This window comes from Pelmatolapia mariae, linkage group LG22, assembly GCF_036321145.2.
Source record: "Pelmatolapia mariae isolate MD_Pm_ZW linkage group LG22, Pm_UMD_F_2, whole genome shotgun sequence".
Taxonomy (NCBI): Eukaryota; Metazoa; Chordata; class Actinopteri; order Cichliformes; family Cichlidae; genus Pelmatolapia; species Pelmatolapia mariae.
The window spans coordinates 14,441,643-14,580,095 of record NC_086245.2 but is presented as its reverse complement, the minus strand read 5'-3'; the positions used below and the strand labels follow the sequence as shown (position 1 = coordinate 14,580,095).

General features: G+C 40.1%; 8 protein-coding genes across 11 annotated transcripts; 3 read left to right on the top strand and 5 right to left on the bottom strand.

The window, feature by feature from the left end:
- Positions 1-27,428: 27,428 nt before the first annotated feature.
- On the top strand, positions 27,429-34,829 carry LOC135933789 (small ribosomal subunit protein eS19). 2 transcript variants are annotated; one of them, XM_065471966.1, is made up of 6 exons: positions 27,429-27,728; positions 27,943-28,013; positions 30,596-30,696; positions 32,046-32,229; positions 32,324-32,378; positions 33,148-33,993. In XM_065471966.1, the coding sequence occupies exons 2-6, from the start codon at positions 27,943-27,945 to the stop codon at positions 33,253-33,255; spliced, it is 519 nt and encodes a 172-aa protein (XP_065328038.1). In that variant the 5' UTR covers positions 27,429-27,728; the 3' UTR covers positions 33,256-33,993. The 2 variants fall into 2 exon arrangements, with proteins under 2 accessions (XP_065328038.1, XP_065328039.1); XM_065471967.1 differs by lacking the exon at positions 33,148-33,993 and adding an exon at positions 34,005-34,829 and having other exon boundaries at positions 27,435-27,728.
- On the bottom strand, positions 34,563-37,721 carry LOC135932577 (trypsin-like). The gene is made up of 3 exons (XM_065470056.1): positions 37,469-37,721; positions 36,648-36,802; positions 34,563-34,712 (listed from the first exon to the last, which is right to left on the bottom strand). Exons 1-3 carry the CDS (start codon positions 37,719-37,721, stop codon positions 34,563-34,565), a joined length of 558 nt encoding a protein of 185 aa, XP_065326128.1.
- A 4,909-nt stretch (positions 37,722-42,630) lies between these two features.
- LOC135932946 (histone-lysine N-methyltransferase 2B-like) lies at positions 42,631-76,279 on the bottom strand. Of its 2 annotated transcripts, none has more exons than XM_065470727.1 (36): positions 75,846-76,279; positions 70,202-71,744; positions 69,767-69,933; positions 68,358-68,450; positions 68,086-68,242; positions 63,334-63,604; positions 62,555-62,616; positions 62,193-62,438; positions 61,104-61,207; positions 58,374-59,213; positions 57,271-57,384; positions 56,945-57,091; positions 56,487-56,579; positions 56,265-56,382; positions 56,068-56,181; positions 55,388-55,578; positions 55,136-55,237; positions 54,927-55,037; positions 54,339-54,406; positions 54,007-54,164; positions 53,826-53,893; positions 53,369-53,503; positions 52,189-52,347; positions 51,951-52,068; positions 51,744-51,822; positions 50,599-50,759; positions 50,294-50,455; positions 47,894-50,195; positions 47,469-47,597; positions 46,374-46,492; positions 46,068-46,196; positions 45,491-45,743; positions 45,270-45,380; positions 45,097-45,180; positions 44,870-44,999; positions 42,631-44,355 (listed from the first exon to the last, which is right to left on the bottom strand). In XM_065470727.1, the coding sequence occupies exons 1-36, from the start codon at positions 76,146-76,148 to the stop codon at positions 44,080-44,082; spliced, it is 9,417 nt and encodes a 3,138-aa protein (XP_065326799.1). In that variant the 5' UTR covers positions 76,149-76,279; the 3' UTR covers positions 42,631-44,079. The 2 variants fall into 2 exon arrangements, with proteins under 2 accessions (XP_065326799.1, XP_065326800.1); XM_065470728.1 differs by having other exon boundaries at positions 58,374-58,478; positions 75,846-76,274.
- A 2,827-nt stretch (positions 76,280-79,106) lies between these two features.
- LOC135933788 (gastrula zinc finger protein XlCGF52.1-like) lies at positions 79,107-83,277 on the bottom strand. Its single transcript, XM_065471965.1, has 5 exons — positions 83,221-83,277; positions 82,727-82,846; positions 82,485-82,600; positions 80,726-80,869; positions 79,107-80,640 (listed from the first exon to the last, which is right to left on the bottom strand). Exons 2-5 carry the CDS (start codon positions 82,815-82,817, stop codon positions 79,981-79,983), a joined length of 1,011 nt encoding a protein of 336 aa, XP_065328037.1. The 5' UTR covers positions 82,818-82,846; positions 83,221-83,277; the 3' UTR covers positions 79,107-79,980.
- Positions 83,278-83,896: 619 nt separating this feature from the next.
- On the bottom strand, positions 83,897-89,534 carry ndufv1 (NADH:ubiquinone oxidoreductase core subunit V1). The gene is made up of 11 exons (XM_065471964.1): positions 89,474-89,534; positions 88,155-88,264; positions 87,979-88,061; positions 87,712-87,882; positions 87,149-87,332; positions 85,783-85,972; positions 85,415-85,627; positions 85,029-85,195; positions 84,860-84,941; positions 84,614-84,759; positions 83,897-84,143 (listed from the first exon to the last, which is right to left on the bottom strand). The coding sequence occupies exons 2-11, from the start codon at positions 88,257-88,259 to the stop codon at positions 84,066-84,068; spliced, it is 1,419 nt and encodes a 472-aa protein (XP_065328036.1). The 5' UTR covers positions 88,260-88,264; positions 89,474-89,534; the 3' UTR covers positions 83,897-84,065.
- A 1,464-nt stretch (positions 89,535-90,998) lies between these two features.
- hcn3 (hyperpolarization activated cyclic nucleotide-gated potassium channel 3) lies at positions 90,999-103,672 on the bottom strand. The gene is made up of 7 exons (XM_065470726.1): positions 102,710-103,672; positions 97,939-98,368; positions 97,685-97,846; positions 96,180-96,398; positions 95,575-95,721; positions 94,034-94,274; positions 90,999-92,484 (listed from the first exon to the last, which is right to left on the bottom strand). Exons 1-7 carry the CDS (start codon positions 103,159-103,161, stop codon positions 92,282-92,284), a joined length of 1,854 nt encoding a protein of 617 aa, XP_065326798.1. The 5' UTR covers positions 103,162-103,672; the 3' UTR covers positions 90,999-92,281.
- A 13,547-nt stretch (positions 103,673-117,219) lies between these two features.
- LOC135932573 (extracellular matrix protein 1-like) lies at positions 117,220-119,334 on the top strand. The gene is made up of 3 exons (XM_065470053.1): positions 117,220-117,292; positions 117,377-117,642; positions 118,908-119,334. The coding sequence occupies exons 1-3, from the start codon at positions 117,220-117,222 to the stop codon at positions 119,109-119,111; spliced, it is 543 nt and encodes a 180-aa protein (XP_065326125.1). The 3' UTR covers positions 119,112-119,334.
- Positions 119,335-121,296: 1,962 nt separating this feature from the next.
- On the top strand, positions 121,297-136,899 carry LOC135932943 (phosphatidylinositol 4-phosphate 5-kinase type-1 alpha-like). 2 transcript variants are annotated; one of them, XM_065470723.1, is made up of 17 exons: positions 121,297-121,405; positions 121,782-121,936; positions 125,686-125,727; positions 125,941-125,975; positions 126,202-126,285; positions 128,256-128,386; positions 128,537-128,654; positions 129,436-129,588; positions 130,448-130,747; positions 130,884-131,080; positions 131,179-131,262; positions 131,903-131,951; positions 132,037-132,121; positions 132,208-132,378; positions 132,542-132,728; positions 134,494-134,578; positions 134,671-136,899. In XM_065470723.1, exons 2-17 carry the CDS (start codon positions 121,888-121,890, stop codon positions 134,674-134,676), a joined length of 1,776 nt encoding a protein of 591 aa, XP_065326795.1. In that variant the 5' UTR covers positions 121,297-121,405; positions 121,782-121,887; the 3' UTR covers positions 134,677-136,899. The 2 variants fall into 2 exon arrangements, with proteins under 2 accessions (XP_065326795.1, XP_065326796.1); XM_065470724.1 differs by lacking the exon at positions 125,686-125,727.
- Positions 136,900-138,453: the final 1,554 nt, after the last annotated feature.

The window sequence follows — 138,453 nt, the reverse complement described above, 5'->3', positions numbered from 1 at the left end:
TGCTACATGGACAATGATCAGCTACTTTGGTCGAAAATGAGGGGGAAGGGGGAAAAAAAGAAAGAAAAAAAAAAGTAATTGTTCTACGAGCAGGAACCACATAGACAAAGAAAAAGGCATTTGGTGGGGAAGAAAAGCAAATTGGAGGCAGATTATGTTGTGCTGGGAAGTTGGATAAGGGGGTGGAGTATGAAGTAAGGGCAGATCGGTGAGGTCACCATCAATCAGAAGAATGTGAGGAGAAAAAGAGATATGCAAATGTGTTTGTGTGTGAGGAGGGGAGCTGTCAGTTCAAAAGAGGGAGAGAGGCTGAGAGAAAATGACAGACGTGGCCCGAGGAAAGGAAAGGCGCGTTTGAGAAAGACAACCCCTGGGAGGCTGCACGGTGAACCCACTGCCCCGTCTCAGCCCTCCTCCTCCTCCCCGCCTGTGTGCTTTGCCATGGTTACCAGACAGGGCTCCCAATGCAGCCAGTTAATGCGTTTTTCAGCAGCAGGAGCGAGCTGCGTACTAATGTGTCTCAGTCTGTCTCCTGCACAATCAATGTCAACTGTCCTGGGATGCACAAACACATGGAGGGCTGCGAGCCAGGGAACACAGAGCCACCCTGGCTGAGCGTCAGAGGCTGAAAGAAGGCTGCATCGCTTTCATTTTTAGTCACCTGGAAAGTTTTACTTGCATTATCTGCAGAAGCCTTGAGTCACATGTCGATCTTTCTTACACAGGTATGAAATGTTGAAAAAGTATCCCACAAGATAAAGGAACACAGCTTATTAGTTTGAAATGCTTTCAAGTGCTCTTATATTTATTGGATTCACAAGGCATTTAAATACAATAACACATCACATCCATAAAAATACTGGATGTACCAACATCTAACTTAAAATTTGCCAGTTTTCTGTTAACCTAAAGAGCTAATTTAGTCTTAAAGTGTAGAAAAGAAACATGAATAATTCCTTATCGTTTTCAGGAATGTGTTAAAAGGGAACTCGCACAAATTTTCAGCTGCCATGAGGAGCTTAAAACTCTCCCTAAAGGTTCCAGTGTTGTAGTTTTCCATCTCTGGAGTTAAAGAAGTCCTGTGCGAATCATATCGGGGTCACGACCATTGGCTGTCTTTATTAAAAGATGGCTGATACTCAGAGCACAAAGCCGGCCAAAAGGTTCTGCCCCCTGGAGAGAACCATGCTCTCTTCTCAGCTTTTCCAGGATGAGTGGGAAGGTTAGGAAACTCTCTGGAGATCATTCTGCACACTCTGTTTGGAGCTTTTACTTTTGCTGGTCTTTATTAAAGAACATTGTTTTTGGCATCCAGAAGCAAATGCATGCAGCTTTGTTCCCAAGGACCTCACCTGTGACCTTTCATATCATCACAGGTTAAGGGTCTCAGGGACAACGAAGCACACTGAGAGCTGCTCGCAGTCAGGTGTCCGTCAATTCTACGTAATGGACTGCAGTGACGTGTGCCATCTTTTTGTGGTTAATTCATAAGCATGTCATGTTTACGCCACTATTATGCAATTATGTTAGATACATGCCATCTTACATTATGGGGAAAGAAAAAATACTTTAAAATGACAATTGATGCGTCACATGAGACGTTACCATTGTTGGTTACCGATTCCGATGCAGTCCGATCGTCTCGTCCGACAGAACTGGATCAAATCCTGTGAAGAGAGACGGATTTGATTAGGACACGATTCCGCATATAAACATCCGTTATCGGAATGTTACGCATCTACATTTTGTTTTCAGGGCCCCGTCTGGCTGCTTTTCCTCCTGATGTAGCCAGCGCCTGCTATTCAGTGCAGGTCTGTGCAGCAAGTCGTTGAAATAAAAACGCCCCCTGCTGGCAGACAGCATTAGTAGACAAGTACGCAAAGAAAAACCCGCAAATTTATCGTACAAGTCAGGCCTTATACGGACGAGTTAAACTCTAGAGCGGTCGTGCATTTCACACACGCAACGAATCTTTGTGCACATATATGTAACATCCACGGACAGCTGTGCCTGCAACCGCAGACACTGTCGTCTTACATTTCCTACAGGCCTTGTGATCTCACAGGATTATGCAATCACTCCCCCATGACAAAGATGTTCAGCCTTGAGGGAGTAGCACTGATTTACTCTTAGCCAGACAAAAAGTCACACAAGCCTGACACGGCAGATACCACACAAAGAATCGGGCAGAGTTCAAACAACTGATGCACAGCTGAGAAGCTCCATTTGCATCACACGCATGTTGTGTCCAGATAACTAAGCTGTCACCTGCCAACAATCCAGAGCATGTCCTTAATATACCAAAAACCAGCCTGTGGACAGGTGCACGCATGCAGACAAACATGCGACAGTGAGGTGCTCACAATATAAAGCCTTTTTGCAGTCTGTGTGAGAGTTTACACTGCCTCTCCCCATTTCCTCTTTGTCTCTGTGCTTGGAGATATTTTCCTCTGCCCCAGTTTTATGAGCTTCTCTGCTGCTCTCAAACGTCGCATGACAGACAAAGAGTGGAGGATGTGAACCAGAGGCTGGAGGGGAAATGAAGTGAAATATTCGAGGAAAAAAATAAAAAGACCCTATAACAGAATGAACATGAAGGTGGACATAATGAAGGAATATGGCGGGTGGATGTGGTCAGTCAAATCGCTCGATTTGTTAGACGGCCCGCTTGAGTCATTTCGAACTCACCATTTGTTTGCCTGGTGGTCCCTACATGAACACACTCATTCCCTGTGAACACGCATACAACAAGTGCATGTACACAGAACAGGTATAAGCGCACACACTCTTACGATGAGTTATTGATCCATTCTTGCCTCTTAGAGGAAAAAAAAAGGCAATTAATCCAGCGGTAAAGAACAGCGCTTGATAAAACCTATCCTGCCTCATCTTCAGTCTTCCTTTTCCTCTGAGTGCAGTACACAGCGGCGACGGCGAACAGAAAAGCTATTCCCCTCTCGCTACCCCTCCATCTCTCGCTCTGCTCTTTTTTTGTCTCTCCTCTTCCTCTATCCCTCTCTCAGGCGCTGTCCCTGGCTCTGCTCTGTACCCGTTTCCCTCTGCCAAGTCACATCATTAATTCTCCAGGCGATTAGAGTCCGAACAGACTATGAGGCAGGTACACCACAGTAAAAAACAGACGATTGCATTGATTCCATTATCTGGTGCTCTACCAATAACCCCACTTCCCTCTTCCCACCACCACCACCCAGTAACCACCAACAGCGCTATGACCCCCCACCCCCTCCCCTTCATAAATCTGTGTCACCTACATATAAACATTCACTCTCTCACACACACAGGCAGACACTTATGCAAGCATGCAGTATCTCCAGCTATCGCTCTCTTCTCCTGCTTGAACACCCTCTATCACTCTGTCCCCGCCTCCCCCTGCTTCATCTCAGCCCTACCCCTCATTTTCATCCTTCCCTCCTCATCTCTGCACCCTTGCTTCCTCGCTTTCCAACCCCCCCTTTCATTTTTTCCAGGCCTGACGTCCCGTCTCGCCTGAAAAGGGAAAAAACCCCCAAAAAAAACAAACAACAACCCCCCTCCCCCCCAAAACCCCCCAACTCTACGTTCACATGATGCAGTGTGTCTCTACGTGGGTGTCTAACTTCGTGTGCATTTGAACTTGGGCTGCTGTGCTCAGTGCATCTGGAAGAGAGTCAATGTGTTCAGAGGGAGGGGCGTGTGTTTGAGGTGTGCGCGCACTTTTGTCCTCGTGCACGCATGCATCCATGTCAGAGTGTGTGCAGGATAGAGGGGAATGAAGGTGTGGGGGTGGAAGAGGCAGCGTAGGGAGCTCAGACCAAGGCTGTGGATTTTACACAGCGCGAGGATCAAAGCCACAGCAAGCCCAAAGGTGATTAACCTCCCAGCCGCTCTGACCACAACACTGCTGCTTCTCTTCTTCAGTCTTTCATCAACACAACCTGCCTGAACCATCTACGCATCAATTCAGCAGCTTTTATTCCACAACTCCTGAATATATATAATAATAATTATTATTACTAAAAAAGTGTCAGTAAACTCCTTTGACAGAAGAATCTCCAAAATTAGAAAACGAGTGAGAATTTGAAGTGGCAGACTAATAAAGTAACCAGAAAACAGATGTGTTAACGGGGAAAACAGTCACGGTGTGAAATGTGCTAAAAATTAAAGACAAATGGAGGCTTGAGCCACCCTTTTTGTAAAACAGCAGGTGGCAAACAGCTGAATTTGGAGTCAGAAGATGCTGGGGAGTAGTTTCTTTGTGTGCTCGTAGAAAAGAGCAGCGATCGGCAGAGATTGCTGATATGTGCTCTTCCCCCCCCCCCTTCCTCGTTTGAGCACTGCAACGCAATGCGGATACTGGGTGTCTGAGCCACTAGCCAGACACACTGGGGGACAGAGCAGGGTGGGGGAAGGGGGTGGGGGTGTGAGGGAGCAGTAGGAAGGAGGCGGAGGCAGTAAGCAAGTTCACATACAGCCTTGTGCTCGAGGACACGCTGATAGGAACGTCTGGGCACACTGTCATTATCTGCCATGACTACAGAGAGCAGCGGGCACAGTTCATTTTGGAGACTTGTGTCAGCCGAATACACACAGCCACAGCTCTGCCATATTCACAAACTGTTCATATACTCAAACTGTTACAATAGGGGACTTAAGGCAAACTTGAATTACATCGTCACTACGAGACCATAAAATGTCCCTGACTCTCAACGAAATATTAAATTTCCACTTTTCCTGCATTTTAGGCTCCTCACATTCCGGCCCAAAGACATCAGGAAATATTCTGTGTTCCTGTGCATGGCGTGCTAACAAAAGCCCAGAAACAAACCACTATTGATAGTTGGCTCTATACCCTGTTGGACTGCACCAAATAAACCAAAGAGCACTGCAGAGCAAGGTGGATATATTGATGTCTGGATTAGGTGGGCCTCGACAGCAAAACCCGATTAGTATTTCAGATGTATTAGATTTAAAGCGGTTTTGTAGCTTCTTTTTTTCCCCTCCACCCCCCTCCATGTTTCATTATAATTATTGGTGTGAAATTGAATTTGCTGAAGGAGAAATTATTTTAGATCTGATAACGGACGCCATCTGTACAGCATGGAGCATTGGTGCATCTTTTTGTCCTTGACTGAAAAGCCAATAGAAGTTTCGTCCAAAAGACCTTGAAAGAGATTTTAAAAATGTTGAAAGTGTTGAATATAAATATATAACTACAGCCCTGAAAACTCATTACCACTTTAAAAAAGGAAGTCACTTTCCTTTATAACTTATTTTTTGTGCTCTTCTTCATACTTACCACATCAAGAGGCACGATGTGGATGCATTCAGGTGAAGTCTGGGTGACTCCGCAGGGAAAGCTAGAAGGTTGTACAGTTATCTCCAGGCTTTTTATTATGCGAAACCATACAACCAACTACCTCACACTGCAGAGCACAGGAGTGGGTCAGCACTGAAGTCTTCTTCCACACAGTCTTCTCATCTTTTGCTTCATTTATGATCTCAAAGCCATCAAAGCTTCAAATGAATAGTCATTTTGTTTTACTGTACAATATTTTTAGTGACTTCTCTATTGCGAGGAATCAAATAAGCTTCTTGAAGTTTTTTTCCCCTCCCAGTCTCATTACAAGATCAAAGTTTAACACCAAAGTAGTTGAATTGAAATAACGCATTCTGCATTTTTGTGGACTTGTCTCCCTCTTGTGGGTAGACGCAGTATGTCGACAACCACCTCCCCCCACCAGAGGTGGAGGCAGACTTTCACCATCTATGAATACAAAGACAAGCACTTAACCTGCAGTTGCTCACTGTAGGCGTCTGCCTGACCTACTTCTGCAAGTGGAGCTGCTAGAATCTTCCACATCCTCAAAGATTCAATTCAGCACTACAGAGCACTATTCCACCATTTTTCAGAGGTTAAAGTCTAATAATCCTGTGCTGCTGTTTTTATTGTTGCTGAAGTCGTACTTGTATTCCAGCACTGCAATCAGCTTTGAAGGTTATCACATATGACCTCCAAAGCTGATCGAAGTAACATTTCTTTGTTCACTTCTATGGTGGGATGTCGAGACATAAATCCATAAGCATTCTTAAGCCTTTAGTATATACATGCACACAATAAGATTGCCCCCCCGGATTATATTTAAGCATTTTGCCTGTAAATTTGCATAGTTGGGGCATCACTGACAAAAGCCCAAAGGGGAAAGTTGGAAAAGCTGAAATGGAAGTTTCCTGCAGAAAATGATGTTATTCAAGCGGTTTTGTTAACTGGGTTAAAAACAGGAAATACAGAGACAGGTTGAGCTCGACTAAAAGGGTATCGACTTGATTGTCAAAAGGAAATTGCCAGCCGTTTCAGTTAAATATAATCTTTTGCCTGGTCCCATAAGAGATTGCCATAGCAGATCATCTGCCTTCATCTGAGCCGCTCTTCCTTTTACTTATGTTAAAGATTGTACTTCAGTTTACTTTAAAAGGCATCTTTCAAAACTGCAGTCAATAAAAGACTGATCTCCATCTGTAGTAATTTATATTTGGCAGCATGGGTGTGTTGTGGGACTTCTTTGCCCTTTCAGTGTGCAAACATGGAAAGCAGGTGGCAGGGAAGGCAGCAAGACCCCAGCATAGAACAGGAAGAGGAATCGATGCCTACAGATAAAGTTGGAGACAGAATGGTGAAAAAGAGGAGCTAAAGTGGAGGTGGGCTGCAAAGCAACTTGCAGATGTGCAGTCTCAAAACAATAGAGGGGCATCAGTTGAGCCATCAGCTGAAATGGCCTGGCACTGAGATGAGCAGTGATTGCTGCCGAGCCTGAGATAAGGAGCACCCACACATGAAACTCAGTGACGACCGGATACCACAAATTTGAGGACATTCAGCAACATCAAGCAGCCACGGGCCAAATATTGACTGGAGACGTTAAGTGGGTGGGTCCTGAGTTGAAGTAGCAGTATCCTTTGGAATAGATACCAGTGAGAACAGTCACCTCAATTGGTGGCAAGGACATCAGGGATTTACGTAGGCCACTGGAGCGAATTCCTTCCTGCATGGAAGCCCATTTAGTAACTGCCCTAAGCCAACACTGGAGTTGATTCCTGCACGTCTCAATTTGCACAGAGAAGAAAACTGCCTTTGTTAAACTCTGCATCCAAGGCTCCCTCCTAAAAAAAAGGGACTTTCCTGTAGGTTTCCTTACGTTTTACAATGCTCTAAAAATTTTTTAAAAATGCAGCAACATAGAGCTGTGCAAATAGAATTACGTAGAAATATAATTCCAGCTGTGTTTTAACTGCATCATTTTAGCTCATTTTTAAAATTGACATTAAACCGTGTTTCTACTAGCAGACTTAAGCCATGTCTTAGATTGCCTTGTCCATCCTTAAATGAATAGGTTGTTTGGGTGCAGGGTTGCATCTAAAGTCTTTTGTAATTTCCCGAAAAAGAGATGGCAGTCTTGTTGCCAGGCAGTCAGAAATGTGTTAGTGGGCAGCGTTTTCACCCTTTATTCATTGTTTGCTTGTGTACAACCAAGCACAACACGAGAGCCACGTGAATTCAAGGAGAGACTGACTGCAAATGTGCTTCATTATCCACATTCGAGTCTTACTCCTCTGAGATCTGGCAATTTGCTCCAGTGTTGCGTGTGGCCATTTGGAGGAGCCATCGCTTAGATTTAACACCGACTGCTATAGAATCTTCAAATTTACAACATCTTGGTACTTTCCATTAAGAAACAAAAATCCCACTTGTCGCCAGCCTGTGAATTACTGCAATCATTTCTCATCCCTTTAAAGCAATCAGACTAAATGCTTTATGCACATCCCTGCTCTCTATTGTTATCACATAAAGATAAATTATTCTCTGAAAAGTTTCTAAAAAGGCAAAACTGACCTTGCGGCGGTGAATTATTGTCAAGTGTTACCTAACAGAATTGCAGCAGTAGTGAACACATCACTGGCCTTAGGTCTTTATACTAACAAGGGCAAACCGAAACACAAATGTGAAGCACCCTGTGGAGTTGAGCAATACTGCAGAGAGGCTTGTAATGCTGAAAGATGACTGTTGAGAACAGAGGACAATGCCTCCCAAGAGCAATAGAGGGGGCAAATTTGAGTGCATACATGAATGGAAGAATGAGAGACTGAGTCTGTAAATACAGATAAAAGCCGCATTTGATGTACAGTCTGTCCAGTTGCCGTTTGCTGGTTTATGCATGAATTTCTTCCTCATCTGAATCTCAGGAAGGTGTCAGACACCTCTGTACACTGTAAGAGGATATGCCGATTTATGCTATTTAATAGGGTATTATTCAGTGTAATGCAGAAATTGGTGCATTGTAGAGGAGTTTTCAGTGTAGCAAACAGGATCTAATGGGTGAATAATTGGATGACAATTTTGAGTAACAGCACTATCCAGTCAATCTGCCTCATTATACTCCATAAATAATGGGGCGCACCCACACATTCGACATCTAGCTGAGGTGATCTCCTGCAAAAGCAGCAAATTGGCTGCTGTTAGCAGTCAATGGCTGTGTTTTGACACTGCTCCTGTGTGCCTCAAGGACTCATTGATTACTTGATAGCTGCTGCACAGCTGAGTTGCTAGGCCTTCCATTCAGCTTGGCCACTGCACAAAAAAACATTAAATGCACAAGTCTTAGTCTCTCACAGAGCTGGATGCAAACACATAAGTGGAAATCACAGATTCCTTAAAGGGTAACTCACTGCTGCCTGCCACAACCATTAAGGGTGTATTAGTATACATTGCCCAGCACAGGTCTATTAGGATGATACATGGCTGTGAAGGGCCCTATTCAATTACATTAGCAGGACTAAAAGTAGTTTGTAAACTGTCTTATGACTGTACTAAAGATTCAAAAAGACTTAAAAGAAAAATGAGCCTGTGTTCAGGAAACTTCAAACTTCAGAGAGACTTGTTTTGGGCCAGCTTCCAAATATAAACTCATTCACCTCACCCCTCTGCCCTGCCCTCTGCCATACTGAAAGGCCCCCACGCTGCACATCCTTCATTTTCTTCCTTTGGCCATCCTCCCACCTCTAAGTGCCTCTTATTTGTCCCTCATCACTGAACATTTCACAGAACAAACTCTTTACAACTTTTTTCCAGACAATCTCTGTTCATAACAACTCCACCGCCCCCCCTTCTCTCTCCGCCCTCCATCCCCTTGATTCCTCTCCTCCCCTTTTTAAACCTCTCACCTCATTCGCAGTCGGATCACGCATGCATGCGGCATGGTTGTGCCAATGCCAGCTCTTTGCCAATCTGCTTGGGTGTGTTTGTGTGCCAGTGAGATTCTGGTGGGAAGCCCCTGCACTGGAGGCCAGGGGTGGCTTATAAGCCCGAACCCCAGCTGGTGTTGGGTTAGGTGAAGCTTTGCGAGAACAGTCGCCCCTTTGAGAGCGCGAGAGAAAGTGAAATTATATTGAGCAGAAGTATAAAGTTAGATGCAAGTTGCCACAAAAAGGTCATCAAATTGAAGAAAATGCACCAAAGAGTCCAGCTGTTATAACAAAGATATCTGTGCAGAGAGCATTAATTCAAATCTGTCATTAATGAAGCTAATCAGTTACTCTGGATTGCTATTGCGCCAATTTAAAAGAAAAAAACAAAACAAAACAAAAAACAAACAAAAAAAGCACATTAGATCCGCATCCAAGCTTTCAACACAACAATGTAGCCCCAAAACAGTACTAAACGATTTTTCAAATTTAAAGATTTGTTTATGTGACACTGTACCTGAAAAGGCTATAAATGCTGCAATATTCTTGTACATATTCAAAAAATATTGTTGGTTAAGGGATGAGACAAATCTAAAAAGCTCACATGGTGTTAAATGCATGCACAGGATCATGTAAGTCAGTCAAGACTAAAATGCCCTACAAAAAGCTGTTGAATTTTCCACAATGACCAAATCCAGAGTGCAGTTCACTGCACTGGGTTTGAGCGTCTGGTTTTTTTTGTTTGTTTGTTTTGCTTCTCTAGCATTTGCTGCCAAGTTGGTCGTTTTCTCCTTTTTTTGCTGCTAGGAGTAACAAACTCCCTGAACCCAGTTCCTTGGATGGTTTAAGTTGTTTGCATTAAGGCAGCCAACCTCCACTCTTCAAAATAAAGCAAATCTTAGCTTGCAATCTGATACTTTAGTACTCATTTCCTACTTTAATGTTTCTACACCTGCTAAAGTAACCCGAGATTAGTATTATGAGTAGTTTTATACAAGTACAAATGTCCAGTAGGATTTAAAAAAAAAAAAGTATAACAAAACTGAGCAATAGAGAAATAGACGAGTTATCCAGTCAACTAAAAATCAAGCCCACCACTTTTCATACAAATGATCAAAACATTTACACTGCCTTCGAAGACAGAACAAAGACTTCAGGTGGCTCTCAGCCACTCCTTGGCTTTGAGAAGTGATGCACAGAGTACGGCACCACCCAAACAATGTAGGGGCAGAGTCTAGTGAAATCTGCCCAGTGACAGCAAATAAACTGGCAAGTGCTAGCTCAACAGGAATGCAGGCCTCAGACGGTGGTTCTCAACTTCAGGGTGAGGGAGCAATACCGGCCCATTAGATTTTTTGATTTATTTTTTTAAACAAAAACAAAAAAACAAAAACAAAACAAATGCACGTCATCAGAGCAAAAAACAAACAAACAAACAAAAAAAAATCCAAAAATGTTTGTTAGAAATCTCAGAGGAATTAAACTATGCGAATCCATGTTATTCTCTAATCCACATTTTAATAAGATCTCTGGAATGGGTGTGTATTTTAAAAAAAAAATAAATAAATGAAAATGACATGCATCTGTGCAGCCCTCCTTAAAAATCAGATTGGACTGTGTGTGAAGAGGACTCTGACCCCAGATCCCCGCTGATGCTGAAGCACATCTTCAGTAGGAATACAGCTGGCTGAAGCACCAGATTTAGTATCTGCGAGTCACAAACCATAAATTATTAGCTCCCAAGATAAAATGAGACTCTGTAGTGCAATTTCTCCAACCCCACTGCCACCACCACCCCTCGCTCTCATCGTACCTTATTTACAAAGGCAGAAAATGTAACCATGGGAACACACTACCAGGCAACCTCAGTGGCTTGGCATGATGCCCAATGGTTGCTAGGGCACTGTTGTCAATGGCTATTGGGTTGTGTGGGCCAGTGTGTGAGTAGGAGAGATTGAACACTCTCACACAAATACACAAGTTTGTAGATTACACACAATATCTAGGCATTAAATAAATGTAGACCAACATGGTAGTGTTCCAGTTCCATAATGGGGGCTTTTATATGCATCCAGTGTGTAATTATTTTAAATAATATGGGCCATTTAAATTTTTTTATTTTTTTTTTATTAATGGTTTGACTGTGGCTGACAAATGATGCAAGGCTGCTTTTGTTGGCTAACAGACAAAAGGAAAGATTAAGCCTGCAGGCAGTTACATGAGGCCCCGTATTCGATTATGTTGAGTAACATATGCAGCAATGATCCATGCGTTTTAGTCTTCTTCCAAAAGGTCCTAATGTGTTAATAGTGTTTTTAATGACAGAAATTCAAATTTGGGATCATTTTCATCAAAAGCCAAGCTAAAAGGCATTTAGCCATCATTACCCCTGATCTATTGAGCCATTTACCTTTGAGTCACACCTCTGGATATCAATAAGGAAAGACATTGAAGTATTTAACGTCACAACCAGGAACTACATGGAGCTTTATTTTTCCATGGCGCTACATGGAGCTGCTGGATGGTTGACCTAGGCATTCCTGAAAGCTGCAGAGCGTTGTGTAGATTATTAGCATACCACAGGATAGAATAGGGAGAATCAGTAAACAAATTTAAACATCCAGTTTGGGTATGTAAATAAAGGTTTGTTGTTTTTTGGTTTTTTTGTCCAGTCGCAGACCAACAGTGATGTTTAAAGCAGAAGTCATTCTGGACTCATCCCAAAGTATTTGTTCATGACCAAGTAAACCATAATGGCCCTGCCTTTGGTAGCACAAAAATGTATAGCAATGCAAGCATTTATGACACAGGAAGCCTCAAACACTGTGTTGCAGAGTATGAAACGGATGAAGTGGAAGATAATGGTGAGAACGAACACTGTGCCATCAACAAAGCATGAATGAGAGGGTGGTACAAAAATTCATGTACAGCGGAGACAGTTGAAGACAATGGCAATGAATAATACATTAATAACGCTGGAAAATAGAATCCAACGTCATAAATTAAACAGCATTCACCCAAACAAATGCAATAATTATGACACTGCAATACAATGAAAGAGACAAATGCATGGCTTTTTTGTTGGTGTGCACCAAGATTCCCACATGTGGATGTATATATGGGCTTGTGTGTTCCTGTCTGTATGCACTTAAGGCTTAAGCAGAGTACTGCCTGTGGTGCATCTTATCTAATATAACTGAGTGCAGACACAGCCTCCCCTCCCCTTGCTTCTCACTCCCCTCCTCTGGCCCTTTGAACTCAAGCCGCTGCTGGAGATGCAGTCTGACTGAGCACAGCATGTCCTGAAAGGAGGTCAGAGGGCATGACAAACAGTCTGGTGTCATGGCAACTTGATGCCGCCAACCAAAAATTTGGTGTGGCTGGTTGGTCTGCAGAAACAGTCCACCTATCAGTGGACAAACTCTCGGAAACTGGTTATTTAAAAAAAAAAAAAAAAAAACTCATTAAGAAATCAGTTGGGAACATGCCAAAACATGCCAATGGCACCATTCCTTTATGATTGACAAGGACAGTGTAGTTATGTTAATCCTGCCTGATGTAAACATAGGAACCACTTCAACTGTATGTATCACAATCCAAGCTTCTTTAGGGAAGCCTTTTTGAAACTGGAAATGGCTTGTATTCATTCCAGGTTTTTACAAAGAATTAAGTTTTAAGCAGAAACCAATAGCCACCCAAAGATTGCACAAGAGATGGACTAGCGCCTTGTTGGTTTTGGTCTTTCCACAGTAAGGGTTGGGGTTATGCTTGAACTAGTTTGTTTGCTCTTGATTTGCAGAGTAGTTTGAGGACACATCATACAAAGAGTGAAAAGCTGTCCGTCAACACGGAGAGGGAGGGGTACAATATTGTTCAAACATGAGAATAAGGGCATACAATCTCAAATATCTTGCAAAGACATTGTTTGCAAGAAAAGCGGCAGAAACAGTATATTACAAACCAATGCTCAAATACAGCAAGTGTTAATGTTAAAATTTTAGTTATGCAAATTCCTTTCTACGCAACTGCTGATACTGGAAAAGGTAGGCTGAGATTTTTGGAAGTGTTTGATCATCAATTCCTTAATCCCATTGTGTGTTTTAGCTCCTTTTCCCCCTAACAGATGATAGGCCATTATTACATTTCAGTATTTGCTATGAAACCATTTTGGGAAAGCCCATCAGCATTCAGCTCTAACCTTGACTGACTTAATTGTAGAATTTTACTCTGAACTCACTGAATAGTTTTCAAGAAATATGCAATTACTGCCACAAATGTCACCTTGGCTCATTTACCTCGCTACACAATTACCACCAAAATGAATGCCTCTCATTTGTTGTACTAATGATTCTGAGTGTAATTCAGCAAACCTGAGAAATGAACTGCAGCTGTAATTGTGTCGCCTGCCACCAGCAGCCCTAGACTCACTATGTTTTCATCTTACTCTGAAAGTGTTGGATCAATATAGAATCCAGGTTCCTTTGTAAGCCATTAGCTTGCCTGATGCTTGAGCTGAGACCTCTCCAAACCATCGTGTTCTCAGCCTAAAAGCTCTCATATCAGGAGAGTGTGATTGCAGGTGTGTGCACAACCTTTGAAGCAGTTTATGTCTTATAGGTTTGCAAATAGTCGTGTTTATCCTTTTGTTCTTTGCATCTGCATCCGAGAGGTTTGCGCACGTGTATGCGCACATGCATGTGCTGCGTCTGTAAGCTTCTGCGTGCACGGTATGTCCTTGTGTTAGCTCAATGCGGCAGAGGGTGGAGTGGCAGATCAATAGGAAACAAATGAAGATCAATATTAAGCCAGGGAGTGAAGGAGAGAGAAGGAGAGATTGAAAGCAAGTGAGTGGGGTGATGCGCCACAGCAGAGGAGGGGGAGGATGTGTGATGGTGGGTTGAAGGGTGATGTGTTACCAGCAGCACAGCTACTAACTGTCCACTTGGGAAAGACCACTCGTTTCTACAGCCTTCTACAACCCTCAGCGCTTTTACCTCACCAATTGTTAAGCAAGGTAGAAGGAAAATTAGAAAGAAAAAAAAATACAGCATTTCTGCATCAGTGGTGATTTCAAGCAGAAAGTGAAATTTAAAAAGGGGGAAAAAAGGCATTTATATTCTCTTTGTTGTAATTTTTTTTTTTTAAAGGAAAGCCCTGTCAAGGTTACAAAACCCTTGACACACCACAATCTCCAAATGTACATACATCTCTCTCTATATATGAAAAGATATCTATACATCCATCTGTCTCTCTCCCTCTCTGCAAGTAGTAGTAAGTAGGACTATGATTTCTGCTTTACTTATATTTTATACAACAGTTTTCCCTGTGTTAGTTTCTTTTTGGCAAGATCCGATTTGTTGATAACCAGGGCGAGAAGGTCATGGCTGCAAATAAACAAGGCTGAACCCTCCAGCTGTAGCTGAAATGAACTTTGACTTTTTCCCCTCACTTAAATTCTGTGTCTAAATAATGAATTTGTCTCACCAGGCGCAATAAGAAATCTCGATAAAGGAAGGATTTAATTCTGACCTTTCAACTTAAACTCCCAGCTGGAGCTTGACATTTGCTCAGCGACATCAGCAAGGACCCAACATGTTCAGATTGGAAAAGAGCTAAACTTCTGCCCAGTTTCTCATTTTAGTAATTTTTAGTATGAAGAATCCTAAAGCTTTGCTTGGTGTCAATTCCTACTCTGATCAGTAGTTTTTACCCAAAATTATTAGAATTTAATGTTAATGAGAATAGAGAAAGGCAAATTAAATCAGAGTGGCAATTTTCCAAGAATAATTCTGTAAACAGTAAGTCCAAGATATCGTTTCAGCTTTGAATGTAAAGTTTTAGCTTGCATCACTTAAATACTTAATATGGACAGATGCTCCTAATCTAATGTGTTCATTCTCAAGGACAGGGTACTCTTAAGTTGTATACTGGCCAACTTCATTTGTCCAGACAATGGAGAAAACCACCAGATTTAATTAGAATTTCAAGGTCTTTTTATGCCATTGTGTGTGCAAATACCTTCTGGCATTTAAACCAGTAATGCTCTAAAAATTAGCTAAAAATGTATTTACTTGTGACACGTACTGCATCATCAGTGATTTTAACCTGTGCTGAAAACATGTTTGACATCCTCTCACTTTGAAGTATCACCTTGAAACCGCAAACAGGATTGCTCAGTTTTGTGCATCAGCTCATCTCTTGGCTGTGAGATCAAAGCATCAAGAGCCATTTGGGAGTCGGAGCTCAATGTGACTTTCAAGTGATAGTGGCGAAAAAACAAACACATGGGTGCTGAGTGCCTGCGAATGAGCACTCTGCACTTTCAGCTCAAGGTTCCTCGGTTCTAGAGATGGATTTCAATGATAAATGCATCAATTAGCTTTGAGTGTAGTATTTATGATGCCTTGGAGACGATACTGTATGATGTATAGATATTGTTTAATCATACAGCTACCTATAGCAATGCCTTTTACGAAATTCACTGTTTGGCTTTGTAAGGCAAGCCTGATGGACAATTATGAGCGCCAGCATTAACATTACATATTCGACTCATTTAGGAAAGCCCAGATACCCTTTGACTGCCACTGGCTTATTAGCAAATGGAGTAATAAATAACTTTCATTGAAATGGGGCAAAACAAGTTAAAAAATAATGTATTTATTGCATCAGCTGGCAGCCAGATTGATATAATTATTAATACTGACTACAATAATGACAGTACTGTTGTGTTTTGACCTTGTATTTTTGTCAATTTAACCTGTGCTGAGGACAGAATTTGGTGAAACAAAACCTAAACATCTGGCTGCAGAATATAAAGTGTGATTTATGGTGATAATTAATTTTTGCAGAGCTTGACATGAACACATTTTACACAACTGAGTAAAATCGTGGCGATGGGCTATTAAGTACACAGGTCAAGTTGACCGTCCAGCTGCCGAACTGTTTGATGCAGGGCGAGTTTTCCCACTGATTCACTTAAGCAAGCCACCTGTGTTGATTGCTTAAATGAGGAAAAGTGGTTGTTTTATCTGTTCCAATCTACTGGAAACAAAAAACAACACAAAAAAGTATGTGCAATATAGATCATCGTAAGCTCTAAATTTCTTCTACACTTCTGCAAGCAGAGAGCAGCAAACCTCAATTTCTAGCAGTGACACCTGCAGCATACAAGGAAGTATAAAGAAGGGCACAGCTTTCATTCTACTGCATTTAGGCATTTGTTACTATTTTCAAAGGTTAAATATACAAATTACAGATTTGCTATATTCTTATACATTAATGTAGGTGTGTAAATAAAACTGCTTCTTGTGGCTCATAAATATAAGAAGGAGACAGGAAAGTAATGTACTGACCCAGTAGAAGAGGGAGGTTAGTCATGTTAAACAATGGTGTGTAGGTGTGACTGTAATGACACCAAATTCTCTCTCCTACATTTGCATCAGTGCAAATTTTTCTGCATCATTCAGGTTGTAGATCAAACATCTTATTGTCTCTCGGTGCATCTGAGCTACAGAAATGCTACTACTGCCTCACATGAATCATCACAAATTGCATATTTTGTAGTGCTCAATGGACCCAGTGGAGCACAGGAGGGAGTCAATCTATCAGACTTGCATGGGAAATAATGTCTGAGGCAGCCAGCTCAGCAGTCCCTCAGCTACATCACTGTCGCTCATTTATCCCCTTGTTGAACTCGCACTAGCATTTTCACCTTTAGCAATTTCACACCGTGAGGGGAGCTGACAGACAGTGACCATGGATATAAACAAGATAAAGTGAGACACAAAAAAAAAAAAAAAAAAGAAAAAAGGGTGAGACAGTACAATTATTTTTGAATTGATTTGCTTTTTTATTGCTTTACTTTTAGACCTTAAAAGTGATGATACATGCTACAAAAGTCCCACAGACAGGAATTAAAATTTTAAACTTAATGTTGTAGTTATGTAGTATGCACCATAACCATTACACCAGACTCCGCTGTTGATTGAGGTTTTACCCAATGATAAGCCCTTTTTATCAGAAGAAATTTTCCAATTCTCCCAATTTTTTCCCCTCCTAAAACAAAGAAACACCACACCAGTGCATGAAGGGGATGATAGCAACCTCTAATATTTTTACCCTGTGAGCTCTAAATGAAACATCTGTGAATGTAAAGTGTAATGGTGTCTTCACTGTTCTTAGAATTGTCATATTTAAAAAAGTGGCGAATCCTCAGAGACCAAATGTTTGACCTTTTCCCATCGGACTACTTAACCATTATACATTTGTTGTTCAGCTCATTTCCTTTTACATCCAGAGACTCGTCTGCAATAAACACATGTGACAGAGTGAATCCAGCAAAGAGAGGTTGACAGTGAAACCCGAGGCTGTGATGTAGTACATCAACTCAAACCAGACAGTCTGCTGAAGAAAGAAAGAAAGAAAGCAAAAAAAAAGCAGCATGGCGAGCCAGACTTCACCACGTCTCTCAGCTTTTCTCTGTCCTCTTTAATCCGACACCCCCCCACCCAACCCGTCTGTCTCCCTGTCTCTCCGTCCCCCTGAGGTGTGTTCTGTTTGTTCCCTCGCTGCCTCTCTCCGTGTCCCTTTCTCTAATGTGCTTTGGCGTGCGTTACCCACGGGTGCTTGCACGCTGCTGCAGCAATCCTAAAGCCGGGTCAGGGGGGCAGCTAAAGCGGCGCATTGCTGTCTGTGACATCAGTCACTGCTATTACTCACGTCTCACCTCTCCTCACTGTCTGAAACCACCAAAGCTTTAGTCCAAAGAGTGCACACAAACAGATTTACACCTATGCTGTCAGATTAGTAAATACAATTTTACTGTGCGTCACACAATCTGGTGTCAAATTCCAACATGCTGGATTTATTTAATTTAGTACAGTGGTTTTAATGCAGGCTCCTGAAATGAAAGTGCAAAAATTAACATGAAAATAAAGTTACTAAAATAAGGATTTATTTTTTGCAGCTAATTTTTTATTTCACAAACTGGTTTACTTCCCATTCTATCTATAAGTGGTTGAAATACTAAAATGGAACATTGTTAAAGCCCAAGATGCTTGAAATTGCTTATATATTGTATTTGTTGTATTCAAGTCATACAAAATAAAATAGGAGAAAACTAAATGTCTAAACTAAAATGAACTGCAGATATTTTTAGTGACCCACCAACATATTGACTGGCACAAAATGGATGCTAAACACAGACAGCAAATCTTGTTTGCCAAATATTGAAACACTTTGACAGGGAGCTAAAAAGTTATACATTAATGAGAATTTCTTTGTGCAATAAATGAAATTCTTGTATTGATTGCCAACTATTTTAGGCAGATATCCTTATTTTACTTAAAAATGATCAATTACTGATCAGTCATTATCAACTATGAGCTGTTGCTAACAGTTTATATAGGTAAACTATTTTCCTATCAAATCAAAAACCTGCTAAAAAAAAACAAAAACAAAAACAAAAAAAACCAACAACATCAATTCTTTCTCAAATTTAAATCACCCCCAACCTCATTATCATTCCTAGTCTAGAAAATCTCCAGATGTGCCTTGCACTCTGCATGATGTCTAAAAACTGCACGTCTGAAGTGCGTGCTTCCATCCAGCCAGCGTGTGAGGATCAGACTGTCAAATCACCACATCTGCCATCAGTGGAAACACTTCAGTACCCGGGGGTTTGTCTGTCACCCCTGCTGTTAGCCAATGAAGAGGTGAGCCTGCAAACTCCTTCACTCAGGAATACTGATAGCTGGTATGAAAGCCTTCAGCCTGTGTGTAAGAACACCATATAAATCATACATGACCAGCACCAGGCACCACATGCATGTTACTGCACTGCATTAATAAGCAAGCCAGTTGAGCCTGTGCTTTTTTGCTTCATATGCCCTGTTGAAAGCACCTGCAGCACTGAACTCAATGTGCCACAGGAAAGAAAAAAAAACAAGAAAGAAAGGACAAAGTGAGAAAAACAAAAGGAGGGTGAGTGGTTTGAGAATGGATAAACCAGACGGTGACAGAATAATGACGGCTGGAGTGTAAATACCTACAGGCATGAATAACTGAAGAAATACGAGCAGGAAGAGTGCATGGGGACAAATAAAAGGCAGAACAAAGAGCGAGAAAATCAGTAGGCAAAGTAGGACAACAAAATAGATGGTGTGACTGAAAGACAAGCAGACAGATTAACTAAAAGACAGCAGAGTAAGAAGGTAGAACAAAAGATGAAAGGATGAAATGAAAGAAAAGAGACGGGCAGACTTGGAAGAGATAAAGAGGGGAGGGAGAGTTAGCAGTGCGCATGCTAAAATAGGTGGCAGACTCTTGCCAGTGCAGTGACCTAGTCGCGAAGGACTGAGGAATTCTCAGCGCTGACCCGGACACATTCCTCCAGGCCTCAGACGTTAACCCATGTCACACCTCCACACTGTACGGACTGTAAAAGGGTACCAGAGCACCACTGAATCTACACATCCTACAGAAAGCACGCAGTTCATAAAGCAGCGTTAACATTTGTCATTTTTAGAGCGTGTTATTTACAACTCACTGTGGAAGCAGAGTGCTACAAATCTGAGCAAACACCTTCCACGAGAATTTTAATATCAGGTAAAGTGCACAGCAGCGATACCAGCTCTGAATCAACAGCCTGTGCTGCCTGCAGAGGACTGCGCGCATGTGTGTGCGCACTGAGGGCCCTGCAAAAACATTGTGAAAATATCAGGGCAAGAAGGGCTCTATTGTGTCACAGAGGCAGAATGTAGCTCTTATCCTCGTGCTGGTCTGGGGGCATGGGGTGACATCAGCACAAAGACACAAATGTAATGTGAGGCATCTCCAAAGCTAGCTTCAAGGCTAGACCACAGGCCTGTCTTTATACCCATGCTCTCTCACTTTTCAACAGCATCTGATATTCAGGACATGACCAACTGATGACCCTTCCACTTGTTGCTTACTAAGATAAAGCCCAGCTGACAAGAGTTGCACTAAACTGGTTTAAAAAAAAAAAAAAAAAAAAGGAAAAAAGAAAAGAAAAAAGAAAGAAAGAAAGAAAAAAAAGATGTGCAGTTAAAGACTGCATATTTGCCGCTTTCACGCAGGCCCATGGTTAGCAGATATCTGTGTCACAACAGGATGACTCAGGGAAGAGTAATTCAATTATTGTGATGGTGCATCGGCTTTTCGATCGGACCACAGACTAAAATGGCTGACCAAGTGTTCCTGACTACTGAGTGCCATTAAGCAAAACTCTGATCAGTAAAGCACAAACTACAGAATCTTTTGCTTCTTTCATATCCCTTTATAGCAGGAAATTTCCTTACCTTTTAAAATCCCGTCCTGATGATCTGGCTGTTTCAGGTTCAGTCTGAAAGAGACAAATCAGAGTAAATCACTTGAAACAACTTTCAATCAGTATGTAGTGAAATTTGGAAAATGTGAGTGAATAAAAAGATTGTGGGTTATTCACCTTAAAAGCTAATCTGAATCTACAGCTTAGAATTTCACGCCATTTTATTATAGGTTATTTATTATAAGAGCTAAAATATCAAAGTAAAATGACCCCCCCAACTGTGCTGTTATTTCAAGGTCTTTAGTCCTCTGCTACAGAGCACACTTTGTCTCTTGCAGAGATTTCATTGTATAGTTTACATTTCACACTAAGCCCGATTCTTTTGCACTAACACTACAGTTTCCAGGTTAAAAGGAAAACCGTCAGCACCAAAATTCAAACCTGCTACAACAGCAGCTTGCATGGGAATTCCTGAGGTCTGTTCTGATCCAGTAATGTATGCTGCGGTTGAATGCCATCAATTATGAATGAGAAACACATGAGATTCACGGAGAGCTGGTACAGGATCGTGGGGAAAGCAGAGGGACCGCAATAATCTGGATATTTTCAATATTACAAACGAAGGTCTGATAGTAGATTATTTAAAGTTAAATTCAGAGATTAGTAAATAATTTAACATTAACTGGCTTCTATATCATAAATTTTCAGATTAAAAGAGAAGCACAAAGACAACCTGCTACAAATTGGGTCATCGTCCTCAGTTTGATGCACTATGTATGGATGCTGTAGCATCCTTTGTGCAGCTGGGGTTACTTCTCCTTTAAGTCCCAGGTAGTCAGGAGTGTGTTGACCCTGCCAGCGAGTTCATACCATAAGCAGACCCATATAGCTTTTCCTCCAGAGCCCCTGATCACGAGCCTGCTGAGCTGCCGCCTCAGTTACGTAAGATTACATAACACCAGGTCTGTCTGAGTAATATTTCATAACCTGGGGGTCCCACTACACAGGGCAATAGACACCAAATCCGCTCAGAAGTGGAATCAAAACATGCTTGGCAGATTTTAGCCAAAGTTGAAGGAAAAAAAATGAATTTAAAATAAATAAGAGCAGGTTGAGGGCTCTGGGGAGCTTTAGCCAGCCTATCCTGTTCTGTGTTTTTGCTAACCAGAGCAGATATGCGGTTCCAGCAAAATTCTGACATCAAAGGCTTTTCCCTTTCATTTTCTTAAGAGCTCCAGTACAGTGGAGGTCATGGAAAGGTTGACCCCGCGATGATGCTAAACAAAAGGCGCCCTCCCTATTTGGCTGATCGCAGGATGCAGTGATGCTGTCATCTCATTGCACACAAATTGAGCACACATTTAGTCACAGACTATTATTACCAAACTAGGATAGAGAGTGTTATCCAACGCTCTCGGCTACACAATTAAACCAGTCTACAAGATGACAGTTTTGAATTAACTTTACAAAACTACGCAGTCTTAATGGATAGGATAGGATAGGATTTTAAACTTAAGGGGGGGGGGGAAGAAAAAGCATAAACTTGCCCGATCAAGCATTTCTGGGATTATCGTTTGCACATTCACATCTATAGAGAACGACGACGCAGGAACACACATATACGCACCCCTTGGAGCAATACCTTGGATTTAGATAGCAACTGTGGTACAGAATGTGACATAACAGAAGGATATGTAAATAAAAGAAAAAACAGCAGACACATGTATAACTAAGGAAAAGAAAGGAGATGCCAGAAGATATCCAAGGCTGATACCGCAGGCAAAAAAAGTAGTCAGGGCTGGATGGACTGCAAATGGACGATAGGGGACTTGTTATATATCCTGAGTCTCTCAATTGTCTGACTGTACTTACCTCACTGCTCTTACATAAAGTTAAGCACTTCAAAAGTCATGGTTCAGATACAAAAGTTTAAAAACCTGTTTGCCATTTAACTGACATCTTTATACTAAAAATCACATCTTGGACTGGGTTTTGTCTTTACAAGCAGACCAGAGAGATTGGGGATACCCGGATGAAGGAGGGGGGAAAGAAAAAAAAAAAAAGAAAGAAAAAAAAAAAAGGGAGCCGTATGGGAGGAGAGAAACATCTAATGAAAAACAAAACAGCAATACTTTAATTCTCCTCATTTCTCATCCAACTACCTCCGCTTTCATTTCTATACATTTTTATAACTAGCAGCATGGCACAATCCCTGAATACGAAACGTGATCATCGAGCAACTCCACGCATGCGTAAGCGCTGCCGGCTCCCTTAACTCTAAATCACACTCAAACATATTACAACACACATGCACAGACACACATGAACAGAGTCTCACACATGCCTCCTTTCGAGTGCTGGCCTCCCATTCAGGGGCCCCCCTAAAACTGGATGCACTCAGTGATCCCTTTCCAAAGCCCTCATCTAAATGTGAGCAGAGGTAATCCTTGAAGGAGAGGCAAGGAGAACAGCGATAACCCACGATAAGGGGCAGAAGGGGGGGGGAAAGAAAGACGGTGAAAGAAGGTGAGAGGTGGAGCGAGAGATGGGATAGAGGAGCAGGATTTTTTTTTGGGGGGGGGGGGGGGGGGGATTAGCAACCTAGGGAACACATTTTTCAAAAGAAAAAGGAAACGAGTTGGGAAAAAAAATGAAGTGAGGTGAGGGGGAAGAGGAAGAAAGGAAAGACAGAATATGAGAAAAACATGTACACAGTATACTCACAGATGAATGATCAGAACTGATGAAAAATCATGTCTGAAAACAAAATCAAAGGCGGCCACATAGTGCGAGTCTGAGTTTGGAGAGAAGTCCAGTTTCTTCTCATTCTGGAGTTTTTTCCCCCCTTTTTCCCGCGATTTTTGTCAATTCCTATGCAGCTGTCCCTCCTTCCCAAGTCTATCCCCTTACTGGTCCTCTCTTCCCCCTCCCGTTTTTCTTGCCAGTACCGGTACTCTCATACGTCTCTTTTGCTCTCTTTCTTGCCTTCTCTCTCTCTCTAAGGCCATGCTCTCCATTTTCCCCTCATTCTTTTGCCTCAGTCTCCTTCATGTGTCCATTCAGACATAATCTTCAACCCCTCAGCTTCAACTTCAAAATGCAGATAAGATTTTCTACAGAGAACGCGACTATGGAGTTGAAAGGAGAAAAAAAAATATACTGCAGAAGGGAAGAAGAAAAAAAAACTGTTTACAGGAAAGGACATGGCATGCAGTCTAATGCAGGGACAATCCACGGCCTGCGTTTTTCAGGGCTGCCACGCATAGTGAGGCGGTGGCGCCGCTGCTGTATATGAGGGTATAAAAAGCAGAATGGCAAGCAAAAGAAAAAGAAGGCAAAAACTGAGCTTACTGCGGTCGGTCTCCAGTGAAAGTGAACAGCATGAGGGAAATGAGTGGGAAGGAGTCCGGGGCGTGTGCATGTGTGTGTGAAGAGGTGGGAGGGGAGAAAAAGCCAACCAGAGAGAGGAGAGAAAGCGAGAGACTGGAGGTTAATGGAGGGAGAGATAGGAGGAGGAGTGTGGCAGTGGGGAAAGAGGAGGGGGCAAGAATTGGAATACATTTTTGTCTTATGCTTGCTATATTCAAATTTTGTGGTTCTCATTTTTTCATGGGGCTAATACCTTCTCTTTTCTCTGAAGAGAAAAGGAAGAAAGAAAGCTACTGTGTCTTTTGTCTCCAGCTCCTGCCGTTCCCTTTCCTGGTTTCCTTTCTGCTTCGACTCTCCTCTATTCAGCCCATTTTCTGCACGTGCACTTGAACTCCAAATCCTGTCTGCCTTCCCCCCCCCTCCGCCCCCCCCCCCCCCCCCCTCCACTCGCTCTCTAACTGCGCATCTGTGCGCGTCTGCCTCTCTCCCTCCCTCTGTCCTCAGCACAGGCTTGAAATAGTGCTCGCAGGCAGGAGAGCAGCGAGGGGAGGGAAAAGGAGAGGGGGACAAAAAGGGGAGAGAGAGATGTTGAGGGGGGGAGGGGAAGGCGCTTAGACAGGCTGACACAGAGAGCAGAGCTGCTGCGTATGTGTGTATGAACATGTCTGCACATTTGTAAACACATTTAGCTAGCTTTGATTTAGATACAGTGCTTCCACATGCTGGTGCAAGATGTTAGCTCAAATGCCACATAAGATGCGACTTTACGGACAAGGAAAGCCACAATGTTCTGCATTTTCAGCACTTTGCCACATAAAACTTAAACGAGCATCATCCAAATATGCATTGGTTCGGAACAGCTGAAAGAGGATTCAGTACGTGTTTTCCGCAGTATTGATACACCGATACCAGCTGTGCTTCCTCACTCTCCTCTTCGACACTTCACACATACACTGCAGTGGCCGCTTAGCCCCGCCTCCTCTCTCTAAAAGTATACAAATTCTTATAGTTTGGTTACCCAACTTTTATCCCTTTCAATGTCAGGCTAGTTATTTAATTTGTCTCAGTGGAGATTAATGCAGAAAGAAGTGGACCTTAAAATAAACTGTTACAGAGCCGTTTTTTTGTAAAGCCTGTAAAAACTGCACGTAGTCTGCAATAGATCATCCAGCCACCCGCTTCCACTTGCACAGCCATAGAGGTGGTTAGCGTCTTTCCCTGCTGTCCTAAAGTGACAGTGGGCTAGTTTCAGTCATTGTGCAAGTGTACTGTTTATAAGGTTGGGGAAACCTGCAGTCAGCTGAGACTAAAGAAGTCACTTGGATGAGCGACGAAACGTTTCTCCCTCACTGAAAACGCTACGTCCAGAAGAACAGAAACAACCTTTTGGTGTCCTAAAGTGAGTGACAACCTGAAAAGGACAGAGTACACTGTATCACTGGGTTCGTTTATTTGAGACATTGTACTATTAATTAATTATTCTGAATTCATTTTTAATGCATTATAGTTTCATGTATTTTAGGTAGTGAATTTGCAAGTGTTTAGTTTGTTGTCTTTGTTTGTTGTCTTTCTCTACAATATGAATGTATGTCAGGGACAAGATTTAGGTTTAGAAACTGTACAACAAGAACCTAAAACTTCAGTTGCACCAAACCTTTACGAACCCTGTTAGGTTGACAAAACCTAAAAATGAGGACATTTACGTTGTTATTGTATTTTAGTTTAGATCCTGTCATATAGTTTGCCTTAATTGAAATACAAATAAAATCAATTTACCTGTGATCTATGGTAGGCTAACACATTGCACAGCAACAGAAACCCAGCCACATCCAAGTGAGAGCTGCATGTCAGCCTGTGGAGTACGAAGATACTTTGATATCCACAACGGCACAGTACTGTGCAAAAATACGCAAGGAAATTGTTCGAGCTACAGGTGAAAACCACTTGAGGCAAATATCATTGAATACAACAAGGCTATGAAAGTAAGCAAGTGGGAGATACCGGGATGACGTGCAACCCAAAAGTAAACAAATGACTCCACTTAGTATGGAGCTAGGAGCACTCACTAGTTAAACAGGATCAGCAAAAGGTGGATGGAAATTACACTTATGTTATACTTGCACTTAAGACTCCCATTGAACAAACTACCTAGGTTTCTTTTGCTCTGACATTTGACTTATTCTGCATCACTACTACTGCACTGGAATGCTGCTGGCACTTTAAATTATAAAGTTCATTGGAAAAGGATTGAAAGTGCCCTTCATTGCATAAAAACTAAAATAATGCTGCCTGTAAGCAGCAATTACATAAAATGTTCTCCCCCCATGTCGTCAAATATTACACATTTCTCTGAAATATTGCAAATTATGAGGCTATAGAAGTAATGTTTCACTTAATTTATACAGTGATAATAACCTTGATATTTCATTAACACAACTATAAAACATCTTTAAAAATGCATTTACACTGTTCTGTAACACCATTGTAGAAAAGTGCATGGTCTGGTCATTTTGTTGGGATTGCATAATGCATTTTTAGAGCAACTGCACATCTGCTTAAAAATCTTTTTTCTACTTGAGACAATGTGGCCTAGTAAGATTTCACTTTGCCTTTTAAATGTGACAATTTTAGATGGCAAAATGTTAAACGCCACGCTAAAACCCCAAGTTTTATGCCCTCAGAGAAAGGTATTTTACCTATAGTTGAAAATTAGTATTTTAACACTATGACAAAGCAAGCAATACTTTACAGACAACACACGCCCCATAAAAGCTGCATGCAGTGTTACTATCTAACGATCTAATTGTTCTTTTGCATTGATGAGATGCCTTCAACCTGTACATGCTTTTGAACTGACAATAAAACCCCCTAAGAGCCTGGACTTAAAGTTAAGAGAAAGCATCAAATCCTCACATTTAACAAGCCAATTGTTTTTATTGACTAATCAATTAAGTAGCTTTCAGCTCAAAACCAATTTTAGTCATTTTTATTTTAAACTTGAGTACAAGCATGTAATCGTCATTTCCCTTGAAGTGTATTTAATGGACTTTTTTAACATTACAATATAGAATTAAGCCTAATGTAATATCCATCAAATAAAATAGTTTGTTATGTATCTGATAAAGACTTATTTGGGTTCTAATCTTTGTTATATTTCTGAACAAGGCCAAAGTGTTTAGTTTGGGGGATGGTGACAGATGCCGACTGCTTGGGTAGGTCCAAATCTAATGCGTTGAGTCATGATCAACCGTTGAAATGCACTCTTGTGTTTCCTTCAAACCCGGAGCAAAGGCTCTGCAGCCGCAGAATGAGCTCCATTTAGCGTTTGACAGCCAAATAAAAGCAATGTTGACTGTATTTGCATAAACTAGAGTTCACTGCAGGTGAAAAATTAAGACGATACCAGCCCTCAGGTGCTTTCCTCCCCCCCTCCCTGACTGCAGAGCACTTTCTGAAAAGGATCCTGATAAACACGAAGTGGGCCAGAGTGTAAAGAAAGGTGCCACAACAGTCCCCCCTGCTGGGATTCAGCAGGAGTACTTCATAAACTGCATCCTCGTATTCAAAAACTCGCTTTTTAATATTGTTTCGCCACCTTTTTTGACCCGTAGGATTACAATACAAGTGGAGAATATTGCCGTCAGTGTTACTTAGGTTTAAAGGGTGAATTAAGCTGGGATATTAAGCGGCAGGCGAGGTTAGTTTGGGATAAGGTATCATCCTTTCCAAACGAGGGCAGTCTCCCTCCATCCCTCTTCAGCATCCTTTTTTGCTGCAGTCACTAAGCTGGGAGTCCATAACCGCCTGCCTGTCGTCTCTGTGGGGCCTATACAAAGTAAGATATTTGGTAATGTATGATAATGACAGCTGTACGTTTGAGTAACAGAAAGAGGCGAAGCGTCTGCCCCGCTTTCAGTTACTTTAGCTAGGCTAGCTTAGAGTTTTAGCTAACGTTAGCAGAGACGGTACATCAGCGGTGATTTTCTGCTCGTAAAGCCGCAAACAGTGTATCATTTTCAGCTCACCCCTGTCTCCAACTGTCCTTCTAGATGCCCAGCGTCACGGTGAAAGATGTCAACCAGCAAGAGTTTGTCAAAGCACTGTCAGCTTTCCTCAAAAAGTAAGTAATGCACCACAACCTGCCTCTGCGCTTATCTGATGACGGGCTGATGTCCACCTGTCAATCAAGCGGGATGATGGGGGATTTGTGAAGGCCGGGCAGAGGCTCAGACAGCTGCAATACACGGTGAATCACAGGCAAAGGACAGTTTATTAATGCAGACACCGAACTGAGGGCCACCTAAGATTATACTTTATATTATACTACTTATACTTTTTTTTTTTTTAAATTAAAGGACGGGCGATAGAGGGAAGAGAGGAGGAAAACAGAATAAACACTTGAAAACTAAACTTCAGAGATTAAAATTGTAAATTTGGAGAAGAAATGCTTCGAAGGAAAAAACAAACAAAAAAACAGAACAAAAAAAACAAAAAACAAAAACCCAAAACTATGCGTCCTAGAAAAGAAAAAATCAATTTGAGAGATGAAGTTAATCTGAGAGTGTAAATTTGTGAGTGTTTAGCTAATTTTACGTCAAAGTAGTGGCAAATTAGAATAAACTGGCAGATTTATGAGGGATAAAAAAGGGAAATGCAGAAGAAGAATTGACACTTTTTTCTGGGGAAACAAACTGGCACATATTGGGTGGGATTGTGAAAAGAAATTATTTAAACTGTAGATTTGAGAGGAAAAGCTGCTAAATTTACTATATTGAACTATATTCCAGTTTTTTTAATTGAATCTATGTAAGACCTTATTTATTTATAAATAAAATTTATAATCTTTTTTTTTTTAAATCCACAAGTCCTAAAATGCAATAATTTTACAAGTTTTGTTTTTCAGCGATTACATTAATCTTGAAGACTGAGGGTTTTTTTTAACTTCCTAGAGAGACCTATGCAAAGTAATAAGAGATTAGCATACCGAGGAGACGAAGAATGGAAGAAACTTAGGAAGAAAAAAAGACCACAAATACAGGAGTGTATTTACACAGAGGGCTAATTGCAAACAAGACACAGGTGGGAGCAGAGCTCAGGCACAGACAACTAAATAGAGGTGAAAACAATAAAGGAAAAAACCAAGAAAAACTGGAAGTAAAGCCAAAATAATATACATGAGAGATCTAATTTGGTTACAATCAGAACCTGAAGTTTTGATTGTGTAGTTTTCACAGCTAGGTTTCAGTAAAACACACACACAGATGATTTCTTAAAATGTATATGCATGCATAGACAATTATATTTGTATAACTTTAATAGTACTAAAGAAACAACCAGTCTTGTGGCCAGTTACGTCTTCTGTGTTTAGATTAAAATTTTTGTAAAATGTAAGTCACTCAGGAAAATCCAGTTCATAGTTAAAAAGTGATTTAAAATAACTATTTTAAAGGGTCTCAGTCTCTGTAGCAGAGTAAAAGAATGAAACACACATGGGCTCCAGAATGTAGTAAACCACAGTAGCAGCCATGATGGCATGATGCTGTATTTCAGTGCGGCTTCTGACACATTACAGATGTTCTCTCTCTTGTGGTATGTGGCCATTCTCAGTTGAGTATTACTGATTTTCTATGTATATCACTGCTGTCTTGTTCACACGTATAAACAGTTTCACATATGTTTCCCTTTCACTCACCACCGTGTGTGTGTCAGTGTTTATTGTGTGGTTTTTACTGGCCGATAAATCACATTTACAACCAGTGAACCTTCAGAGTACAGCCCGACTGACGGCTGATATTAACTGTTTGCCGATATATCGGCTACAGTTGCAATAGCCGATAAATTAAAGTGAAAATGTAAAGAAGAGAGGGGCGAGATTCCCCTTAAACACTGGGTGTTGATGTTGTATAGTATGCCTACAAAAGGGCGCTCTCTAACTTCCATGTTGGCAACACAAATGTGATAACCAGCTGATTCGAACTGAGTGGCAGTGAGTAATCTGTGACTTGCTGTGACAAGAAAACTAGATTAAACTGCATTTTCATATTAGCTTAGTAATTTGAATATATATAACAAATATAATAATTTTCTTTATGTTTTGTGTGTCTGAAAGAAAAAATATTGGCTGATGTATCAGGTTCTTAGTTTTTTTAACTATGCTAAATATTGGTATCAGTATCAGTCTTAAAAATCCTATATAGGTCAGGCTGTACTCCAGAGGGAGCTCAGACTCATGCAACAACAATAATACACCCCCTGAATGCTGAAAAAAGAGAAAGCAAAATTCCAGCTTGTTTCATTTTCTTTATTGTGCTTTATTTTACAATAGACACCTCACTGGTCTTTCTGCACATCTGTTGTACCTCTACTGCCATACTTTTGCCTGCATGGGATTAATAGAGGCTGTATTTTCATATTTCTCATGATGGAAATTTCTAACTTAGAACTACTTTAAATATGTACACTATACACTGTTAGTGCACTTAAGTGGAAACATCCTACAAAGAGCAATAAAATATGAAGTTCTTACTTTGAATCTCATCCAAATCATAATCAAAGCTTTTTATGGAGACCAAAAAAATCTGCCTTACTCTACACGATGAAGACTTTACCTTTATTATCATATATATGAGTTGAAAAAGCAAACAATTTAATATGTATCACACTGTTTTTATTCATCACATCACCTACTAATTGATTTTTCAGGTCTGGCAAACTGAAGGTCCCAGAGTGGGTTGATACCGTGAAGCTTGCCAGGCACAAGGAGCTTGCCCCCTGTGATGACAACTGGTTTTACACCAGAGCAGGTTGGTTTTCGTTTCCGCGTGCAGCTGGAGTGACAAATAATCATAAAAAGTAAATGAAAGTCATGAACATTTCAGGCTCAGTCCTCTCTAGTGTGTGGATGTGCAGTTTCTCTCTGTCTCAAGCTGTTTTAATTATTGTTCAGACAAAATAAACAATTACACACCAAACAGTTACTCAAACAGAGTTGATTACAGTCAACAACATGAAAAGCAGTCATTAGCTGAATTGACTCAGTGAACTGAAATGTTTTATCAGAAGATATATTTTATTTGATAAAGTTTGGGTTATGGAAATCTCATCTTAAGATGGAAAAAAAATTCAGTCTTGGAGTTATTTGTACCTTTTTTAGGCATCCTTGTGATTTATGATCATACACAAACAGCTGAGTAACACAGGCAGGCCTTTCACTGTGACTACCATGAACCTAGGTGCAGTACAGTCAAATCTGTTCTTTATTTCTGAGCCCCTGATTTAGGGAACATTGTAAAATTAGGAGTTTTTATTTCCAAGAGGAAGCTGAAAAATATAACCGTGCTTTTATGTCTAGGCTGTACAGCTGTAACGCACCGATTACAGAAATCTTGTAAAACCAGCTTCAGCTACCCCTGAACGCATCAACGTCTTAATTATGTCATTTTATTAATACTCCTATTCTTCATGATTTCTTTTGAGTTTTGATTTATGCTTTTTGGTCTTCTGTTTATAATGTTTTATGTTCCCTGGTCCATTGGAATCTCTTTGTCATTTTTGCCCTTAGTTATTTGCTTTGATGGTGATAAGTTTGTTACTTCCTTTTGTGATCCTTCTCTGTTTGCCCAGTCTTGTCTCTGTGGTCATTTTCTGTGTAGTTCATTTCCTGTTTTATGTTTGTGGTCTTTTGTCCCTGATGGTTTCTATTAAGTGCAACATCTTTTGTCCCATTATCCCTGATTTGTGTTGTGTTTTCCTTCTCAGCTGTGTATTGGATTGCCTGGAGTTATGCTTTGCTTTGGATTACTTTCAGACTTTATTATTCTTATATTTAAGGGCTCAACTTTATGCTTTACTCCTGTGTCCCATGTCTGGGTCTGCAATCCTGACACTTTCTCCTGTTTGTTAACTTAGTTTTCCATTATTGAGATAGTATCATGCTGCACATTGTGCTTCTGCCTGGAATAAAAATTTGTTATATGAATAAAGCATATTCGCTAAATTCAATAGAAACGCATGCACTGCACACTGTTCCTTTACCTGTGGATGTCCTGTACTGACTTATATTAGCTCTAAAATATGTTGACTTCTTGTATTTTGAATGATAAAAAAAGTTCATACTGAAACGTACTGCACTGTATATGATACGTGTCACCAGCATCCACGGCCCGCCACTTGTACCTGCGAGGAGGGGTCGGCGTGGGCTCCATGATCAAAATCTATGGTGGGCGCCAGAGGAATGGCGTATGCCCCGCCCACTTCAGCGTAGGCTCCAGGAACGTGGCGAGGAAGGTCCTGCAAGCTCTGGAGGGCCTCAAGATGGTGGAGAAGGATCCCAATGGGTGAGAAGGGTGAATGCTGAGACGATGTGATTCTGAGGTGGTGACTTCACAACAACTGTTATTTTTAAATGTTTTAAAACATTTGTGCTTACAGCGGTCGTAGACTGACCTCTCAGGGTCAGAGAGACCTGGATAGGATCGCTGGGCAGGTGAGTTGTTAGACTTGCAGTACATGCATATGTGGATTTATCTGTGCATAAAAATGTTATTGTTTCATTCTCTGTAATGTGCATATTATTCCTGCAGTTAGTTAAAGACTGTAATTGAGAGGGGTTAATCAGAATTTGTATTATTTTATGGTGTAGAGGATAAAAATAATACTTTTTTTGTAGCAGAACTATAGTGACAGTGAGCAGGGGATCATATCTAATTGTCATAATGTTGTTAAATAACTCTTTACAGTGGACCCATTATGGTCTTTGAGGTCCATGTATGTAAAAGTAATTCCTTTGAGCCAAACACTCAGGCTTAGAGTTTCAGACAGTCTTTTTCTAGTCTTGGATCTGTACGATATCACAGAGTAGGGAATTCCCTAATGTGGTCATCTCAGACACGCAGCAGCCCCACCCACCTACCGCTCAAGCCTTTTGTTTATGAAGAAATCAATTGTATAAAAGCTGGTTTAAAGGCTGGGTCTAAGACTCAGTTTAAGACAAATAAAAATGATTTTTGTTTTTTATTCAGTATGAGATGCTACTCTTAAAAGGTAAGAATAAATGGAAGCTCATTACATTTATTTTGTGCTGTCATAGTAAAAAGAAAGCACAGCATCTGTTAATTCTAAGGTCCTTGTTTCAGAGGTCTAGTTTGTTCAGATGTAGCTTTGCAAACCTGAGCTGTGCTGGTATGTGTTTAGTGTTTTTCTAATTGTAGTGTTCAGTGGTTTACACATTCAGCTAACAAGCGAAATATCCCCAGTTCAAGACCAGCAGAAGACACAAATCCCTAGGAGGGTGGCGTCAGGAAGGACAAAAATCTGTGCCAAATCAAATATGTGGCTTCATCCTCTGTGGTGATCCCTTGTGAATATGGGAGCAGCCGAAAGAAGGTCTCTGCTGTCGGGAACTTTAACACTTAACGTGCTAACTGAGAGTTTATCCAAGCTTTGTACGGATGACCTTGGGGTGAATTTGTTTGGTTTTCACAGCTGCCATGAATGTTTTCCACTTGTGAATAATCTTTCTCACTGCAAAATGGACTTGAGATCGTTTTGAAATGATCTCATAGCCCCTCACAGATTGACAGGCAGCAAGAATTGCTTCTCCAAGGTGATGTCTTTCTTTCTTGGCATTGTGTTAATGCACCCGAACGCTCCAGAGCATCAGTCTGGGAAGGGTTATGAGATTATTTCCATACAATCCTCCTTCATCTGCTTTTATAGAGGTGTTCGTATTTGCATAATTTTAAGACCTGCTAAGGGCCAGATGATTTATTTTTCATGATCTCATACATAAAACTCTAGAACTGAAAGAGTGTGCGCTTCCTTTTTTATCATGACTTTAGACACATTTGATACTTGCTTCAAAGACATCAGAAATTAAATGTCATTATTGCTCAACCCTTTACAGCACCAGATGTGCAGCATACAGTTGAAGTGGCTCCCTCTAGTGTTGTATCTCAGTTATGGCAACAATGTGAAACAATCATATGTGAGATATTTCTTGGGATCTCTAAATAAATACTGCATGCCCTGTGTGCAGAGTATAGCTTCTCAGTTTGTTATATCAGCACGACTGTCCTCTCTCCTCTCTCTTTATTGTCTTTTGTGTGCTCAGGTTGCCTCAGCAAACAAGAAACAGCGGAGTTTACAGAGCGCCATCTGAGGACGTTATATAAGAATCCAGAGAAAAGGAATGCAGTTATGCCTTACCGCTTATTTACTCAAGTTCACCCTCTTCCCATATCAATCCAGTGCCGACAGTAACCGAGCACAAAGAGGCACTTCATAGCGATGCATGTGTCTAAAATACAGCGAGTGCAAATATCATACATGAATGTTTTGCAGCAGTCAGAGGTTGGCGGTGGCCTTGTAACATTAAGGCGCAGAGTGGACACAAAAGCACTCCGAATGCAGTGTTACAAAGCAAAAGCATGTTCGTATTTTTGCCTACAAATGTGAAGCAATGGTAAGAAAAAGAAATGTGAGAGCCGATGTAGAAAGGAAAGAAATGCAAAGAATTCTCATGCACATTTTTATTCATTTTCTAACTTTGTGTTTGCAGAATGGTATTACTGAGCACATATAAGTTATACAGGATGCTCTGAATAAAATGAGTATGAGCACTGACTGAATGTCAGTTTTTATATGGGCCTGTGAGTGACTCTTGCTCAGTTTAGTTGCTGCTTATGACACTGCTGATCCAGTTGATGTAGCGGCACATGCGGACATAAAGAGCGGTGTTTCTATTCGTGATGCAGTCAGAAGCCAAGGACATGACTCTCTGCAGCTCGCCGTTACACACCAGAGGTCCGCCAGCATCTGCCTGCAGACAAAGACAGGAAATACACGGTAGACTCTCTCATCACGAAATACTAACTCACTGATAGTTCCAGCTTTCTGTGGTTGCAGTGTGCTTTGTGCCACCTGTAACCACTTGGCAGTCCACAGGTGTGAGCAAGTTACTGTAAGTGCTTTAAAACTTCAAAGTAAAGTAAAAATGATCATTATGGTGGAAAGAAAACATTTGGTTGAGTTTAAGGTATTAGGCAAGTACAATACATATTCAGTAAACTTGAATATTCTCATTTGTACAGGAGGCTGGTCAGCAAGGCTTTCTTCATCATCATCTTCAGGGTTTGCACCAGTGTACTGCAAGCCCTGCCAGACCTGAACACCAGGCTAAGACCCGTACATGCTTTAGATATAGGCTTTAATCTAATGTATCTTATTGGCATACTTTCACCTATTTTATGAAAGGTTTAATCTATAAAAGCCACAACATTCAGATTAACAAGCTGATGATCAAATTAGGTAGCTTAAGACAAGCATTTTACTCCAACTACTTTGGCCCAGAGATCCAAACAATGGATCTCAAACAGAATAACAGCACTGTGTGTGAAAAGTGACAATTAGAAGCACAATAACAACAATTCAAAGAATTTGAATTGTAAAAAAAACAACAAAAGAGGATATTTTCCATGTACTCCCCTTTTTCTATAATTTTATACATTTATTACAATTTAAATCATGCTGACACATTTTTCTCATTTACTAGAGCAGCATTTCTTTACCACGTCAAAAACTAAGAAATACTGTTACAAATGGCCTTCTTTTTCTTTTTTCTAAATATGTAGTTAAACTTCTTTAGTTTCACTGGTGCTGCCTGCTTAGGATCAAAATGGGCTGTAACGTGACTCACCATGTAAAATGAGTGCATCATACCTGCTCTAACACAAGACAAATGGCTGAAAAAAGCGAGTGAAATATGAGTTACGGAGCAACTGGCTCATAAGATAAGGTTTTATGAGGACTGGGTTCGAGAGGAATAGAAGACATGTGTTTACATGTCAATGACAGGGTGAGGTCACAGGAACACATGGTAAACAAACCAGTATATGATGTAAATGTGCAGAGCGGCTGAAAATAGCAGCACTGCAAGCACATAATTCTCACATTGAATTGGCTAAAAACACTCAAGATCTATACAAACTGAACCAAGGACACATGAATCACTTGATTTTATCTGTAAATGTGTATTTAAAAAGTATAAGGACTAGTAGATACCCTATCTGAGCTGAGCAAGACAGCACCTGTAACATTTCTCTTCAAAGCATCACAGCATGAAGTTGTTAAACGTGGGATCAGGTAAGTAAGTTATGGATAAAAGATTCTTTTGAATGTAACTGATGACATCTTTTCTGAAAAAAACATTCTTAACATGCATTGAGTAAATTAAATCCCAAACAAACCACGATGATGGCAGATGTCATAATGTTACCCATGTGATTGTGATGAAACCACCATGCTGACAGATATTTGCTACATTTGGTCACTTGTCCTTATGATGTCTTTGTTTGAGTGCTATATTTCTGTAGTTAAAAATCCTCTTCAGTCTCTACAATCAGGAATAACAGAAAAAGGCAATCAATTGGTCCTTTTGTACCAAGGTGGCTCCTGATAGCAGGCAAGCACCCTCAGCTCTCATCCCTGCAAGCCTCCCTCCTCTCTTTCCCCCTAAACTGTAGCGGAAGTGAGGTATAAAATATCAGAGTACTTAAGTAAATGTACTTAGTTACATTCTAACACACTTTGACTAGGTTTTCTCTCCAACAATACTGCTCCCTCCCTCTTACAGTCAATAGTACAGTGAGAACATCTTTCTGATACTCAATTAGATGCCATTAGAGTGTAAACCTGCACCAGTGAAGTTTAATAAGAAGTGCACTCGGTCTCAGATTTCATGCGCATACTTGTGTACCACCTCAGTCCCTTTGTGTGCACTGGTGTCTCCATGCACGGATCCAGCGCAGACCATGTTCTCAGTGACCTCGGGGACGGTAGTGATAAGGTTCCTGCAGATTGCGTCATCAACGATGGGCTGCCTCAGGCACTGAAGATTGCTGGGGTAGTAGGCTGCAAAGTGGAAAGAACTCTCAGTTTATTTATTTGGATGAATGGGGTCCAACCTGCTATTGGCAGGTGGGTAGGTATACCTAATAAAGTGTCTCGTGAGCGTGTATTTAAAATTCCAGCATGGAGTATCCAAAGATAATAGGTACCACAAGCACTAAAACTCAGTAGTGTTTGCAGTTTGGTCATCTGTGCTGCAGTTCTGTGAAACACTGCTTTACCTCTCTCTCTGTTAGCCCTGCGACAGACTGGCGGCCTGTCGAGGGAGCACCGTGCCTCTTGCCCTATGGCAGCAGCGACAGACTCCTGTCACCATGAATTGGAGAAGTGGAAGAAGATGGATGGAGATATTTTTTAAGGACTACCTTTTCAGTTTCCTCCAGTTTGTGATAAAACTGAAGAAAATATCAGGTGAATGAATGAAAAAGCAGTCAAAATCCAAAGAAAATCCTTGACAGACCTTCAGAAAGTCCTGGAGAACTATTGCTCAAGACTACCTTTTAAAAGGTCTGGCTTTTTTTAAGCACAATATAGAGAAATATGGGATGGCTCAAGATTTTTGCATACCACTTTAAATAATTTATTCAAAAATAAAGCCTATTGTGTTTGATGACGACCTCTTCAAATCCACACTGACCCCTCTCTGCACGTCTGTGTGATTTTACTTACTGCCGTTAGATGACGCCTTGCCCCATCCAGACTGCATGCAGTCCTCATTAGCCACAGAGCATAGAGAGGGCAGGGATACAGTCTTGACGTAGCTGTTGAGGGTGGCGGGACGACTCAGTTTGAACAGCATGATGTTGTTGTCCAGGGTGTAGATGTTGAAATCCGGGTGCGTGAAAGCCTTTTCAGCATAAATGCACTCCTCAGTGCCCTCATTTGCACCGAAGCTGTGCTCACCAAGGCAGACTTTGGGCATACTGAGTATAGAGAGAAAGCTGACAGTTAACACATCTGTTTTAATGTTACATTTTAAGCATTTTAAACATTGTGTTGATTCTTCTTTAAAAGAACCAAATGCCATTTCTGACATATACATGGGGCTAAAATGCTCTTTCTCTGGAACAGGGATGATCTTAGGTTTTTTAAAAATGGTTCGACCAAGAGCTGTCAAGTGGCAACCGAAGGGGAATCATGAAATTTATTCACAAAAACACATCAAACCCACCGAAAACTGGTTGAAAATCTGGTGATGCAATGTTAATTTTGCACATATCTACTGCCTCCATAAAAATGCATTAGGAGACAAGATAATCCCACATCAAAGCACAAGCATTTCTTTAACTTTGACTAGCAATGACTAATTTTAATCATTAGACAAAAAGGCTGTTTATATCCATCTCACAGACATGTCATTATGTACTTTTAAAACTATTGATATTTATTTAGACTCTTTCTCTCCGATTGATCTCTCTGAGATAACTTTAGCAATCACTTTAGCAGATCACTAAGTCTAGTTCCTAGAAGACTGTTCAAAGTGCTCCCACTAATTGATGCTTTAATCTTAAATATGATCACTCTATCTCTATTAATTGGCTAGTACCACAGACCTTTAAGCTGGCAGTTAAAGCGTTACTTAAAAAGCCATCTGTTGAGCCTGCTGTCTTAGCTAATTATAGGAAGTCCTAACCTTCCTTTCATCTAAAAAATCCTTGAAAGAGTAGTTGTAAAGCAGCTAACAGATGATCTGTAGAGGAATGGCTTATTTGAATAGTTTCAGTCAGGTTACGGAGATCATCACAGTACAGAAACAGCTTTAGTGAAGGTTACAAATGATCTTCCTAACACCTCTGACGGTGCTTATCCTGCTGGACCTCAGTGCAGGGTTTGTTACTGTTGACCACAATATTTTAGGGCATGCTGTAGTATTTAAGGTACTGTGCAGCAATGGTTTGAATCAGATCTATCTAACAGACTCCAGCTTCTTCATGTAAATGGAGAGTCATCCTCACACACTAAGGTTAATTAAGGAGTTCCACAGGGTTCAGTCCTAGAACCAGTTCTGTTTACAATATATATGCTTCCCTTAGGCAGTATCATTAGAACGCATACATTTTCACTTCTATGCAGAGGACATCCAACTTTATCTATCCATGAAGCCAGGTAACACACACCAATTAGTTAAACTGCAGGAATGTCTTAAAGACATAAAGACCTGGATAACCTTTAACTTTCTGCTTCTAAATTCTGATAAAACTAAGGTTATTGTAGTCTCCCTAAAAATACCATGTCATCCCAACAGAGTACTTTGGTCTCATACTTTAGGCTTACCCTGTGGTTCCTAGAGTATTTGAAAGTAGACTGGGAGGCAGAGCCTTCAGCTTTCTACTATTGAACCAGCTCCCAGTTTGGATTTGGGAGACAAACGCCCTCTTTATTTTTAAGATTAGTGTGACAAGGACATGACGCACAATCAGGCAGCATTTCAGGATGAGAGTCCATTTATTCGCCTTCACAGTCCAGACGATTCCAGCTCAGAACTTCCTGAGCGCAGGTGTGTCTAGGGAAGGCATCATTAGGAGATTAGTCTCAGCTGCTCTGTCAGGCTCCCAGGCACTGCCCCCTGAACCAACTACACCACCCCTCCTGTGTAGCAGAGCTGCAGACTGAACCTCCTCCCTTTTTAATAAACCATATAGGCTGGATCCAGTGATCCTCCTATATGCCTGTGTTACGCTGCAATTGGCCTATGCTGCTGTGGGCTTCCTGTGATGCACTGCTTCTTCATGTTTATACACCACTCTGTATTTAATCATCAGTTATTATTCATCTCTGGATCTCTTCCACATTGTGTGTTTTTCCTGTCTTCCTCCCATCGCCCCAAACCTGGTTCTGCTGGAGGAGGTTTCTTCCTGTTTAAAGGGAGTTTTTCCTTCCACTGTTGCCAAGTACTTGGTCATAGGGGTTTGTCTGATTGTTGAATTGAATTGAATTGAATTGAATTGAATTGAATTGAATTGAAAGGTCTGGGCTTCTTTGCTTAGGCTGCTGCCTCTGCCGCTCCAGATATACACCATAAAATGGAGAACATTACTGACCCCCGTGCCCTCCTGTATTTTTTGCACTGTGTGCACTGCCCCTGTCACCAGATAAGTTTTATTTTCCTGGTTGTGTCGATTAAAGCTGCCTTCTGAAATGCAGTTAGTATCTTGCATACTGACCAAATAGAGCGAGGAGTACCATGGCCTTTATGGTGATATTTTTCTTCTGACTGTGAATACAATCATGCAACTCTTAATATACGCCTATCGTGCCAGTTACTTCCAGCTTCTCAAGATCAGGGAGATAAACAGGAAAACCTGTCATGGGAATGAGCCATATGGCTCAAGGTAACAGAAAGACCTCGAGTAAACAGATGCATACTGTCAATTCAGCATGATTAAATGGTGCAATTGCAAGCCATGGAAGCCACTTATCCTTATTGGAGTCGTGGAGGGGGCTGGAGCCTATCCTGGCTACCACAGGGCGAGAGGCTGGGTCCGCCCCTGGACAGATCACTAATCTGATGCAGGGCTAACACAGAGTAGACAGATAACAATATGCACTCATATTCACACCTATGGCTAATGTAGAATCAGCAATTGACCTAATCTCAAGTGCATGTCTTTGGACTGTGGGAGGAAGCTCGAGAAAACCCATGCGAACACAGGGAGAACATGCAAACTCCACACAGAAAGACCGCAGGTGTTGGAGTCAAACTTTTTCTTGCAGTGAAGCAACAGGGCTAACCACCACATCACCATTTTAAAGAAAATATTAGTAGCAACAAATCTCAAAAAACTGGGATGGGACAAGAAAAAAGGTGAAAGTAAGTGGCACTCAAAAGAAAGAGCTGGTGGAGCAATTGGCATCTCATTGGGTTAAATAGTAACAGGTCAGTAACATGACTCAGTACAACAAAAACATCTGGGAGAGGCAGAGTTTCTCAGAAGTAAAGATGGGCAGAGGTTCACCAGTATGAAAAAAAACTGAATCCACAATTTGTAGAACAAAATGTTCAGTGTAGTGTTCCTGTTCTAAAGATAATATCATCAGAATCTGAGAAGAAATGTCAAGGGACAAGGCCAAAGATCAGTATCAAATACCTGTGATCTTCAAGCCCTTGGGCGGCATTTGCATTAAAAACAGGCACAACTCTGTTATCACTGTAAAGCACTGCAAGGGTCAGTAAGACTACCAGAAATCAGTGTCTGTGAACACAGTTCATCGTGTCGACCCCAAATGCAAGTTAAAGCTAATGCAGAGAAAAAGCCATATGTGAACATGATCTAGAAATGCTGGGTCTCCTCTGGGCCAAAGCTCGGTGAAAATAGACTGAGAAAAGGTGGATAATGAAAACAAACAAAGAAACAAACAAAAATGCTGCAGAGCTTCCAAAACCCCAGTCCTATAATTTTCTTATCAAAGAAAATATTGTGACAGTCCTAGGCTATGTGTCAATATTGAGGTCCTAATTAATGCCTCAAATTGTTAAATAAACATTAAATAAAGGAAAATTAATTATCTTCTTGGACCCAACATGGTTTTCATAGGCTTTGGTTTGATTGGTTTGCAGTTATTCCTGCCTTGTGTATGTTTTTTGATGCATTAATACACTTTTGATTTAGTAAATTTTGTGCCATGTGGACCTCCTTCTTTAAATGAGCCAGGCATAACACTATGGTAGACCGTGTGTCGAGGTTCTCAAGACAACATCACAAACTAACCTGTATTCAGAGACTCAATTCATTCATGCACTTTTCGACTCTTCTTGTTTTACTAATTCAAATAAAATGTAAAACTACTGTTCTTTTCTTGCCTGTCACTGGGCAAGAGACGGGGTGCATCCTGGACAGGAGAGGCACACAACCAATCACACACAGTCACACCTACGGCTAATATAGAATCACCAATTAACTTAACATAATATGCAGTGTTATGCATAACTCTTGAGCCACCCCTCATTTCTTTATATTGTGTTAGAAAAATGGGAAATAGGCGTAGTGATTTATTGAAACATGCAAACGTACATGATAGTTCAGTATATAAGGCAAGCTTGAAAGTAAATTTTTGGTGTGACCACCTTTATTCTTCAACACAGCGTGAACCCTTTTAGGCAGCTCTCTTGTGTTTTCTTTAAAAGTCTTCTGGAATTGTTCTCCAGGCTTCTTGAAGGACACTCAGGGTGGTGGCTAACTTTTGTTCTGTTCTCCGTCAAGATGATCTCACACTGCTGTGGTTCTGGGGAGGCCAATCCATGACTTCTGGAAGTGTTCCCTCGTGTGTCTTTCTCATTATCGTGCTGAAAAATGAGGGTTTTGTCAGTCAGATGCTTTCCAGATCCTGTTTTATGGTGGATAAAATTTGATGGTACTTTTGTGTGTTCATGTTTCCATCAGTTTTGACAAGATTTCTAACATCTTTGACATTTTTCACAGATTCAGCTACAGAAATGGGAACAAAGTTTTTGTGACAGGCTGCTAGTAACAAAGTGCCTAATGATACAATTTGGCAACTTTGCCAAGTTGTCTGTTATGTGTAGGAGAAACACTGGCTCATCGAATGAGTTAGGCGCCTTTTTATGCTTGATTCATAGGTCAGTGTTAAATGGCCTAACAAAAAAAAAAAACATTGCTCTGACAATGTTTAGGTACAAACACTGGGCTAGAAATGAGTGAAAGTGCTTCCACAAGATCAATCCAGTCTGATAGATAATCTATTTTTTTCCACAGGTTTGATTTTTTTCCACTCTTAATCAAACATCTTCAGCTGTGTGATTTTTCCTGTATATTTCACTGTGAATGCCTTCAGGTTCTGTTTGTGCGTTAAGAAAATCAGCAGCAGGAAAGCAAACTTTGAACAAATTTTATTGAACATAAATTAAAAAAAATTGGAGGTAAAAAAATATTCAACAGGCTTAGAAATTCTTTACAACTATGTACAGGAAAGGATCCATGTGAGCCGATACAGTAACAAAGATTTGTGTCAAATTCAGTCATGAATCCTACAAAACAAAAAGTCCACAGCAGTCAGCCTAAAGTCCCAGACCCTTGTGTACATCCAGTAGCGGGGGCACAATTACACAATGGAGTTTCTTAACCAAAAAAAAAAAAAAAAAGGAAGAAAGAAAAAGCACAAAAAAGGTGACCACCTATTCTAAGTGTCCAACAGCAGTGATGTTACCTGTTTCTTAATATCGAAATGCAATAATTAGAAAGATTAAAGAGCAAGAAAGCAGTTTTTCACTGTGTGTTGTGTAATTAAATTAAATCTCACTTCTTTCTTTGAGGTAGAACACCTGAGGGAGATGGTGGGGGGGAGCAGGAGGAAGAGGGCACAAAACAATGATTAATCAGACATCAACTGAAGGGAATAAGCTTCACTGTTGCTCAGCCTACAAAGAGAAGGTTAAAAGCTCAAACACATTTACTTCCATTAGTCTGTTGAGCATACATTTATTGTTCAAATGTACAAAAAGAGCTGTAAGGGACCGTGCCGGGGAAAGATCACCATTTTCCTTTTCGATGCTGCACCAAGGAAACGCTTTTTCGTAGGCCTTAAAACATACAAACTGCACAAACAAAGAGAACAAAGTAAGAGTGTAACAGTGGGTAAAAGCATTCAGGTCACAGCATCTGCGCAGTTACAAATAAAAACAGAAGCTTTCGGCTGACTGGAGGAGCACAACGGTTCGATCGACGCTATTAAAACTAACCTGTGGGATAAATGTCATCAGCACCTAAAATATTAAGTGAACGGGAATTTGTAATTCACTTAATTCAAGTCCCTGCTTCCGAGAGATGTGGTATCCAGAGTAAAAAGAGCTGCACTGCTGTTTTATAGTAAAAGTGAGTCCTGTCTGCTGCCAGAGAAGGCTGGGTCATGCTAAGGTGCTGTAGAAATTCTCCTCTTCGTCACTCTCTGTGACTTTTTATTTACAGAGACAGACAGACAGCTGAAGTTAGGTCACTTCAGTTTGCACTTCTTTTTTTCCCCAGTTCCAGCAGAGGGCACTGACAGCAAAGTCAGCGATGTAAAACAAAGTGTGAAGTAGATGAGAAACAGTACATAAATCCATCGTGTGTGCGTCCATGTGTAGACTTCATCCCAAGCTTTCACATATGGCTCTTATCTTGTGTACGTCCTTCACGGGTCTGTAAGTTGATCTTATGAACACTGGCTCAGGTCTGTGTGCGTTATTGACCTCCATCATATGGCTACAGTTGCCTTCATGATTTCATTTACCGCCTGGGCTGCATCAGGTACAACGGCTTATTAGGGTTAGCGGTGAGGGGGGGTTAATTCAGATAGCGGCGGCAGCGCCTCGCCCCGCAGTTGCAATTGAGCTTGTTGCTCTCGTCCTCGATGGGGAACTTGTAGTCGTAGGTGAGCTCTTCTCCCCGGTAGATCTTCCTCAACGCGAAGATAACGATGTGCTTGCGTCCGTCCACGTTGATGACGCGCGAGTAGCAGTTCGGCTCGCACGAGTGGTTGATGAAACGAGCCGCATTGCCCTGCATCGTGGCGTCGACCACATCGAAGTCGTCGATGCGGAACATGTAGCAGCCGATGCCCTGGAGTACAGAAACACACACATTACTTTCACATTTTTCTCGCCCCTTATGAATGTTGCCCACGATGTAAAAGGAATTTGACCGCCTTAAATTTTAATGGTATGCCCCCCGAGTCTAGTGAGAGTGTGCCTTAAGGAAGTGAAAGCAAAAGGAAGATGTTGAAGTGCAGTCTAGAACGTTTAGCTGGTGATCAAAGAATAAAAGAAAAAACCCTTTTAAAAAAATAGTTTTATTTTAATCAGCTGACTTGTTCCAGGTTCATCCGACGTGCCTGTTTGTTCCTGTTTGAAGTACTAATGATTAATGTAATTGTTGGAAGCAGACCGTGTCTTTGCATGCTGTGGTATTCAGTGATTTCTCTGTAGTTGTAACTAGTTATTGCTGCTTCACATTAAACTTGCAGCGGTGGCTTTGTTGTGAACGAGTCACAGCAAACACGAGGGCCGTGTTTCTCATTAATGTTTTAAAAGATGAAGCAGATACTCTGTGATGATGATTTCCGAGCGTAACCAACCTTGCTGTCGTAATACTTCTCCCGCTTATCAGTCAGGACTGCGCGAATGACGGTACCGGCATACTCGATCACCATCTCCCCAGCATCGATGTTCCTTTTGCAGAAGAGTCCCCGACCATGAATCGGCGATCTAAGGGGGCCACAGGGGGAGAAGATTAGAAAGTTTAACTTATTTATTTTTGGACATCTATGAAAACCTGAAGGGTTTTATGGTCATTTTTCGTTACCTGTAGACTCCTACTGCTTCTTTTGAGATTTTCTCCAGGTGTCTGAATCTCATTGCCATGGGAAGCTCACTGCTGGTGGCTCGCCTGGCAGAGACGCAACAGAGCAGCTGTCAGTACTGATGTGAAAACTGCTCAACTTCACAGACAAAAGTGAAGCAAACTGAATGACTAACCTAGAAGATTTGAGCGGGAATTCATCCTCCTCTTCATCAAAGGGGCCCAATATGTCGGGAAGCTCTCTGTGCTGCGACGCCAGGAAGTTGAACATGTCAAACGTTGCTTTCCTGGTTAAAGAATCAGGGAAAATCATTTGTGATGTGCGTCATAACAAGACACATACAGACAAAACACAGAAGGTTTTAAAAGCAAAACCCGTGAACTAGGGTGTCTGTACCGTGTGCAGACTTCAGCTCGGGCGCAGCCACTCGGGTTGAGGGGGAGTTCTTCCTCGATGTCATCACATCGGTGGAAGCGGAAGCGGTGGCGTTTGCAGTATGCGGCGCCCTGCAGCTGCTCCAGCAGGAAGATGACGGCATCGTGGACGACGCCGAGCACCCGCGGCCCGCTCATCCCGCCTAGAGGCAGCTGCCTTAGGTGGAACCCTGCCCGAGCTTCGAGGACGCTGTCTATCACAGCGCGCCAGGCAACTGACGGTGGGTGAGAAAGGGAGGCAAAGATGAACACGCAGCCAAAACGCAAGATAACACGGACAAATGTTTAAGAGAATACCTGGGCTGATTCTTTCATGTTGTATTCATTCTCCTTTTTATTCTCATATTATAATAAGAAAAGAAATGGCTGGCAACAGATAAATATCAGCCACTGACATAAATGAGAATCCTCTTATTTGCTGATAAAAGTCGAGGCTATTATCTGATGAGATATAAACTTCTATTTCTTATTTTTTTAATGACAAAGAGTAGAAAATACCAGCATAAGAATTAAATAAGAAGCAGAGGAGCGGTTCCTACCTTCTATGCTGTTAGCCTTAACGCTAAAGCCGTCATCACTGGTGATTTCAAAGCGCAGGTGGGGCTGGTTCATGTACGTCCTCGCTGTGGGTTTAGGTGGTGGTGGTGCTTCTTCTTCTGAGCTAAAACCTGCAAAAAGTGAAAGACAGCGTCACACCTAACCACATATTCTTTCTCGCAAAGCAATGAGACTTAAAGATAATCAAAACTATATAAATGAGATTAATGATAAATGTTAAATGTAAAAACAAAGGTTTTTGGCCTAAATTAGACACAAATGATTAAACTTCGTGTTTAGTCACAAACCTGAATAAGGGCCCCACTCAGAGAGGTCTCCGTGCCGAGCGCTCACCCATTTGTGCGTCATACCCTTAATCTGACTGTTGGTTTTGGTGGGAGATGGTGGACTGTCACCATGAAAACACCTGCACACAAGGGAAAAAAACATATTTGTCAAAAATACTTTTTTTTTTTTTTTCCACAGGTTAAACATTCTGTCTCTCCTCTTTTACCTTGATTTTCTCTTCTTCTTAACTACTACAGGACGGTCTAACCGTCTTTGGGCCCGATCAAAAATCACTTCAAGTATCCGAAATATGACACCCTGATGGCCCTGAACACTGCAGTCAAAGCAAAACAGCCTGGGAGCAAGAGCCTGGACTGGAATGGGACCGGGCGATCAATGTTGGGATAGAGCTGTCCTTAGTATACGTTCATGGTACACTCTGTACTGGGCTGCAACTAACAGAGTTAAAAATACTAAAGCAAGTCTTGAATGATCCCAACAGTTTATTCCTGCCATAAACTGCACAAGTTTTGACCTGACTACTTAACCTAACCCTTGATCCATTTTCCTGTGGCTCAAAGACATGATGTCATTTCTTAAATTAGGAAGGTGGGGGGGGGTAATTTCACAGTCAAAGGCAGCACTATTCATTTTCCCCCAAAGTAAAATTCTTTTTACCCAGCTTTGTCTGAAATAATCCACTTATTTTGTAAATATCTGTAGTCACTTTGATCCCCCAACTATTTTAATTCATATCTGTCTTACTATGCTTACTTGGAAGCAGAATTTTGAACCTTATTTCATTTTATCTTTGATAAACCATTGACCTAAAACAGACTGCCTTGTCTAGAAAACATCCCCCACAATCCCCTCCTTTTCTTTGAATTTCTTTTAATTAACTATTAAGTCAACTTAATGTGTACAGCATCTTGTTTTATCTAAAAAAAAAAGAAAAACCTAGCACATACACAAAAACTACTTGAGGCTCGAGGACCTAAATCATTAGTTCTCATGTGCCCTTTCAGCTCTTTCAAATCTTTAAATACAGCCTGACATTAAGTATTTGCCTCCTTTTGCCTTTGTAGCGCATTAATAAGTCCGTAAATGAGGCTAACCTGGTGGGTGTAGGAGGTGGTGGTGGAGCAACGATCCTCAGCGGCCCAGGCTCTGGCTGTGGCTCAAGCTGGCGATCCAGATCAAGAACATCTTTCATTGTTGGAGCTTTCATTCTCACACCACTCGGCCTGTTGAAAGACATCAACATGCTTTATTTTCTCTTTTGCCATCTTTTACTTTAAAACTCTTTCAGCTGCTGAGAGTGCAAATTTCTCTCATTGCTGAGATTCTGCAGATCAGAGGACCAATTTATAAAATGTCAGTCTGTATGTGATGCTCGGCGCTTCATACAAAATGCAGCTGGAGATCAGTTTGGGGGTGTTTTTATGTTAAACATTAAGATCAATTCAAATATTCGTTTTTTTTTTAAATATTACTCGTGTTCTGCATGTTGCAGTAAATACATTTTAAAATCATCTGTTACCTGGCTTCATCAGTGTCCTCCGGCTCACTCGATGGATCCTTCAGGAAGTCCATCTTGGATTTCTTCCTGGAAGGTCTCTCAGACACCGACGACACTCTCTTAACTCTCACCTGGTGGCGCGATGCAGCAGGTATTGATTCATTACCGAAACCACTGGGAGACTCCAAACGACCAGCTGATGACTGATCCGAGTTTTCGACGTTGGGAAATGGCAGTGGTTTCCGATGCTTGGCCTTTGGCTGTCGAGTACTGCTGAGAATGATGGGTTTTGTTTTGGGTGCGTCGCGGTGAGTAGCCATGGCTCTATCGATAATCGCTTGGGCTGTGCTTTCTTCAATGTTGGAGAAACTAGATTCAGGAGAGCTGTACATGCTGACAGTTGTGGGAGCAGCAGCTGCGCTGTTGCTTTTCATGGGCACCATTTTGACGATGATCTTCCTCTCGGCCGCCTGGAGGTTAGGGGCAAGAGGGGCGTTTGCAGCTGAAGGGCTGGGCCGAGGCTTTATTATGACATGAGGCATGGAGCGCTGTAAAGCATTACCACTGTGGAGAATCTTGGCAATCTGGCTTATCTTATTGTAGGTTGGTGAATCTGTACTGAGAGGCTGATATGTGTTCAACTTTGGGTCTTTGATCATAATCTGACCGTGCCGGTTGACCAGCAGGACCTGATGGGTAGAAGCCTGCACTGGGGGCGAGCTAGCTGACCCAGCTGGGTTCTCCATCGCTGCCTGCTGCTGACTTTCTGGCTTGGAGCTGATCAAGTTTATAGCGATGGTTTTCCCCAGTGAAGCACCTGGCTGAATGTTTAAAGCATTTAAACCATTGATCACGGCAGGGGGTGCGACCGGGCGTGGCACTGCATGAAAAGTAACTGCAGCAGAGGAAACGGATGCAGTGTGTCCAGGGTGAGGGGGTAAAGGCAGTTTGGTTTGCATCAGGGGAAGTGAAGGTTTCATCGCCAAGCGCTTGAGGTTTGGCGCAGGATGTTTTGTCTTCACAAAGACCGTTTTCATCTGTGCTGTGGGAGATTTTTTGGTTTTAGGCTCTGGAGAATAATCAGGATCGTTCAAATCATCTTTAAATCCTTCATCTGAGTCAGCTGACGAAGCGCTGTCATCCCTGTCGTCAACGATGTGTTTATTCGGATACTCTGAAGAGCCATGCTCAGCAGGAACAAAATGGCCTGTAGATGAATCCAAGAACACCTCGTTTTGAGACGGCGATGTTTCTGAGGTCATTGGGACCTCTTCCTCCTGAACGGACAGTTCGTTATTTGTGTAAGCTGACTCCAGCAGAGCAGAAGGTGAAAGACTTTCCTGAAGCACTGGTTCAGGTTGTTCTTCAACTGGTGACTTTGGGACCGTGTAGATTGACTCAAGCCTCTTTAGCGCCACCGTTAGTTGTTTAGTGGGTGTAGTGTGATTGGTTTGAATTTTAGCTTCTTCATTTCCTCCCTCTGCATCCTGAGCGTCTTCATCGGCCGCCTCGCTTTCAGTTTCTGACCCGCCATCCGCACCGTCTAACTGCGGGATAGACTGAGCTGAATTAAGCTGACCTGAGGCATCCGAGCCACTTGCTGTGTGATCGCACACCACCGTGCGTGAAAACTTAAAATAACGACTCGAGTCGTCTTCTTCAGAATCAATCTCCTGATCGTTTCCCTGCATTTCCACCTCTCTGCTGCCTTGTGCCCCGCAATGAAGCGACACATTCTCTGTGAGCAAAGCCTCATCAAACTCAAGCTTAGCATTCAGCATGGAGTCCACTGCTACCTCAGTGTCAGTGTCAAACACAGTGTAAGGGAGCTCCTGAGACATCAGGTGGGCCACTTCCTCCTCCAGGTTATCAGGTGCCAGTGAGATCCCATTTGTAGTGGCCACAGCTGCATCTTCTGCCTCAGATGATGCCAAAAAGTCTTGGGGAACCTCGGCAGAGATTGGAGTGGTAATTTTAAAGCTATGCCTCCCTCTGGGGGAGTGAGTGATGGCTCCTTGCCGAGGCGACAGCCCTGTAGAAATGCTGGAGCTGGATCTAGGTGGGGAGCTCCAGACTGGAGATGCAGAGTTCTGTCGTGAGAGAGGAGGTGAAGCCGATCCGAAGTTCGATGCTCTTGGAGGGGAGCTGAATAGGGCACATCGGGAGTGGACCGTGCCGCCAGAGCGGAGTGTCATCGGTACGGACGGGTCGCTCTCTGATGGCGAGGAGCTGCACCGGCTTCTGGACGAGAGCCTTCGAGGCCGCCGGGTTTCCTCCAGGTCCCTCAGAGTCAGGATGTGATGGGATTTGGGTGGCGCACACCCTGACAGCAAGAAAAGGGAGTGTGAAATGGGGTTTACTTTTTTTTTATTTAAAGTCACACTACAACAGGTACACATCTTCTCCTAAAACTCCACATACCTGGAGATGGTAGTGGTCGAGATGATCCTCCTGCTGGTCTCCTGGTGTGTGTGTAAGCAGGGCTTTTAGACCCGGGTGTGTTGTGCAGTTTAGAGTTGGGTGATATGGAAGTGGATTTTATTGGGCTGGATGTGGGACTTAAAATATCTGGAGACTCAATATCTAGAAAAGATTTTTAAAAAAAGAAAAAAAAAAGAAAAAAAAGAAAAAAGTTTTTAGCACAGTAAAAATATTTCATATTTTCAATTTCTTGTCCACTGCTTCAGCTTCAGCGTTCTCCTCACAGCTGTTGAGATCCTGCTCACCTCTGTGGTGGTTCGGACTGTGGACTATGGTGTGGTTCTCTTCATCCTCCCACTTCAAATTCTGTTCCTCACCAGGGAGAGGAGTGCTCACCTCTGTCACCTTGCAGGTGTACTTACAGCGCCGGCGTGGGTCCACGGTGCTCCAGTACAACCGTGAACACCTAGAGAATAAAAGAAGGAAGAAAATACGTTTCAAGCTTGTTAATGAAGAGACCATGAACTATGGATAAATCAGTAATGTCAGTAACAGCAGCCAAGAACTAAGCCAATCACATGTAACCCTTTCCCATTAGTACAGCTTGGCATGGTTTTTAGGGGTTTCCATTAGGTGGTAGTACCTGTTACCAGGTGCTTCTTTTTTAATCTACTTGGCCGGGGTTGCAAGCGATACGAGGCGATCGAAAAAAAATGTGACATAAATAGACTGACTGGATTGTTAAATTTGTGATTGACATGACATTGACCAATCAGGTGAAAGGAAGAAAAATTGGGTCAAAATTAGTACTTGTAAGTTGAAATCCCTGAGTCTGAGAATAAGCCATACACCAAACAGCAGGTACGACACTGTCTCGACTCCTTTGTTGTGTTGCTCACGTTGCATACAAATGACCTCACTGGACTTTCGGCCTTGTTGCTATAATGACCACATGCACATTAGGTCGACTGTAATGGAAAACGACATAAACCGAGTTCAGTCCAGCTGAGTAGGCAGCAGTGGAAGAGGGCTAATAGAGTCTTCTGTTTAAATGTGCTTCTACTCTAAAGTAGAAATGAAAGTGTTTACAGCCTGATAGAGAAAACAGTCTGACTTTAAAACTTATTTCCCTGTGGATACTTTTTATTTTTCTTTAATAATACAACTGTGGACAAAAGTACCGCGGAGCCTTATACATCAAGAGGAAGACATGGTTCTGCGCTAGGCCTGTGGACTGCTTTGCAGACTATGTGTTGTAGCTGTTTTTAGCTATTTATAAGTTATAGAATACAAAACAGGCATGTTAATTTCTACTTATATCTATAACTCAAAAGTTGCTGTTTGCGAAGCAGTAGATGAACAGCTTGCTTAGACTGCTTTATGGGGGGGAAAAAAAACCAACAAAAAAACAAAACAAAAACGCTTGAATACAAAGGCAGTTATCACTTACTGATAGCCTACAGGATACAGCATCCTCCCATTTGACGACAGCTCTGACAGAACACCAAGTTTCTGAATCTGCAGCGAGCCTGGAAGGTAAAAAAAGAAACAGATAATGAGGTTCATTGCATCAAGACATAAAGCAGCCGTATTGTAATTCAATCTGAATCTATCCCATTACAAGAGTCAAAAAGATGAAACATCAAGACAATCTTACCTATGGTCATATTTATGGATTCTGGCTCAAGACCTGTGAGGAACTTCCTCCTGAGATTGATCCCATTGAAGTCCACATACACCCGTCGCGGGACTTCAAACCCTTTACCAGAGACGATCTGTGAAGAATCACAAACAATAGTCAGCATAACGAACACAAAATCAGAGGAAAAAATATAATATGTATACTGCTTTCAACAAAAATATATATATTTATAACTAACAACATAAATTCACACCTTTGCAGTCACCAGGTCCCTGTGTTTGTAGCAGTAAACCTTCCTGTCCAGCTGGAACGCGCAGCTCTGGGCACGTGCACACATGAAGTGGAAGTTACTCTGACAGGTGGGGAGGCAACAGCCCACCGTGGCTCCTGACTGCCCGCAACGATCACAGCGCTGGAGGAAAATTTAATATGTACACACACAGTTTTAGGACCAAAGGGTACTTGTCAACGTCACAAAATGAATGACTGATCCTAAAGTCAGGCCATTAGGATTAGAGATGATCGAATAATTCACAAGATCTTTAAATGGAAGACAGGAAGAAAAATAAATAAATGAATAATAAAAATGGACGAGGTTAAACATCGGCAATACAAATAAGATAAGATTTCACATAAGAAACCATTAATCATATTTTTCAATAGTCAAAATGTGCTTTTATTCCACCAAAGTGACACTTTGTATTGGATAAAATGTTACAGAAATATATGTAAAAGTAGCCCTCCTTCCTTCTCAGCAAACATTTGGTGTTTAATGGCTGTCAGCTGGCAGTCTTTTCTCAACTTTTAATCCATGATAAAAAAAAAAAAAATCCTCCAAATTAAAGATAAATAATTGGCCTAAATGTCAGGTTTAGGTAATCTGCAAACCTTGCCTGGATTTCCTTGTTAGAGTTTCTTGAAGGGGAATACTGTATATCCGTTTATCGATTTGAACAAACAAAATTACTTTGAGAAAGAAATCATGCATCTCAATGGCCTTTTGCCTCGTGGGACCATTTCTCATCCAATGAGGTAATTGACTTTACGCCAAATTGTCTGCAGAGTTATAATGCTGACATCGAAGGACAGAAAAAGGTTTAAAAAAGTGCCCAAATTCAGATTTATATTTGTTAAATTTATTAAGTCTGTGTGTGGATAAAGGTGTAGCTGTCACTTCACATTTGTTAAGTTTGACCAGATCGTTATTCTATGTGAAAACATCTGTCTCGAATTCAGGTTTTGTGATCGTACCGCGACCACTTTTGACCATCGACAGCTGTCGTTGCTTCGCTTGTTTCATCTTGCCATCACAAAGACAGGTGCCGGCACATAAATGAAATGAGATTTAACGAACTGTATTTCTAGCAAAAGCAGCGACGTCCGAACACCTAGCTGTCACGCACAGCCTTAGTTACCATTTAATTTAATCTTACCAGGTGGCGCCCCCTTGAGACAGCACTGTGCACCTGAAGAAGAGCGCCGTTTTCCTCGTACACCTCTGCAGACCAAAGACAGCAGTTAACATGGGCCCACTCGTTCTGGCCCAAGTACAGGAGCCGTCCTGCTTCCTGTTGGGAAAAGAGCAGTTATATCACTTAAGAAGTACCAGGGAGCCGTTATTATAGTGCCAAGAAAACAAAAAATGGTCAACAATTTACTAAAAATTCTATACATCCTCACATAATCAGTGATTTCTTTAACAAAAACAGTGAAAATGGGATACTTTCACCTTATCCTGAACTTATAAAATTGATTAACTTAAACTTGCTGAATATTTTGAGGACTTCTGTCTATCCTCATCCCTTACAGAGCAAACAATGCATGAAACAACACCAAAATTAAGTGGGGAAAAAAGATCTATGAGCCAAAAGCCTTGACATAAAAACTCACACTGGTAGCAGAGTCTCCACATTGCTGGCACAGGGCACATTGTCTCACATCTTCAGTCTTGGTGGTCTCTGGAGGATCATGTAAACATTTTAAACCTGAGAATGTGATCGATCTATTGCAAGAAAGTGTCTTTAGCTTTGTCTTCAGTGTGCTACAAAACAGATTGTAATAGCGTCCATACCAAGTAATTTCAGAGAGGGAGTTTGCTGTGAAGTCACTGACGAGTCGGTTTTCCCCGTCTGTGGGTCCCTGGAGTTTTTGAGCTGATATGTTCTCTCCAGCCACTGTGCATAGCTGTGCTCTTTAGATGGTGGGAGAACTGCCTCGGGGAGCATGCCACTAAAGAGGAGGGGATAAAAACAAACTGAAGAGAGCCATTTTAGGCACCTGTCCATCTACTACAAGGTCTTCAGACGTTTTAATTATAATTTAGATTTCATTTAGTGCCAGCCTTGCCAATGATGAAGTTTATGAAATTGGTTAAGTAAATTATTTTTAGCAGCGTTTACTTACCTCGGAAGTTCTTCTGAGAACGAGTTCCACTTTTTGACATTGCACCAACTGAATACTTTTTCCATGACCTGTCATGCAGGAAACAATGAAGTAAGACCAAAATTAAGGAATGTTGAAGGACAGTGTTCATTTGGATGTGACAACGAGAACAGAAATGGGGCAGCTGTAGCTCAGGTGGTAGATGAGACGGATGGTCATTTCCTCGCAAGTATCCTTGGGCAAGATATTGAACCCAGACTGGCCCTGATGTATCCATCAAAGTAAAAGTGTGTGTGAATGTTAGACAAAGTGCTCAGGCATAGACTAAAGCGCTGTATGAATGTGCTACGAGTGCTTAACTTGGGGAGAAAGGAGCTATATTAGTCTACTCGTGATTTATCCAGAGGAAAAACAGGTTTCCCTACAAAATGAATTAAGGTCTGGGTCTCTAAAAAATACATTAAAAGTAAGTAAGTAAGTAAGTAAGTAAGTAAAGTTTATTTATATAGCACCTTTCACAGACATATGCCACAAAGTGCTTTACAAGGTTAAAACATAATTAGAGCAAACATAATAAAGCAATTAGAGAATGGTAAAGGGAGTGCTTACTTCAACGTAGTGTGACATTGCCTGAAGGGTCGGTCTCTGATCTTCCAGCAGAGCTTCCTCTTCCTGAAGCCTTTGCCTTATCACAGAAGCAATATCGCTATGAAAGGCTTTCTGATTGGGAGACAGGAAAAAAGAAAAAAAGGCCATTAATTCAGTGTGGGTTCTACAAAAAGAGCCTAAGTGTAAATGCATAGGATATATATGCTCACTATTGAGGTGTAACCGCCCCCTTTAAACCTCCTCTCCACTGCTTGTAGATCACAGACTGGTTGCTGTTCCCTGATAAATGCTGTGATGTTTGATTCCTGACACTGAAAGACAGTAAGAGACAACTACTTCAGCGACACATCTGGAACATAATCAGGCTTTGACGTTAAAGGAGAAATACTAAAATGTGGCATTTTAAAGGATAAAAAGGCTTCCTGGTGCATCCTCTCAAGAGTCTTGTGGGCAGCTCTTACCGTTTTACACGTGATAAGGTGCTGAGTGCTGTTGGAGGAGAGGAGGTCAGTGAGCACCTCCTCCACTCTGGCTGTGAGCCTCCTCTGCAGCTCCTCCTTCAGGATGCTGTGACTGGTTTGGTGCTGACTGCAGGTCGAACATGTAAAATCCACTCTGCCTGGCTGACTCGAGAGCAGCCCAAAAAGCTCCTCTGCAAAGACAGAGAAAGAGAGCTTCGTTTCTACACAGCAAGTTAACAGCAATCACATTTTGGTCCTGTTTTATAAGTCACTCATTTAGAAAACAAGCTCATAACAGCCTTTATATATTTAGAAAACTTTCAGTTTTGATTAATTCACTGTTAAAATTAATTCATGTTTATTTTGGTGAAGCCACCCAAGTTTATTCTCTGTCTCTATATCCACTCTTTGGGTTAGAAAAGTCTCAAATCAAGCCTTCAGAGCCTGAAACCAGAGCTTTCATCTCACAGGGATTAGTTGTCTGTAATGTGATGTCATTATTTGAAATTGTGGCCTTATTAAAGTATGAGTATTTACCCTTGTAACTGATAGATGCATTACAACAATAAGAGGGGTGGAGGGGGTGGGGGGGTCTACTTTTAACAGCCTCAGAAAACATGAAATCCAACAAACAGTGAACAAAAACTGACTGAACTGAAAACTTTATGAGAGCAACTCACCTGAGATCCCTTCACATCTGTAATGAATCCAGTGGCTGCACTGCGAACACTGAAGCATCTGTGTTGGTTGGATACTGTCTTCATAGCACTTGTGGCAGATAGTGCAGAAATTACCTGACGTAAACAGAAATCACAGACGAGTCACATCATCCATTTCAAGCATATTTACATACAAGTTCAACTCTCAGAAGTCTTACCTTTTTTGTGGAGTGAGGTGCAGTCAGGGCAGAGGTCCTGCTCGTGGTTCCACGTCAAGTCCCAGGTCTTTCCAGGAGTCACGCCGCAACTTTTACACCGAATGCACGTCATACACACCTGCACAAAGACATATGTGATGTACGGTGTCATGAAATCATCACATTTATCCTCAAATAAACTGAACATATTCCTAATTACTTTAAAGCTGTTAATGCATTTACCCAGGGGACGCTGGAGTTCATAGGTTTAGGGTATGTTGGTCCCAAGCATGAAGGGTGGTATGACGTTTGGCATCTCCTGCACTGCAGCACAGGCTGTGAAGGGACAGAAAAACAAAGGTATAATAATTATGGGTAAATACTCGACTATGATGTACACCAAAAATTGATAAATATGTAATTTAATTCAGATCTCGTGTGTAAAATAGTTAAGAAGCGTGGATAATGTTTTTTTAATGAAGTGAAAGACTTAAATAGAGTTCTGAAGGTAAAAAATGTATTTTAAAAGACTTTAACACTTTTCATGTTACTCTAAAAGTTATTACAAATAACACATAAATAATTATTTTGCAACTCGCATAAATTAATGCAAACATGTTTCTTATTTTCTTCTTCTTCTTCTTATTATTATGTGTATTTTTGGGGGGATATTATAAAGTCTCGCTATGCCTCATACACACCTTTGTACTCTTGCTTCGACGTCCGCACACGTGACAGTATTTGCAGCGCCTGCAGAACCAGTTTTCCTTGTTCTCCTCGAGGGGGCGCTCCTCAGGTGACAGGCAGAAACTGTGGAAAGGCTCACAGCAGATCTGACAGAAGATCATCTGATGGAAGTGGGAGGTAGATGAGTTAAAAAAAATAACAATAACAACATTCAGAATGCATATAAAATGTTTCTATTTTGTTTTTTGTCACATAAGTGAAATGTAAAACAGAAGCTATTTGCGTGAGCACCCAAATAAGCAATTTGCATACTTTGCCAAACTAGTCAAGCTCAGCTTACCTCGTGTCGCCCTTTACTGGCACAGAGCAGACAGACGGGCTGAGGCGTAGTTGGGACAGAAGTGAGAACGCTGAGACCGCCCATTAGCCACACATTCTGGACTGCACAGTCCTCCTAGTGGACAGACACCCAATAACAGCACAAACAAAGCAATCAGAGCCTCTTCTCCAGAGGTTTCCAGGTGCTACATTAGTTCACTAACCTCTATCAAGGTTATGAACATATGCCGGTTTGTAACAACTGAATGAGAGCATGGCTGATCACCCATATGCTGAAATAATAAACATTCCCCGCTGCCTTCTCCATGCTGTGTAAATTCCCTTATGGTAATGAAAGCATGAAAATACTGATGTTTGTTTGAAAGCAAACTGAAAAGAGTGTTTGTCATAGTGAAAATGAACTTTTTCTCTCAGAGATATTTTTCTCAGAGCCATAAACTGTATATAAAACATGGCAAGGAAAATTTAGTTTGACATTTGACCTTTTTTATTTTTTTAAACTGAATATGCCTCATACTCTATTTTTTCATCTACACTGTTCTAAATTGAGCCATAGCCTACAAAATGAAAATTAAAGAACATCTGAAATCAGTAACTCAGACTATTAACTACAAATGTGTTTGCTGATGTCATACATGAAGTGAGCACTAAGGTCATTTTCCCAAAGATGATGCTTTCTATAAAAAATGACTTTCCAGTGTGTGACCAAAGCCCACAGATGTAACAACCACCTTACTTGAAGCTACACAAACTTAATAACCTGCAGTTTATGCAGATTTTGAAGGAAAATTTCGCAGGAAATTATATCGGCATGGCAGCTTCAACACAGATAACAGCACAAATCTGAAACCTCAAAGCAACATTAATTTATAATAAAGTTCTTAATAAATGTGGATAAAATCATATTATTGTGCATTAAGCAGTTGTATAGCAGCTGTTATGAAGAACCTCCTGAGGCACTCAGTCTGAGATCAGTTATGCGGGGATCTTAAGGTAGAATGAGCTCTCCTGAGAGAAAGCGATAATGGTGGTGCTGAAAGGTAACACTGTAGAGTGAATACACACCCCAATGAGCTGTAAAGCAAACAGGCTGCTGAGACTCACCTTGAAGTCTACACGGATCTTGTACATGTTCTGCGACAGGCCCTTTTGGGGAAATCCGTTAGTTAACCCTGTCGGGGTGTTCACTGACGTACACTCTGCAGGATTCTGGGAACGAAGGACAGAGTGTGGGTCAGTTGTTGGACAGTTTTGCAGCACTGTCTCTTTTACAGAAGAATCCCGCTTGTCCTCTTCAGCCTGCTCCAGTCGTCGCTCCTCCTGCTCGTCTTGTGCGTCCTCCTGTAATTCTGCGCCTGCACTGACAGTTTGAGGGGGGCCAGGCACAACTCTGCTCAGAGTTTTATCTGTCTTAGCTCTGTGCGTCTCTGTGTGCTCCACCTCAGACCCTGGACGCCCATGAGAGCACTGCTGTGATGAAACCTGAATCAGAGCTGAGTGCAGCATGGACTGTGGATGCTGCTGAGGTGGTGATGACACATATTTGTGTGAATGCATGGCTGACTGCACCACGGACTGGGGCAAACGCTGCAAACGTAACAGCAAAGATTTCTGTGGCGAGTCTCTAATGGGATGAGGTGAAAGTGGAGAAGCAGGCTGCGTTTCAGGATGGGACATTTCTGGAGGACAGTTTGTAATGGGACATGACGAATGGGAAAAAGCAGGCTGTGTTGCAAGATGAGACAACTGTGGATGCGACTGTGCAATACACCGATCCACATCATCATGTTGGGGCGACTGCCGCAGCAAATACACAGCAGGAGACTGCAGGACAAAGTCAGGCAGACGGCATAAGTGTATTTGTAGCTGCCGCATTGGGGTCCAGGGTGGTCTGGGCTCAGGGAAAGTTTCTCTGGGCTCCATCTCTTCTGCGCTCTCCTGTGCCTGTGGAGGAGGGGACTGCCTAAGCCAACCAGCAAGAGATGTACCAAAGTTACACTGATAGTAGTAACATGCAGCGGCGGCAACCGGCAACAGCCAAAACGACAGAAAACGGAAAGAGCACTGCGACTTTCAGAAGACGGTTAGCCGGGAAGGAGCGTTAAAAGTGTATGCATTCAGTAGCAGCACAGAAACACACACAGAAGTGTTAACTGAGTGTTAATACACACTATTTTAAGAGCTAGAAAAATCATAAACACAAAACTAAACAAATATTTTGGTGAAATTTAAATTAATCTGCTATAGAATGCACACAAACTAATAATTTATCTAACAAATCAGGTGTGTAAGCTGGTCACCCAAAGAGCAAGCCATGTTGAATGCAGAATAAATAAAGGTCATTTCATAAATTATGGATTTGCATAGTTCCATCTCTACACTTGGGAATTCTATGAAATTAAAGAGATAATGCACCTGTTGTGTCACATGCAAAACCAACCCACTACCAAAAAATGGTTCATGCAACGAGCCACAGCAGCATAATCTGGCAGATTAGTGATAGCACAGCAAATACTCCTGCTGTAATGTCTACAAGTTCTGCCAGGTTCCCCCCCACCCCCCCAGTGCATCTCTGTGCATATAATCTGCTAAAAATAGGGCTACTAATTTGCAAAACATCAAATGCAGACAGAGACAGGGCTGCACTTTAAGAATATCTGTTCTCAGCTTTATGGGGGAAGTGAGATATTACAAATAAATGCAGAAGTTTGAAGCAATGCAGAAGCAAAAACAAAAAAATCTTACTGACAATAGACCATTCTTTCAAGCCAGCAGAACAAGATTTGAGAGGAACAATTTCGAAACTGACAGCTCTAGTTTGAAAATGTCAAATTCTAGTAAGAAGAAGCAAGAGGCATAACCAAGAATCATCTCAGCCCGAATAAAGACAAAGCAAACAGCCTTTTAGCTGTGAAGTGAGGGGTGGGAGGAGGCAATGCTGACTTTTTACACATCTGCTGTGTTGATTAAGGCAATCGCAGTCCCGGTTAAACTAAACACTTGACACAAAGAGGCTTCCGTCACTATTTAAGTGACTATTTACAAACTGCTGTACTGACTCCTGAATATTTGTTATTACCAATTTTAAAGAAGCACCTCCACGCTGAAGAAAATATTTGACTTTGGACAAAGGAATCTTCTTCAGTGTCTTCCTGCAGATATTTTGGTTTTTTTTAAAAAACACCACCATTAAGACTCCAGAGAGTAAAACACGCATAACAGGAGGGGCATGACTTTCCTTCCCCATACCAACATCATGCTTGGATAACAAGTTCACTAATGGTGCTAAATGAGACAATGGATGTTGTTCTTCAAACAGAATATCGCTCACGGTACTACCAAAAAAAAAAAGCATGCCGTAGATTATCCCGAATGTAGCTTGATTGATCCATAATTTATGAAACAGACGGAGTACATGCAAAGGGTCTTATAAAAAGCTGGAAGTGAGAAACAGAAGATCAACGGGGCTACAAGACTTCTTTAAGGAATTTTTTATCCCAACAGACGTGGTTTAACTAAGAAACAGTGGAAAAACTGAAAAATGAAATTCAGAGCTGGGCAAAAGCACCACTTGGAAATAAGTGTTTCAATTGTGACTTGAGGGTTAAATATTTAGTTAAATTATAGAGGAAAATTCATTTATAAATTAAATAAATGAATTAAGATAAGATGAGCTTTATTAATATTTAAAATAAGAAGAAAAAAAAATAAGAAAACTAAACACCTGTCTAGAAATACTGACAGGTATGAAGGTAAACTTTTCCAAATAGTACTGTTTGTCCCAGGCTCCATCAGGTGGTCTATTTGAGGCGGATTAGGGAAACGTGTTTTTACCTTGTAAGCTTTGGTTCTGCTGCCAGCTCCTCTGGAAGGCAGCCGGCGATGCCTCCCTGCATCTGGGTCGTCTGCCACTGATCCACCATCTTGAGAAGCAAGATCTCAAAAAAACAAACAAACAAACAAACAAAAAAACACAGATACACAAATCTAAGAAACACTGCTGACACAAAAGAGGTTTCAAACAATACCAGGGCTCAGAGCAAGGAGAGATTCTGTGCTTCTAATATTTAGATTACTGGAGGATGCACAAAGAAATCATTCTTACAAATTAACTGGGGAAACGGCCCAGGATGCACTTGGACCGGAGCCCTCAATGAGCTATAGTGGTAAACTGACATATTTATTTCCATTTATTTATGAACTCAACAGCTCATATTCAAAGGTTTGTGTATATTCACTACATATCTTGCATATGTGCGTACTGTTATGATTTTTACGAATCATGTTTACCTCAACTAAGTTACCAACATTACCAACAGGGCAGTCAACATTACCTTAGAATTAGCTGGAAAATCAGAAATAACACCTCTGAACTGGAAAAACATCAACTTACAACTTCAGGGGCTCTGAGACTTGGAGTTAAAATAATCGAGTAGATTTGGCATCTGCTCTCCTTTCAACCTGCCTGATGGATGCATGCTGCCAGAGGAAGGAGTACAAGCTACACAACTTTGTGCCCTGCGTTTTGATTTTTTTTACTAAGTCTGTGGTGTAATATCAAATTGCCAATTTCTGAGACATCTCAGTGTCATTATATTTTTAAATAGATAAGTTCCAGTTATCATGTAGATCAAAACTGCTATGAAAGTAATTCAGGACTTATTTTGGTGTTTCTGTGTGGCTCAGAGCAACAGCTGGAATTATGGAGAAAATATCACCAAAATTGCTTCACAATCATTCACTGTTAGCTGCTGAGAAACAATATTAGGCGTTGTGATGATTTACATCATGCTGCGCCTGTTTTTCTGTGCGAGTCTTTCATGAAACGTTTATGCAGGATAAATATTTGCCTAAATAAAGAATGGAGTGAAATTCAGACTTGACACTCAGAGGCTTGTGTGCCAAAACCAAAGCTTTAGTTACCTTGATTGTTGGCAGCAGCTACATTTGGCTTTACTGTCGATTTATCTGTCCTGTCCTCTCCTTCTTCCTCGTCCTCGTCTTCAGATTCTGATTTAAGCAGACTGCTGTAAGAGCGCGGCGTGATGTTACGCAGCGAATGCTTCCTGACTCCAAGCGCCATCGAGGACGTTCCCTCGGCCGGCTTTCCAGAAGTCCAGTTTGTATCCTCACTGCTTGTAACGGAGCCCAAAAACCCCTTCGCCTGGACTGAGAAAAAGGAGCCCCTTGATTAATTATGTACACAAGCTTTTAAACCGGAGTAGTCATTCAAACTTATTAGAGTCAACAAAAAAATAAATGTATATCCAAAAATAAAAACATACCTTTAAATGGTTTCACAATCCGCGCCATCTTTGCTTTTTCAATCCGGTCACACTTCTTATATCTAGAAGGGGGAAAAAATGGAAAAACATTAGTGTGTGTCCAGGGCAAAGTTCAAGTGTACCCATCTATAAATGTGTTTAACTCAAAGAGTCAACTTGCCTTCATTAACTGAGTTCTTTAATATGCGTTACTGAAAAGAAATAAGTATTTTTTATGTTTCATGTACAAGAAATTTCTAAATCTACAAGGTACACAGTATTTTAGGCACCAATCAAAACATGTAGCGGGGTTCATCTTTAATTTGCGAACCAAATATATGAATGATTTTCTGCAAACAGCTGGATAACTTGCCTTTACAGCAATAGTTTGGAGCTGTACTTATTCAGTCTGTGATGAGAACATGTAGCTTTCAGGCTGGCTTAGTTTAAATTAAATCAATATGTAATGGAAATCAAATTATCTTCTTGCAGTCAAACTCAGTCAGTATATCAAATTAGGGCCTATACAGCAGCCATATCTAGCTTTGTTCAAGATGACATGCAACATTATTCCAGGTTACAGAGCTGGAACATACATATAAATGAAAATACAAGAGTTGAGTAAAATATATTTTATATATACATTTATATAGCCAGCTCCTTTAATGTGAGTGTTGGCAATAATTCAAATGCCTTTTAAGCATTCAGTAAAACTTCATTAAAGGCTTATCTGTATATGAAAAAGGTCATGATTTTCATGTAAAGCACAGTAATGCAAATCTGTGATGGGCTTCACTCACATGCAGCACTGCCTCTTGGTGTTTGGCCCCCCAAACTTGGGTTTATCCAGGCAGTTGACGCACTTGGCACAGTCCTCTTCCACCAAGCAGCCTTTGCAGCGTCCACAGCGCCTCGAACGCACTCCTCCACGAGTATATTGACTCAGTATCTTCCTTTTCCTGAACCTGTGGCCCTTGCCCCTCCCTCTCCTCCTGCGCTGGATGCTTTCCTGAGAGACAACCCACTGGGTCCTGCCCTGATCAGTGATGTCATCATCATCATCTGCCACATCTGAAGGCGAGAGACAGAGAGGCCGGGTAAAAGAGCCATAGGACACATTTGCGTCACCATTATGTGCATGCGATGTGCTGGGGGTGACATCTTTGGACACCATATCTCACTATTCAGCCTGGAGATCTAACTTCTTCCACTCTACATTTAATGGACTGTTGTTTGGTTTTCACTTGTACAGCTACTCTCCTTTAACGACTGTCTGAAGAGTTGATAGAGCAAGTGTGTGCACATCAAGGCAAACTTTTCTAGTTCCTAACCCCCCCCCCCCCAAAAAAGTGTTGCAAACAAGGGAAAAAACAAGGTCTGCACACCATTTTGCTCCATATTTTGTACCATGTCACTATTTCTGATTCCTATGATGACTGATTCTTTTGCAGGAATGCTAAATTATGAATCATGTTTTAAACATACTTACATATAACTTGATTTTTTTCCTCCATGGATTCGCCTTTTCTGTTACACCCAAACACTTTTCTTTTTTTTTCTTTTTTTAAAGTTATATAAATCTTGTACAGGATGCTGTCTTGTGTATCTTTCTGTAATGAACCCCTTGGATATTGCTTTGGTAATAGTCCATTGGACAATTGCATCCCTGCTTTTAAGAAATTAGTCACTTGCTGGATGTCACCAATTGATATCTAATTTCTTGTCATTATCCTACCATGAGATAGGCTGGTGCTTCCTGACCTATTTACTTATTTTTTAAATGGACTATTTAATTTAGTTTTGGGTTTTCTTCCAATCAACTTTGCGTGACATTGTATTTTATTCAGAGGAAATTATATTAAAAAACTGTATTTATTATTATTATCATCCTTTATTTATTTTAGCCATTGCAGCTCCCAGAGGAGGACTTCTGAACACATCTGGCTTCCTCTTCAGAAACTTATTTCAATTTCTTCAAATCAGACTTTCTTTCACACCACATCCAGCTGTGCATGCTTCTCTCTCTCTCTTACAAGAAACCTGGAACATCGTCTGGGTTTTTGCAAGAGAGGCTTCACTTCTTTCTCTTCGTCACCTCGAGGGAAACAGGTTTTGTTATTTGGAGAAATGAGGGCGTAGTGAGCCCGCTGTGGGAATTGTTGAGAATGCTTTGTAAGTCCAACAGTAATTTTGGACATATTTCAGTGTACATATTAGTGAATGAGACCCACTGCATTAATGGAGAAGCCCTCATCTTCTGTTGTTTTTGCAATCACATGTAGGGCGACAGCTATCAGTTGTTTTAGTAATCAAGTAATCTATCGATGACTCCATTGATTAATTGGATAAAAATAATTTTCTCTTATTAATGAGCAATAATAAATATTCAATAGAGGAAAAAAAATCCAGGTTTTTCAGAACTGCTCATTCTTGTTCATTTTAGAAATTACAGCATTTTAAAGTTAAACTGCATACAACATCTGTAAAAAAAACAACCCAAAACAACAACAATTAAACCCTTTGAATGTATCTATGTGCCATATTAAAACTGAATTTTATTTCAAAGAAAACACTGTCTTAAACCAAAAATATATTAATAATCCCAAGGTCAGAGATCAAAGTCAAACAAACAACAGCCCACAGGTCAGCCACTGGCTACTCAGACTTTTACTGGCCCATGTACATTTTTACTGGCTTGTGAAAAAAAAATGTTCATCTGCATATTTTGAGGTCGACTTACTGCAGATTTTTCTCTGTGTTAAACAAACACCGGTGGATTTTTCCCAGTAAATGTTTTAATGGTGATCACAGGAAAAGTGATGGTGTTTGGACACTAGAAACAGGTTTTCTTTTACGTAACCTGAGCTCACCATCTCTGTACCAGCTTCACTTCTTTGCTCTTCTCGGTGTCTAAACAGACTCTGGCTCCAGCCTCATCATCACTGCTGCTGTTGTGTTGTTGGTCTTTTTGACACATCGGCACGCTACAGAGCCACGTGTTGAACAAAACATTGAAGCAAACAATGTGTGTCTGATTTTTCTTTTCTTTTTTTTTAAATAATCGAAACATTCAAATTACTCAATGAATTGTTGCAGCCCATATCTGGTGGCGATTGGTTTTTTTTTGTAGACCTGCTAACATGTTAGTCAACAGGTGACGCTGAGTTTTATCGATTAGTGCTGGTCTTTTGTCTCTTTGACAAACCTGAGGATTACATTTTTTAAGATTTTAATTATTACTTGGAGCCAAACAGAGTACAGACCTTTCTTCCCTTTTGTCTGAAGAGTTGGAAGAGATGCTCTACAATAAAAATGAGGTGACTGGATGAAAACTGGAGACAAAATCCTTTATGGGTGGGAACTCCCTTATGTAACCCGTTTCAAACTTACAGGCATCCTCTTGAATCCCCCAGTTGTATTATTTCAATGCTACTGCACACATTTGAAAAAAAAAAAAGGAAATATTACTTAGACGTGCGAACTTATTGAAATTTTAAATAAATAATGCATGAATAAGCTTGTGAAAGGATCACTTTTTGGTCTAGATGTAGTGTTCAGTGAGTCCGTTTGTCAAACAGTACTTCCTCACCTCATACTGAGTGATGCTCACTTGACCAGTGTTGGGTATAGCTTTCCAACAGCGGTGGCTAATCTGTGTGTGACAAGAGATATTTTTGCTGGAAAATACTTTAGTTACAACTACATTGAGCTAAGAAAAAAAAGCATGTTTTACTTTTTTGCCTTACATGTTAAATTTGGCCAAAATGTATCAAAATTATGCTTCATAATTTTTTTATTTAGGTTTTTTGTTTAGAAGTGCAGAAGCTTTGCTAGTCAGATTGGATCAGAATATTTTAGTTCATTTCATTATTATAATTTCATTTTTAATAAAATAGCAGAGCACCCTTTGCCAAATCCGTGCAGACAACACTAATTACCCTACCCAACCTTAAAGCAGGGTTACATACAGTAGAGTCAATCTATATTACTACAGTCAGTTTGTGAATTAAATACTAATCCTGACTACTGCATGGTTGTAGTAACACCAACTATACATAAGCAGTAGCTGGTGGTGTAACCCTATAGGTACTGTGATGCAAAAAAACGTAAGAAGGATATAAAATCCAACATTTTCATATAACCTTTAATAGAAATTCATGATACAAGTACCTCAAATTTCTTTCTCTATTTTTTTTCTTGTTATGTTTCATAACCATAAAATATGATGGGATATCACAACAGCTCACTGGTGGCACAACAACAACAAGGTGACAAAGTTTCAAAACTTATCTGTGGAATCACCCTACTTTAATGTGTTGTACTCCCCCTTTTTTGCATTAGCTGACAGATGTGCAGACACCAGTTTATCCACATTGTGCTAATACTGGGCCAATATCATCCAAAATCTGCTAAATTAACCTGAGTAAGTGGATGCTAAAATAATAACATGAGCCACTTGCCTCCTCCCAAACACTGTCACAGTAGTGGCAGTGTTTGCTGTAGGGGTGATGGAGTTGTCTGAAACTCCATAAAAAGAACTGAATAGGACTGTGGCAACAGCCCTCCTAACAGTGAGCACATTCAAAAACATTTGAACTGAAATAACTGCTACAACACGCAGCAGATACCATAAAATGCATTTGAATTCAGTTAATACTTAAGCCTTTCAGACTTAATACCTCCTATGGCTTTTTGGAAATTGATTTCAAAGCTTATTCTTTCATGACCTGTGGATATTCTTAAGTAAACTCTACTTTTTATTATTTGTTTATTATTAGTTTATTATTAGTTTCTGTCATTTCAACCATCCAAACAGAAAGACTGAGAGACTCTGATCAAGCACATGAGCAGCTTCAGTTTATTATTCTCATGCCCGTGAAACAAAGGCATGTATTTACTCATATATATATTGCTGTGCATCTCTCAAGGAAAGGACATGCACCTTTTTTCATGCAAAGTAAGTTTAGTTTGCATTTGTTTTGACCATAGACAGCAGAAAAACCAAACAGAGCTTCCAGCTCAGAAAAAAGTAAGCTAACGGGGAAGTGCCTTAAGCCTGCATTTTTTAATAACAGCCACCAGGGGGCATTCTTTGTGGCTACAACTTTATTGGCTCAGTCATTCATTTCCTTTCATAATAATGGGGGAAAAAATACATTGCTAACTCCACTTTTTAAATGTTGGTTATTTTAAGTGTTACGAATAAAAGGGTTATCCAGGATAAGCTCACTAGCAAGTCTGTGGTTTCAAAGTCAGGTACTCCCTTCGGTCATTATATCCAGTTACAGAACACCTAAAAAAAGGCTCACCTCGAACCAGTGAGTGACATTCATGGTAGCCATGTCCAGCTTTTACACAGTCTATGGTTTTGACACTTAAAATATAAACTGTGTCTCTTATACATTAACAGGGACAGGACTAAAAAACACTGAATAATATTTGAAGTGTCAGTCCCTTAAATAAAAATCGCTGCACATACACAGTGCAGCGATATCTTTAAAGGAACATTAACAACTCCATTCTTAAAAACTACACATGGAGCTGGACTGTACCTTCAGCTGCGGGAGAAAAGGTGATGCCCTCTCTCTCGTGAAGTGGCAGAGCGCTGAGTCTGGGAATGTCATCTGGCACCATGGCACGAGGCTGCCCCAAAGCCACAGCTGCTGCCCGGCACACGTGTTTGATCCTCGGACCACCAAGAGGCTGCTCCTGCATACAGAGACATACAAATTCAGTGAACTCGGGTAATATTTAGTTAATGAAAAATGATGCTAGTATTGGCGATTAACAGAAAAGAAGAAAAAAAGAAATGCACATTTATTACCTGACGAGCAACATCTTTGGGAGGCAGGCCAACTCTGCTCCTCCTCCTCCTCCTCCTGCCACTCACTGGCATTCGTGTTTCTCTAGAGCCCAACTGTTCAAACAAACAGGAAAATCAAGGTCTCATTTAAAAGATACTACGTCATTAGTTTCTCAAATAAATGGCCAAGTCACAAGCATCACAACTGAAAAGCCCTAAGCTTCTGGCAGATGTCATATCAGTTTTATTGCTATTGGTCAGTAATCAGGACGGTCTACTGAACAGGTCCCCGAACTGTGCTGCAAACATGTAAAATTAGGTGAGAACACTTGAGTTTTTACCTCTCATTTTTCACGTTGATTGTTTCAGTGAATTGTTTTCATAATACAATAAATACAGAAACAATGTAAAAAAGTGCCCATTAAAATTTTCCAGAGGTTTTTCTACAACTGACATCTGTTTAATGTGCTTTATCTGAGCAATGCATTTAATATATTCCATTTGACTAGATAATAAACAAATAATCAGAGAATCAGAGCCTTGAAAAACCAAACATGTCAGTAATAAAAGATGGTTAAGTTATATATGTTTTGTCCTAATATATCACGTTTGTTACTGTATATAAATAAATTAGCACCTACCAAAGAGGTTTTGGACTTGCAAAGCAAGCAAACAAACAAAATGAAACAAACAGCAGAACTATTTTAAGTCAAATTTAATTCATTCATAAAGCTAAATCAGTAAAATACATGGAATTCTTTTAAGTGAGATAAGATTGACTGTTTGCGGCACAATCACGCAAACATGCACAACGCCTGCTGTCAGCTTCTGGGAAAATCCTGTATAGGTATTGTTTCTTTACCTTCTCCTGGTAGGATATAAAGCAATACTCTGATAGAAGGTGGAAGTAATGCATCTACAACCTCTTTGCTGTCACCATTAAAACAAAAAACAAAGCAAAAACAAAACCAGAGGAAGAATGTGCTCCAACAGGCATCAGACGACTGATTTAGACCTCTGCTGTGTTAACCTAAGTGTAACTTGCCGATGTTGTTGCTAGTGCTTATGGTTATATGTTAATTATCTTGTGGCCGTATCCTGGTGTTTTACATGCCACAACAGAAACAAATAAAATGCTGGTACTTTCCCCCAAACACATTCACGCCTCAAGTTTTTTCCAATTCTCTGTACTTTCCCCGCGTCCACTCTCTTTTCTGACATTCTTGAGTCTTTATATTGATGCTATGATTATTCTTCTTTATACTGAGGAGATGATGGTTATTCTCTCACTGATATATAGAATAGGAGGACTCAGTTATCCTGAACAGTCCAATCACAGTAACTGCGGGCAGCATAGACATGAAATGGGGGGCAACATAAAGAGACCATATGAGTGGCTCATAAAAAGATAAACAGAAAGTATTTCTTACCTGTGACAACTTCAGCTGCTTCTGTTGATCAATCTTGATGAGCTGGACTTTGGCTTTTTTCAGGAGGTGGAGCATCCTCTTATTGGCTCCACTGAGACCTAGTCGATGGCTGGGCCCACTGACTTCTGGCCCCTCGCAACTGTCCGCTGTTACTTTTGGTGCTTCGACTGCGCCAAACCCCATTTATAACAGGATAAAAAGTTGACTCCAATTAGAGGATTTACAAGCAAACACCTCTTCACTGAAGAATACAACTATACAGTGGAACAATCACATTTATTTGTTAAAATATCTTTATGGAATATAATCCAAATTGCACTGATAAATAAATACTAAGTGTGGAAGTTTTCATGCCTCTTTTAATTCAACTCTGTAGTCCTTTTTTTAAATATAATACACTGCATGTTTTTCATAAATTATACAACTTATCCTTACTCTTGTTTCCTTTATCTCCATCTTCTGACGGCACTTGTGAGGGCGCTTCCACATCAGTGTTGACCACCACGGCTAGCTTCCTCACAACACCAGGTGAGTCCAACTCCTCCATCATGAGCTTGGACCTCCGTCTTTTCCTGACATGAGAGGTCAAACTGTCGCCATCTTGTGCATAATCTCCCCGAATGTCAGATGGTCCTTTCTTTTTCTCTGCCAATTTTAACGTCAGTTTCTTGAGGTTCTTGTAGAACTCCAGGTGGCTCGTGCCTGGGCCGGGCTTTGAGATTCTTGACATGCCTGATGGGCTGTCAAAAAGAGATCTAGAGTCACTGCCTGACTGTAGCGAGTTGCCTTCATAACCTGCCTCGAGAATGGATGCACTTGGTTTTCCGTCCTCTTTCTGTTGACTTTTCAGCCATGTTGACAGAGGGCCCTTCGGAAAAGGAATCATTTCCTCATCCAAGAATCTCTTTGGAGCTTTAATCACTCGGGAAGACCGTGCGCTCGTTAATGGAGTGCAGGAGTTACTGGAGCTCTGGCCTAGTTCCTCTGAAAATGGCTTTGCCTTATTCTCCGATGGAGTAACATTCTGATCTTGGATCAGCAGCTCGTTGCCATCCTGCGTGTCTGTGGCTGGAATGGGTTCTGGCTCGTAGGTATAAAAAACACGCCTAGTACGAGGACGACCGAGTTTTGGCCCCTTAATGAGTGGAAGACTTTTTGTCTTCCTCCTGTAGCCAAACACAGATTTGCGCTGATGTCTTCTGTGTGCTCTTTTTTCAACAACATCTGCAGCCTCACACTCAAGGGGCATCGCCGCCTCTTCCCCGCTCTGGGCGCCAGCCTCAGCTCCAGCCTCAGGAGAGGCACCCATACCTTTAGCAAACCTCTTCTTTTGCCGTTTCTGAAAAGATGCAAACGGCAAAGGCATCAGATGAGATGTGCGTCGAGGCTGCCCAATTTCAAAACCCTTGACGCGTTTCACAGACCTCCGCGTCAGGGACTGGTCCCTATCCGAGTCCTCTGACACCTCGCCTTCTTCTTTGATCCTCCTTCGAGCTTTTTCTGTGCCTTTAACTGCTGCCGTCACAGCATTTGCTGACTTTTCTTGCTTGGTGCCACCAGCTGAGGTAGCAGCTGCTTGATTTAACACGCCTGAATGTGCCGTTTCTCCTGCTTTTCTGAAAATATCAGGTGATTTTGTACCACTCGGTGTACCTGAGGCCTGCTTGTCTGCATGTTTGGCTTTTGCAGTGAGAGCTACCTGCTTTCCCTGTAGTTTGATTACATGCTTTGGTATTTCCTTCTCTTTTTCTTGGCTCTCTTTACCATCCAAGTCTTCTTTAGGAACTCTTGGTACAATTTTTCCAATCAGACCTGGCTTTGGGTTCTTGGGGATAATTTTTCCAATAAGAGGCTTTGCTTCTTGTGATTGGTCCAAAACTTTAGGAGACTTTTCTTGGCTGAGTGACAAATGAGAAACAGCAGCAGAAGCCTTTTGTGGACGAACTGTTGTCATCCCAAATCCAGTGAACTCATCCTCCTGGAATAAAGCAGATAAAGTACAATCTTTGAGTTGTATAAAAAAGCATTCGGACAAGAAGTCATGTTAGAATTTCTTGATCTCTGTGACTTTGGCAGACAGGACTGAAAAATTACTTGCATACTTGCTACCTGCAATTTCTAATTTTTTATGATAATATGTTAAAATATTTCCAACATTTGTCTTATTTATTTATATAATAAATAAGACATGAAAAAATGAAGAGAGAAACTGATTTTTATTTTCCCACAGTGACTGTGTTGGTTCCAAAAACAGCAGCCACTGTGTATAAAACAGTTAAATATGGCGTAAACAGCCTTAAAGTGGAATCTTTCTTGGAGCAGGAAAGACTGCTGCAGAGGCATCTTGTTGCATTTTATATTATTCTGGTTGCTCAACCTCACTCTGCTTCCACAGCAAGCTATGCAAGCTAAGCTAAACTACCAGCTGCACTTTTAAAAGCCGAACTTTTCCCCTGGTGACAGTCAGAGCTGTCACTTACCTGTCACAACAAATCGCTTAATCACGTGGAAATCCCACAACACCTCTACGTAATCTGTAGTGGCCACAGATTATCTTAAGAACCTGTAATGTAATATTTATATTTACAAAAAAGAGCTTCCTGAGAACCTTTCATTTTAAAAAATGTGGTGTAAAATACAGGGATAACACAACCTTCTCACTGTTCCCCACTCTAGATTTAAACTTTGAGGACACGGTGCACTCTCTGTGTTTGCCCCTTGTTTTTATTTATTAGCATTTGAGTCTGTTTGATTCGCTCACTGATATCTTGTGTGCCACGACTGTATGTGTTTACCTACTAACATGTATTTGACTTATTTCTTATGTTTTTTAACCATTCTAGCCTTTGTACAGCACTTTAGTCAATGTGAGCCGTTTTTAAATGTGCTTTATAAATACACTCGAGTTTCAGTTTGACTTTGAACTTCTAAAGACAACAACAGGTGCCTGAGACTGCATACCTCTAAGGCTATGCATCAGTCCCTAGATACTTGGATTCTAATATTTTAGCACCAAGACAATTTCAGACATTTATTTCTTATTGCATTCTTTTTCTTCCCTCTAAGATATGATGCAAAATTTCAAATTTCTCCAATACTACAATTTAAAAAAACTGTAATAATATTCTGTTCATAACCTTTCAATTTGTTTTAATCCTGCCAACGACCACACAAATTAAAACAATCACAGAATGCCTTTGGCTATAATAATATGAAAATAATTAAATGAGACCATTCAAAGAGCTTTCAGTATTCAGTTTCAAACAGTGATCAGCAGGTTTCAGCAGGCACTTGGGTTTCCCTGAATGTGGCTGGGTGTTATTTGTTTAAGCCCAACTGAAGTTTCAGAACTTAAATTGCACACAGTCCACAACATCCAGAGACAGAGATGAAAAAGACTGCATCACCTTCTCACCACTTTCTGTTTCCATCATTTAAAGCTCAGGTATTGGCTCTGTTGAAACTACAATCTAAGACCAGCACTGCTCTCTACTCTTACTCCTCCGTTGCATCAGAGCGTTGTAGATTGGATGTGCCAAATGAAAAAGTCTGTCAATCTGTTAGTCAACCATAAATAATGACTTGGGCCCATTCACTCCCTTTGCACATTCTAATCTGTAGCTAGATATGCTGCAATATCATCTCAATAATGGAATAGGTTTTGGGCAATTTGAACCCTATTCTTCCCTGAAAAAATTATATTTCTATCCACTTATTAAAAACACAAAGGCAAACTCTCTTTGCAACAGCATCTTAAGTAGAGTTTGGAGTTAATGCACATTTCTATTCCTGATGCAAAGGTTGCATACTACATTAAAGTGAAAGAAACCTCAAACAAGCAGTTACTCACATCCATCTTTACACTCAGAATAAGAGTCTACAGATTTATCACCACTGAAACTCCCCTAACGATATCTATTCTATAACTGCAGTATACACGAGTGTGAGAGATACTCCAGTTGAGCAGCAGCACCCACAAGCTTTATTATGAGCCATGTGACCCTGTTACAGTCCAGCCTAAAGGGATTGCATCAGTGAAGTCTGACTGATTGCAGACATTAAAGCTCCCGTGATTAGATCTGATATATGAGATTATATTATTATCACCATCCAGCCTGACAGGGGCTAAAAAGAGGCCACTAATAAGAACAGTGGAAGTATAAACACATTATGTAGAGTAAGAGTCTTTACATTACCCATCAGCTGGATGGATCTGCAAAGAGTACAATGAAAATGCTACCAAGACTTCATCCCTGACCATTTAATTGAATCCACAACAACAATCACCCCAAAGGGCTTGATACTGTAAGCTAAAGACCCTAAAATGTTATAAAGAAACCCCAACAATCAGACGATGCCCTATGAGCAAGCACTCGGAGACAATTGGAAGCAAAAACTCCCTTTTAACAGGATCCTCCAACAGATCCAGACTAACTGAGGGTCAGTAATCCACTGAGACAGTTGGTGGGTGATGGGTAAGAGAAGAGAGCAGAGAGAGACAGGACAAAGGACGAGCTATGGGAAAGAGAGGGCCAAAGTTTAATAATTACTAATGATTAAATGCAGTAGTGGTGTATAAATACACAGAGAGTGAAAAGAGCTGAGTGAAGAAGAAACCCTCAGTCATCGTGGGAAACCCCCCAAAGCAGCCTAGTGCCGCATACCTAATGGATGGTTCAGGGTCACTTTTGCCAGTCATGACTGTATGCTTTATGCAAAAGCAAAGTTTTAAATCTTGAAAGTAGCGAGAGGTTTCTAGCAGAAGGGCCTGATACCTTAATGCTCTGCCTCCCTTTCTAGTTTTAAAAACTATGAAACACAAGTAAGCACTTTTACCATGAGGTCATAAATATGAAGGGATCTGATTATTCTAGATTTTGTATGTGAGAAAAATTATTTTTAAAATTCTGTCCATGCACCTCTGAAGTACGTGAAACAGATGATCAGAAACAAATGTATCCACTCTTCGATCAAAATTTCTTTAAGAATGCATTTTATTCAAGGCTAAGGAGCTTGGAAAGAAAAGCATCTGGACTTGAAGACGTTCCACCTCTCATCTGAAAACCTTCACAGACCATTTTATTAAAGTTAATTCTTAATGTCAGATCACCTCATGTAATATGTCAAATGCATGTAAACAAAGAAAGCATCTTTTGTCAAAGCAATGTGATTTTGCTTGCAAATCCTCTGGTGCAACATGTAGAGAAAACCTACTTCTGGCGGTTTAATCATTAACTTACATGCGAACATGCAAAGAAGGCTGAGGATGGTGGTGATGGTCGTAATGAGCGTTTTGTAAACAAAGACTGCTCACATTTAGTACTGGGCTTTCTTTTTGTTTAAGCCTGGTTCCCTATGTATAATATATAATTATACTGCCGAGTTTACGTTTATTTCCCTTCCTGTAGTTCCGTTAGTCTTACGTTCAAAACACCGAACGGGTCAGCTGACCTCTCTGACGTGGAGAGTACCGTCCCTAAAGTCATGAGCGGTGGCGGCGGTTGCTAACTACGACAAGATTAGCGGCACAGGGTGGGAACTTCAACTCACAAACCGTGTCGAGGGAGGGAGGGAAAAAGAAACAAAGACATCTACTGGCTTCCACAACAACAACAACAAAAACTCCCCCTCACCTCTGCGGAAGTTTCCATCTAATTATCGTTTTTCTTTCATGCCAACAAACTCAGCGGGACACAGGCTTGATCTCTATATATGTAAACTAGCGTACAGCTTTGATATGATCATTTTAAAACAAACAACGAACTTCAAATATGTACAGAAGTCATCACACTAACAATACCCATCTATAATCCTCACTAAAATACTGCAAACACAAGCGGCCAGCTACATTTACAGTGTGGGATCACTGTTTGCTAAAACTAAATGAAGCTTACCCTACAGGCAGGCGGCTAGCTTCTGTTGCTAGCTACACTGCCGCTAACTAGCGGTACGTCAGCTAAAATACGCTTACTAAGGAAAGAGAGCCTTTGACTGCAGCTCTTTTTGAATAACCGCCTTTATTCGTCTTTTAAGGCGACTGTTTCCCGTAGAGCTGACACGCTATGTTTAGCTTATTTACCTCCTCACTGTTGCTGGACTCGAAACCCGCATCTCTCCGCCGCCTGTGCTTCTCCTCCAGCCCGAGGAGGCGCAGGAGGGACGGATCCTCACTTAACGCGAGGCCGATGTTGACGGGCCTCGGCCCTCCGGTAGGCAGCTCCGTCTCCTCCGAGCCCAACCTTCCGCGTCTGGTACGTTTCTCCGAACGCTGCCTGCTGCGAAGCGTGCACGGGCGGCCCGGAAAGCGAGCCCGGGCCGGTGTCTGGCTACTCAAGCCCGCGACAGCAGCGGGAGAAGATAATCCGCCTCCCGATGCCGCCATTATTTACTACACAACAACACGGACGGCGCGCCAGCAGAGAGTGGCTGCAGCGATATGAGTGGCAAGATGACTGCTGCGACGCAAAGGCGCGAGATAGAAAGAGGCACTAGTGCATCATGGGAAAACGAACTTTCCGCCCCGCAGAGGTGCCACGGTACTCCCACTCCAGTAAACTGGAAACTATTAGATGTTATGATGCAAAGTAAACACTTACACACACTCTCACAACAGCAGTATCAGTATATTCACATTCTTTTCATCTTATGTTTTTTTTTTTAAATTATACTTTGGTTGTTCAATAACTGCAGACTGGAAGTCAATAGACACTTTATGGTCCAGCTAACCCCTTTTATATTGCTTATTGCATGCATGTGTTTTTTGGTGGTGTGCTTAATGTTTAATTTTTCTTTAAAGTGTGCTTATGTAACCTTTCCTTATGTAGTTTTAACCCCAGCACTAAGCAGGAGTGGCACTCCCAAGCTTCCTGTATCCTAATTACAATGACAATGAAGGCTCCCCATATAACTGTCACTTACTTTATGCTATAAATGTGCAAATTTAAATTGAATAATTGTAAAAATATGTTTGTTCACGCAATAAGTTTGAATATGGTGTAAAATATAAAGTCACAATGCAATGATCTGCAAAGTCTATATTCTAAATAATTATTTAAAAGGGATGCTTTACAGACAATATGGAAACCTGGTATGATGTACAGTTTGGAGAGGCCAAGCTGGAGGTGGCACAGTTGAAGATGCTAAGATTTTCATTGGGAGTGACCAGGAAGGTCAGGATTAAAAATGAGTACGTCAGACGGACAGCTCAGGTTGAGGGGTTTGGAGACATTTAGAGAGGAAGAGAGAGATGGTTTGACAATGTGCAGAGGAGGGATAGTGGATATACATGCAGAGGGTTCATGTGACAGGGGATGATACTAAAGATAGGATAAAATGAAAGCAGATGATCCACTGTGGCGACACCTAGAGGGAGCAGCTGAGAGAAGAGGAGGAAAAAGATTGTAATTAAATGAGTTCAACAACAATAGTAGTAGTATAAGAACTGTGGACTAGGCAGAAAGAGGTAAAATTGTTAGAGTTGGTTAGCATGAAGTAAATTAACCCACAAAAGTCAGTGCCAATAAATAAATAAATAATTTCCTCAAGGTCAGTGGCACTGCTCTTAGATCCACTCTAAGATCAGTTATAAATTTAATAATATCAATTACTGTGTTTGGTGCTGTCTGGCCAGGTCACTCTTGAAATATAAGTTTAAACAAAGGATGTAATAAATATAAAAACAGTGGTACTGTCTGCTTCTTACCACCGGTAAACCCCGCCCACAGTGGTACAACTTGATTAACTTTATTCAAGCAGTTACACGTATCAGATTTGGTTAAATAAAAATGTTCTTTCATACCAAAATCACTCTGTTTTTTTGGTTGTTGTTTTGTAAATCTTAGCAATATTATTTCTATAATACCTAAAATTACTTACTTTGCACACTCTGGATCTCCAGTGTTTTGTTTCTTTTTTCTTAAAGCATCTAAAATATGTCTTAAGTATTTCATTTCTAATTTTGTTATTAAATAAAAAACTATTTAGAACCAATAAAACATCAAGTTAAAATTTAGACGGTATGTTTCCAGCAGTCTTCATAGTCCTCTGGTCTGTCATGTATTTACAGCTATTAGAGATTGGCTTCTTTCTTCCCTGAAACACAAATAGGCAAATATTAACCTTAATAAGTTAAAGTTGTGTTTTCTGTCCTAAATAACTCTGTATGTGTGTGTGCACACATGCAAGTAAGGGAGAGTATTTGTCAGCTTTTAAGGTCATTTAAAACAGCAAACTTGTTGTTTCAGTTCTCTAAAATGTCAAATAAGTACAAATTCACTTTGATTTTAAAGCTGCAGAGTTCATGCAGTACTCTGGCCATTTACTCAGTAAAATATTCATACCTTACATAAAAAGGAAGTCAGTACAACTGATCTGATCTAGCAGAATTGCTTCTATCACTGTTGTAACTGGGGAACCACGTACTGAGTACTGAAATCTGAGACACTGCAGAATATAGTTAACTGAATAATGTAGTGGTGTAAAATTATCCAAACACAGCCACTTAGTCAGATATACCTTTCCCACTTCAACTGCTCTTCCACACAAATATCTGTGCACTTAGATCTGTAGACGACCTGCTGAAGTTCAAAGCGAGAATCACAAAGAGGAAGAAAGTGATTTTGAATGTGGAATGGTTGTCAGGCTGGCTGCTTTATTTCAGTATTTCAGAAACTGCTGATCTGCTAGCATTTTCCCAAACAATCATCTCCATTTTTGGGGGGTTGATGAAGGATAAGCTAATAGGAAGGCAACAGTAACTCAAATAACCACCAATTACAACCAAGGAATGCAGAAGAGCACTTCTGAATGCACAACACATGAAACGTTGTAGCAGATGGACTACAGCAACAGAAAACCACACCTGGTGCCACTCCTGGTGGGGAAATTCAGTTATCAGCTCGCACAGACTCAACAAATTGTTGTCCTGGCACACTTTGAGGCCCTTAGTGCCAACTGGGCATTGCTGCTGTGTGATGCCATCATCTAAATATGGACCAGAGGGACATTCTGATCACACATTAGGTAAAATATTTGTTCTAAAGTACAATCAAGTATTTGGGGGATAGTATCCACACATTATTAGTAGTACACTTAATAAAAAAATAATAAATAAAGTTCCATTCTAGTCTGTATAAAAGGCGAGAGTTCAACTAGATGCAGAGATTTAAAGAGATAAGAATTTGATCCAAAAAAACCCCACCTCAAAACAAGTAAGATGATTCTTCATAAATTACTTACTTTCAGACTTATTCAAACTGAAGTGTTTTCCACATCATAAACATTTAAGTAAATATAATAATATAAAAAGGACACAGACAGCACAGGAATTTGAGTACTGTTTAATGCAACAACTTCTGAAAAAAAAAAGAAAAGAAAAAGAAATGAAACCTTGAGACTGACTGTCTCTTGACAGAGAACCCTATATACTGCTGTACTGTAGTATTTAAGATTGTATCATGTTCGGGACTTACAGTGTCTGACTTCAGCTAAATACAAAACATTCACTGCACTTGTAAGAAATAACTTGTTGGTCTACAGTGAATAAAATACATTACAGGTAGTGTGGAGGTAATATGGACAGAATTATGGACAAAATTAAAGAAGTCCAGCTACTCTTAAGAATAGTCTGCAGAACATAAAACAACAGAAACAATCTGCCATCAGAAAATGATAAAATAGGTGAATTATATAGTTAGTTATTACTTATAGTTATAATTACTTCTATATCGTTATAGTTACTTATTAAGTTCAAGATAACTGACCTCTGGTGGCCGTGTGAGTAAGTGCACATGTGCTGGTGTTGCCACCTTTAGTTTTAGATCAAGTCAACCCACTAAAAACACAGAAAAATGAGATTTCTAGCACGTCTTTAACATTATAAAAGTGCAGCTTTACTCACACTAAAGCAGTAGTAGCTGTGGGGTAAACCTAACAAAGCTGTGTTGAGATTAAAGTGAGTGGACACGAACTAAAGTTTCCCAGTTGACTGTCAGGTATGTCTCTGCCTCTGAATCCAAACCATCCTGCTTCCTCACAATGCAAACCCTGGTATGGCTTTCCAGTATAGCTTACACTGAAAGAATTAGTAAGAAGAAAAGGCCAAGGTGATCATGTAGTTAGAGTACTACCTGGTCTGTACAGGTCTGTGCATTCTTCATTTTGACGATCATTTAATCTAAACACGTAGGGACGAGTTGCAGTCTCTTCCCTTCATATTATGTATTTTCTGCTGCCTCCTCTCGCTCGGTGTGGGTGCTCTGATGAGCCTTTAGGCTGCTTTCTCTTGTAAAGCTCTTTGCACAGGTGAGGCAGGTGTATCTAGAGTTGTGAGCCGTAGCCTTGTGTGCGCTGAGCTGCTCGGGTTGAGCAAAGCTCTCGTCACACTGTATGCACGCATGTGGGTTGTGCCCGACTTGCTTGTGTGCCCGCAGGGCTAAGACAGAAGGAAATATGAGATCGCAGTCTGCTTCGGGACAGGGAATCTGGAGCTCGGAGGAGGAGCAGCTGTCTGTTGGAGGGTCACTGTATTCTTCGTGGTTATCTGCTCCCTCTTCTTGTTTTATCCTCTTGCTGTCACCAGTCACTCCTTGAGCTGCATGCTTGGGTTTACGCCCGCGTTTTTTGCCTTGCGGCTTAGCGTCACAGTTTATTTCCCTGGCAAATTTCTCCTGGTGCTGCAGGAGCTCTTCCTCTGTCTGGAAACTCTGATGACATTTGCAGCACTGGAAGGTGTTCAGGTCATCGGCTTGTTCTGGGGGCTGGGGGTGCACCGCAATGCGATGGCTGCGAAGTCGTGAGGGGCTGGGGAAGGAAGCACCACAGTCCCTGCAGGGACACCGCCGTTCTTTACACTCGTGACGTCTGTGTTGGTTCAGCTGCAAGATATTAAACAGTCAGAAATGGTACACTGGAAACCTCCAGCACAGTAAAGAAGCTTTAAAATGCCTGCCATGTCCTCACCTCGGTGAAGGTAAAGAAGCTTTTCTGGCAGTAAGAGCAGACGAAGGCCTTCTCCTCTGTGCTGTGGGTGGCCTGATGCTTGCTGAGCTCCTCGGAAGAGGAGAAGAACTTTTCACATTTGTAGCATGTGAAGACAGTGTTACTCTGAAAAATCAGAAGAAATATATGTTTGTTTGTTTGTTTGTTTGTTTTAATTCATTCTGTAAATATTCACAGTAAGAAATTTAATCAGCAACAATGTGAATTTCCAGAAGGTTGATTTTGTTCAACTTGATGCAATGTTTCATCTCATCACAGTTGCACAATGATTGAAACTTGGACCACTGACTAACACCAGGCCATGAGTTCAGTTTCAAGACTGCTAATACTGAAATTTCTATGACCACTGATGACCATGAGTGCTAATCACAGCACTGTAATATGGTGAAAGATGTACTTTAAGGCACCCTCTTCGGTTCAGAGATGGCTGTTCCCTGCTAACATAATTGCACTCCTTGACTCCCTACTCAAACCACATGTATACATCTTCATCAGTGGAAAAGTGGCCACCGGCCTGTAGTTGTAAACATGCTGCATATTCCTGGTCTGGACTCTCTCGTAGGTCTGCTGTGCTGTGCCATCCACTTAGCCAGAGGGTTGTTCGGTTTCCTCGACAGCAATCCTCTCGGCACATAAACACGTTCACTATATTACTCCGTTTGTTTGTCTGTATGGGCTGGTTCATGGCACACATTGAGTTTCAAATGTCCCTCATTTGCATATTAACGATCATGAAACTGAGCTCATGGTTCATTATTAGTCAGTGGTGCTACTTTCAGTCGTTATGCAACCAAACTGTTTATAAAGTTGGGAAAACCTGCAGTCAGCTGAGCCTGAAGAAGTCACTGTGATGATGAACAGAATCAACTTTCTGGATTATTGGGCAATCATCAAGAAAACAGCGTGGGTTATTCTTCATCATTCAAACATAAATTGTCACAATTTAACAGTTCCAGCTTTTCAAATACATAGACTGTATATAAAAGATGTACTCCTCTGGCATATGACTTTGAGCAGAGGGTGGTATATGTAGCCTTGTTGTGAAGACAAGTGACACTACACATTCATAGGGTACAGAAGAGCTGACCTGAAGCCTACCCTGTTTTCATTTAATTTCTAACTCTTAGAAAAACCATAGTTTACAGCGTGAACATTATCTTGTAAACTAGCTATTGAGAACTTAAACTCTGGAGAAATGCAGTTACTAAATCCACAAATCATGTGAGAAGTACAGCTGCTTTCTCTTTTGGACCTCTATATAATCTTTCTGTAATCAGAAGAATCTCCCCCTGCTGGCCACTGAAAAGAGTGCAGGTTTGAGGCACTTTTGCTTTAGCTTCAAGCCTTGATTATAATCTATTGCAGACGTGTAGTAGTTTTTGCATTGTAATGTAAATTCTCACAACGATCACAAAAACAGGGAGGCATGCTGATATTGATGTGGATTGTCATGCTCCCCGTGTGATGATGAAATGCACTTCAGTCGGACCCCAGTGGACTCGTGGACACAGTATAATCAAGGCTTCACTTTTTGTACCTGAACACATTTTCCATCATTTATCTACAGCCTATGTTCAGACTTGCTGCTTCTTGTTTTCCATACCAAAATGATTTTTTTTATTAATGCGTAATAAATTCAAAGATTAATAAATAATCCTGGAGAGTAAAACCTTACACATCATGCATGAACTGCTGGGCGTGTTTAGCCTGTTTTTCCCACCTGCTGCAGTTGCTGCTTGTACTGGTCCCGATGACTCTTCCTCATGTGTCTCTCCTTAGCTTTGGAGTTACAGAAGGTGATAAAGCACTGGAAGCACTGCAGACTCTCATGCTGATCTGCGTCACAGTGAGAAGAGTTGTTCAGTAAGGGTGGACTTATCATCAAAACATGTCAGCTGTTAATGTTGCTGTGACTGTGGCGGTTAGAAAGAGGAGTCACGTTAATGTAAAATGTCATCTTACAGGGGGCGACCAGTGGCTCAGGCTTCATCTCCGCAGAGGTGGACCTCATGTCGTTTCCGACAACCACCTGCTCGATCTTCATCATTTCCATGCTTTCACACAGCACCCAGCCGCGTAAAGCTGCAACATGAGAGACATGTGACTCAGAACTGCAAACCTCAACCAGCTACAAGAAACTGCAATAAATAATAATAATAATAATAAAAAAAAAACAAACAAGCCCCCTCCTCCCGAGGGGGGTCCTATATAATAAAAATCGGCTAGTATAAATAAAAGCAGCTCACGTTAGGCCTGAGCTAACTATTCAACAGAAGGATGGAGGTGAGGGATGCTGAGCTGCAACTAAAAGCGACATGACTCCACTGACATATTCAACCGGCACTATATTTTTATTATGTAGCCTTCCGCCTACTGTGACGCTGCGCTTTTTCACTTTAAACATGCATTTAATGAGCAAGCAGAGGTTCATAAACAATTTAAAAACGCCTTTTTACCGTTCAAAGCATCCACTGGGCGAAACGAAGCAGCAGAGCAAAACGTGCCAAAGTCACGTGACACGAGACCGTCCGCTATCGCGAGATTGTGAACACTTTTTTTCTCAAATGTTGGTTTTTCTCCGCCTATCTACTGAAGGTGTTTTGTTATTAATTACTATCATTATTATACAATTTTAAAGATAATTTCAACATACATCCGTAATGATGTTGAATAGAATGAAAACGAACAGGAATCGTGGCATCCTTGCAGTGCACCAGGTTTATGGCGTTCAAATGATTTAACCAATCAACCAATCACAAGGCAGCACCAGGCTGCAATTAAGAGAATCGATAATTGAAAATTATACATATTTAAACCTGAGACTACTGATCCTAAAATATATTAAAATGTTAGCTGTACCTCTTGTTCACACTGAACTTATAAAAACTAGGTTTAAATACTTTTACTGCATGTAAATAGAACTCTTGGTCTCAATGAGACTACCTGTTTAAATAACAGACTCAGTAATAATAGAAATGGATAATAATAATAATAATAATAATAATAATAATAATAATAAAGACTTCAGGTAATTATTGCAATTAATAAGATCTTTTTTCCCTACAAGTAAAAACACAAGACATTGAAAACAAGAAAAAAGAACCACAAGAAAAAGAATAAGTCTTTATTAAAGTATCATAGAACTTTATTGGTAATATTGTTTCACAAGGCAGACACATCAATGCAACGCTTGATGAAGAGTTGATAAGACGGCACATTCTCTTTTCTTTAAATAATCTGTGAAAGACAAGCACAGGGTTCTGGGCGAAGGAAAATTAGATCAAGGACTCGAAGAAGGCGTTCAAACCCTTGCCTGCTTCTGCTGCTGGAATTCAGCAATTCGGCTTTCCATGACAGGCCTGAAGTGCCTGATCAATCCCTGGGAACACAGATGAAAGAAGAGAGTGGTGCTGATCAGTTATCCTGCTGGACTTGAGGCAGGAAACAAACGGGGAGCTTTACAAATAATACAACATGTAATCAAGCTACTCGCTAATCAATTGTGAAGAGTGTAAGGCAAACCCCTTGGCAACCTCTGGTCGCCATGGGGTTTCTACACATGGCAGGGCCCGTCGGATTATCATATAGCCCGACGGGCGGGGCTGAGATAGATTTTGGTCGCCCGACCGGAGATATCGCTAGCTCCGGGACGTCGGGCTAGCAATTTTGCGAGCCCTACATGGGTGAGGCTTTAAAAACACCTATGAGTGTAATGCTGTATTCTTCAATCTGTAACATTATCGTCCTTGCATTAGGTACACGTCACACACAGTAAGTGTACCTAATGCATTTTGAAGTATTGGCTGAGTTTCCCATTAATAGTTCCATGAAGACATGAGATGCATTTACCTGCACAGGCCACGCCGCACCGTCGCCCAGTGCACAGATACTGTGCCCCTCGATCTGCTTGCTGATCTCCCAAATCATGTCTATCTCTGCTGAACGTGCATCACCACGCGCAAAACGCCACATCATCTTATTCATCCAATCCACTCCTGCAGAAAAACACAACAAGAAAAAACTCACACTTTTTAATTTAATGAAGGTGGTGGAGAAATATTAAGGTGTGCAGAACTGAACTGAAGAGGCATTTACCCTCTCTGCACGGTGTGCACTGGCCACAACTCTCATGCTTGTAGAATTCAATCAGACGCGCGATGGCTCTGATAATGTCAGTCTGCAAAAGTAAAACCCATCCACCAGTTTAACAGCAGTTTTCTGCATTTCTTATTGAGCTAAATACACTATAGAGCTGACAAATTACCGATTTGTCCATGACGATGAGAGCAGCAGTGCCCAGCCCAGTCTGCGCCTGAATAAGGCCATCAAAGTCCATCAACACATCTTCACACACGCTCTTGGGGATGAGGGGTGTTGAGGACCCACCGGGAATTACAGCCAGCAGGTTATCCCAGCCGCCACGCACCCCACCTACCAGACAGATGTTTATTCCAATTAAGTTAAAAAAAGAAAAAAAGAAGAAGAAGCACTTAAGGCTGTGCTTAAGCTAAGCTGTCTTAATCTTTTCAGTCCGTGACCCCCTTCACGCAGGAAGACTTCCACTACTTCCTTTTTTTTTTTTTTTTTTTTTTTTTTAAATCCTATCAGGCAAAAATGATGTGATTTTTACATTTTTAGTGCATTATGTACCTGCATGTCTCTCAATGAGCTCTTTCAGAGGAATAGACATCTCCTCTTCTACTGTGCAGGGGTGGTTGACATGCCCAGAGATGTTGAACAGCTTTGTGCCCGAGTTTCTCTCCCTGCCAAAGGAGACAAACCACGAGCCTCCACGACGACAGATGGTGGGCGCCACAGCTACAGTCTCCACGTTGGCGACAGTTGTTGGGCATCCAAACACACCTTCAAACACATTAGAGGGAGTGGTGTTGACATTTGAGACGTGCTTTTATTTTAGCAAGAATAATGAGGGCCCAGCAGAAGAAGCAGCAGTGAGGAAAATGTAATTAATATAAAAACTTTTTTTTCTAACCCCGACTCTGTAGACAGGAACTTACCGACATCTGCAGGGAAGGGGGGCTTCAGACGGGGCTTCCCCTGCTTTCCTTCCAAGGACTCGATAAGAGCGGTCTCCTCTCCACAGATGTAGGCTCCAGCACCACGCATCACAAACACATCAAAGTCATAACCAGAGCCACAGGCGTTCTTTCCAATTAGACCAGCAGCGTAGGCTTCATTGATGGCCACCTAAGAGCCAGCAGAGAGAATATGAGGCTTAATCTGTATGAAATAAAATGAACATGAGTTGGATGGAAGTGCAGCTACTTTTGTGTCTGAATCACCTCCACCTAAAAGACATTAGTTGTACAGCTGATTTTTTTTGTTAATTTAGTCACATTACCAACTTTAATATAATCTGAAAGTATGCAGCTTATTATCAGTATCCAATAAAACAAACAAATAAACACTTACTTTCCCCTTCCCAGGCCTTGAAAAATAAGACTAATTTAATTACTTTAAATATGGCTGAAGGGCAGTATAATAAATAATAATGGGTTATAATAATATTATATTATAAGTCCATTTTTTAAAATCAGATTTCACACATTACATTAATATTTTAAATCTGGAAAGGAAAGTAATCCATAAAGCTTCAGAATGAAATGTGCAGGAGTCATTGCTAGAAGCAGACAGGATAGCTCCTGTCAGCCTGCAGAAGTTTATATTAATCAGCCAAATTTATGGATCCAGGGAAGACTAGCTAGCACACAGGTGGCTTTCATGAGAGCAGTTCAAAAGGTTTATTTACTACATGTTTAAGCCTGACAAGCAGGAGGTCTGGAAAAAGATTGTGACTGGCTTTTTAACTTGCATAAAATCTTTGAAAGAAAAAATAAATAAATTAAATTAAAATTTAGCTGAAAATTAGTTAAGTCCAACCAGTACAGAATGGACATATATATGTATATACAAACACACACACACACACTGCACTGGTCGGCCTCAACTACAAACAAAATATTTGAAATAAACAAAACTCGTTTTAAATATGGTCACTGTTATATCAGCTGAGAAGCTGATTTATGATTTGAACCAGATTTTTTTCCTCTTTGTTTTGTTGCTGTGCTCCATCGCTTATTTATATTTGTTATAATAATGTTCTTCACTGGTATGAAAATATTTGCAGTGATATTCCAAAATTGTATCAGTTGTGGACCATGTTTTACAATCATTTGTAATTATGCTAAAAGCTTAAAAAGATGAGCTCAATTTTAACCCGGGTCCTTCAGACATGCATCGACTACAGTAATGTTTAAGTGTTTTGTTTTGATCTCTTTGCATTTTCTCCATAAACTGAAGATGATAGTGAAGTGTATGATCATTTTTAAAGACTTGATCTCAGTTGTCGCTATCCATCTCTACCTGCAGGTTGGAGGACTCATTGTAGAACTCTCCTCTGATGTAGATGTAAGCAGCACGGGCTCCCATGGCCCTCCCAGCGATCAGGCAGCCTTCGACCAGCTTGTGTGGGTCATTCCTCATGATCTCCCTGTCCTTACAGGTGCCTGGTTCTCCCTCATCTGCATTCACCACCAGATACTTTGGGCTAACGTACGAAAACAGAAGCAAGTCGGTATAATAAACATTACTGTCAAAGTAGCGGAGTTTATCTTGCACAAAGGCTGCACAACACGTGGCAATTTCTGACTTTCGCAAACATTAAGAGGTGATAATTGGCTGACAGAAAAAACAAACTGAATCAAAATAAATCTGCCCTGTTTTATGAAAACTATGATAAACATCAAACTGGTTGAACTATAACAACGCCAGAAGCATTCCTTTTAAAAAATGAGTGTTGTAAGTGCTTGTATTTGCTAAAAAAATGCACTTATGAGTTTATTATTGCTCCAAATGTAGTTACGTTTTTGTAAAAATGTTACAACTTAGCACTAAAATTGCAAAACGATATCTGTGTCCTCACTGACCGGCCATCACTGGGCTTGTTCATGAAGCTCCACTTCATGCCAGTAGGGAAGCCAGCTCCACCTCTCCCACGCAGGCCAGAAACTTTGATCTCATTGAGAATCCAGTCGACTCCCTTCAAAAGAATCTCCTTAGTTTTGTACCAGTCGCCACGCTTCAAAGCCCCATTCAGCCTGTGGCACAAATACGAGAAGGTCACAACTGTGTTTTTGTTTGTTAAACCTCTCACCTTGCATCAAATTCACAAGAGAACAACACAGGATTGTTACCTCCATTCATGTCGGCCATAAAGGTTGGTGAAGATTCTGTCCTGATCTGCCAGCGGTCCAAATTTAGTTTTCTTAGGAGCACTCTGCCAGAAAAGCAAAGAAAAAACAAACAAACTGTTACTACAGTTGTAAGGATTTAATTTGTTTTATACTGGTTTTAACAACACGGGTCATACCTGTGCTGTGCTGTTGTATCGTGTGATAGCAGTCACACCACCCTGACTGATAGCAGCTGGGGCACGGGCCACCCCGCTCACCACAGCTCGAGAAAAGGACAGCATCCTTTCTGCATGAAAAATAAAAAAACAAGACTGAGCCTGAATCATTTTCATTTTCAAACACTAATAAAAGAAAGCAGCTGCACAGGTACAGAGAGCTGCTGTTTACCCTGCTGTGACACTGAAGAAACCAAAACCGAGCTGATGTCACGATGCCTATATCCATATTTTACACAGTGAGTGGACACAATGGGGGCAGCTGGGGCTCAGGGGGTAGAGGTACTCCAGTCTGCATACCGAAGTAACTCTGAGCAAGATACTGAACCCTGAGTTTCCCCCAATAAAGGAATCAAAGTGTGAGTACGTCCAAAAAGGTGGACAAGGCACTTATTTTTAGAACAAACACTTGTGTGAATGACACTTGTAGTATAAAGCACCTTGAGTGCTGAACTTCCAGTCTACTACCTGTCCATGCTGAGCAGAGTAAAGCTGTCTGTACTAGTTTGTGAAATAGCTGTAAATGTAAAAAACGATGAGTTTCCCTTTCTGTCACAGATGTATACACACACACACACACACACACGATATTTACTGACATACCGGTACCAATATCTTATGTACTATTGGTCGGGTGTTACTTAGTTTCACTGCATCAACAACTTCATAACACTATCTTCTGATCATCATAATTTGCTATTTAATGGCCCTCTCAGCTAAAAACAAATCACGGACTAAAAACACCTCAGCCTGAGTTTTATAAAATAAATGCCAAACACAGAGCACCGAAACGAGAGCTGACATTTCAATTTAACACCATAAATTTAGATTAGCTGTCAGTTTTAGCATGATGTATGTTTTACAGAGGTCCAGTGCTAACTCTTTTGTGATGTTATGTCAGAGCTAACCGAGTTAAGTAACGAAGGTGAAGGCGACCGCCAGCCATGTTATCAAACCTAACCCTGCAGCTGGGCTATTTTATCTCATATAGTCGCTAAAAGGGCGAGTGATTACTGGACAAAACTGATCAGGTCTGCCTCGCTTCAGTGTGATGACAGGAGTACACACTGCTGACCTCCATACTCAGATAGCCACCGCTAGCCTAGCGCTAAGCTAAACTGGCTAGCGGTTAACCTTGTAATGTCAGAATAAAAACAGCGGGTTCACTGTGCAACGTGCAGATATTACATTAAAAAAAAGTAAATATGCGTTAATAAAACTGAACTCAAATCAGCCACAAACGTGCTGAGGTAAGGCAGCAGACAGTCAATCCTCCTTACCTTTCCTCTGCGTCCCGAGTTTATGAAATAAAGTGAGACAGGAAGCAGAGCGCACGGCCCGGATACGATAATGCGGAGGGTTCTTTAAAACACACTCTCATAATGCCAGAGAACTACGAGGTTATGCAGTATTTTATTTTATTTTATGTCCATTGTTCACAAATGAGGCTTTTATAGTGTATTTTAAACCCTCTCAAAATAACCAGCTGATATATCGTCTTATATTTACCGAGCGTGCTTGTTTTCCTACATTTGATTAAAAAAAAAAAAAAAAAAAAAAAAAAAAATATATATATATATATATATATATATATATATATTTATACTGTTTAATTTTAACAGTTTTACTTTATAAAGCCACTTTTACTATATCCTGCTCTTTACATAGAGTCTATTTAATTTATGTAACCTTTATTTAACCTATGTTGAGATATTAAGGGTTTTATAAAATTAACTGTTCTATTTTATTTATTTATACTATTTAATTTACTTTATTATTAATTAATTTGTTATATTTATAATCTCTCTCTCTCTCTCTTTCTTTTTTTTTTTTTTTTTTTTTTTTTGCAGTTCTGACCATATGATAATTTATTTTTATTGAGCTAATCTAGTCATTACAGATATTCTGTTATTTTGGATGTTTTACACCTTTTGGGATAATAAAGTATATCTTATTTTATTATAAAAACTATGGTAACCTTAAATTTATTACATGTTTTCAAGTTATTAAAGTTCATTAGCATTTATAATCATGGCAATTTATTAAATGTCGTTATATATGATACTATTTATCATAATAATTACTTATTGTTTGTTAAACAATGTAGCAATATGGTACTGTAGTATTATGAAGCCACGAAGTATATAGGTAATATGAAAACATCTTATTTATAATAACAGGATCTTGTAATACACAGTCAGAACATGCTTATACCACAATAATTATTGATAATTACTTAGTGTTTCACATTAATGAGAATGTTCATCATATCATTGTGAGAATGGACGTTACTGTTATGAAAAACAAAGCCATGACTTTATATCTCATAGTTCTGATCAGATTTCATTTAAAATCTGTCTAGATAGCATCAGGTCAAAGCAAAAGTTACCTGAATGAGATTTATTTTGTAATGTAAAGACCCTTCAAACCCCAATGATCAGGTGATCCCCTGTGAGCAGCACTTTGCGACTGTGAGGAGGAAGAACTCCCTTCAAACAAGAAGAAATCGTTGGCATATCCAGGTTCAGGGAAGGGTAGCCATCTGCTGTAACTGGTTGGAGGGTGACAGGGAAAGAGAACAGAAAAAAGGAGCAGAGAGTATTATGAGGATAAAAGGCATACCTTTAAGATTTATGAAAGAGTGAGTGAATATTATGATAAGTCACAATAAGATACATTCTGGATGTGTGACTTAATTTTCCTTGGCAAAGCTGCGGAAACGTTTTCTTAAGTAAAAAAGTATTTCTTTGATCAATGTGTCTGCGCATTATTTATACATAAGCACAAATAACACACTGCATAGGAAAAAATTACATATTTGATATTTATGCTTGAAGGTTACAGACATTGGTATACACATGACATCATCAATATAAAGGTAATAATCAGAAAAATAAGAAAAAATAAAGAAATTTCAGTTAAACTTGTAAATTCAAAAAAATGACTGTTTTGTGTGCATCAGATGAAAATGTTCAAATCATGCTGTTACAAATGCACCTGAGAAAAGTACACAGTATTAATCTAAATGTAAATCAGTGTTCAGTCAATTTATATTTGTAAAATCTTTCTTTGAAGCAAAAACAGAACAGAAATAAACTTCTAATAACTACATTGTTAATGTTTAGATACAGTTGTGGCTTCTGCTGTGAAAAATGCTGTATCTATACCCTGTATGTAACCTCACTAAAAAAGTGAAGTAAAAAAAACTGAGAAAGTTCAGCTGATATATTTACAAAAATAGAACTTACATTATACAACAGCATCATCTGACGGTTACCTAGTAGCTAACCTACAGAGACTTTATTCTCATTCATTAGTTTTACATTATAAATAAACGATATGCCAGAAAAAATGAAACAAAAATAGTATGGAAACAAATAATACTGGGTGTAAATTATTCTTTATATGACCTCTGTCTGTGTACAGCTGGAGATATTACATAACTGCAACTGATCTTCTGTGAACATCAGCATTAAATCTTGATATGAGGCAACCTACAGATGAGAAGGATAATTTAAAATAGAGCCACAGAAAGCTGAATGATGTAACACCAGCTGCTGCTCCTGTAGGCTGTCAATATCCTGGACGGATGATCTGATAGATAATCAAAGTGGCACTACAGGCCACTAAAATGTGCTTGAAAAGAGGTATTTACAGCTGGAAAGAGACCAGTCTAGACAGAGTCTTGGTAAAAATAAAATAAAATAATAATTAATAAATCAATACATCAATCAATAAATAAAAAGCTCATGTAAATCAAAATGTAATATCATCAGAACAGGAGAAAAAAAAGATCATCACTGATGTCCATACAGTTTCAAAATTATACGAAGAGTATACAAAGCTCTAACACAAACATGAGCACATATTACAGCTGATTCAAGTTCAAATAATAAAATAAAACCACTGAAGGTAGACTATTTTCACATCAGTGCAGTAATGTTGTACTAATAAGTTTAAGTAGGTCTCGCTATCTGATTGTCCATCAGCGTGGTTCAATAGAAGACATCTTTGTCATGTGCAGTTTAAATGTGACAAATGTGCTCGATGAGTCTGGCTGGAATGTTTTTCTTATGGTGCTGAGGGAGTCATTCATCTGGGACTGGCTGATAACTCGGTCTGCGCGCAACGCGGTCCAGTCGGTTCACGGCCACACTCTCAAACGCCCTCCTCATCAGAGGATGCTCCTCCAGGACCTCGTTGAAACTGTCCGCGCTCAACGAGTAAAGACGGCAGTAGGTCTCAGCCCTCACGCTGGCTGTGCGGCGTCCCTGTGTCAGCAAGCAAATCTCTGAAACAAAAAGAAGACATAATTTTAAATATGTAGTTCATCCCACTTGTTAAATGAGAAGATCTATACCACCCGCATGTCTGGACCATAAATATGAAGAAATACCACCTGATTATGTTATCATAAAGACTAAAAATGGAAAAAGTTTGGCAATACAGTCACAGGAAAAAGTAAGCACACCCTGTTTCAATTTTAAGTGTTTGCATATCAGGACACATTTTAAAAAAATCCGTTCTTAAATTGAAATACAACTGCAGATGATCAACAACACATATTATACAGCACCATTATTTATTTACCAAGAATGCAGAAGCAAAACGAAGTGAACCCTTACTTCTTACTTGGGAATTAAGAGGATAAGTAGCAGCCAGATGATGCTTAACAAATTCACTGGATTAACTAATAATCAGCAAGTATGCACACTTCTGTAAAAGCAGAAGTTTCACTTTGTTAGTCTGAAGCATTAATGTGTGAGTTACCCAGTGACCAGGAAGAAAGAGATCTTAAAGAAGCAACTGTCATTAATCTGTGAATGGTTATAAGGCCATTTCCAAATAATCTGAAGTCCATTTACCATCACTTCCATTTACAGTTATTTAATTGTAGAAAAAATATTCATAAGTGGAAAACTTTCAGGACAATCATCTCAGGAGCGAACATTCCAGCAAATTCACCAAGAAGTCAGACTTTGCAATGCTCAGAGAAACACGAGAGCTACATCTCAGACTGCAATCCTCAGTTAACATGTTAAATGTTAAAGTTCATGACAGTACAATTAGAAAAAGACTTAACAAGTATGGTTTGTTTGGAAGGTGTATCAGGGGAAAGCCTCTTTTCTAAAAACAACATGGCTCAGGTTTGCAAAGTTGCATCTAAACAACAGTAAGACTTCTGAAACAGTGTCATTTGGACTGTTGAGGTCAAACCAGGGTCGTGCCCATGAACTATGTTTGTCCAAGTACTCTAAAGTCAATTGTGAGGATATTGGGCTGATAGTTAAGCTTGGCTGAAACTGGGTCATGCGACAGGATAATGACCCCAAGCACAAATCTACAGCAGAATAGCTGGGGAAAAAAGGGTGGTGCAATGGCCTCAACAAAGTCCAGACTTCAACCTGATCAAAATGCTGTGGTGGGACATCAAGAGAGCTGTGCATAAATTAATACCTGCAAACCTCAATGGACTAAATCAATGCTGTAAAGAAGAGTGGAACAAATGTCCTCCACAGTCAAGAAAGTCATAGAGAAAAGAATTAATTCAAGATATTGCTGCTAACAAGCTACTGAATCGTGGGCTATATTTATACTGTTTCTGCATTCTGGCTTATTTTTCTTAAATACATGATGACACAGCGTACTCTGCCATGTGTTGTTATTCATCTGAGGTTGTATATACCTCATTTTAGAATTGGGCAAAGGCCAAACTGAAAATGGGATCAGCATCAACTTTCATAATACAATAGAAGTAGCACAGAGGAAAGTCACAGATCCTCTTATATTTATGTTAGGGAACGTTGTAAAAAGGTTGAAGTCAGTGGCAAACGATTTACCCCCAAAATATGCTCCATCGCTGAGCTTAATCTCCTTACTACCGCGTGGGATGATGGTGACGGTGCCGTGCTGGATAAAGTACATTTTCCGACCCAGCGTTCCCTCTCGTATAATAAAATCTCCTGGCTGGAAGACTTCGAAACGCAGCTTGGTCAGGATCACCGTCACAAAATGTGGGTCAGTGTTGGCAAACAGTGGCATATTGGCTACGAGTCCACGACAGTTATAGCTGACAATCTCCTGCATGAGGTGGGAGAAAATGTACAATACAACAAGTTGTCATAAAATATCTCTTCCAGTTTTTAACTACAGTCACATATATGAAAGATTTGGTAGATTTAAAACATTAAAACATCAACAGTTTTTCAGTGTTTTCAGGCACCAAATCTTCAGCTTGAAACTGAGGATGTGAAGCACTTTTTTTCTTGAGAAATAAAGTAAACTCATCACCCAAATATGAAAACCATTGTTTACTGTCTATCAGTGGTGAGGTGTGCAGCAGGAGTGACAGATGGTTTCAAGGTGGGATTACATACAGACAGGAGTCTCTATGGACTATGATGTTCGCAGATAACACTGAGAGAAGTGAGAGCATAGAGAGGTGGAGGTATGCTGTGGAGAGAAGAGGAATGAAGGACAATAGAAGCGAGACAGAATACATGTGTGTGAAGGAGAGAGAGACAGGCGGAAAGGTGAATATGTAAGGAGTAGAGATAGTGAAGGTGGATGAGTGATGTATAACGTGGAGACTGTGGCACTGGCAAAAAGACTGGAGGTGATTGGAGAGATGGTGGTTATATCCTCAAGACAAACATGCTATTCATTTGTCCTCTGTAATGGACATGTGATTTGGTCTATATCTTTTGACTTATTTGAGTTACCTTACTAAGACCTGATGTACTAAATAAAGGACATCCTGGGCTTTTCATCAATATCTCATGTGTTTGGGTGGCTTCTTTTAGCTCCAAAGAGGCAGGAAATCACAAAAACGTTCAAGAAGATTCTTTTTTCTTTGGTTCTCAGGAGGATTTTGGTCAAAGGATGTTAAAGATGAAGCTGCCAGGCAGGAGCAAAAGAGGAAGACCACAGTCGAGGAGGGTATGGAGAAGGCTGGTGTGACAGAGGAGGAGGAGGATGCTGCGATAGAGTTAAATGGAGGCAGATGATCCATTGAGACAAAAGCCGAAAGACGAGGAAGAAGCTTACAGATCAACAGCCAAATCAAATAATCTATCTTTTCCCATATTGTGATATATAGCATATTATTGTGGAAAAAAATAGATCAGTTAGTCTATAAACGGGGATAAAAGCATTGTTAACTAGCTCTTAGCATATCTGACGGCTGATCTGATGTTTTCCAATTACATTATAAACTAAATATCTTTAGGTTTTGGACTCTCGCTTAGATAAAGGCACAGTTAAAGAAATTTTCAAGGACCCTTTTTAACATAAAAAATGAACTTATTCAACACTTAATAAAAAACTGGAGAGAGGAAGCAAGAAATAGCAGGTAAAGTCAAATGTTTGATGAATAACACACCTCCTTGAGTGGGTCACTGAGCTCTCCAAGGATGTTGTCCTCGTCAAACATCTTGCCTTGGAATCGCTGCTCATAGTAATCATGGATCCTCTGTCTTAAGTCTGCTGGCAGTTTATGAAATGACATGTACTGCTCCACTTGTTTATACTGGAAACAACAGAAAACACACAATTAGTCACATGTTCTAGCATGTGTTTGGCGAATTATCCCCAAGAACAATAATTACATATTCATTCCATTTGTTTTGCAGGCTGTTTCTCCCGTTTTAAGTGGATTACAAACTCATTTGTAATGGGCATTGGCAGACAGTTATCCAAAACAAAGGTGCCGCCATTTGTCCATCATCTGTTCTGCTTTATCTTGTGAAAATCCCCTGGAATGGGTCATGGTAAGGCTGAAAAATCCATTAGATAATACACATATTCTCTAGGCATTTGGCACAGTTTGTACGAATAAAGTACGAGTAAGTAAGCCAGTCTGTGATATGAAACATGGCCGGGATATTAAAGCTCAAAGCCCGAATCACATTAGCATCCATGTGAGGTTCCTGGAACATATTGTCCACAAAGCAACTGAAGCTGCAGGTCACAAGTGTGCATGATTACCTTCTCTTGATACTGCCGATGCGAGGCGTCCAAGGACTGGACCAGGTTAGTGGCATGGCCGAGGAACATGGCGTAGCACGTGGCTCCGACTACCATGCTGACCATGGTGAGCCAAACATCGGTCATGCCCTCTGGAGGGTGAGCACCGTATCCTATGCACAGCATGTGACTCATGGCCATAAACAGAGCGTAGGAGTACTGGATGTGCCATGTAGAGTTCTGAAAAAGGTAGTTAACAATGAGGCGAGGTGAGACAGAGCATGAAATTAGGTCATCTATGAGCCTGCAACTTTGGGAAAATACAGACAGCTGTCAGCCGTTTCACATCCAAGTAAAGATTTTGTATCTTGTAAAGAATACTGTGTTAAATGAGAAGAACAACACCAGTGACTCTTGCATATCTCTGTTAAACCTAACCAGAAGCTAAGACTAAAACACGGCAAAACAGCTGGAGACAAGTTTAATTGCATGTAGTCTTTAAGGAGTCTTCAGGAATATTTCTCCAGGCTTCTAGAAGGACACTCAAAGCTCTTCCTTGGATGTTGGCTGCCTTTTGTTCTGTTCTCTGTGAAGCTGACCCCATACTGCTTCGATAACGTTGAGGCCCGAGCTCCGGGGAAGCCCATCCATGACTGATAGTGTTCCATGTGTGTTTTTTAATTCAGATGTGCTTTTACTGGACTGGTGATGTGTTTGGGATCATCATGTCATGCTACAGATGATGATGATGCTGTCATCCTTAATATATATTGATGACAATTTGAAGTAACATTTCAAATTTGGATTCATCACTCCATCAGACCTGTTGCCTTTGATTTTCAGTCCAGTTCTTGTGTAATTTGGCGTACCTCAGCCTCTTCTCTCTGTTTCCTTTCTTTATGAATGGCATCTTGACAACCACCCTTCCACTGAGACCATTTTTGATGAGGCTTCGGTGAACAGTAGATTAACTGAAGGCCCAGATGCATCTCTCAAGTCCTGTGTCAGACTGGATTTTTGTCCCGTTTTTTTAAGAACAAGTCTTTCAGATACGATTTTTTGTGCGCGTGACTGCATACCATGCTGAGATATGACAAAAACCTTGAGAACTGTCTGCCTATCTCCTTGGAAGCAAAACACAAACAAATGAGGGGTGGCTCATGACTTTTGCACAGTATGTATGTGCAGGTGCAGTGTTTGACGTGTGGTCCTGGTTTCAGTTAAGATGATCTCCAAATGTGAGAACAGTATCTCATTTCAAATTTGATTTTTACTCTTGCACTCAATGCACACTGTGGGCGATGTCACTGTGAGTTGGCATGTCATGACCATAGACGGAGGTGTGGTTTTGCCAAGTTTGTGGTTTGGTTTGTTGTGGTGTGGTTTGTATGCCACTGAGTTAAATTACTTTGCCTCCTTCAAAAAAATGCCAACTAACACTGATCTGATCAAATTTGGAATTGGAGCTATATACTCACATACTACTTTAAATATGTAATTTTACTTTCTTTTCTTCATCTACTCACCACCATATTGTTTTTGGATACCCAGCAGTCTGGAGGAAAGTCTTGCAGCATAGGTACCATAAAGGTCAGGCAGCCATCCCAGTGACACAACAGCAACATCATGCCAATCAAGTTGACTATACGCACCACAGCACTGGCCAGATCATAAGTCATGTGGAAAATCTGTCAGAAAGAAAGTCAGAGAGACGATCAAATTACGACATTTCTGTTTATTTTGTTCTAAGCACATGCCCGCTTCCCTGCCTTTGCATTACCTCCTCCCATTGGTGGATGTATCGGATGAGGCGAGACAGACGGAGAAGACGCAGCAGACTGAGGATCTTTGTGAAACGCACAATGCGAAGTGCACGAGCGGTACGGTACACGTCTGATGACTCGTGTCGGGATTCGAGGTCGACGATGAGAAAGATGTAGTCGACAGGGATGGAGGAGATGAAATCCACCAGGAACCAAGTGCGGAGGTAATGAATGCGGATCTCTTTGGGGTCCAGGATGATGTGGCTGTCCTCTCCCAAAATGCCCGTACGGAAGTTGAAAACCAGATCCATGAGGAAGAGTGTGTCTGACAAGACGTTGAAGGTGATCCAGGGCATGGTGTTCTGGTCTTCGAAGAAGGTGATACCCCAGGGCAAAATGACAAGATTGCTCATCATCAACAGGAGCATTACGATGTCCCAGTAAAACCTGGAGAGAAGAGGATGAGTGCAGAGCTCAGTTTAGGATCACAACCTTTACACAAACTTCAAATGGACCTATATGTACTTCGAACGTTTGCAGATTTACAGATGATTTTCAGATTTACTGCAAACACATCTGCTCATTTCGGGCCAAACTGTAAAAAAAAATGAAAAAGGTGGTTATTCAAATATACTTCATGTAATATTTTAATGAACCCTTTTGAATTAAAACTGAAAATCTATGCGGTAATCACAACTTGACTGCTTCGTGCACGTAGTTATTTCTGTACTGTATGTCAGTGCGGACATATCGCAACAAACACAAAATTGCATGTGTTGTCAAGAGAAAAGAGCTGACTGTGAACACCAAAGAAGTGAAGTGAATCATGTGGTCCACTGCTGTTTTTGAGTTTTTCATGAGGGTTAAATGTCCAATAATAGTTTTAGATATTTATATTGCTTTTTATAGCAAATACAAATATATGTTCACAATATAAAATGAATTTGATGGTTGTGTGGCACATCTGCAACATTTTTGATGAGGGCAGTCACATGTATACCTGGTACTAACATATGAACTGTAAGGTTTCCGTTTGCTCTTCTAAGTGCATCAGAGTATTTAGGAACACGCCTCCAGCATCTTTAATTAAAGAGTAAGCAAATCTGTTAGCTTTGACATAATACTGTCAAGAGTGCTCTTTTTGTGTTGCTTACTGATGACAGTTTGGAATTACTATTACAATTTTAAGAAAAATAATATCATCCCATGGCCCGCTTACACTCTCATCAGAATCCTTTCCTGTGATTCGTTCATCATGCAGATGTCCATAAAGCTGTTGCTGTGGAACTTTAGCATTTAGCTGATGGCTCTGGCTGGCACTACAGAAGAAGTTTGAGCATAAATAGAGTAACATTTATAACTGGCAGGTGATTTTAAATGTTTTAAACAGCTTAGCAAATATCATCAAACTGTACAAGCTAAGGGTATAGAGGACTGAGAGCTTACCGTACTGTGGTGAGGTTTACAGCTCTGGTGCAGAGCAGTTTGGTGGTTAATGGTCAGTGTTGCGTTACATTGAGGGTAGCAGATGTTTTTTAAGCTGATCTGTCTGCTTATATCTTGCTAAATTTAGTTAAATCCACAAAGAGTAGTAAACTTTAGAGCAGCAGCAACACATGTTTGTGGATCACAGCCAGTATGCAAAGAAAACAAATCTCCTGGAGCTCACAATACAACTTAAAAAAAAAAATCTTATTTCTAAGTGATTGATTTTTCCCCACGCTCTGATGCACATTAGGGTGCCCCCACCTGCCCAATACCACTTTAATGTCATCATACACAGAGTATGCAGACTGGACACCTAGCAGCAAAGATACCATGTAATCGAGCTCACTTTCTGTAAGGGAAGAGTTGCTAGCTACTAATGCTACTTGTTCCTGTTCCCTGGCAGCTTATGCTATCGAGAAGAGATTGACTTTTTAACCTGCTGGGTAAAGTTTCTCTTAAGGATGTGATCATGGTGTGTGCACAGCATTTATACCCAGCTGAAATCCAGGCCCAATCTGATCCATCTCCCCATTTGATGATCCGATAACGGTCCAACCTATGTGTGTTAGAGCTTGCATGCATTGTTCCAGATCCAAATTGGATATCTTGATTGCACGTGCTGTACAAATACACTGTCTCCTTCAAGTCATACATGTCCCATTTCCCTATAGCTCTCAAATGTCTCGTACACTGTCGGAAGACATGGTTTGGATTTTCTTACAGATTGTTTCCATCAGCTGTCAATCACACTGGGTCTCTCTCGCTCTCAGTGACTCTTTGATTACAAAGGCACAGAAAGAGAACTTGACGCAGACCAATTTTGATTACAGTCACCCTTCAGTGATTGCAACGTGAACCCCGTGACAAAACTGAGCAGAGACACAGAAGTGATTGATGTGTTCTTCACTCGTGTCCGTGCCCTCTCTGTCCACTCTCTGCTTTACATGAGTGCTTACCATTATTTCTCATGTTGCAGCAGATTAGTGGCTGCTTGCTGCTATTAACTCCACCAGTCTGGAAGGCATTATAGCTGTTGACATTATAGATTGAGTCTGAGTGAGAGGGAGAGAGGAGCAGAATAAAATCTGCTGTATCTAAAACCTTTAGACAAGCTTTAATAGCAGTGAGTGCAGGACAGGAGCATGAGTGTATTCTGATAGGATTTCAGGTTGAATTTGAATAAAGCAAAGGCTTACTGGTTTGTACTTTACTAAAAAAAAGTTTCTTTGGTTAGTATTCAAAGTATCATATTTGATGCAATACTTCATAAAGTGCCAGTAGATTAGGTTCATGTATTTGCTGTTGCAATAAAAAGGTAATAGCCGTCTTCTGGCTTTTTGGGAAGTTTGTGTGAATTTGGGGATGTTATATCTGGTTCAAGATCTTATTTTTCCTTAATTTACAAATTTAGACAATTTAGACAATTTCAGAAAAGCTAATGAAATACTAAGATATTGTTACACAATAACTAATGGCTACCCAGTGTATGCAAGCAACAACACAAATGTGCCAAAACTGCCTAGAGGCCTCATAAGGCTGGGCCCAAAAATGAGCCATGTCAAAATGTCCAGATAGATTGCAAGAAAGTGCACGGTAACAAAAAATAGTTTGGAACTTTTGTGGGTAGTGAATGTGTATTTTACTTCAACCGTGTGAATATTGCTAAATTTTAAAATAGGATGTTCGTCATCAGCCCTCCAGTGATTCAACTCACTAAGCTCTGCCTCTCCACTGTGTTTGTGCTGTTGGTGCTTTCTGGCATATCTGACTAATATTGTTTTTGTGAGTAAAATTCTAATATTTTATTATTAAAGATTAACAGATGTGTGTGTCTATGTGTTGCACCTGTACAGTTTATGAACTAATCAGTTTAGGTAGCGTTAGCTGCTAACTTGGACTGCACCAGCCCATCCAAAAGTAGTCCAAAAAACAACATAGTGGTGGCCAAAGTGCTAGTGTGGAGGCTTCAGGCCTGCAGAGTCTAAACCAATCAGTGATGTCACTGTGGCCATGTCCATCTTTTGTATACAGTTTATAATTTTTGGAAATTAAATTACTCTTTTCTCCATACAGATCTTTTAGCTGCATGCAACAAAGGTTTATCCAAACATAAGTCAGCAGCATTCGGACTACAAGCAGACCACAGATGCATATTCATATAATGATATATACTTATAAAGATTGGGGATGTTGGTCTTATGGTAATCAGTCACTTTTACCCAGAGTACAACTAATTCCACCTTTATTCAAGCAGGGTCATAGTGGAGCTGGGGGCTCTCCCAAGGGACATTGGGTTAGAGGTGGGAAACACCCGGAAGTGTCACTATAAGTCTAATCACAGCTCCAACATAGAGATACAGACAAACCACTCGCATACAGATTACAATCAATGTAGAATTGATAATTAGCTAAACATGGACATCTTTGGAACAAGGAGGACGAAGCACTAGAAAAAAATCCACAGAGACATATTGAGGACAAGCAGATTCCACAGAGAAAGGCACCAACCAACTGCGTGACCTTAAACTCTAAACAGGAAATCTGACCAAAACTCTACTGTCCCAACTCATTCATTTTTAAGAGGAAGTGGGAGCATAAGGTTTAAGAAGAGCAGGCCTGCGCTAATCCTTCCCTCAGCTGCCTGTGTATTATTGCATAATAGAGTAAGATAGGAATTATACGGATTCTTATGGGCAATAATCCCCATGCATGGGTTTATCCCCTCTGTCTGGCATCGGCCTGATGTTAAAAATTCTTTAAATTCGGTGACCTCACCGACAGATTGCTTGGGCATCACTCCTGAGTCGTTGTTTAACCCTGAAAGTTGAATTATTGGACAGATCCCCCCAAAGTGAGGCCAAACTAGATTAGGAAACTATTTGGATGATTTTCAATCAGATTGGTTAAATCGTGAGTATTGATGAATGCACTTCTCTCTCCTCCAGGGGTTAAAAAAAGGAGTCACAAGGGAGTGATATCATTAATCCAGATGATCTTGTCCTATATACTGTATCACTAATCAAATCCCTTCATCGCCTTATCATGTGCTGGGAACCATGACATCAGCTGCTATCCTGCAGTCTGTCCTTGAAAAACTGGATGTGAGTCCTCAATCACAGGGTGCTTAGTGGGATAAAGGGTAAATGCTTTCAAGGGAACTCTAAACAATATTGAGGGACTGGAAGCACCTTGAAATGGAAAATGTCACTGTCACTCCAATTTTTGCGGGTATAATGCGTTAAGTTACACAAATTGCACTAAAATGAGAGCAAATTAGTTTAAGGGCTTTCTCCTAATTACCTGAAGTCACTGTAGGGGTGTATGATCCACACTCCAAAGCTTTTAACCCTCTCCTGCTCAGCAGCAACACCTTTGTGACTGCCGAACATGCGCAGGGAGAACTTGTTGACCCCGGGCTGCAGCATGGAGCCGAACTGCTTCTGGAAGTAGGTGGCCTGGTCCTGAGACTGGCTAGCGCTGTCTCCTTCGCCCTCTCCGTTGGTCTCCAGGAGGCCATCCGGATCCGCTGTGTAGTCGTCATTGTGAGTCTTGACCAGGGAGAAGAGCGTCTTGCTCACGTCGCTCCTCTTGTCTGTCTTCGGGGAAGGGGTGGCAGGCGGGGTTGCCCTCTGGGACGCACTTCTCCATTTGGAGAAGCGGAGACTGCTCCAGCTGCGGTACCTGGGCGTCTCCGGTTTGATGCCTGAGCCGTCACCTTTCTGTCCGTCTAAACTCCTGGAGGGGCTGCTCATTTTTTACACTTTGCACTTGCAGGTGAGCGAAGCAGAGAGGGGGTTTTACTTTCCCTCCTCACTTGGCTTGCTGGAGTTCACTCACTAATAAAGTTTAGTGCGCAAAGCATTTCATTTGGCTTCCAAATTTAACCTCCTTTACATAAATTAAATTCGTAAAGATCAAATTATGAACAGCATTCGCTGCTATATTTAAAAAATATATATATATAATGCAGCCGCTAAAAAAAAAACAACAATTTTTTTTTTAAGTACCTGGAGGTCACCGTTTGCTCCGCAGAGTGCCACACACACACATCTTACAGAATAAATCAGATCTTATAAAATAAAACATCCAGGCTTTCTTCACGTGTGTTCTCCTGGAGTAGGTCCATTAAAAAAGTTCCCTTAAAAAAGTTTTTTCATGTGAAAAAGGGAAAAAGGAAAGTTCAGCTGTGGGCTGCTGTGTCCTCCTCCCGTCTGACCGTGAGAGAACAGACGCATATTGACAGAGAAGGCTCAGTAGCCTTCAGTAATCGGCTTGTTGTAATAACTGAGTCCACTCCACTCACCTCTCTCCGCTCTCCTCCTCCGCCCTCCCCTCCTCCTTTGAGGCGAGTCCCGGAGCGGTGATGCGGCTGCTGCAGGTCGTGTTGCGCGGGGCACGACCGGGATCATCAGCAGAAACCGAAACTTAATGAATTACTCATTAGTGGTCAACCGGTGTCAGAGGTAACACCAGCAGCTGCTGAAGTCATGGTAAACCCGGCTCGGTTTTCCACACACTTCACTGCTTTTACGCAGTGCTCATATTGGGTCAGCAGAATAAAAAGAGCCACAGCGACTTTATTGTGGAGTAAAGTCCTTATTTCTGGATTCAAGAAAGATTAGGCTTTTGTAGTTACATGTCTGATTTTTTAATTTTAACATTTGAACTTACATAGCACACACAAACGATGATTAAATTCACTATTTAACTAACTTTAACCGTACATAATCATTTTATTTGAAATAGCATTTGTTTTTGTTGTTTGTTTGGGTTTGTTTTTTTTTTGTTTTTGTTTTTTTTTTTTTTTTTGGGGGGGGGGGGGGGGGGGGGGGACATTAAACATTTCCTCCACATTGTACATCCAAACCTAATGCCCTCAATTTATTAGTAACTAGAATTATATTTTCCAAACAACAAACAAGTTCTTCCCCGATAAAATAAGCGACTCATTAAACAGCCATTTACCCACTAACTATCCGTGTCACACACTTCACTGCTTTCCTCTGGAGTTTCTTTACATTAGTCCCACGCCTACATCCAGGCTTTTCTAGCAGCTCCAAAGATTTAAACCACATGCTGAGCTGCTGCTGATATGGAAACACAAAGAAGGAAAACTCTGTACATCAACTATAAAAGCAGATGAAGGGGTACACAAAGACCATATGAGAGGAAGGGTACATCATATCTGTAAAGAACAAGGAAGAAAGGAACTACACATTTTTAATGAAAGTTGATTTTATTATTATTTTATTATTTTTATTCATTAACTGTTTTCTCTTTGGTCTTATTCAGCGAAGCTGTATCCTTGTTGATGTTTATGCCACAGAATTTGCTGAAAGACAAGGATGCATCATTATTAATCCAGCGCTTATAACTCCTACTTTTTGCAAAGGTTTTGTATGTTTTGGAACTAGAAGAACAGAAAAATGTGGTCTTACTCAGCTAACTCGCCCCTCTTCACATACGCACATACTGGACTGTATTGTGTCAGTGTTCCTTTTAGAGTGTTAATCTCCTGAGTCCAGACCTCAACCTCTGCATCCAAGGAAGCTGGATAAGAGAGAAAGAGATTAACATGCTGGACCTCAAGAGTTTTGCTAGTGTTTGACCACATGGGGGCAACAAGGTACGGATTACCTGTGTGATAAGTGTGCCTTACCTTTAGTTTCACTTTGTGTCTTTTGGATACTTTCCAGCTCTTCTTGTGTGTTTTTCTGTGGAAATGTTGCAGAACTGTTTTACAGGTTGGGCTGGATTTATGTTACACATAAAAAAAAAAAAACTTGTAATACTCTAAAACTATTTCAGATAAACAGAAACGGTATGGAAGCCCAGCGATACAACTTTGTATTCATTTTTAACCAATCATTTTGAAGTTTTTGTACCAACACAGCAATGCAAAAATACTCAATCTTAAGTGAAAAGCTCGTATTGAAATCAGAATATGCTGAAAAAGGTGTAAATGGATGAAAAAAAAATTCTGGCCAGATGATGATTTTTTTTAAAACAGTGGATAATTTGAAATATCTGGAAATATCAGGATTTAAATTACAGGGTGAGTAGAAAACAAGCGGTTGAATCTTAAGCATATGTAAAGTAAATGAAAAGTGTTTCCCTTTCAGATGTAGTTCAGCACAAATATGAAGTAGCACGAAGGGGAAGTAGCGTTGTATAGCCTTGTTGCTGTTTTAAGTTAAATTTCTCTATGTAGGCAGTAACACTGGGTGCTGATAAGAGATGTTTTCTCTAATGACGTTTAGTGTTTGCATAGTTAATATAAAACCAGAAAAAAAAAACAGGAAAACTTGTTACCATTTTTTCTTGGCATGCATCGTTTTCTGCTTTCTTCTGCTCCGTTTCTGAACTGAGCTTATTGAGTGCAGCTTCCAGATCATTCACTTCTTTCTGGCCCTGAGCCAGCAGTTTTTCCACAGTGGTTTTGAAGAGGTCCTTATTTTGATATTCATCAGAAAATTCCTCTAACGCCACTTCCGTTTTTTCAGTCTGGCTGTCCAGAATGCTCTTTACTTGATACTGGCTCTGGACCACCATCAGCAGTCCCATGGTCACCAAGACGGATAAAATAATCACAATCCAAGTAGTCTGCATTGATGCTGCTCCTGGGGAAGGACAGGTTTCTATAGTCATGCTTAAGACATTAGCAGTGCAATTAAAAGACATTTCATTTCCTATTATCTCTTCTTACCTTATTTTTTAGCCAGTATATTCAACTTTAGTTCCAGTTCTCTTCTGCTCACTAACCTGCCACACAAAATGTGCCTGAATGGAGACCACAGCACAGAAAGTGCATGCTGCTACTTCACAGCGGAGAGAGCTTATGGTGTTAGTTTTCACTTCCTCGTTTGCTCTCACCTGAGAGATAAAGAGGGTGGGGGCCAGTGTGCTGATGAATCGAAGCTAAACTTTGCTTGTGAGGATTTTAAACAGCTGCTGTTAAACTACTACAAAAGAGACAGGAAAATGTCAGACATGTCATTTTATTTGATAAATGAATCTCAGGAACTGGAGTTTTTTTGTATGTGCTTTTAGTATGCTATGTGCAATTCACTTAGTCACGGATCATGCTGTCTTCCTGGTTTGGATCTAAGCTTAACTTCAAGCATACAATTTGAAGAGTGGCCACATATTTTTTCATATATTCTCCTACCGTCAGCTCCAGTTGGACTGGTATTTCAGGTTTTACAGAGGTGGAAAGACAGAAATGCCTGCTTTGTATGTGTCTGTAATGGTCTTGTTTTGTTTGATTGTCTAACAGCTTGTGTAATAGTCAAACTGGTAGCAGAGAAAGTATTCACCATACAGTGTGGTATCTAGCAGTGTAAAGCGTTTTTTGTTTTTCTCCTTATGGCCAAGCAAAACAGAAATGTGGACACCAGATCCAGAAGAAAATGAAAAAGCATCGCTAAATATAGCGAACAGAAGCTGTAGTATAAGTAGCTACTTGTGATGAGAGCATTTAATTTTACCTGTGGCATGGTTTCCCTACAGATAAGACAAGAGCTTAATTTTTTATGTCTTTACATTACCAGGATCATAATGGTGTTACAGTACAACAGCACTACATCACAATGTGAGAGCAGTAAATGCTCCTCTGGAGCCTTTCGAAAATAACTAAGCAGCAGTAAGGCAGTCACAAAGAGCTGTGCAAATAGCTTGCACCCTCTCATTACTCTTGTGGTTGTAGACCAAAGATAACACGGTCATTAATGACACAGCTGATAAATATGTGACAGTAACAATGAAAAACTGCTGCCACAAAGCTATTCACATCCATATAAGGGGGCAAAAAGGGAAAGCGAGGCTCAGTAGTTTTTGTATCCTCTTATATGACATTTGTATTTGTATCTTTAAACATCTTTTAGTTTGTCCTTATGACCTTTCACATATTTTTCAATCCTTTTGTTGTGAAATATGCTAACTTTATACAAACATAGTCACCTATATGTCACAGGCCAAACACATAAGCTGGAGCCCATCCCAGACCTGTTACAGCCAACTCCAGAAAATAGATGGATGGATTCAAATAAAATGATTCTGTGTTGTTGTGTTTGCACTGGGAGAAGCCAGAAAAGCTACCTGGAAGATGACTGGCCAATTTGTGAACTTTAGAAATTTAAGCATCCTGAATCTCACTGAATTGAAAAGCGTAGAGGTAAAAAGGATTTGGATATATGCCATTGTTAAGGCAACTTGTTGATTTTATAACAATACAAGATGGAAAAGTAAGTTTTCTTTTTGCATTTTCTTAGTAAGTATGTGACAAGAAGAGAGAGACCACATACAGACTTAGGAGTCTGTTAGATGATCTAATTAAATTATATAAAGAAAAAAAAGAGAGAAAACTTTAAATTTAAATATTTTTACTTTTAAAGTTCTAGTTAAAAAAAGACTTTAAAATATTTGGGGTTTGTTTTGCTCTGTGAGATTTTCTCCTGTGACAATGTTGAAAACATTTCTTTTATTTTTTCAGCTCTGCTCACCTGAAGAAGAAAGAGGGTGGAGGCCAGTTTGCAGACTGAGTGAATTTCACCATCGGTAAGGATTTTAAACAGCTGTGCTTAAACCATTTCATACAAGCTAACAAAAATATCAGACAAGCAATATTTCTGACGAAGTAATCTGAGTAACTGGAGTTTTTGCACGCTCCCTTAGGCTTTGTCTAATGCACTGGTGCACATTCTTTTGTATTCATGCATCAAGCATAAAAAAATCTGGATAGTGCAGTTTTGAATTGTTACATGTGCCCAGTGGTTCCCAGAATATGTGGGTAAAGAAAATATACTATATAGAATGCTCACCTACTGACATCATTTTAACATATATGTGAATTTGACAATAAATAAAACCTTAAATACCATGACAATGGCAACAATTTTAGGATTTTTTTAAGTCATACAGACATGACTTTAATTATATATATGTCACAAAAAGACATTTGGTTAGTTATTTCTTTGTTGTAACAGTTCTTCTTGGCATTACATCTTATGCCTGTTTATTTCCCTTAAATGGTTTCACATTTGTAAGAACTGTTTGGCACTGGTAGACAAGATTTGGTTTTCCATGATCACAACCCACATAAACTGCTGCAACATTTAAGTAGAAATAATAAGGCTCCAATGGTATTTAAATATTAATTAAATGTTAAACACAAATCTCCTTACTTTTTGTGCTTATATTTCATATAGTTGGGAACCAAGGTTAGTTTGAAGCCTACAGTTTGCAGCCTGCCCACATATTTCATTAAACCTGCCCTTGTCAGCTCCAGTCTGACCAGAGTTTCTGGTTAAACTGACATGGTAAGAAATGTCAGCTTTCTGTTTGTCTGACAGCTTGTGAAATACTCAACAGAACTCTTGCTATACAGGCAGCAGAGACAAGATTTACCACACAGTATGGTTTAGTGAGAGTTGGCAAAAGTACAGACATTCTGTACTTAAGTAGAAGTATAAAAACTACTATTAAAAAATCCTATTAAAAGTTGAAGTACTGATTCAACTTCTTTACTCATGTAAAGGTAAAAAAAAAAATTGCAGGCTCTGAAACTTACTCAAAGTAAGAAAGTGAAAAGTAGCTCTTTGGAGCTCTTTGGATGTTTCTATTTTTAGAAATATAGAAACATCCTCTCCCCAAAGGTGTTAAACTGGAAGCAACAAGCCTGTTTTGAAAATGTAGAGTAGAAAGTACAGATACTCAAGTAAAGTAGATACCTGAAAATTGTACTTAAGTACAGTAACAAAGTATTTGTACTCTGGGTATAGGATGGTACCAAAAAATAGTGGAACATCTTCTTTAGCATGAAATTTGGGTACCTGTTGGGTGGCAGGAAAAGTATGGAAACAGCACTAAAGGTTACATATGATGACTCATTTCTGTGTTCATTAGATCACAGAAATTACAATATGCTGTAGGAATTATAGGTACTGCAGTGCAGTGGTTTGAATCATATCTGCATATCTATCAAACTCCAACTTGCTCATGTAAATGGGGAGTTGTCCTCACATACTAAGATTGATTATGGAGTTCCACAGGATTGTGTGCTGGGACAACTTCTGTCTACATCATACAATCGGTTAGGCAGTATCATTAGAAGGGATAATATACATTTTCACTGCTATGCAGAACACACACACCAATTAGTTAAACTGCAGGAATGTCTTAAAGATATAAAGACCTGGATGGCCTCTAATTTTCTGATTCTAAATTCACATGTAACAGAGGTTATTGTACTCTGTCCTAAAAATCCTAGAAACATGGCGTCTAATCAGATACTTAATCTGGATAGCATTATGTTGGCCTCCAGTAACACTGTGAGGAATCTTGTTTTTGACCAGGATATGTCCTTCAATGTGACAGACTGCTTTCTTGCATTTACACAATGTCACTAAAATTAGAAACGTCCTGTCTCTAACACTCAGCAGTGCTCAGTGGATGATCAAAGTAGATAAGAGTGATGACACCAGAGTGAGTACGTGAAAATATGACAATACCCTTAATCTTCTCTAAAACTGACTTCATACTTGCTCTTACATAGATGTAGGGGCAATGGCTGAGAAGACTGTAATATAAACAGAAATATTTCTGCTGATAAACTCAAGATCAACGGCTCTTCCAGTTATCCTTCAGTTAAAAATAAATGAATAAGCTGACCATGAGTGTCAGTGATGAAGTAGCCTACGTGATATGCTGAGCATGTGGGAGATTTGAAAATGTAGACATAACACCACAAGACCTGAGACAAGCACTGCTTGCATCTGTTCATGGCACACGTGCTGGAAATGCGCTCAACAATGGCCGATGCACTGCTCTTGGTTGCCCCGGTGATGAGTGGTGTAAGAGAGCAAGAGTGATAGACTGGCATCCTTCACCAAAGCCTCTGGTTTTAATTTGAATTTTTCTGACTCAAACGGATCAGGTGATGACTGAATACAACAACTTTAGAATATTTTTATGGACTCTAAATATGATTTTTAAAAAGAAAGTATCAGGAAGCATTTCTTGATACATGCTCAATCATCCAGGTAAGGAAATCATTATGCAAAGGTATTGTTTATAAGGTTGGAGAAACCTGTATTCAGCTGAGACTGAAGAAGTCACTTGGATGGGTGATGAAATGTTTCTCCCACTGAAAACGCTACGCCGTAATGAGCAGACTAAACCTCTTTGTATCAGGAAGGATACACACAGGGGCTTCAAAATATAAGTCAAGCTCTCTCTGTAGTTGTCTCTGTACACAGTACATAATTTGATGTCTGTCTTTTGGGTGTAAATTTGTGATGAACTGTAGTAGCACTGCCCTCACTGTGCCCTGGTGTCAGAGGCTGACACAGGAGGCAGGAAAGTACTGCGTACCACTCAGGACATCAGGTTATCTTAACTTTGAAATCTAAATGGTTTCAAATGTCTCTATAGTTATATGCCCGTCTTGTTTACGCTTCATTAATATTTACAGTGTCTTGCAAACGTCACCATGTTTAGTGATTAAAAAATAATTTACAGTCATCTTTTTGCAAACTAGAACTAGTAAATATGAACTATTCAACCCCCAGCTTTTCACTGGGTAAACCTGGTTGAAGTTGAGTCATCTGTGACATCTTTGTTAGTCTCATCACAGTCTGATGGGCTCTCATTTCTACACTGACAGGTAGCTTTAAAAGTATACCATGATTCAGAGACATGACCAGGGGACGAAGAGCCAGCCGGGACTGTAAATATGCTTTATTGCAGAGGTGGGCAACTCCAGGCCTCAAGGGCCAGTGTCCAGCAGGTTTTAGATCTCACCCTGGGTCAGCACACCTGAATCAAATGATTAGTTCATTACCAGGCCTCTGGAGAACTTCAAGACATGTTGAGGAGGTAATTTAGCCATTTAAAGCAGCTGTGTTGGATCAAGAGCACATCTAAAACCTGCAGGACACCGGCCCTCGGGGCCTGGAGTTGGACACCCCTGCTTTATTGTATGATGTATAGAACCATGTCTCACACATCGTTTCTTTTAAAGTTCACCTTTGAAAATAAAATGATTTAGGACCAAACCACTGTCAGGGGAATTTTATCAAAGCCACCTCAGTATACCCTTACCATGTTTAAACCTTATAAACGCTTATAAACGTGAAAAGTGCCCAACTTCAACCAACTACACTGTTAAAAAAAATAACTAATTAAGGAAAAACTAAAATCACACACTGGATCTTAAATATTCAAACTGAAAATCTTTACAGACATACATGATGTAATTTGTCTTAGAAAATAAATCTGCAAGCTTTTTAAGACTGGATTTAAAAGTACAATCTCACCAAAAATTAAAATTACTTTTGTTTTATTATTCTCATAAATCTCTTTTTTTTTTCCTTGCGTTTTCTGTGGTGAATTAAAGGTACTGGATTGAAGTCTCTTGTGTCACAGTCGCAGAAGCTGGCTGTGTGGAGTGAGGAGGAGGACCCAAGTGCAGACACGGAAAAAACTTTGATTTAACTAAGGGCGAGCCGTTTATTGCAGGCTGGTTAAGCAGTACAAAATAAAAGGGCAAAGGCAAAACTAAATAATAACCTAGAGTGGGTGAACTAAGATTAAAACATGAAAAAAACCCTGAACATGAAGACCTCGCATGGATACATGAAAACTTAGAAACATGACATGAACATGGCAAACAAAGAAGGACGATCAGACAAGGAATGAATGAACACACAGGAGGTGATCAGAAGGTGGAAACACATTGAAAAACAGCTGATATGAATGAACATAATGACGCCACAGGGGAAGTTAAACTAAACACACTGAACATGGAAACACCAGAGTCTTCACAATAAAACAGGAAACATAATGAGACACAGACATGACAACATGAGTTTGACAACACAGGACATGCAGACATGAAATATATGACAGATTAAGACACGCAAACTTAACGTGACAAACCAATGAGGAACACGCATGCTGTAAATACATACCGAGGGAAAAGGGGACTGGAGATGAGACATGGACATAACTAAGGACAAACACAACATGATGGCTGGGGGGAAATGCACGTGACAGAAGGAATGGGTCACAAGGGGAAACATGTAAACAAGAGGAGAAGAGGGGAGACAAAGACATTACTGAAACACATGAATGGTGAGGGAGACATAAACACAGGGGGTGAAGTCACATGGGGAATGTAATATGCAATGAACTACAACTGGGCAACCTTGGAGCTTAAGATAACTAAATGAACTTAAACATACACCATCAAAATATATGAAAACTCAAAACACTTGGTTGCTCAAAACCATTTGCATTATTAACCTATCCCAGCTGTCATAGGACAAGAGCATTAAGATAATTTGAGTTTCTCAAAAAAGCTTAAAATATATGAGTACCAAATAAACATTAAAATAACATGAATTCTTATACAGTACATTATATAAAAATCCACTAAATTAATCATGAAAACACTAATTTTTAAGAGTGTTTAAAGATCACAGAGCAGACCAATAAAATGCTGACAGACACTTATTGATTTGGTTGAAACGAACCATGTTACCAATACACCACCCATTAGCTGTCAGTCAGTCAACAGCAGACAACAAATGAATGCACGACAGTTAAATTTTATCCACAGTCTGTGAATAAAAGCGGGACACAATGTTCAGCATTCTCCGGGACTGATAACAGTATTTGAAAACAGGTTTAGGGGAGTTTACCGTAAGCCGTGTGCAGTCTGGAAAAAGAAATCTGACTGTTTTTGATAAACCACGTTACTCCCCAGCTTTGACCAGTCAGCAAAGATAAGCGAGGAAAAATATCATTTTCTACTTCATGGTTAATTAAAAAGTGGCTTGATGACATAAAAACAAATTAAGCACTCATTTTTAATATGTTTACATTCTTCTCTGTTTATTACAGTTTACTGAAACTAAATTACAACTATGGTATGTGTGAAAAAAAAAAACACTGAGTGAACTGCCTTCACAAAGTGCTGTGTTTGCATTGGAGTTTTATTCCACACTTCTTAAATCTGACCACCACTTCCCATATGAAACAAAACACTCCAACTAATGCTAAATGATATGACGTGCGGTGTACAGACCAAGATCCAAATGCAGAACAATACAGTGGATAAAGTTAAATAAGTCCACATAAAGCACATAAGCAGCACCAATGGAGAGCATCAACAAACAATCTAACAAGGTCAAACACAGAGACAGGACGACTATTTATACAAACCGGGCTGATCAGGGAGAGAAGGGCAGGAAGCAAAACTGATACAGGACTCTTCCTCCAAAAAAAACAACCTGTGGGAGACATGAGTACCAAAATTAAACAACACGCATGAGATGAGGAATCAGAGTCTGAGACAGAGGGAGGCATACCACAAATACAGGGGAGGGTACGTCTGCTAAATAATAATAAAGTAAAGAGTTATGTTAGATTACAGATGTGCCAGCCCTCATTTCTTTGTGTTGTGGTTCCAAAGATCCAAATGTTCTTTATTGGACGTTAACTCCTTTTTCACCCGTTTTCAGTCCAGTGCTTGTGCCTGACCATTTTCACAGGACTGTTATTTTGTTGAGCCGCACATATACTAGAGCAAGGCGACAACAAGGCAGGCTGTTAAAGGAAATAAAGAAATAATTGTACTGCAAGTTTATTGCAGTGGCAGTAAATAATTTTACGTAACGCGCAAGTTTTTTTTGGGCAGTGTAAGAGTAATTTAAAGTATTGCATAACTTCAGGTAAAGGAGACACTCCTTTTCTGTACACTCCTTTCAAAAAGTCATGAACAATGATTACGAAAGAAAGAAAAAGTTAGGCTTGGCTCCATAAAGCCTGCAGAGTTTTATGGCATTGATATTTTTTCTTTAAGCTGTAAAAGGAGAACAGTCCTCATCACATTTGTAGGACAGTTGAATAATAACGCATATGTCATGCACATCAACATTATAAATATTAAGTAAAGATGTAAAAAGACAAAGTTAATCTGCCTGCACACCAAAAAGTACAGCGTATTTACAATGTGAGACAGGGCAAATATTTTTTTGTTTTTCTGCACTCAAAAAAATGAAATTGGGCGGTTGTTACATTTACAAAATTCAAACTTGTAATGTGAACAAAATAATTTCATGTTTCTGTGGTGAACGTAATTAAATCATGTAGGATCTGTATGAAATTCAACAACTTAATTTATTCTTGTTGCGATGACATGATACAATCTAGTAAGAATGGTTAGTTGCTGGACTCACAAAATTCACAAGATCACACAAGAGTTCAAACCACGGGAAAATCACTAGGGTTAGAAGAGACAGACAACCATACAAACACTATGTATATGCCTTCGTTATTTATTGTGGTTTAACCTGTAAAGGACAAAAACGTACAGAAAATAATCTATATATAAAAAAGCTATATCAAGCCTTGTAATCATAGCTTCCCTATTCTTTTGAAGTCTAGACTGACAGTTCGGTGGCACAGTGGTTAGCGCTGTTGCCTCACAGCAAGAAGGTTGTGGGTTCAAATCTGCAATTTGGCCAAGTTTGCAGTGGGTTCTTTCTGGGTATCAACCCCCATATTGGTTCATTAAGCAAGACTAGCAGTAATTGCCTTGATTAACAAAGTAGTTGTTCAAACAACAAGATTTCATTGTGTTTCCCTATAGTTTTTAACTTGTGTAAAATGAATTAAAACAAATTTCACTCTAAATACTTAAATAAATCACTGCAAGTCAATGTAAGTATACTACGTTGATCCAACGTAATCTGATTACATTAAACTACCAAATGCCAAATGAGTTGGTTTGACATGGTCAAAAATGGGTTATTGTACTTGGTTAAATTACGTGGAAATAGGTGCCATGATTAAATTATGTTCATCCAACAACAGATTTTTTTGAGTGTGTATATTTACCATGAAATTGTACACTGGTTAAAATTACTTATTATAATAACTTATTTGTTAAAAACCTGACTTGGCACCCTCTTTCATCTAATGTGCCTGCCTTTGTTGAAGAATAACCATGTCGTTTCCAAGTACTGACTTTCATGCTTGCTAAAATTGTACAAACTTCTGTATTTGTAAATGTACAGAAATATACAGATAACAGTTGGTTTAAATAATAATGGATTGCATGCCCTGGGATAGACTGACAGAGGCGAGGCTGCCATATCGCACCATCGGCCCCTCTGGCCATCACCAGTAGGTGAAGAGTCTTGACCACGGACGCAACGACCGAGAATGCCTGAGCCGGGGTTCGAACCGGCAACCTTCTGATCACAAGGCGAACTGCCAACTCTTGAGCCACGATCACCCTAACTAACAACGATAATAATACTTATGTGATGTAACACAAGCTTATAGGAATCATGTTATATACTTTTCCATAGCATTACATTTGAATTCAACAGTTCAATCTTTCAAATAACGGACAGATATTTATGAAATTTATGATACATTTGTGAATGTATTTTAACAATCTAAATATGCATATGTACAGACAGATACATTTAATAATCATGAAAATTATGTTTTATTACATTACAGTGATTTAACGTTAATTGACATTTGAAATGTGAAGTCACAGTCTATTTACGTAACTTTAATGATATTCTAGAAGAACAGAACAAAACTGTAAAATGCACAGTAAAAATACTTTTATATTAGGATTTTTTCCTACAGTGCAGCCATACCCGCGACCTTGTGGTTGTTAGTTCACATTCATTGGCCGATGCTTAGTGTCATGTTATTATGTGTCCCAACATCCAATGGCATGTCACATTGTTTTCATGGCCACACCCTCACCCCAGGTGCAGAGGCCTATTTCTGTTCAGGAATGTTGTGAATACTTTGAGATTTATATTAATTGCAATTCCTACCTCTACATTTATTTTTTAAAATATATAATTAGCACAGCGTGGCCATGCAATGTTTTATGTTTTTTTTAGTTTTTATTCCTATTAATTATATTTTCACTTGTTACCTCTGAATTATTGAATCAGACCTAGATGACATGAAATTTTCAGCAAAATTATAATTCAAATACTCCTTTAATTATTGATTATTCTCATTAATTTTCGATCATTTTATATATTTTTCCATAGTATTACATTTGAATTTAACAGATCATTCTCTCACATAACAGACAAATATTTGTGAAATTATGATACATTTCTGAATGTATTTTTACAATCTAAATATGCATATGTACAAAAAAATATATTAAAAAAAAACAAGTAAATTGTGTTTTACTATATTTACAGTGATGTTATGTTATTTTACCTTTGACATGTAAAATCACAGTCTACTTATGTAAATTTAATGATATTCTAGAAAGACAGTACAAAACTATAAAATATACAGTAAGATACTTTGACATTACTATTTTTTGGAACAGTGTGTTCTGCTCTGTTTATAGAACAGAGCCATTGCTGATGTTTGGAGGAAAACCTGAAGGTCAAAGGATCTGCTCTTAAAAAACAAAAACAAAAAACCCCAAACTCTGTTATTACTAATGATCTTATTATGTCTCAGTTTGGACTGATTTCATCCTAAGTGAATGCCGACTGTGTAGGCCGACCTTGCACGCATCAGCAGATATCCCTAAAGTTCAAACTCATTTTGTTTTTATCTCAGCAGCCTCCAGTATTATTACACCACCTCATCCCCTCATATCGTCTCCCTCCCCAATGTGCACCGGTCACTTCCAAGCATTTCACGCCCACAAATCCTGGCTCTCCCATATAAGCTGGCTGAGCATCCTCTCTCAATACATTCACAGAAGCCTCTTCAGCATTCGATTCCCATCACACTGCCATCCAGCCATGACTTCAGCTGGGCGCCTTGCAGGACTTTGCATAATTGCTCTGGTGCTGTTTTATGGTGCACATCTGGGAGGTAAATTAAAGAATATATACATTATGCATTCTTCAAACTGTAGTGCTTTGAACCTTTCCATTTCTTCTTGTTGGATTTCCACAGAGACCAAGAAGAACTCTCGCAAAGAGCACAAAGAGCCCAACGTCCCGTTCCCCCCTGCCCGTCCCACCACTCACAATCTGGCTGCCATTTGTCATCAGGGTAGGGGTCGCCCCAGGTACCCTCCCAGTTTCTTCCCCAAATCCGGTTCCAGCCACTTTCGACGCCGCGGACATGCCATGAACCGCCTGGAGTCGTGGTTCAGAGTGTGCTGCAGTGGAGATCTAGACGAGCAGAGCAGCCAGATCCTCTGCTGCGCCCAACAAGTGGTGAGTCTCTGACTGAGGTTGCGGGACAGAAGTAAACCTGAAAACACTTAGCATATCATCAGGGAGAGTTCTGCTATTATTTACTCTTTATACAGTCAGTAGGGAATTAATAATGCAAATTTTTTAGCTTCATTGTCTATGAACTGTCCAAGATACTTTGGTTTTCAAAACTATAAATTCATACAAATTAGTATAATTTTAAAGAATACGACACAGTAAAGCATTTTATACCTGTATTTTTGTCCCCTTCACTGCTGAAGCCAGCAGTTTCCAATCACTTTTATGTAAATTGGTGAGTGACAGTTGGTTGTGCCAACAACATGAGGATGAAAATACTTCATCTAACTTCAAAACTGTTGAAGAAATACTTGGTCAGATGACATGCAAGCTAATCTGGAAGCTGCAGTGGGTTTACACTCCTGAAAAAGCTTTGGCTGCTTCAGGTACTTCAGCGATGTGTTCAGCGATCTGTACTTCACAGTTTCATTCTCAGTTACTCCTCTGACTTAAACAAGCAGGGACTGTTGTGGAGGGCCAGGCTAATAAAACATAAAATTAATATTTAACAGAACTGAGTTCAGCTTATTGATGTGGGCATCCTCAAGAGAGCGAGTTTCTAATCTTGCCCCTTGGAAAAATGAATTGCCCACCTGTGTTTTAGATCAGCCTTCTTCTAAACTGGCAGCTCATCACAAATGGATGTCTTCAGTAGTGGGTGTGTGGAGCTGCTGACAGGAGTAGAAAACCAGGGGAAGAAAAAAAAAAAATCACGCCTGAAATGTCTAAATGTACAACAACCTCCCTCGCCAACTTCTTTTAAACTTTGGCCGTAATTGTTAGAAGCATCCAGCTTTGACAGCTATGACAGAAAATAAAGGCAAATTGCATTTTATTTATCAACGTAAACACAATAATATAAATGAATTTGATCAAAAATTAAAATGACAAGATGATTTTCAGTTATAATACAAGCTTTAAAACTTTTTCTTTATGTTCAAGTATTTTACAGTGAAGCACTTTATTTTATCTTGAAATGTGCTATACAAATAAAATTTTACTTGACTTTTACTTTTAAAGTTTTCTAAAATACTCATGCAGATGGAAGATAAAAAGAAAATACTGACTGATTCTGAGTGAATCGCCGTGAGCTGCACCTGCTTACAAATCTGATTCCTCTAACATAAATTTGTGGTGGTAAATACTTTTTTTTTTCTTCCTCTGGCTAATGTGGCGATACTGTGTGACATGACTCTTCTTTCTTACAGTGGAAAAAAGCCCTGTCTCAGTTCTGTGTGGAGGAGTACTCCACCATGACCCTCCCGTACGAGTGCTGTGAGAACGCTGGAGAAGCCCGCTGGTCATGCTTTGACAGCGAGCTGCCAAACCCAAACTACACCTCAACACCAGGCTACGATGCCCCTGAAATCCCCGAGGAGCCTGGATTCACGTTTGACCCAAATACCTGCTAGAGGTGGAAAATAATAACTTCCCACTCTTTCACATTCCTATAGGGAGAAAGTATTGAAGAAACACTTGCAAACCTCTATCAGACAATGCTATCTAAATTTTGTCTTTGTCCCGTACAGCCGCTCCCTGATGCGGACAGGACATACTGGTTTGGATTACACTATCTAAGGACAATTAGAGTCCCATCTAGCCTTGTTATCAGCTCAGCATTTTAACCAAGCTTTGCCATATTAATAGGAAACACATTTTTAAAATGCAACTCAGTGCTTAATTTTATAAGGCTCACAGAATGTGTCTGGCTTAAATGTTGTAATTTCTGACATGTAGTGTTTTTAGAGAGCAAAATAAACACACTCCGCAAAGAGTCTGATGTGGCTTTTGTTACCATGAATGTCTGTTATAGGTTTGATATATCACCTTCAAAAATCAGTCTTTTTAACATCCAGTCACACATCTGTAGAATTATTTTTGAAAAAATACATGTGACGTAAAGGTCTCCACCAGGGGTCACAGTTGGCTGGATTATGAGCGTGTGTGGCTGTAACATGTTGTTGATGGGTAATAAAGGTTTCAGTGTGGTGTAGCATCTTTGTGCAGTAAAAAAAAATCTCAAATATAATCTTTACAACCACCATTGATTGAGTTATCTTCACTAATATAATCCAGACCACAATCACCGCAATGGTCATCTGTGTGACTCCTTGAAAGTAAAAGGTGAAAGCGTTACAGGAGTTAAAATCTGGTGACTCCAGCTCCCATATGATTTGACTGACATTTTGAGATTGAGCAAACCATTCAGTGACCGCTTGTTTCATATGGATGGGGGTGTTGTCATCCTTGAAGAGATGCAGATCAAGGTGATCACTCGGAACAGTTTTTTAGTAATTTGCAAGATCTGAACAATCACAAATCTGTTTTTGTTTTCATTTGTTATCAACTTTTAAAAAGGAGCCAAACTGATTTTACTTAAAGAAATCCCAAAGAATATTCATTATACTTAGTTCCATTTAAAGTTTTCTACTAATTGTTCTGCGCCTAACCTGCAGTGGCTCTGCATCTCACTGGTGAATCCTGTACCAGGGGTCAAAGTTCCTGTTTTTCTTTTAATTTTCTTTTAATACTTGCACTGTAATGTGGTTGGAAATATTTTCCATTAATATTATATTTTTTTTCACAGTCACACTTTATGCACAGCCAGATACATCACATTTTAAGTATAGGGTATTTTACTATCTAAAAGGACTTCACTGGTTTAAATGTAAGGGTATAAAGACATTTAAGCAGATACTTTACTTCAACACAACAAACTTACATTTTATGTTAACTATGATGAGCTTACAGCTTATGTTTCTTTTTTACTGAATACTGAATGTTTGTTATACTAAGTAAGTAAGGAGTAATTTTGGTAGGCCGGCCACTCCTGGAAAGGTTCCCTGCTTTTCTAAGTTTTCCTGATTTGTGGATTATGGCTCTCATTGCATTTTGCTGAAGTCCCAAGAAATTAGAAATTGCTTTGTAACCTTTTCCAGACTCATAGACCTCAGTGACTTTGTTTCATAGCTGTTTCTATAGATTGTGACATGCTGTGTTCCTCTTTGAGATCTTAATTCAACTACCAGTGAAATTGAACTTTTTCCACAACAAAAGAACAGAGACAAAGGTTTCTGCATGACTAACCACAAAAAGCAAACCTTCTTAAATGTCACTGTATGTGTGATCATGAAACACTGAAGAAAGTCATTAGCTTTCATTAATACTTCATTTATACTTAAATTTTGATACTTCACCTACATTTTATTCCTAATATGTAACATTTTTAACAAAACACTTTTACTACATGGTAATATTGCTACTTTTTAAATGCTATTTAGCAGTACAAATAAGTTATTACAAGTTATTTCTCTCTTTTATTTTTTTAAATATAGCTACTTCCTTCATTGAAAAAAACTGTTTATATATTTTACATTTCTTATTATTCCTCCCAAGACGTTCCTTAAAAGCTAATGCTTTAAATTACGGGGTTTTTTATTTTTTTGTTTTCCCCCCTTTTTAATTAATTTTAGGGGGTTCCTAAATTATGGGGTGGTGTTATTTTATTTTGAAAGTGTGTATGTTATTCTGAAATATTCCCCGGAAATGCTATTCTTGCCCAGACTAGCAGCTCAAACAAAACTGCCGCTTCCGCACTGCTTCCTTGTTTATTTGTTTTGAGGAAAACACCGAGTTTATAAAAGAATAAAAAACTTTTTTTTTCCTTTAATGAGAAGCTATAAGAACTTCGAAACACGATTTTCTGGTAAGTTAAATGTTTTTTGTGTGTATTTTCTATATTTATCGGTGTGGTTCATGTTAGAAAAGTTAAAGCAGCAGCAGCTAGCGTTGTCGCCTGTGTTCAGTTGAATAGCGCTGCTCAGACGTTTCGGTATCTCCCACATTAACATGTCACAACACGCATTAGCCTGTCTGTGTTGTTGTTGTGTGTGTGTTTTTTAAAAGTTACTTTACTCAACAGCCTACCCGGGGCTTAGTTGCCTTTGGTAGGAAGCTGCCGCCTGTTTATGTGCCCTTTGTCTCCATCAGCAGAGCTGTTCAACGTGGCTGTTGTTGGTATTTCTAGCATGAAATCATGTAGAGTGTTTACTGTTCTTGAGCTGGGCGCTTTTTCCACATAGGTCCACGCCTTGCTGAACTGACGACACCGATACATTTGAAGCTAAGGGGTGACTAAAGACCCCCAGTTTCCTCCAAAGCAAGTCCAGAGTGTAGTTTCTTGTCTGAATGGCCACAGCTGCAGAAGAGCCTCCAGGGCTACAGGGCCAGACTGGCAGTAAGTACTGTGTTGTAATACACCACCTTTCGTGCCAGTGCATACAACATATAGCCTGAAATAACTTTTATTCGGTCATACAGTTTCACTTCTCAAGGTATGTCTCAGAAATAAGCGGCCTATGACCCACGGTTAGGTCTCACGTGGTAGTGTACTCAAGATGTACTCAAAGAGGTGGGGGTCCATTCATATGGGACCACCTGGGGATAATAGAGGAGTAGCCAAAAATGCTTGCCTGACATCACGCATGTAAACTATGCTTAATTATGTTGACTTATACATGTTGTACACGGGCATATTTTAAATACATACAATCATTACAATGAATATAGAGGTGTAATTGAAGCCATTTAACAGAGCCTTTAGTAGGTTAAAAGACAACTTTTTCTTTGTCTTCAGTAAATTTGGGGCATCTCAAATAAAAGAAGAAGAAAGCAAATAAAAGTACTTCCCAGAATGTCTTAACTATTCCTTTAATGTGTACTAAAAATGAAAGAAAATGGAAAAAAAACTGTTTATTTACCTCACATTACAGTAGAATTATGACACAAAGTTTTCATCAGAGCATATGAGGTTTAAAAAAAAAACAACAACCCAAATTTTAATTGATTACAAAGGCCAGAAAGAAGAAGAGGGTCATGGGGAACCACTTTTCTTGGCCTGAGTACATAATTACATCTTAAATCAGATGTTTCTGGCTGTTCTTGATTTGATCTTTAAAAAAAAAAATTGTGGTCTGCAAGACAAAGTATATGGATCTCATGCTTCACAGAAAGTTTTCGTACTTACCGCACTTTATTAAAAATTAAAACAAGCTCTTTTCCAGAAGTTTTGTGCCGTTGTGTAAAATGTAAACATAGAAATATATAATCATTTTGAATTTGATGCCATCGACTCATTTGGGACAGGAGTATGTTTAACACTGACTGCTCTAGTTATGAAAACACACTGTTTTCCCCTTATTGCTTAACACAGGAATTCAGCTGCACAACAGTTTCACACCATTCGATCCCTCTGGACACTTTTATATACACCCTGTCACCTCTGTCACTACTCCAGAAAAATGTTTTTACTCAGCATCCGTTCTATGGAAATGTACAAGAACAGCATAGACTCTGAAGAAAGGAAACCAGTTGTTGACTGTAAGAAGAAAGGAGCGATGAGTAACCGGAACTGAAATTAGGGAAGTGTGAATAATAAAGTGTTGAAACAAGAGATTTTGGCCTCCTTTGACTAGTTTTACATTTTCTAATGTTGCCACATTTTTGTTAGTGGGTGTTGGAACTGCAGTAATAATAATAATAAGTCCTTACTGGATTAAACAAGGACCTCTTTCAAAAAATGCTGTCTTTTTAGCTGTGTATGTAGCTCCAAAAATTGGTATATTACTGATGCTTTCACACATGTGTGAGTTAACCCTGCCTTGTGAGCTATTGCCCTCCCGTACCAACACAGATTTTGGATGGTAAATGGTAAACGGTCTGCATTTGTATAGCGGTTTACTTAGTCCCTATGGACCCCAAAGCGCTTTACACTACATTCAGTCATCCACCCATTCACACACACATTCACACACTGGTGATGGCAAGCTACATTGTAGCCACAGCTGCCCTGGGGTGCCATGACAGAGGCGAGGCTGCCGGACACTGGCGCCACCGGGCCCTCTGACCACCACCAGTAGGCAACGGGTGAAGTGTCTTGCCCAAGGACACAACGACCGAGACTGTCGGAGCCTGGATTTTTGAACTGATAGCAGTCTGAATGGTCTTTCCCTCCCTGAACACAGAGGATGAGGCACTTATGCTATCCAAAAAGAATTTCACATTTTGATTTGTCAGACCACAGGCAGCAGCAGGGTCACAATGGGCTTTGGGGGTGGGGCTATGAACCTAAACATGACCGGTCCATATATAGTGAAGGCAAAAAGGCTTTGTTATCTTTGTCAACAGAGGTCTGAGTATTTTCCTGTTGGTTTTGGCTATTTCACAAACAAAGTTAGAGTAAATAAAAAGTACCCACAAACTTTGCCATTCTTAGAAATTGTTTAACTGAAATCAAAAATAGATGTTTGCTATTTAAAAAAAAAAAATGAAGCTGAGATTAAACAAAATAGAAATTGTTTATTATTGGTCCAAATAAGGTGCATCAAAGCATCAGCTCTTTCCTTAGTACTTTATCCATTTGTGTGAAATCGGTGGTCACAACCCTGAGTGTGTGTTTGATTCTAACCTCAGTTTTAAGAAGCATCTCCCAGTGCTTCTACCATTTTTGGAATATCACAAGAATACGATCGATACTCAGTTTTAGTGGCACTACGACTATCATTCATGCTTTTATTTCCTCTCAGTTGGATTATTGTAATGGTATTTTAGCAGGTATCACTCAGAAATCACTGTACAGTCTTTAGATTGCTCAAAATGCAGCAGCCAGACTTGTAAAACCCAAGCAAAGTTCGTGTATTTAAATGCATTTTAATAACCAAGATCATGTCCATTACATTTAAACATACTGCAACTGCTGTCCCTCTATAGAAGCCTGTTAACTGGCCCTACCTCATGCTTAACCTCCTAGGACCTGGCGTCCACTTATGTGGACATCACGTTTTGGGTTGTCTAGACCAGAATACTAAATTTTGCTCTACAAGGACCTGATATCCACTTAGGAGGACATTATACTGTCACTGTTCTATCGAAATTTAAAATGAATATCCTCATATGTGGATCTCATTTTTCTCAGAAACAAAAATCAGGTAAAGAAAAAAAAAATCAGGTAATTCTTTGTTTTTACATTCATCAGGTCCCAATCTGCCCAAATAGCAAAGAGAAATTAAAAATGCATGCCATGAAAGAGTTTGGGTCTTAGGAGGTTAAACATGAAAGGTGATTGAGTGTTTTCTGTTCGGGGTTCTTGATTTTGGAGTGACTCGCATGAGGAACTCCATCTCGTTTTGTTGGTGCTTAAGTCTCAAGTCTTGTGTGTTTTATTATAGATTTCATACCTTTGACATCATTATTATTATTATTATTATTATTATCATTATTATTATTATTGGTTCTATTATCACAGTCCTGGCAAAAAGCTTCAAAATGTTTGACATGCTGGAGAAACCCTCAGTGAGTTTTGAGCTCAGGCCCAGAGAAAGCAAAAGCCTTTCTGGATTTTTAAAAAAAATTTGTTTGTTGTCTTAGTTTTATTTGTGGATAAGGCAGTTGTGTACACTGATAATGATTTTCATGAGGGATGTCCACAACAGGATTGTGCTTGCCTTTATTGCATTGCTGTCTGAGCATTGAAGATGACAGGCATTTAATATCGCTTCTTGTGTAGATGAGAAATATTGGCGAACCCCTCCCCAGCTTTAGTTCTGCAAATGAATGCCCAGTCATCTTCCTTATTACAGTCGTCTGGTGATGTTGTCTGAACCGTGTTGATATTTGTTGCGTTAATCAAATTCAGAATAAACATATTTGTTAAAAAAACAACAATTTTTTGTGTCAACACAGTGTCCCAGCTGTTTTGGAAATGGCGCTGTAATATAAATAATAAATGTTTAAAGGAAAGTGAATCGCAGACATCATGATGCTGTGTCACTTTCACAAGTGTGTTTCCTTAAAGATGAAAGGAAGCTAAGTGTCATTAAGTTCAAATACCAGTAATATTACAGTGTAATACACATCAGGAAATTCACCGGCTTTCTATGACCTCACTTTAATAGCATCCTTATCTAATTCCTTCTATTGCACACAAAGACCTGCAGAGTCAGTTCTGGAGGAAACTGTCTTCTTTCAGAGGTAATGTTTGAGGTGTATCTGCATGCTCAGCTGCACTCTCTATTTTCAGTGTTAGGGAATGGTAGAAGCTGTTTCCGTCTGTGTCGTTTGACATTACTGCATCCACTGTAATAACTGTTTGCCTTATCTGTTCATTTCCTGTCCTGTGTGTGTGCGTGTGTGTGTGTGTGTGCAATTTCCTGTGTAACATTATGTCTTTCTTTCTGATTCCAGACTTGAATGGGTCTCGAAAAAGTGCTTCAGCTGAGGTGAGAAATTAGGGAATTTGTGGGGAAGAAACTGTGAAAATCTGTCTCGGTCAGTTAGGAAATGCACATTTCTTTCCCCATAAGCAGTTTGGGATTAGCCCGTATTCTGCTGACAGGTCATATGTGCCTTCCTGTTTGAATCGTGAGAATATTACATGTTCCTGCAGACTTACAATGAGTTCTTTTCCTCCTATAATTCTGTTTTGTGCCATGTTTATACTGACAGGGTCCAAGTGCTAGCACGTCTCAGGCTTTGAAAAAAATCGGGCATCGTGGGATCGATCCCACTGGGGAGACGACGTACAAGAAGGTTGGGGATCAGCCATTGCAGACTTAAGCACATTTTTTCACTCTCTCTGTAGAGCTGCATCTTACAAAAATTTTCATTATCTTTTCCTCTTCCAATTGTTCTCTTGATGAGTTAATGAATTATTTGGCTTGTAAAATAGTGATAGCACTGTAATCTCAAAATTTATAAGTCTGTGCCTTGGTTTGTCTGCAGCTCACTAAGAGATGCACAGCAGTCTCTTTTTATTGCCATTAGCTTAACCCTTCATAACCCTCACATATTATCTAATCTGTCCTGTCTTCTTGAATAAGTGCTCTCCGCTTACTGCTAGTGTTCATAATCTGGAAATCCTTATAACGCAAGTGCTCTGTGTCTTTTCCCTCTCTTCAAGCCTCATTGTGGAGCTTCTTTGTGATTATTCAGTTGAACTTGACACCCACAGGGTGTTTGTACAGGCTGTTGGGAACTATAGTTATATTTCCTACAATTTGTGAAGTCCACCATAATAGTGTTCCATATTTTAAGATAACCCCATTTTATCCTATAATGGACCTTTGAACAGCCGTTTGTTCATTCACTGTTTGAAACACTGTTTAAGGCCACAGTCAGACAGGCCTAGACCAGGCTATTAGATCACTTGACCAGAGCCAAGAGATCTAATAGCCGAGGTAATGAAGTACCTGTTTGTGAGTATTCCTCAACCAGTTTACTGGAGGCTGCTGGCAGCTGCTGGGAAGTTGGTGTGAAGGTGAAGTTTCCCAACTCGCATAGGCCAAGAGACTGGTCAGTGACCCCTGGCAACTACCGGTCACAAGGAAAGTGTGTGTAATCTGTGGGCGGTTGCTGGAGTTTGCTTGCAGTCACTTTGGTTGCAAAAATTTATGCAGGGCTGCAACACAAGCACCTTTGAGATTGCTTTGGTCATTTTTGCATGGACGGCACCATCTTGTGCGCAAACCCTTACAAACTGCTTGCTAAGTGGGAGTGAAACTGCGAAAAGTGCAAAATGGAAACGGACAATTCGTGAATTTCTTTGTTTGCACAGCTTTTACTTTGAAGACAAATGGTCTCCGTTTCCAGCTTGCGTTGCACTTTTTTCAACTAAATAGCGAGTATTTGCAGACAAGCTGGTGTCCTCTGTGCAAACTCCAGGTGAGCAAAGCAGTCACAAAGAGGTTTTTGGTGCAGCACCTTCTTTGCAAGTGAGTTCACCATGCGACATCCAGCAACCGCTCTTCAACCTTTCGGGGTATTCCAAGTGACCAGAGGTTGCCAGGTGGGTCATTAACCAGTTAAGGCCTGTGTGACTAATGCCTAAACTTTCTTCTTTCTTCCTTTAGCCGCCTCCCTTCTTATTGGCCTCCTTTCCTAAACAGCAAGCTTGAACGGCAGGTGGGTGGGCTACTGTGCTCACAGACAAGCTTGATATGACCATATTAGGGATGTCAGGTTAAAGGAAGCTGAAGCTTTGTACATGTTTAATAGAAGCAACAACCACTGTAACCATGCATATGAAAAAGCATAAATGGTGGACTTGAAAATGCAACCACTAACGGCCATGCGAACGAGCACTTATAAAAAGTGCACTTGTGCTGATGTGGTGGTACTTCACACTGTTTAGAGTACATTTTAACCAAACTGAAATATTTTCCTCCTTTTTAAGCCATTGTAGGCTTTACATTTATACCTGACCACATAGCAAGTGAAAATGAAAGCAAACTGAACATTGATCCCAGTAGAGATTTGCCTCTTAGCTGAATGTTGAATGTTGAGTGTGTTTGTACCATCACCACCACCCCACCTAACAGTAAACATGGCTCTGTTTGGTGAACATGAGTTAACCTATCTATTAATCTTTAGTGAAATGTCTGAAATAAAAATTGTCTCCCACCTGCCAAAGCTTGCAAGTCGCTATGCCACTTAATTTCTTGAAGTATTCACTTTGAACTGCATTTGTTGAGTTTGATACATGTAAGTTTTCTTTCTTCCAGACAACGTCATCAGCTCTGAAAGGTGCTATCCAGTTAGGCATCACGCACACGATAGGCAGCTTAAGTCAAAAACCTGAAAGAGATGTGCTGCTCCAGGACTTTGAGGTGGTGGAGAGCATCTTCTTCCCCTGGTCAGTCTTTGTAACGATGAATTAGTTTGTAAAGGAAATGAAATGCGTGTCTGCCCTGTGTGCAGACAGGATCAGGATATTTTACTTCTGCAAGCCTACTTTGAAGCTGTGTGGAAAATAATCTTGTGCTCCTCTGTTTCTGACCTGCAGTGAGGGTAGTAACCTGACACCAGCACACCACTATGGAGACTTCAGGTTCAAAACATACGCCCCGATGGCCTTCCGCTACTTCAGAGAGATGTTTGGCATCCGGCCTGATGACTACATGGTATTCTTGTATAATCAGCAATTGTTGTCCTTAAAATACATTTAAAAAAAATATTTCTGAGGAAAGAGAGCAGTTAACTTTTGGGGAAAAAGGAGTGTTTGAGTAACTGTGACTAGGGAAGTGTGAATAATGGAGTATTGACACAGGAGAGGAGTGGAGATGCTGTTCTTACGGTTTTAAAGTAGGGGTGTCAAATGTAAGGCTGGGGGCCAGAATTGGACTGGTGAAAATTCCAATTTGGCCCACCGGCTTTGAAAAAATGTGAAGGAGGGAATAACTTTCAACTGTATATTTATAAGTTTTACAGCTTTTCCTACTGATCGAGACCTCTCCCATCATCATTCATACTGCAAAGAAAATTCAGTTATAGATATCTGTAATTTTACATGTTTACTTCTTACAGTTTAAGCTTAAAGAATCATGCTGACAGATTTCTTTAATTTACTACAGCAGCATTTCATTATCATGTAGAAAAACGGAGACTGTTGACTGCTGTTGAAATTGCACTTCTTTGGCCTCTATTAAGATATCACATTGATTAAATGTGTATTTAAACTTTTTTAGACTGACAGATATTGGAGATATTTGGATATTTCATGTTTTCTGCCTCCTGCATGCTCCCTCCAGGTCCTGCCTCTCACCCAAACCAAACTCTGTATGTTTTGTAGTGAGAACACGGCTTCAGTCAGCATTCATGTGTAAAATGTAGCAATAAGACTGTGTTTTTTTGCTTTTAATCACATGTCTAAAGACCGTTTTTTTTTTTATGCTGTGTTTATAGTATTCTCTGTGCAACGAGTCGCTGATCGAGCTGTCCAACTCCGGGGCGAGTGGGTCTTTGTTCTACGTCTCTAGAGATGATGAGTATATCATCAAGACGGTGCAGCACAAAGAGGCCGAATTTCTGCAGAAACTGCTGCCTGGATACTTCATGGTAAGATTTGATGGTGACAAAATGTCCTAATCATCATCCTGTTATCACTATCAAATGCAAGGTCTTAGATATCAGTGGGGCTTTTAAAGCGACACTATACTACCCTTAAAACTAATCTGCAGTTGTTTTGTTAGTCTGCAACTGCCATAGCTGTGGGCATTATGTTTTTATGTTGTCCTCATATACTCCACCTACGATTATTATCATGATATCCCTTGGTACTCCTTCTGGGAATTTTATTCATTATCAACTTTAACTCAAGGAACTGATTAGAATTTAACGGCCAAAGATCAGCTTTCACCTCACATGTGTTAATTGTCGCATTCTAGTAAAATTTCACAATAGGAGTGTCCTGAGAAATTTTGCAGATATGTTTCTTTGGATTGAAGGACGACATGATTAGATTTGGTACTGTGACTTCACAAAACATGTCAACTAACACAATAAAATCAGAAGCTGTCATTTTGTCTTGAGGCAAAATATCAAAGGTCACATCTGGATAGGCATGGACGTAAAATGCAGCCAAACGGGTTGGTGCAAGACGGGAACTATGAGGCCGTATTTACAGTTACTGAAGTAACACTCTGCGGTCAAATATCGTTCCTACATTGTTTTCTTGGGCTGCTAAAATGCTGTGTTTGTCTTTAAAGTCTCTCTCAACTAGTTAGTCTGGTTTTCATTTAAAGCACTCGACATGCTTGTTACTGACTGAGTTTACTTTTACTCTGCGATATCTGGCTTCTTTTTTTATCAGTTTACTTAAGTCAACCATTCATTTAACTTTTGGTGACGCTGATACTGATGTTTCTTTTCATTTTGTCTCTATTGCTTCCTGCTACTCTTTTTCTTTCTGCCTTAGAACCTGAACCAGAACAAGCGGACCTTATTACCAAAGTTTTATGGGCTGTACTGTGTCCAGTCAGCTGGTAAAAACATCCGCATTGCAGTCATGAATAATCTGCTACCTAGTGCAGTGCGAATGCACCTCAAGTATGATCTAAAGGGCTCTACCTACAAGCGACGAGCCTCGGCTAAAGAAAGAGAAAAGGCTGTACCCACATATAAGGACCTGGATTTCATCCAGGACATGCCTGAAGGGCTCTCGTTGGACGCTGATAAGTACAATGCTCTTTGCAAGACCCTCCAGAGAGACTGCTTGGTGAGAACTGTGAAAACATGAGGCTACCAGAATAATAACAGTGTTGGAACTGGTTTAGATAGAATCAGTAAAATGTCTTAATTTCCCTCTAAATGTCCTGATCTTATAGTACTCATGTTCCTTAATTTCCATCCAGCTCCTGCAGAGTTTCAAGATCATGGATTACAGCCTTCTGGTGGGAATTCATAACGTAGATCAGGCCTGTCAGGAGCAGGCCAACGAGGAGGCGGGGGCTGGGGCAAAGGGTCAAGTTCAAAAGGCTCTGTACAGCACGGCTATAGAGGCCATTCAAGCAGAGGTGGGACGCATGGGATCCATGGAAACCGAGGACAGGTGAGTGACAGAGTGTCTGTGATCGTATCGAGCAGGCTTGTCCCACCAGTTTCTGTCTGAGAAGAATTACAGAAGACTAAAGGTGTTTTTGTTTGCAGAACGGGAGGAATCCCTGCACGAAACTCGAAAGGCGAGAGGCTGCTGGTGTACATCGGTATTATTGACATTCTTCAGTCTTATAGGTAATAATTCACTTTATTGTCCTCATTGAGCTCACATAACAAAAGAAGCACATGAACAGGAAAGCAGCAGCTTCCGTCTTTGTCTGCTCAGAATGCGTTCAGGGACCGTATCAAGTGTTAAACCCCAGTACACAGTCTCGTTAGCTAACCTGACGTTTTACACTAAAGGTCAGAGCGGACAGTAGAGAATGACTACGATCGGTCAGTGAGGCAATGAATCTTTGTTACTTTATTTAGAAACTGTGCAAATAAACGTTATCTATACCGGAAAGTCTCTGCCAACATGTAACCATGACGCCACCTGTGGTGACTAAAATATGATCTTATTTGTTCCACTGTGTACACGTGTGGCCAACATCCAAAATAGAGTTCACATGACATGAGTAAACAGGATTTCAGTATCCAGATAAAACTACAAGGGCACTTTCAAATGTTTCTACAGTGAGCGTGTGATAAGAAAATACTTCTGTTTGAGGATCTAAATTTTATGAAAAGCATAGAGGGGGAAAAAAGTAGTCCTTGGACGAATGGGTAAATGAGGCAAGCTGCATTGAGCAGTCAAAGTAGAAAAAGTTCTATATAAGAACCAGTCTAGTTACCATTTACCATCAAGTCAGAGTGTGTGTGTGTGTTTTTTCAGATTGGCAAAGAAGCTTGAACACTCCTGGAAGGCTCTGGTTCATGATGGGGTAAGGACCCTTACTAGTACTAGCTAGTTTGCTTGCAATGATTTAACAATACAGATTTTAACTTGTTTTATTTCTTTTTCTTCAGGACACTGTATCAGTGCACAGACCGAGTTTCTATGCAGAGCGATTTCAGAAGTTTATGTGCAACACAGTGTTTAGAAAGAATGCATGTAAGTTTATGTTGTCTCCGTCTGAACATGACTCTGTCATACCAGTGTTACTGCACAGACTCAAAGTTTCTCTGTCTTGTATCTAGTGAAGACCTCCCCGTCTAAGAAGCGCCGTGCAGGAGCCGGTCCTGTGAAAAGAGCGGCTGGCTCTGGACCTTCTCTGATGACCCAAGCCAGCAGCAGCAGCACCGCCCAGAGTCCTTTGCTCCAACATCAAGCCAGTTCAGACACCAGAGAGGACACCGAAGCAGACAAAAGTGAGGATGAAAGAGCACAGAAGCTTTAACTTCTCTATGGGGAACTATTTATGTTTCATATTTTTCATGACAGCTGCAAACATTTAGTCTTCTTACATGTACCACTATGGGAGATGCTTCTTTTTCAACACAGCAATAAACCGTTTTTGTCCCCTCTCCCCAGTTATGCTCGCAGGTCGTCCTGACCTCCTCCCAGATACCATTCCTCCACGCATCCCTGTTGCTAGCACTGTTGAAACTGCCATCTCCTCCTTGGGAAGCCCCAGATTTTTACCAGCAAGTCGTCTTCAGTCTAACACTCGGGGAGAATCTTCGAACAAGCAAAACGAGGAAGACAGCACCCCCAAGGGGTAAGAGGGGACATATAGTGTAATAGTTTGTGTATTAGCGATCCACCTGTCACTTTTATGACAGTACACACAGACACACACATTTTCCTACAACATGCCGGTGTTATCTGAATCAGTGTTGGGTGTAATGCGTTACTAAGTAACGCGTTACTGTAATTAAATTACTTTTCCACTGAAAAAGTAGAGTAACTAATTACTGTTCATTTTTAGGTATTTTAATTACAGTTACTTACAATGTACTTGCGTTACATTGTAAAATAATTAAACTCGCTGAATATCATTATTTAATTTCAATAATTTATCTTCTAAACGTAGAAGTAAACTCTGCCGCTTTAACATCGCTGTAGTGCAGGTGCACGTCATTTCGCGCCAGTTTGCTGCATAGTCGTATTCTAAGCGGAAGATGTCGGACTCGGCTGAAGTGTGTGGCTGTTTTATGAAATGGACATATTCCCGTCTCTTCACTTTTCTGAAACAAGCAGACAAGAATATTACAGTAATATGTAAGCTATGTCCTGGGGAGAAAAAACTATCGGCTGCTGTTAATAGCACGAGTAATCTACTGAAGCGCCTGACACGAGAGCATAGACGAACACGTCTGAGTGATCCTTGTTCGTCATCCATGGATAACACCGCGGCAACTCCTGCTAAGCAGGCAAAACTTGATTTTACTTCAGCAGCACAGAAAGCGTCTGAAGGTGAGCTTAAAAAATGATTGCAGGCTACGTTGTGGAAGACATGCTACCGCTGCGTACTGTAGAGTCTCCGTCTTTAAAAAAAATTATTTATTATTTAAAGAGTTTAATTTCTATTTGTCCACTCAAGATTTATAGGGATTTTAAGAAGTATTTAGTTACTTATTTAGTAATTAAGTTACTTTTCTGACACAGTAATTAGATAAGTATTTTAAATACAATATTGACTAAGTAATTAGTAATTAGTAATTAATTACTTTTTTAAAGTAACTTACCCAACACTGATCTGAATGCATTGATTAATGTCTAATTACACTAACTGAATATGGTAGTAGCAGAAGTAGCTTGTAATCATCTACTAAATGTTCTGCTTTGGATATAAAGTGCACACACCTGCTGGTGTATTTGAATCACCTTTATACACAAGAGCTGGACAAAATACCAGGAACAAAACAAAGTTCAACAACACAGTAATAACATATTCTAACAAAAATGTCTTTAAAGATGAAACGCTTAGTTTCACCTAAAACAGAACTTTATATATCCTTCTCTGAAGTAAGAAATCTTCAACTTCTCCCACTTAAAGTGATCCAAAATGCAGTGCTTCTTTCAGGCTGTATTAGAAGCCTACATTTTTAAACTCCTTTTTAGATAGGTCAACTTTCACATGATGTGTTCCTCAGTATTTTGTTTTTGCGTGTATGGAAGTGTGTATGTTGGAATGAACGTGTGATCCTTTGGTTAATGTGTGGCTTTTGTTCAAATTGTGAAACACTTTGAAAAGTGGAATGCAAATAAACTTAGGAATAAATGAATGACCCATTGATACACAGATTGGAAGTGAGGCTTTCTCAGAAGACAAAAATGTGCCTTAACCAGAACTTCAGGAAAGTCAACATTTTCCCAAAGCAGCACAGCATTCTAGGCATGGAAACAAGCGTCGAATTAGCTCATAAAGCTTTCTGTAAAAAATGCAGTGTATATTCTGTTAATATTTTCACCTCCACAACCAGTGCCTCGTACTGTGTTAAGGTTCAAATGCATCCTCATGACTCTCCTGTTGTTTTCAGGGCTCAGTCTGGGACTCTTGAAGAAAGTGGTGCTGAGGAAGCAATCTCACTCAGCGACATAGTCCCGAGTGCAAGCAACTGCTCAGTAAGTTGATTTCAAACCTCAGGTTCTGCTATCAAAATATTTACTCGTATTTGAAATTTTTTTAAACTAATACTCTTTCACTTGGTTTGCAGGTGTAGATGTGAGGAAAAAGAATGACTTGAAGGATGTTCTGAGCCTTCCTGAAATCTTATAACTCCCTTGGTATGATTTGAGGTACCAGAACTTACAAAAAAAAAAATTATGCAGTGCATCTCCGGGACCAAGAGGGATATGAAATGTTTGTTGTCTTTGTTTTTTTTGCACAATATGATGATGTAACTGGGCGGTTGTGTCGCGACACTAGTAACTGCAGACACGGTAATGCTGTAGTTATTGAACACTATTATTAAACCCATAGGAGAAGTGCCTGTAGTCACAACCAATGATCATTTTTGGCTCAGTTAAGCATTTAGTGTGGAAATGTTGCCTTATTGAAGAACTGAGATTCTTCATTCAGGCCTGGCTATATACGTCATTGTCCTTTTTGGGATTATTATTATTTTATTTTATTGTTATTGCTTCTCTCTTCTTCTTTTTTTTTTTTTTTTTTTTTTTTTGACCAAATGGCTGTAGCACGTCTTCATACAGATTTTTCTGTGTGCCTGCCGCCCACCCAAAGGTCCAAGTCTAGAGTAGTGTTTGTGCTACCTGCTTTGACGGAAAGCCTTATGATGAGGATTGAGAACACAGTTTTAAATAAAGTCTTACTTTTTAAAGAAATTACTGTATTCATGCATTGTAAGCTTCTGATTTTTAAAAGCTTACTCTGAATGCAAATCATGCTGGACGAAAGACCTTCAGCTTGTGCTTTTTATTTACCCAAGTATTCCCGTGGACCTGGAGTGCTTTTACAGACTGTGAATCTTAAATATCACCTGTGATATTCAGGCCAGAAGGTTATTTTAAATGTTTTCTTTTTATACTTGTATTTGCTCGTGGATTATAGACTGGCTTGTATTCAAATGAGACCGATACTGGTACTCGGTAGCAAAACTAATGAGTTAGTCAGCTTCGGTGTCACGGACCAAACCTGCAAAGAGAAGCTTGTGTTATATATGCAGTATGCAAGAAAAACAGAAATAGGAGAATCACACTAAACCTAACCACTTTAGGTAACCAAAGAGCATGTTGTGGCATTAGTACAAACTGGTACAATCACTATGTTTTTGTAATAAGTTAGGACATTGAAATTAATATTGTACTAGTAAAGTTGCAGTAAGTTTTTTTTAATATATATACATATATACTGCCAGCACAAATGAAAAATTACTGTTGCATGTAATTTGGCTTGTTTTGTTTTTCTCCAGAATAATAGACTCCTATTTTTCTAATTTTCTTTTCTTTTCTTTTTTTTTCAACACTGTGGTTTACGCCTAGCTGAAGCTAATGTGGCCTTTAACTGTCCTGCAGTAAGTCTGACCTTTCCAATTTAGATTATAATAGTAGCTCTCAATATAGTTCAACTTTTGTGAAAATCCTGTGTTAAGAGAGGTGTGTGTTTAACTTTGTGATATGTTTGGAGGGTGTTTGTGCTGCTTCACAGGACACAGTGCACACCAGCATAGTGTGCACTGTTGGTATAGTGCTGTTGTGCTTTTGTGACAAGAACAGCATCACTGACCAGCATAACACCTGAAACAAACCCTTGCTGTCATGGAGTTGCGGAGCTGCAGCAGTTTACGAGTTGCTGATGTGCATCGTGTGCAAAGAAAGCATCTACTTTAGAAATTCAGACATAACTGTCACCTGTACTTTGTGTGGGATTTTTGTGTTTGTTTTTAATTGATTGTGTTAGTTTTTAAGTGATTTTATTTTTCACATCTAACAGCACAGAAAACTTTTCTAAATGAACGTTTCAAAATGTGTGGTGGAATAGTTGGACCTACTTAAGTGTTATTGTTTGTTTTCGGTCTTTGTGGCCGCAGAAAACAAGGGCAGGATGTGCAAAAAAAAAAAAAGAAAGTGAGTAATATAGAGTTGGTAGGAGTTTTGGCTGCTGAATATCTGAACTATAATCATTGGTGGTACTGCATTTTCTTTTCCACTATTTACATTTATTTGCTGCCAGAAGCAAACTAAATAAAACTGCAACCATATATGACGGCTTCTATATACTTTCTAATTGATTTATGATGTGCTGTCTTTGGTTATTTTATCATTATGCATTCCTGTCCATTCGCTTTTTACTCGTGCATTCAGCATTTCCTAATTGCTACTAATATTTTTTGTCTATATTTATTACAATCTTAATATAACTTGTTGGTGCAATTTTTCACAGGCATTAGCATTTCCCTCGATCTCTTATTAAATTCTGATATTGATCTGTTGATGTCGCATGTCTTATGATTGTAAACCTCTCAGCAGGACCTGTAAATCCAGGGTTAACAGAGCCAGTGGTGTTGATTTTGTTAGATAAAGTTAAGAGTGAGACTGAAAACTGAGGGGGTACCTATTATGGTTTAACTGCTATTTTTTCATTAGTTAAATGGTGATGGCTGCCTGATGTGTAAAGGTGGACGCTTGCCTACCTTTTCATAAGCTACAGTGGAGATAAAGAGTTTACACACCTCTGTTAAAATGCCAGGATTTGCTGATGTTAACGTAAAATTATACCAAGATATTTGCAGGTTTTTTTTCCACCTTTAATGCAATCTATAACCTGTACAGTGGAACTAAAACTTATAGTTTGTTGGAGCATACAGAAGTCTTTTAGGGGGGGGGGGGGGGTACATCTCAACTTTCTTCTTTGCAAAAAGCACTCCAAATCTAACAGACTGTGAGGGTGTCTCCTCTGCACAGCCCCCTTTAGGTCAACCTGTAGAAAAATGCTGAAAAATGTAGCCAGGCTTGGATGTTTGGAAGTGAGAAAAGGCTTCTGTTTTACCACCCTACCCTACCACATAGCCCAGACACATGAAGACTAGCCAGGTGACCACATTTCTTCTTGTCTTTTCATAAATTTTAGAGGGATGTCCAGTCTTTGCAGTCCCACTGCCAAATATTCTCCACGTGTTCATGACTGTCTTCACTGTGTTTTGTGGTACATTTAATGCCCTCTCCTGACTGACACCTTTCAATAATGTCATTCATTTGACGATAATGGCTATGACTTTAAGATGCAGCTATGTAAATATCAGGAACATCTCACTAGAACATCTGAATTATATGTGGTTTTGATCAAAAGATGGCAGGTGTGTGCAGACTACTTCTTAACATAAATTTGATTGCAGTTATCCGAGGTTGTCAACACTTATGTTTTTAGTTTATGTTTTAGTTAAACTGTGTAGTTATAGGTCGCACTGAAAATGGAAAAACAATCTAATTTTTTTTTTTTTATTTATTTATTTTTATATATCACAAAAAACTGGCATATTAACGGGGATGTGTAGACTTTATATTTACTGTAAAACACAAAACAAAATGTTTTTACTCTCATGTACAATGTCTTAACTTGGCGTTATGTTTGGCTCATGTTAAATTGCAAATACTTCCCAAGTATTTGATGTCTGAAAATGCTGAGATGCATATAAGGATATAAGAAAACTGTAACTTAAGGGATGCTTTTTTGTTTACACCGCATATTTCAGTGAAAAAACTGTGCAATAATTTAAACCAGTTGACAATTTTCCCACCAGGAGGAATTATATAAAGGTAAACCACATTTGTAGATTATTTAATTCACTTGACTGTTAAACCAAACTCTGAGGTGATGCCCTGTCCCGACAATAAAAGTCTTAATGGTTCCAAACAGATGCACACGTAGCCCTATTTATTACAGCGTTATATAATGTATGTATTACTCTAGTCTCTCTAATGTTTATTTGTAATTGTGGTGGATTGAAAATTGCTTGCTCCATCATGGCAAACCTGAATCG

Excerpts from the sequence above, each read along its gene's own strand:
- LOC135932946 (XM_065470727.1), bottom strand. The coding sequence starts at position 76,148 with ATGGCGGCATCGGGAGGCGGATTATCTTCTCCCGCTGCTGTCGCGGGC. Across the intron at positions 53,894-54,006 it reads TCCCTCTCTGAAATTACTTG|AGACCACCAAGACTGAAGAT; the intron begins GTATGGACGCTA and ends ATGATCCTCCAG. Across the intron at positions 45,000-45,096 it reads GAAGCAGTAGGAGTCTACAG|ATCGCCGATTCATGGTCGGG; the intron begins GTAACGAAAAAT and ends TGGCCCCCTTAG.
- LOC135932573 (XM_065470053.1), top strand. The coding sequence starts at position 117,220 with ATGACTTCAGCTGGGCGCCTTGCAGGACTTTGCATAATTGCTCTGGTG. Across the intron at positions 117,293-117,376 it reads TTATGGTGCACATCTGGGAG|AGACCAAGAAGAACTCTCGC; the intron begins GTAAATTAAAGA and ends GGATTTCCACAG. Across the intron at positions 117,643-118,907 it reads TCTGCTGCGCCCAACAAGTG|TGGAAAAAAGCCCTGTCTCA; the intron begins GTGAGTCTCTGA and ends TCTTTCTTACAG.
- LOC135932577 (XM_065470056.1), bottom strand. The coding sequence starts at position 37,721 with ATGCCCAAAGTCTGCCTTGGTGAGCACAGCTTCGGTGCAAATGAGGGC. Across the intron at positions 36,803-37,468 it reads CAAGGCGTCATCTAACGGCA|CCTACTACCCCAGCAATCTT; the intron begins GTAAGTAAAATC and ends TCCACTTTGCAG. Across the intron at positions 34,713-36,647 it reads CACACAAAGGGACTGAGGTG|GCAGATGCTGGCGGACCTCT; the intron begins GTACACAAGTAT and ends CTTTGTCTGCAG.
- hcn3 (XM_065470726.1), bottom strand. The coding sequence starts at position 103,161 with ATGAGCAGCCCCTCCAGGAGTTTAGACGGACAGAAAGGTGACGGCTCA. Across the intron at positions 95,722-96,179 it reads ATCGGCAGTATCAAGAGAAG|TATAAACAAGTGGAGCAGTA; the intron begins GTAATCATGCAC and ends TGTTGTTTCCAG. Across the intron at positions 92,485-94,033 it reads CGATGGAGCATATTTTGGGG|AGATTTGCTTGCTGACACAG; the intron begins GTAAATCGTTTG and ends TTTTTGTTTCAG.
- LOC135933788 (XM_065471965.1), bottom strand. The coding sequence starts at position 82,817 with ATGGAAATGATGAAGATCGAGCAGGTGGTTGTCGGAAACGACATGAGG. Across the intron at positions 82,601-82,726 it reads TGAGCCACTGGTCGCCCCCT|ATCAGCATGAGAGTCTGCAG; the intron begins GTAAGATGACAT and ends ACTGTGACGCAG. Across the intron at positions 80,641-80,725 it reads GCTTCTTTACCTTCACCGAG|CTGAACCAACACAGACGTCA; the intron begins GTGAGGACATGG and ends AATATCTTGCAG.
- LOC135932943 (XM_065470723.1), top strand. The coding sequence starts at position 121,888 with ATGGCCACAGCTGCAGAAGAGCCTCCAGGGCTACAGGGCCAGACTGGC. Across the intron at positions 128,387-128,536 it reads GAGAGCATCTTCTTCCCCTG|TGAGGGTAGTAACCTGACAC; the intron begins GTCAGTCTTTGT and ends TCTGACCTGCAG. Across the intron at positions 132,729-134,493 it reads GAAGACAGCACCCCCAAGGG|GGCTCAGTCTGGGACTCTTG; the intron begins GTAAGAGGGGAC and ends TGTTGTTTTCAG.
- LOC135933789 (XM_065471966.1), top strand. The coding sequence starts at position 27,943 with ATGCCCAGCGTCACGGTGAAAGATGTCAACCAGCAAGAGTTTGTCAAA. Across the intron at positions 32,230-32,323 it reads GTGGAGAAGGATCCCAATGG|CGGTCGTAGACTGACCTCTC; the intron begins GTGAGAAGGGTG and ends TTGTGCTTACAG. Across the intron at positions 32,379-33,147 it reads TGGATAGGATCGCTGGGCAG|TTCAAGACCAGCAGAAGACA; the intron begins GTGAGTTGTTAG and ends AAATATCCCCAG.
- ndufv1 (XM_065471964.1), bottom strand. The coding sequence starts at position 88,259 with ATGCTGTCCTTTTCTCGAGCTGTGGTGAGCGGGGTGGCCCGTGCCCCA. Across the intron at positions 85,628-85,782 it reads CCCCTTCCCTGCAGATGTCG|GTGTGTTTGGATGCCCAACA; the intron begins GTAAGTTCCTGT and ends ATGTGTTTGAAG. Across the intron at positions 84,760-84,859 it reads GTGCACACCGTGCAGAGAGG|GAGTGGATTGGATGAATAAG; the intron begins GTAAATGCCTCT and ends GTTTTTCTGCAG.